The following is a 111,300-nucleotide window of genomic DNA, read 5'->3' as shown; positions in this document are numbered from 1 at the left end:
TCCCAGATGAATGACTAGAAAAAGAAGTGATAATGTGAAATTGTTGTAATTAATATACGCATAGCAGAGAAATTAAACAACATTGCTTGTGTTCATGAAAGCAAATGCAGAAAACCTCCTGGAAATAGTGCGGAACTACAAGGCTCTGTGACTATTTCTCCGTCATTTTCCAGTTTACTCGCACACCCTAAAGACGTGAGGTTGATAGGGTAACTGGGCACTGTAAATTGTCCCAGCATAAATGGTTGATAGAATTTGGGATGATTTGATGGGTATGTGGGGAGAATAAGGTTACAGGGAAAAATATTGAGGGAATGAGATTGTTCTTTGAGCTGGCAAGAGGTTTGATAAGTCAAATAGCCTCCTTACATTTAAATAGGAAATATGAAAATAAGGCCTAGCGTAATAGAGCAAGGAAACAGGCCTTCCAATTCAAATCATCCATGCTGACCAAGGTTCTATTTACCTGCATTTGCTCCATATCCACCTAGACCGTTCTCCTCCATTATTTTTCCAAAGGTTTTAAATTTTGTAATTGCTATTTCCTCTGGCAGTTCATTCCGTGTACCTTCCATGTGAAAAACTTACCTCTTAAATCCAATTTAAATCTTTCCCTTCTCACATTAAATCCAGTTCTGTAGTTATAGGCCCTCCTGTCCTGGGAAAAACATTGGAATGATCCCTTTCATGTGTGCCCTTGATTTTATAAACCTCAATAAGGTCACCTTCAGCCTCCTTTGCTCCAGGGAAGACAGCCCCAACCTATCCAGGGGGCATACTGAATGACCCACTGAGTTCCCCCAGCACATTGTTTGTTGCTCCAAACTCCAGCAGCTGCAGACTCTTGTGTCTTCATCCTATCCAGTCTCTCCTTTTAACTTAAGCTCTCCAATCCTGGTAATATCCTTGTGCATCTTTCTGCACCATCTCTAGCTTAATAAAATCCTTTTTGTAGTGTGGCCACCAGAACTACACAGAATATTTCAGGTGTGGTCTCACCAACCTCCTCTACGGTTGTAACATGATGTCCTAACTCTTGTACCAATAGTCCACCTGACGAAGGAAAGTATGCCAAATGCTTTCTTCACCACCCTGTCTATCTATGCTTCCACTGCCAGGGAACCTTATAGTTGTACCCTTAGTCTCTCTTTTCTACAACACTTCCAAGGCTTGTCATTCATCATATATGTTATGCCCTGGTTTAATTTCCAAAAATAAAATGCTTTGCACTTATCCAAATTAATTTCCATCTGTCATCCCTCGGCCCACTTTCCCAAGTTCATCAAGTTTCTGCGTAGTCTCAAATGACCTTCTTCACTGTCCACTGCATCAGCAAATTTGGTGTCAGCCTCAAATTCACTATGCATGCCACCTATATTCCCATCCAGATTGTTAATGTAGATAACAAATAACAGTGGACCTAGCAGTAATCTCAGTGGCAGACCACTGGTCACAGGCTACCAATATGAAAAAAAATGCCCACCTCTACTACCCTGTTTCCTTCTACCAAGCCAATTTTGTATCCAATTTGGTAGCTCACCTTCTAGATCAACTTATTTTGCCGGACCGTTTCATAAACTTCGGTAAGATGCATGCAGACACCTGGTCAAAGGTCCTGCCTTCACCAATCCTCTTGGTCATCATTTCAAAAAGTTCAATGAAATTCTTGAAAAACATGCAAATGCATGCTGGCTATCCCTTTGCACATTGAGCTGCACTCTCTAGTACTTCACTTCTTTCTGCTCTTCATTACTGGCAATGTCTGCATTATTGCTCCCTACTCCTCCATACCAATTACTAATGACAATATTCTGCTCTTTTCACAAGCCAATCGTTTCCTCAATCTCGCATAACACGATTGCATGTGATGCATAGCTGGTATCTACAGGAAGCAGTTTGGCATGCTGTACCCACTGGAAAAACCAGTTAATCATTTTGCAAGCATGGACGAGTCAGGAGCATGTTCTCTGGTGTGGAACCAGAGTTTCTGTGGGACTTGGTCATTGCAAAATTGTCCTGTGAGAGTCGAGTTAATGCAGACATGTTGGGAGCTGATGTGCGACCCAGCTTGAAAGGCTGGAAGGGCCTATTCCGCACTTTATCTCTAAATAAAGTACAGAAATAAAATTAAAAATTTCTCTTGTTCTTGCTCATTTCCATGATACCCCCTCACACATGACAAATTGAAGATTGCAGTGTTTGTTTTTACCCTGTAATAATCCTCGTCACTTTTTATATTTGTGATTCAGATGCTTCTTGCGGATTTAGTGGAGTGATGAGGGAGGGAGGGGCAGGAGCTGTGGTGTAGGATAGTACAAAAAAATCTTAAATGCCATTTCTGCCGTGACTCTAGCTCGGAGACCCGAAAACATTCATGTGAGGAGGTCGGTATGATGGTGTGGGGTTTAGCCCTTCACTTTGCAGCCTCGTCAATGCAAGAGAGCCAGGTGCAGTCTTCAGCTTGGGTACTGCTTCTGTGGAATCTATAATATCTCCTCGTACTGTAGGTTTTTTTTTCTGCCCAGTGCTCCAGTTTCCTTCCACAAGTTAAAAACATGCTGGTAGGTTAACTGACTGCGGTAACTTAACTCCTTGTTGCAAAAAGAAATTAGAGGAAGATTGACGGGCATGTGAGAAAGAATACATTTGAGGCTACAGTGAAATAATAGGAAAGGGGATGATTCAGGGTAGACACAGATCCCACTACTCACAAACCTGCATGTTATATCTAACCAATGAACACATAGTAAATAACATTTTATTTGGAAATGGTCTCCAGTTCAGCAGATTACCTGCAGCATCATTGTGTCTACTTTAAGACACTGATTCAGACATGCAAAACAACTTCACAAAATAGCAGCCTCCATTCCTTTGACCTCATGGCAAGAATAACGACAATTTGTCTGTCTGTTTCCACTGTTCCTGATTCATTTGAATTCACTGATTTGTAGACTAGTTATTTCTGGCCAACAAGACACTGATGAAAATACCATGTAGAAAATAATATTTCATGTGGTCTTTCCAACTCTTCTTTTCATGTTCCATTCTCCTCCAATACTAGTGATAAACAACTGCATGACAAGCCAACTGTCTCCAACACTGACCGTGGCTGCAACTTTCCTGAAAAAAAAATCTCCATGGTTGACAGGACTTATGCCCTTTTTTAATTTCCTTCCTCAGAAATTAACAGCCCTTTTGTAGTATATTTTGATATATCCAAAGTTTGATAATCAGAATCAATGCCCAATTATGGTGAAGAGAATTCTTTATTTTGAACATTGCATAAAAAGAATAGCATATTTTCAACTGAACTACAAGCCAAACATCCCAATATGTTGTCCATGGCAACCAAAAGTACTTTGCCAGAGCAAACCAACAGATGTTAGTGGGCCAAGACCTCATAAAATCCTTTGAGTACAAGCTGAAAAATATCATGGGCTAGATCTTCCAATGAATGTTATGTCAATCTTACTGTAGATTGCCCTTGGACCACACTGTTTCTTACCAGCATGCTCCTGAACTCGGTCTTCCATTGAAAGACTGGATCCCAGCACATTGATAAGCTATGATTCAGCGATGCAGGAACAGGGCAACCTTGACACAAATGACCAACTCTATCCCTGTGAAAGCTGCTGAGGTTATGTTCTCAGGCTCATGGGCCATCACAAGTGTGGTCTGAACTCTTCAGTCAAGTGATGTAATTCCATGGAGATAACCAAAGTGATATTATGAATTCTGGATTTATAAATGTCCAGGTGACCAAAATTAACATGAAGGAATTATTAATTATACTGATGACTGACTGTGGTAATAAAGTTAATATCTTTTGATGTCAAATGTCTATTTCTGCTCCTTAATATTCTGTGAGCAACAGACTATTTTATACAAGAGAAATTTGCCTATATTATAAAATTATACTGGAGGACATGGGGGAAAATGATAGCAATGACAAGATTTAAGAAATCTGTCTGCTCTTTGTTATCCTGTTATTGCAAGGAAAGGTTATATATTGATACGTTTGTGTTGAGTATGCATTTTGGGTGTGAATGGAGAACACTAGAGGTAGAGCCTGTGATGTATGAGGAAATTAATGATAAACACATCTCAGTCATTTTACAAAACTTTTGAAAAATTTCTTCATGGCCTTTGCTTTTTCAAAGTCACCTCAAACAATATTTTTTCCTAAAATAACTGACAGTGTTAAATTTATGAAAATCAGCAAGAACAACTGAGTTACGTTAGTTCTTTACTTCTGTTCACTGTTGGCTGTTGATTGTAAGCTATCAGACTTTGTTGTTTTTTCTCTACCAAATGCCCGAACTATGGCCATTAGAACCTTGGCCTAGAAAAAGGAGCAGATGAGAGAAATAATTTGGCCATATTGCTCAACCTTCCATTAAGAAATTTTGTTTTCTGTTTTCTCTCATCTGTACTCCTGGCTCCATCATTATTGCTTTACACACGTCTAACTGGAACATTTAGGCAGGTGAAAAGACAATCCTTGCCTGAAGTACGAAAACATTATACCTTTATTAAATTACTTTTGAGAGATCTCGTGGAAATCTGAAACTGTCCTCACATCAAATTCACTACACGTTATGAAAGCAAACCTGGATAGGTTTCGGCAGAGTTAAGTTAGCACCAAGTGGCTGGCTGCCTCTTTGAGCTCATCGGTGGAAACAGCTTGAATTGTCTCTTTTTTTCCTTTTCAAGGTGTTCTGTCTGGGTCCTGATCTGCACACGGCACTCAAACTGCATTTTTTTTTTACGGTGGATGAATTCCTGTGTCTGGAGCTCTCCAGCTAACCGTTTTCAGGCACAGCTTTGAAGACGGCACACCTGGAGTGCGGCCCTGTGGATGATGTATTCCAGATGAGGTGACGTGGGGGATCAGAACAACGGGATTTTGATGTGGCAGATGTATGGAAGAGCGACTCAGCAATCTGTAATATTGCAGCAATGATTGTCAGTCTCCCCTCTGGCTGTGAAGATAGGTGATATCTCTCTATTCCTTGTTAGTGATAGGGCCTGTGGGATGTCAAACTGTCAGGTAAACAATTGTTTTTGTTGACTGCATATCATGGCCTCTGGGTGCTTTGCTGCTGCATGGTGGGTAACGGGCTTTGACACTTTTTGTTGAAACAGGCGGTGGGGAGGGAGGAGGTTGATGCACTGATGCTTGCCCGGGGATGGGGAGATGGATGGCTTTGGGGTTCTAATGTGTTTCTGTCGTTTATCCTTTTGGAGTTCTGTTTTTCGTGGATGTCTGCGAAGATTAAGTATTTCATGCTGTATAGATTCTCTGATAATAAATGGAACCACTTGATACAGAAATCAACACATTGCATTCATTAAATCTGCACCACTCCGCAATAATAGTGGCATTTATTAATCAGCATTCTGTCAAATCGCCAGCTACTCCTACAGTTCAGGTGCACTGCTTGCAGTGGGCAGCACCAGACTTGATCATTGCAATAACGTATCAACTTTCTGAGCAGAAAAGCTGGTACCCTGAGCCAAATGTGTGATTCTCTGTGCAATACATTTACTCCAAAGGGACATAATTAACCCAAGTGAATCAACAACAGTCAGCTGAAATTTCTGAAATAAACTCGTAGTTTTGTCTGTGTAGGTGTGACAGGTGAAGCTTCCTGAGATTCCGTTTTTTTCCATTCATTTCATCAGTAAGAGAGACAAGTTTCAGATAATTTCATTCTTTTTCATAAAATTTAAATTGTTTAATTTAGTTTGTTAATGAATTTTCTAGTAGTTTTGTTTTTTTATTTTTACCTCCCTATCTAATGGAGCTTAGAAAACTAGAGGGCTATGCGGTAGGGAAATTCTAGGCAGCTTCTAGACTAGGTTACATGGTCAGCACAACACTGTGGGCTGAAGGGCCTGTGATGTGCTGTAAATTTCTATCTTCTATGTTTAAAACAATTTTAACAGTTTTTCAAAATATTTTTGAAATATTGTGTATATCACAAGTATCTAAACTCTTTGATAGCTATGGCACCCGTTCAGCTTGTGACCATGGCTACTTGTGGTTTCAGCACATTGACTTGAAATGGATGAAGCACACTAGGCCTGTAATTCTATTTTGAAGATTGAGAGGTGATTTAATTGGAACATGCAAAACTCTTACCAGGCTTAAAATCAAGGATGTTCCCCCCCTCCCCAAAGTGGAATGACTGGATCTGGTGGTCACAGTACTAAATTAAGGCATTGGCTATGCAGAATGAAGAGGACAAGGAAGTTGTTTATCCAAAGATTCACTTAAATCATCCCAAGTGGTTTGCTCACTGAGTATATTCAAGACAAAGATCAGTATCTTTTAGGAGATCAGAATAATCGAGAGATATGGTTTACTGATACTGGGATAAATGCTATTTTATTGAATAGTCCAGCAGATCCCTGGACTGGTCCCTAATGGCCTGTTTCTACTTCTATATTCATAAAAAACTAAAACAGTTCTGTAAATTTACAATTTAAGGTTTTATTGATCGGATCAGTGTGGAGTATTCAAGATAACATATGGTTGAGCAACAAGTGCAAGTGGAGGAAGTTCTAGGCTTCCTTTCCTTTCCTTTGATAACATACATATGAGAAAATGATATTCCCTATCTAATTTAACCTAATGCAAGAGAATAGCTTGTGATACAGCAAACCAGCACAGGAACAAGTATATTGGTTATAAACTCAACAGATTGGCCGTAGGTTCCTCAACAACGGTCATCTCACAGCCCAACCAGAAGCACTGGCAGAACACAAAGGTGGACTCCCTGCTAAAAGCACAGGGCGCTGCCTTCAATTCTGGTGTCAGAACAGCTCTCAGGAGAAATGTCACCTTAGGCATCTGGAGTGCAAGACTGCACAAGGAAATATAGCATCCATTGTACCAGTGACACCTCCCTCCTGGACAGCTTCCATGGAAGCTTTGAAGCATGCAACACATCACTGGCTACGAAGGTTAACCCCTTCCCAGGCGAGTAGCCACTGTAACAGCAGCAGATGAGAGAAGCACTCTGCAGAGTGTCAACCACCATAAGGCAGTCGGGCCAGATAACGTCCCAGGTTGAGTACCCAGGGAATGTGCACACTAGCTTACAGACATCTTCATGGGCATCTTCAGCACTTCACTCATGCAGGCTGCTGTCCCCACAGGCTTTAAATCAGCAACCATCATCTCTCTACCAAGGAATGGCATACGTCATCAAGCAATCATGTCATAAGTGCACTTTTCACTTAAAATAAAAAGGAAACTAAGCACACGCATCTTTTGGCTCTGTGTTCTCCTTCAATAACTTTTATATTTTGGAATTACAAAACATAACAGTGGTGATGAGGAACTGTGTAATAAACGCAAGAGAATTACCTACCTACAGCAAAACATCTGAAGTAAAAATAATTGCTGTTTTTTTTTCATCGCAAGAGGAGAAATTGATCGAGATAACAGAAAAAAGGCAGAAAACAGATGAATTCACAAGTTTATAAACAATGATAACCAGGCGATAATAATACTAAGTTTTTAAAAAGTAGAACTAGCTGGCTACATTTGGAAAGACAGATGCATTTGCTTGCACAAGAGATAACTGGATATTATAACCTGAGTGAATTAAGCAGCATTTTGAAGCAAATGAAATAGCCAATGAAGAGTGAGTGTCAGTTTGGCTGAGTGCATTGGGTGGAAAAGCATACAGTTTGCCTGGAAGTTTAAATGCTCCAACCAAACCAGCAAAAATGAGCTTCACTGATGTTGTGAAAGTAATGCAGAAACATAACTGAAACCACTGTTGATTGCAGAAGGCTTTTGGTTTCATAAATGGAATCAAAAGGAAGAGGAGTCTATTTCAGCTTATGTGGCTGAATTGAAGAAGTTGCCTGAGCTTGGTTGTTCAGTGATGGGCTTAATGATGCACAAAGAGATTGTTTAGATTGTGGAATCTTACAATAAAGCATTCAAAACAGTTCCAACTTGAAGTACAACTCACAGAGATGTTGAAAATGCTGTATCAATGGAAATAGTAGACAGAGATACATAGAAAACCAACAGCACAATACAGGCCCTTTGGCCCACAAAGCTGTGTCGAACATGTCTTTCTCCTTAGGCCTCCCATCCCATGATCCTCTCCCTTCTCCAGCTGTGTATCCCTTTTGTCAATCAACTTTCCAGCTCTGAGCTTCATCCCTCCCCCTCCAGTCTTCTCCCATCATTTCAGATCTCCCCCTCCCCCCACTACTTTCAAATCTCTTACTATCTCTTCTTTCAGTTAGTCCTGACCAAGGGTCTCGGCCCAAAACATTGACTGTACTTCTTCCTATAGATGCTGCCTGGCCTGCTGCATTCCACCAGCATTTTGTATGTGTTGCTTAAATTTCCAGCATCTGCAGATTTCCTCGTGTTTGAGAAAGAGGTGACATAGGGTAGGAAGATGTTGAATCATTATGTATAGAATTAAGGAACTGCAAAGGTAAAAAGACCCTGATGAGAGTTGTATACAGACCCCCAAAGAATCGTAAGGGTGTGGCCTACAAATTACAACAGGAGATAGAAAGAGCATGCCAAAAGGGCTGATGCCCCATCAATAACTCTCGGAGACGTAGGCTTTTATTGGCTGGAAGAAAGAACAAGCAGCAATTGACCACCACACTACATCCTGGAGACTGAGGCCGGGGCTGTGCCTCCAATCGCCTTTATACCGGGGTCCGTGGGAGGAGCCACGGTCAGTGGGAGGAGCCACGGGAGCAGTCAGCGGGGGGGGTGTCCAGACAGGTATATGTAGTTCACCACATTCACCCCCCCTTTGTTTTAAAAGAGAGTCCCCATGGGGCGATGTTTCTTACAAGTATATTTACAGGTTAAGTCTATCGGGTGGTCGAATCTGTCGCTGCGATCTACGTAGCACCGGCTGTGATTGCACAGGTGCTGGTGGTGATTGCACAGGTGCCGGTGGTGGTGATTGCACAGGTGCTGGTGGTGATTGCACAGGTGCCGGTGATGATTGCACAGGTGCTGGTGGTGATTGCACAGGTGCCGGTGGTGGTGATTGCACAGGAGCCAGTGGTGATTGCACAGGTGCTGGTGGTGATTGCACAGGTGCCGGTGGTGGTGATTGCACAGGTGCTGGTGGTGATTGCACAGGTGCTGGTGGTGATTGCACAGGTGCCGGTGGTGATTGCACAGGTGCCGGTGGTGGTGATTGCACAGGTGCTGGTGGTGATTGCACAGGTGCCGGTGGTGGTGATTGCACAGGTGCTGGTGGTGATTGCACAGGTGCCGGTGGTGGTGATTGCACAGGTGCTGGTGGTGATTGCACAGGTGCCGGTGGTGGTGATTGCACAGGTGCCGGTGGTGATTGCACAGGTGCCGGTGGTGGTGATTGCACAGGTGCTGGTGGTGATTGCACAGGTGCTGGTGGTGATTGCACAGGTGCCGGTGGTGGTGATTGCACAGGTGCAGGTGGTGATTGCACAGGTGCCGGTGGTGATTGCACAGGTGCCGGTGGTGGTGATTGCACAGGTGCTGGTGGTGATTGCACAGGTGCCGGTGGTGGTGATTGCACAGGTGCCGGTGATGATTGCACAGGTGCTGGTGGTGATTGCACAGGTGCCGGTGGTGGTGATTGCACAGGTGCCGGTGGTGATTGCACAGGTGCCGGTGGTGATTGCACAGGTGCCGGTGGTGGTGATTGCACAGGTGCTGGTGGTGATTGTACAGGTGCCGGTGGTGGTGATTGCACAGGTGCCGGTGGTGATTGCACAGGTGCCGGTGGTGATTGCACAGATGCCGGTGGTGGTGATTGCACAGGTGCCGGTGGTGGTGATTGCACAGGTGCCGGTGGTGATTGCACAGGTGCTGGTGATGGTGATTGCACAGGTGCCGGTGGTGGTGATTGCACAGGTGCCGGTGGTGATTGCACAGGTGCTGGTGGTGGTGATTGCACAGGTGCCGGTGGTGATTGCACAGGTGCCGGTGGTGGTGGTGATTGCACAGGTGCCGGTGGTGATTGAACAGGTGCCGGTGGTGGTGGTGATTGCACAGGTGCCGGTGGTGATTGCACAGGTGCTGGTGGTGGTGATTGCACAGGTGCCGGTGGTGATTGCACAGGTGCCGGTGGTGATTGCACAGGTGCTGGTGGTGGTGATTGCACAGGAGCCGGTGGTGGTGATTGCACAGGTGCCGGTGGTGATTGCACAGGTGCTGGTGGTGGTGATTGCACAGGTGCCGGTGGTGATTGCACAGGTGCCGGTGGTGGTGGTGATTGCACAGGTGCCGGTGGTGATTGAACAGGTGCCGGTGGTGGTGGTGATTGCACAGGTGCCGGTGGTGATTGCACAGGTGCCGGTGGTGATTGCACAGGTGCCGGTGGTGGTGATTGCACAGGTGCTGGTGGTGGTGATTGCACAGGTGCCGGTGGTGATTGCACAGGTGCTGGTGGTGGTGATTGCACAGGTGCCGGTGGTGATTGCACAGGTGCTGGTGGTGGTGATTGCACAGATGCCGGTGGTGATTGCACAGGTGCTGGTGGTGGTGATTGCACAGGTGCCGGTGGTGATTGCACAGGTGCCGGTGGTGGTGATTGCACAGGTGCTGGTGGTGGTGATTGCACAGGAGCCGGTGGTGATTGCACAGGTGCTGGTGGTGATTGCATAGGTGCCGGTGGTGATTGCACAGGTGCCGGTGGTGGTGATTGCACAGGAGCCGGTGGTGATTGCACAGGTGCCGGTGGTGGTGATTGCACAGGAGCCGGTGGTGATTGCACAGGTGCCGGTGGTGGTGATTGCACAGGTGCCGGTGGTGATTGCACCAGAGACGGTGGTGATTGCACAGGTGCCGGTGGTGATTGCACCAGAGACGGTGGTGCTGCGCGTTCTGGCCTGACTGGAGGTGTCAGCCCACTAGGTGTCAGTGATCCCTCATGCGTGTGCGAGGCGCCTGGTATATGCGCGTGCGAGACGCCCGGTATAGGAGTGTCGTGAAGAGTCTGTGTAGGGCTCGGTGTGCGCGGTGTCACCTCGGGTACAGGGTTCATAGTTACCGTGGAGTGTACGGGGTAGTGGTCTGCTGCTCCTGTGGGCGCCAGGTCGCGGACGGAGACCGTGTCCTCCCGCCCATCAGGTATACCGTAGGCATATTGGGGGTTCGCATGTAGAAGGTGAACTCTCTTGACCAGTGGGGAGTATTTATTGCTCCTCACATGTTTCTGGAGCAGCACTGGCCCTGGGGATGTCAGCCAAGCTGGTAAGGTGGTCCCAGTGGCAGACTTCCTGGGAAAAGAGAATAGGCGCTCGTGAGGGGTGGCATTGGTGGACATGCATAACAGGGAACGGATAGAGTGGAGTGCCTTGGGGAGGACCTCCTGCCATCGAGAGACCGGCAACCCTTTTGACTTAAGGGCTAAAAGTGTGGCCTTCCACACTGTGGCATTCTCCCTCTCCGCCTGTCCATTTCCCCGGGGATTATAGCTCGTGGTCCTACTAGTAGCAATGCCCCTAGCCAGCAGGTACTGGCGCAGCTCGTCACTCATAAAGGAGGACCCTCTATCACTGTGGATATAGCAGGGATATCCGAACAGAGTGAAGAGCTGGCACAGGGCTTTTATGACGGACGTGGTAGTGGTGTCGGGGCAGGGGATGGCAAAGGGGAACCGCGAGTACTCGTCGATAATGTTGAGGAAGTCGACATTGCGGTTGGTGGAGGGAAGGGGGCCCTTAAAGTCGACACTCAGCCGCTCAAAGGGGCGGGTGGCCTTGATAAGTTGCGCCTTTTCAGGATGGTAGAAGTGCGGTTTGCACTCAGCGCAGACTTGACAGTCCCTGGTCATCATCCTGATGTCCTCAAGGGAGTAAGGCAGGTTCCGGGCTTTCACGAAATGGTAAAATCGGGTGATCCCCGGGTGGCAAAGATGTGCATGGAGGGCATACAGCTGGTCGAGCTGTGCGCTGGCACACGCTCCCCGGGATAGGGCATCAGGGGGCTCATTGAGCCTTCCAGGCCGGTACAGGATGTCATAGTTGTAGGTGGAGAGTTCTATTCTCCACCGCAAAATTATATCATTTTTGATTTTGCCCCGCTGTTGGTTGCTGAACATGAACGCAACTGAGCACTGGTCGGTCAACAAGGTGAACCTTTTGCCGGTGAGATAGTGCCTAATAGCTTCCACTATGAACTGGGCTTCTTTCTCCACCGCGGAGTGCCGAATTTCAGGGCCTTGAAGGGTACGAGAGAAGAATGCTACTGGCCTGCCCGCCTGATTGAGGGTAGCAGCCAGCGCGAAATCGGAGGCGTCACTCTCTACTTGGAAGGGAATGGTCTCGTCCACCGCATGCATCGTTGCTTTGGCAATGTCCCCTTTAATGCGGCTGAAGGCCGCGCGGGCCTCGGCAGAGAGGGTAAATGTGGTAGACTTGACCAGGGGGCGGGCCTTGTCTGCGTAATGGGGGACCCATTGGGCATAATAGGAAAAGAAGCCCAGGCACCGTCTGAGGGCTCTGAGGGTGGTGGGAAGAGGGAGTTCTAACAGGGGGCGCATACGGTCGGGATCAGAGCCAATGACCCCATTCTCCACGACATACCCAAGGATAGCGAGTCGGGTGGTTCCGATCACACACTTGTCCCTGTTATAAGTAAGGTTCAGGGCTTTGGCCGCTTGGAAAAATCATTGGAGGTTGGCGTTGTGATCCGGCCAGTCGTGACCACAGATGGTGATGTTATCCAGATAGGGAAATGTGGCCTTCAGTTGGCACTGGTCCACCATCCGGTCCATTTCCCTCTGGAAGACCGAGACACCATTTGTGACACCAAAGGGGACGCACAGGGAGTGATAGAGCCTGCCGCCCGCCTCGAAGGCGGTGTAGGGGCGGTCCTCTGGGCGGATGGGGAGCTGATGGTAAGCGGATTTCAGATCTATTGTCGAGTACACCTTGTACTGAGCTATCTGGTTGACCATATCCGCGATGCGGGGTAGGGGGTACGCGTCAAGCTGCATGAACCTATTGGTGGTCTGGCTATAGTCTATGACCATCCTATTTTTCTGCCTGGTCCGAACAACAACCACCTGGGACCGCCAAGGGCTTGTGCTTGGCTCAATGATCCCCTCCCTGAGCAGCCGCTGCACCTCTGACTGAATGAAGGCCCTGTCCCCCACGCTGTACCTCCTGCTTTTAGTTGCCACAGGTTTACAGTCGGGGGTCAGGTTGGTGAACAGCGGTGGAGGAGGGATCTTGAGGGTGGAGAGGCTGCAAGTGGTGTCAGTAGCGCGGCTGTTGGCATGGTGCTGGGTGGGATGTGTGGGTCGGTGTGTGTGTGTGGTCAGTAGCGGGGTATATGGCGAAGTCCCACAAAACTGGGGATTTCTGACAGTGATTGGTGGGAGGGGCCCGTCATATGCCATAGTCACACTTTCGAGGTGGCTCTGGAAGTCCAGCCCCAATAGCACAGGCACGCACAGTTGAGGCATGACCAGTAACGCAAAGTCCCGATATTCTGTGCCCTGCACCACCAATGTCGCTACACAACCCACCCGGATGTCTGTGGAATGTGATCCAGAAGCCATGGTGACCCTCGGGCTTACCGGCCGTGTCACGAGTCCGCAGCGTTGCACCATGTCCGAGTTAATAAAACTCTCAGTGCTGCCCGTGTCAAACAGGCAGCTAGTCCTGTGCCCCTCCACCAGGATGTCCATCATTGACCTTGCAAGCTGGTGTGGGGCGCTTTGGTCGAGGGTTACGGAAGCCAGAGTTGAACCACCGTCTTGATGCCCGGTAAGCACCGGTGGGTCAGGGGCGGGGCGAGGTCCCTTGGTAGGTCGGCAGGTCCCTGATAAGGGAGAGTACTTTTGGACTTACTCTGGATAGTAGTATTTTGTACATTGTGGCAGGCTCGGTCACTGGAATCACTTCCAAGTATGATTTGATTAGAAGCATGCAAGCCAGAGTTCAAAGGCAAGAGCTGCTTCTGGAGCTTGAGGGTCCGTGTCTAATTTTTCCAGACATAAAATACTTTCCATGTTTTAAAACTTCCAGCCAATAAAATTGATGCACCATCAATAACTCTCGGAGACGAGAGGCGAGATATAGGCTTTTAATTGGCTGGAAGAAAGAACAAGCAGCAATTGGCCACCACGCTACATCCTGGAGACTGAGGCCGGGGCAGTGTCTCCAATCACCTTTATACCAGGGTCTGTGGGAGGAGCCACAGGAGCAGTTAGCAGGGGGGGGGGGGGGCGTGTCCAGACAGGTATATGTAGTTCACCACAAGGGCAATGTTACAATAGTCATGGAGGACCTCAATATGCAGGAAAATCAGGTTGGTGGGGGATTCTAGGGGGTGGTGGGGGATATTACTGGAGTTCTATGAGACGGCTTTTTAGAGCAGCTTGTGGTTGAGCCTACTAGGAGATCAGCTATTCTGATGTGCAATGAACCAGAATTGATTAGAGAGCTTAAAGTAAAAGAACCCTTAGAGGCAAGTGATCAAATTCACCATAAAATTTGAGAAGGAGAAGCTAAAGTTGGATATATCAGTATTCTTCTGGAGTAAAGGGAACTACAGAGGTATGAGAGAGGAGTTAGCCAGAATTGATTGGAAAAGAACACTGGTAGGAATGACAGCAGAGAAGCAATGGCTGGAATTTCTGGAAGGAATTCGGAAGGCACAGGATATATACATCCCAAAAAGGAACAAGTATTTTAAATGCAAGATGACACAATTGTGGCTAATAAGAGAAGTCAAAGCTAACATAAAACTCAAAGGAAGGGCCTATAATAGAACAAAAATTAGTGGGAAGTTAAAGGATTGGGAAGCTTTTAAAAACCAAAAGAAGGCAACGAAGAAGCCATTAAGGAGGTAAAGACGGAATACAAAAGTAATCCAGCCAATAATATCGAAGAGGATACCAAAAGTTTCTTCAGAAACTTGAAGTGTAAAAGAGAGGCGAAAGTGGATATTGGACCACTGGAAAATGATGTCTGAGAGGTAGTAATGTGGGGACAATGAAATGGTAGATGAACTGAATAAGTATTTTGCGTCAATCTTCATTGTGGAAAACACTAGCAGTATGGTAGAAGTTCCAGGTGTCAGGGGTCATGATGTGTCTGAAGTTATCATGACAAGAGAGAAGGATCTTGGGAAACTGAAAGGTCTGAAGGTAGATAAGTCACCTGGACCAGATGGTGTACACCCCAGGGTTCTGAAAAAGGGAAAATATTGTCTGACAAATCTGTTGGAATTCTTTAAAGAAATAACAAACTTCCAACTGGGACTCCTGAATGTGTTATCTCCCTTGATGCGGAGAAAGCATTTGATCGTATAGAGTGGAACTACCTTTTTGCAGTCTTAGAAAAATTTGACCTCGGCCAAAGTTTCATCTCTTGGATCCAATTGCTGTACCTGCGTCCTACTGCTTCTGTTCTAACTAACTTTCAGAAATCCCAAGTATTCAATCTCAAATGTGGCACCCGTCAGGGATGCCCCTTAAGTCCCTTTCTCTTTGATTTGGCTATAGAACCTCTGGCGATAGCATTTCGAAAATGTCCTGAACTGACCGGGATTTGGAGAGGGGGTGTTGAGCATAAAGTCTCTCTCTATGCTGATGACCTACTACTCTTTCTCTCATATCCGTCTACATCCTTACCTCTAATGTTTTCACTTCTTGACCAGTTTAGCCAGATCTCTGGCTATAAACTCAACTTACATAAGAGTGAACTTTTCCCAATTAATAAAGAAGCACAAGAACTAATATTTCGTGATCTCCCTTTTAAAGTAGTCCATAATCAATTTACTTATCTTGGAATTACAGTCACAAGGAAGTTTAAAGATCTCTTTTGTGAAAACTTTGTCAATCTTTCATATGCCACAAAACAGAGTCTGGTACAATGGTCACCTCTATCTATGTCCTTGGTAGGTCGTATCAATGTTGTCAAAATGTATGTTCTCCCCAAATTCTTATACTTATTTCAATCTATCCCAATTTTTATTCCTAAATCTTTTTTTGATTCCTTAGACTCTATTATTTTGTCATATCTGTGGCAGAATAAGCGCTCTAGAATTAATAAAATCCACCTCCAAAAATCTAAAAAAGAGGGTGGCATGGCTTTACCTAACTTTCGCTTATATTACTGGGCAGCTAATATACGTTGTGCTGCCTTCTGGTCTTTCTTCCACGGTCAACCCGAGTGCCCTAACTGGGTGGCAATGGAGTTGAGCTCCACTAAAGAATTATCTATATCTGCACTTCTTGGCTCTGCACTCCCTAGCAGTCTGCCCAGATCAATAGCTAATCCTCTGGTTAGACACACTTTGCGTATATGGGCTCAGTTCAGGAAATGCTATGGTTTCCAGGGGTTTTCCATTTCTAGCCCTGTCGCACATAATCACCTTTTTTTACCTACCACGTTCGATTCAGCATTCCATGTTTGGTACAGGAAGGGCATTAGACATTTTGAAGATCTCTTCATTGTTAACCGCTTTGCTTCTTTTCAACAGCTCTCTGTTAAGTTCAACCTGCCTAACGCTCACTTTTTCAGATATCTCCAAATCCGACACTTTACTGCTCCTCTAATTCCTAACTTTCCTGAAATGCCTGCGAAAAATGCTATGGACCTATTTCTCTCCATTAATCCACTAGGTAAAGGTTTAACTTCAATTATCCAAGATAAACTAGCAGCCTTACGACGGGCCCCTGTGGATAAAATTAAAATGGCCTGGGAGCAGGATTTAAATATCTCCTTATCCGAGGAGAGCTGGTACTCAGTTTTCAAATCGGTTAACTCAACTTCTCTTTGTGCTCGCCATTGTCTCTTACAGTTTAAGATTGTTCATAGAGCCCACATGTCTAAATCTAAACTATCTCGATTCTACCCTGGCATTAGTCCGCTCTGTGATAAATGCAAGAGGGGCGTGGCCTCTCTCATCCATATGTATTGGCTCTGTCCTAGCTTGGAGAAATTCTGGAAAGATGTCTTCGCTACACTATCGGGTATTCTGAATCAGCACCTAGAACCTAACCCCTTAATTGCTCTGTTCGGTTTTTGGGGCGAGACAGATTTATGTCTGGGTCCGACCAAATGCCGAATACTATCCTTTGCCTCTCTCCTGGCGAGACGCTTGATCCTCCTTAGATGGAGAGATGTTGCCCCGCCCACTCATGCGCAATGGCTTAACGACATTATGGCCTGCTTGGACCTCGAAAAAATTCATTATTCAGTTCTCAATTCGGATTTAAAGTTCCATAAGATCTGGGGGCCTTTTATCGAGTACTTTCATAACCTTCCTCTTGACTAGGGTTTTTTTTTCTTTTCGGTCCCTTGCTTTCAGCTCCCTTTTTTTTCTGGTAGTAGGCATTATTATCCTCTGTTGCTAAGTGTATTCACAGTCTGGGAGTTTGACTGTCCGGACTTATACTCTCTATATTGTGTGGTGGTTGGTCTGGAATTGTTGTTTTTTTTTCTTGTGTTGTGGGGTTTGGGGAGGACACTAAGCTCACTTGTCTTTAATTTAGGTGCTTTTTTGTTAAATTCTCTTCCTCTGTAGCATATTGTTATTGTATGCTTAACCTTGCTCTGTATTAATGCTCCTCACTGGGATTTGGGGTTTTTAATTTTGTAAAATGTTTTGAAAAACTAATAAAAAAATTAAAAAAAAAGAAAAGAAATAACAAGCAGGATAGACAAAGGAGAATTGGTAGATGTTGTGTACTTGAATTTTCAGAAGGTCTTTGACAAAGTGCAACAAACGAGGTTGCTTAACACAGGGGTCCCCAACCACCGGGCAGAGCATGTGCGAGGAAACAATATGATTTGTCGATATGAAACGATATGAGTCAGCTGTACCTTTCCTCATTCCGTCACACCCACTGTTGAACTAGAACGCACGCGAAGTCATTACTCACGCGAGGTCATCAGTCGCCTAAATGCAGTGACACCCTAGCGCCAGGGATCACTGGTTGGCCTTGGGGTGCGGCCTCTAAACCTGTTTAGCACACCGAATGTTTGTGGGGAACCCGGTGCTAAAATGTTTGCGGATGACCTAATGCAGGCTCAGGGTTTCGTAAGTAGCAGAGCAGCTACCTCGCTGCGATCTACTGAAAGTCATTCCTTGAGCCAAACTTTTGTCGGCCGATAGATCCTACCTACCTACGGGGGGGGGGGGGGGGGGGGGCGGGCTCACGCCCTGTCGCACTCCTCGCTCGGTCAGTTGCTCTCTCCAGACTGCGACCGCCGCGGCCCCGGCACAGGGACCTCCGGCCCTTACCTTGTCCTCTCACTGGTGTGTTGCAATGATTTTATATGTTCATACAAGGAAAATATGCGCTGTGTGTTTAAGATCCAAACGTTATTTAAAATGTTATGATGCTATTGACTTATAAGTGAGTTATAATTGACTTATCACTATATTCATGTGAGGAAAATATGTGCTGTGTGTTTAATATTAAATTCATTAGACAAACTCTTTTAGAAATGAAATTGAGTGTATTAGCCACTTACCAGTGACTTATAGTTGTCTTATCACCTATGTTCTGGTCGTGATTAGCATCACCCCCCCAAACTCATTGGCCGGTCCGCAAGAATATTGTCAATATTAAACCGGTCCGCGGTGCAAAAAAGGTTGGTGACCCCTAGCTTAACAAGCTATGAGCCCATCGTATTACAGGAATAGATAAAGCATGGATAAAGCAGTAGCTGATCGGCAGGAGGCAAAAAGTGTGAATAAAGAGAACCTCTTCTGGTTGGCTGCCAGTGACTAATGGATTTCTGCAAAGGTCTGTGTTGGGACTGATTCTTTCTACGTTATATGTCAATGATGTGGATCATGGAATTCATGGCTTTGTTGTAAAGTTTGTAGACTATACGAAGATAGGTTAAGGGGGCAGGTAGTTTTGAGGAAGTAGAGAGGCTACAGAAGGACTTAGACAGATTAGGAGAATGGGCAAAAAAATGGCAGATGGAATACAGTGTCGGGAAGTGTATGGTCATGCACTTTGGTAGAAGAAAAGAAAGGGCTGACTATTTTCTAATTGGAGAGAAAAATACAAAATCCAGAGGTGCAAAGGGACTTGGGAGTCCTTGTGCAGGATTCATTAAAAGTTAATTTGCAGTTTGAGTCTGTGGTGAAGAAGGCAAAAGCAATAACATTTGTTTCAAGAGGACTAGAATATAAAAGCAAGGATTTAATGTTAAGACTTTATAAAACACTGGTGAGGCCTCACTTGGAATATTGTGAGCAGTTTTAGGCCGCGTATCTTAAAAAGGATGTGCTGAAACTGGAGAGAGAGCAAAGAAGATATTAGAAAAGGATTCCAGGATTGAATGGCTTGCCGTATGAAGAGGCGCCTGTATTCACCAGAATTTAGAAGAACGAGGGGTGACCTCATTGATACCTATCAAATGGTGAAAGGCCTTGATAGAATGTATATGAAGAGGATGTTTTCTATGGTGGGAGAGTCTAAGACCAGAGAACACAGCCTCAGAATAGAGGGGTGTCCTTTTAGAACAGAGAAGAGGAGGAATTACTTTACCCAGAGAGTGGTGAATGTGTGGAATTCTTTGCTGTAGGCAGCTGTGGAGGCCAAGTCTTTAAGTATCCTGAAGGCAGAGGTTGATAGATTCTTGATTATTCAGGGCATGAAGGGATATGGGGAGAAGGCAGGAGATTGCAGCTGAAAGAAAAATTGGATCAACAATGATGAAACGGTGGAGCAGACTCAATGGGCTAAATGACCTAATACTGATCCTATACCTTATGTTCTTATGGTTAGCTGGATAATATCATTGCTACTTATAAGGATGATAAGGAATATCTCCCAAATTTCAAGACAGTGTTAAAAAAATTAGAAGAAGATAAGGTCTGGTCCAGATGTTGAGATTCTAAATTGGAGAAAGGCCAATTTTGATGATATGAAAATGACCTGGCAAGTGTGGATTGGGACAAGCTGTTTTCTGGCAAAGGTGTACTGGGAAAATGGGAGGCCTTCAAAAACAAAATTTTGACAGTACAGAAGTTGTACATGCCTGTAAGAATAAAAAGATAACAAATGCCAGGAACCTTGGTTTTCAAGAGATATTGAGGCCCTAGTAAAGAGGAAAATGGCGGTGCAGAGCAGGTATAGGTAGGTAGGAACAAATGAGGTGCTTATGGAGTACAAGGAATGCAAGAGAACACTTAAGAAATCAGGAAGGCTAAAAGAAAGCATGAAGTTGCTCTAGTAGACAAGGTGAAGGAGAATCCTAAGGGATTCCACAGGTATGTTAAGAACAAAAAGATTGCTAGGGATGAAATTGGTACTCTGGAAGACCAGAATGGTAATCCTTGTGTGGAGCCAAAGCAGCTGGGGGAGATCTTAAATGAATTCTTTCCGTCTGTATTTACTCAGGAGTCTGATACAGTGTCTACAGAAGTGAGGCAAATTGGCATCAACTTCATGAACCTTGTACATATTACAGAGGAGGAAGTGTTTGCTATCCTGAGGCAAGTCAGGGTGGATAAATTCCCCAGAACCTGACAAGGTGTTCCCTCAGACCCCATGGGAGGCAAATGCAGAAATTGCTGGGGCCCTAGCAGAGTTATTTAAAACATCCTTAGCAACAGGAGAGGTACCAGAGGATTGGAGGACACCAATGTTGTTCCACTGTTTTAAAGACAACAGGCCATCTTAGGGCCATGAGCCTGACATCAATTGTGGGAAAGTTATTGGGAGGTATTTTAAGGAACCAGATATATAAGTGTTTGGGTAGACATGGACTGATTAATGAGAGTTTGCATGACTTTGTGTGTGGTAGGTCATGTCTAACCAATCTTATAGAGTTTTTGGACAACGTTAGCAGGAAAGTGGATGAAGACAAGGCAGTGGATGTTGTCTACATGGACTTTAGTAAGGCATTTGACAAGGTCCCGCATAGGAGGCTACTCAAGAAGGTCTAGTCGCTCGGCATTCAAGATGAGGTAGTAAATTCGGTTAGACATTGGCTTTGTAAGAAAAGCCAGAGAGTGGTAGTTGCCTCTCTGACTGGAGGAGTGTGACTAATGGAGAGCCACAGTGATTGGTGGGTCCATTGTTGTTTGTCAATGATTATCAATGATCTGGATGGAAATGTGGTTAACTGAATCAGCAAGTTTGCAGATTACACCAAGATTGGGGGTGTAGTGGACAGTAAGGAAGGCTACCATGGCTTTCAGAGGGATCTGCATCAGCTGGGAAAATGGGCTGAAAAATGGCAGATGGAATCTAATGATGTTTTGCACTTTGGTAGGACCAACCAGGGTAGGTATTACATAATGAACAGTAGGACACCGAGGAGTGTGGTAGAACAAAGTGATCTGGGAATACAGGTACACAATTCATTGAAAGTGGCATCACAGGTAGATAAGGTCATAAAGAAAGCCTTTGCAAATTGCCTTCATAAATCAATGTATTAAGTACAATAGACAATAGACAGTAGGTGCAGGAGTAGGCCATTCAGTCCTTCTAGCCAGCACAGCCATTCACTGTGATCATGGCTGATCATTAACAATCAGTACCCCGTTCCTGCCCTCTCCCCATATCCCTTGACCCCGCTATCTATAAGAGCTCTATCTAACTCTCTTTTGAATGCATCCAGAGACTTGGCCTCCACTGCCTTCTGGGGCAGAGCATTCCACATATCCACCACTCTCTGGGTGAAAAGGTTTTTCCGCATCTCTGTTCTAAATGGCCTACCCCTTATTCTTAAACTGTGGCCTCTAGTTCTGGACTCACCCATCAGCGGGAACATGCTTCCTGCCTCCAGTGTGTCCAATCCCTTAATAATCTTATATGTTTCAATCCGATCCCCTCTCATCCTTGTAAATTCCAATGTATACAAGCCCAGTCGCTCCAATCTTTCAACATATGACAGTTCCGCCATTCTGGGAATTAACCTTGTGAACCTACGCTGCACTCCCTCAATAGCAAGAATATCCTTCCTCAAATTTGGAGACCAAAACTGCACACAATACTCCAGGTGGGGTCTCACCAGGGCCCTGTACAGCTGCAGAAGGACCTCTTTACTCCTATACTCAATTCCTCTTGTTATAAAAGCCAGCATGCCATTAGCTTTCTTCACTGCCTGCTGTACCTGCATGCTTGCTTTCATTGACTGATGTACAAGAACACCTAGATCTCGTTGTACTTCCCCTTTTCCTAACTTGACTCCATTTAGATAGTAATCTGCCTTCCTGTTCTTGCCACCAAAGTGGATAACCTCACACTTATCCACATTAAACTGCATCTGTCATACATTTGCCCACTCACCCAACCTGTCCAAGTCACCCTGCATTCTCATAACATCCTTCTGACATTTCACACTGCCACCCAGCTTTGTGTCATTGGCAAATTTGCTAATGTTACTTTTAATCCCTTCATCTAAATCATTAATGTATATTGTAAACAGCTGCGGTCCCAGCACCGAACCTTGCGGTACCCCACTGGTCACAGCCTGCCGTTCCGAAAGGGACCCGTTAATCGCTACTCTTTGTTTCCTGTCAGCCAGCCAATTTTCAATCCATGTCAGTACTCTGCCCCCAATACCATGTGCCCTAATTTTGCCCACTAATCTCCTATGTGGGACTTTATCAAAAGCTTTCTGGAAGTCCAGGTACACTACATCTACTGGCTCTCCCTTTTCCATTTTCATAGTTACATCCTCAAAAAACTCCAGAAGATTAGTCAAGCATGATTTTCCCTTCATAAATCCATGCTGACTCGGACTGATCCTTCTACTGCTATCCAAATGTGTCGTAATTTCCTCTTTTATAATTGACTCCAGCATCTTTCCCACCACTGACATCAGGCTAACTGGTCTATAATTCCCTGTTTTCTCTCTCCCTCCTTTCTTGAAAAGTGGGACAACATTAGCCACCCTCCAATCAGCAGGAACTGTTCCTGAATCTATAGAACATTGGAAAATGATTACCAATGCATCCACGATTTCTAGAGCCACCTCTTTAAGTACCCTGGGATGCAGACCATCAGGTCCCGGGGACTTACCAGCCTTCAGACTCAACAGTCTATCCAACACCGTTTCTTGCCTAATATAAATTTCCTTCAGTTAATCCTTTACCCTAGTTCCTTTGGCCATTATTACATCTGGGAGATTGTTTGTGTCTTCCCTAGTGAAGACAGATCCAAAGTACCTGTTCAACACATCTGCCATTTCCTTGTTCCCCATAATAAATTCACCCGTTTCCATCTTCAATGGCCCAATTTTGGTCTTAACTATTTTTTTGCTATTCACATACCTAAAGAAGCTTTTACTATCCTCCTTTATATTCTTGGCTAGTTTACCTTCGTACCTCATTTTTTCTTGGCGTATTGCCTTTTTTGTTATCTTCTGTTGCTCTTTAAAAGCTTCCCAGTCCTCTGGTTTCCCGCTCATGAGATGAAAAGTTATGTTGAAGTTGTAGAAGACATTGGTGAGGCCTAATTTGGATATTGTGTGTAGTTTCAGTCACCTACCAACCAGAAAGGTGTTAACAAGGTTGAAAGAGTGCAGAGAAAATTTACAAGGATGTTGTCAGGTCTAGCAGACCCAAGTTATAAAGGAAGATTGAATAGGTTAGGTCTGTATTCTTTAGAAAGTAGAAGATTAAGAGGAAATTTGATAGAAGTAAACAAAATTATGAGGAGTATAGATAGGGTAAATGCAAGCAGGCTTTTTCCACTGAGGTTGGGTTTGACTACAGCCAGAGGTTAAGGGTGAAAGCTGAGGTTTAAGGGAAACATGTGGGAAATTTCTTCACTCATAGGGTTAGCAGTGTGGAATGAGCTGCCAGTGCAAGTAGTCCATGTGATCTCAATTTCAATGTGTAAGAGAAGTGTGGATAGACACATCAATAGTAGGGATATGGGGGGGCATGTCATTGGGAGTAGGTAGTTTAAATGGTTTCGGCATGGACTTGATGGGCCGAAGGGCTTGTTTCTGTGCTGTACTTCTCTATCATCTCATGACTAAGATTATGGGCTCAGAGCACAATGCAACAAATGAATTCTTTAAACTTATTGTGGTCACACCACTGATGCACAAGCATTACACAAATGTGCTGAGAACAATCAAGCAGCGCTAGATGCCTCAAGGTGAAAGGACGAATCACAGTTATGCTCCTTTTTAGGAACTGTCAATTACTATAAAAGGTTCCTATCACATCTGGCTATTGTGCTTCGCCTTTTGAACTCATTACTATAGATCATGAAGAAATGGGAATGGACAAAGCAGTGTGAGGTGGCTTTCCAAAAGGCAAAGGAGATGGTGACGTCAGACACTGTACTCACACATTAAGAACTACATTGTCCAGTGGATCTTGCCTGTGACGCCTTGCCTTACGATACAGGTGTAGTCATGTCACATGTTATGGGTGATGGATGTGAATGCCCTGTACCCTTTCCATCACACTCCCTCACTGCAGCAGAGAAAAATTACGCACAGATTGACAGCGAGCCCTTGGGTCTGGTTTGGGATGTAAATGTTTCAACTAGTACTTGTATGGGAGAGAGTTTACACTTGTTACTGATCTTAAACTTCTAGAGTCCATTTTCAAACTACAGAAGGATGCTTCACGAACAGCAGCAGCATGAATACAGAGGTGGGCTTTGTTTCATGAAGGACATAATTATGAGATTGAATTCAAGAGGATGACTAATCATGGAAATGCTGATGGATTGTCCTGTTTACCCTTGGAAAAGGGAATAGCTGAAAATTTTACAAAAGGGGATACTCCTCTTGATGAATTCTCCCTTATAAAATTGGAATTCTCCCTATTCCAGCAGAGATAACCTAAAGGATAATTCGGAAAGACCCTGCACTCTCTCAGGTGTACATGGCATCACAAATTGCCTGGAATGTGCAGCAGAAGTTTCAGTTCTCCCATTTTTACCAGCACTGGGACGAACTTGTCCTTGACAGGTGTTGCTTTATGTGGGTATTAAGAGTTGTTGTACCATCCAAACTGAGAACTAAAGTGTTGGAGGGGCTACAAGCAGGTCATCTTGGTGTGGTCAAAATGAAAGTGCTGGTTCGAAGTGTTGTCTGGTGGCCTGGAATAGATCAGCAAATCAAGCTGCTTGCCATGCACTGTTGATGCCAACACATCCTGAAGAAAGATGAAAGTGTCCAGACTTGTCAGAAACACTTCCTGCAGTCCAAGAGCCAACTCCTACAGCCATCACAAAGGAGGCTCCAAAACTCGAGATTGTTTCACAGCCACAAGTCTCACCTGCCAAGCAGTGCAATCCCCTCTGTCAGGAAGGACGTTATACCACAACAGTAAGAAATCTTCCACAGCCATTAAATCTTTAGGCCTGAATGGGACAACTTAAAATTTACTGCGCTGTGGATGTGCATTATACAGTTGCTGGAAACAAATGTTGTTTTAAATGATACTGTTTGTAAGATTTGTGCTTTTTACTAAAGCTGTAGTTTAATCATTTGTACTTTGCAGCAAACACGTATTTTTCATAAGTAGGTGGTGGTTTGTTCCCAATTACAGGCTGAAACCTGTACAGCAGCTAAACTAACAATATATTATCTTTCTCATCTTTCATTGACTAAGTATCAGCGCATAACCCATCTGATGTAATTGTGCTGTTGATGATTGGTGCACTCTATTGAAGGAATTTCTCTTATCTCAATAATGAATGTGATGCATTTTTCAGAGCAGACGGAGCAGGCCCACAGCCCCATCCTCAGGCCAGTGAAGAGCAAAGTAAATTTGTGGAGAAATGGTCCAACCCTTGCTTCTGGTCCCAACACTCAGCCTTTTCAATCCTCCAGGCCTGGCATTTAAATCATCCAAACATCTGGTGGTTCCTCGTTCTAGGACCAGGGCCCTGTCGCATTGATACGAAGGAAGATTGGATAATATTGGCAGAGATTTCTGATATGCTTTCGGAGTTGTCCATGATTTTGGAAATTTATGGAGACAAAGAGGATTTCTTACAGCTTTGGGAACTCCAATCAAGAATGGTGAACTAGTACAAGAACTTACGGAAGTCATACAACTACTTTCAGAAGTTGCAGTATTGAAATGTAAAAATGACCACAACGGAAAGCCACAATGATCACAAAATTAAAATGCAAAAATGACCACAATGGTCACTCTAAAAATGACCACAATGGAAAGCCGTGGAAATGCATTTGCAGATGAAACTGCAAAAAGGACAGTGAGAGAAGGAATAAAGAAAATCGAAGAAATGGAAGAAAACCCAAAAACTGAAACCAAGTTAAACACTGTCACGAATGAACATGCAAAGGATTCAAGAAATGCAAGATCAGTGCTCAGATGAAGAAAAGTGATACTGGATGGAAATAGTTCATTATTAAATGACAATGGAGTATGGAGATACGGCACTTGTCATAGACTGCTAGCCCCATCTGAGCTGCTTCCTTACCTGGCACAGCAGATGCACTCCATAGGACACACTGGAGTACAAAAGCTGGTTGACAGATTCACCCAGTGGTGCTGGAATCCAAAGCTCAGAATGCAACTCGGCAAACTGTTGAGACATGCCAGAAAATGAACCCTGAATCAACAAAGAAGATACCTCAACTAAGTTCTCCTGCCCCACCTGCTCCATTTTTACATTTACAAGTGGACTATATTACTTTACCAAAGTGCCAAGGATATCCAGATGTGTTAGGAATAGTGGACAAATTTTCAAGTTGGGTGGAAGCCATCACAGCAAGCAAGGCTACTGCCACACAGACAGGCAAAACTCTGATTAAGGACTCTACTCTTAGATGGGGATTGCCGTGCCACATTGACTCTGACCAAGGAACACATTTCACTGGAAATGTTTGTCAAGAATTACGTCGACTGATGAACATCGAATGGTCTTTTCATTGGCCACATCATTCAGAGTCATCAGGACATTGAAAGAATGAATGGCGTCATCAAACAATGGATGACTAAGTGACTTCACGAGGAAAGTGCACCCTGGCCTACACCTATTTCCTTGCTTTTATCCAGCATCAGGGCAACCCCAAACAAGAAAACAAAATTGATTCTCTTTGAAGTAGTGACGAGGTGACCTATGTCACTACCAGAAGCTCTCAATCTCAGAGAGGCTGGTATACACATTATGGCCAACAGTTTAATTGATTATTGTGTGAAACTAACCCAAGTTGTTCAGTCTGTTTCCCACAGGTTACTGCTTATTGATTGGTCCATCAGAAGAAGGACACATTTTGATACCTGGCCAGTTTGTCCTGGTTGAGAAATTGCATGCAAGTAAGCTAGGGTGACACCAGATTAAGACAAGTTCTGTGGGAGAACTTCAAGCACGAATATAATTATTAGATATTTTTATTGGACATTATATTCATAATCTACATTTTGTGTGTTTGTTTAAAGGCAATTATTACCTAAATAGCCCAAACTCAATAAGCATTCCAAATGTATCTAGTCATCCCTAAAGATTAGAAAACAGACAGAAAAGTCAGCATAGCGCATTGTCTATATATACACACACACTGTCTATATTGAGTTGGAATTTATAGCTAAGTAGGTATGGATGACTGTTTCAGTAGTATTTGAGTAACATTGTAAATATATTATTTTGATTAAGCATTCTTTGTTCTTTACATAATTCATTACTGGTTACATGTGTTACATACCCGTGGGTATCTTGTACTTGTCACGTGACAGTGGTGTTGAAGATATGCTGGACCTAAGGTAGTGGTCTTGTGATGGTGGAGTGACATCATTTTCCCGCCAGTAGAGGTCATGTGACAGTTTTTTTTTACAGGGTATAAAAGGAGGACCCCTCCCTGTGAGGAGGGTAGTTTGTGGCTGGATTTGCCACTTCGACTCCATGCCACTGCGTGGTCCAATATTATGACGCAGTTTGGTTGAAAGGTGGAGTTTTATTTAATGCCTAAAGTTTAAAAGGTCATTGCCGGCAGTTTCTTTATAATACTGCCAGTTAAAAATCAGTGGACAGTGAAGATCGGAGTTCAGGAGCTAAAAGATCGAGGAAAGTCGATTTTGACAGTGAAACAGGTTTGACCTTGTTTGATCCTCATTCGGAAGGAATTCGTTGGCTGTCCCCATGGTAACCCCTGTGAATAGCAGAAAGGATTGGGTACAGTTTTGTAAAGGAAAGGTCAGTGCCTTTAAGCCATTTCATTTTCATCTTCGTAAATTCTCCGGGAAAAGTATAGTTCGACTGGGAACCGCAACAACACGACTTGAAAGAGAATTTAAATCGTCTAAAAAGCCTCTCCTTTAATGGACTGTAAGCATTTTGAACTTTTGCAGTACTACTCTGAAGAACTGTTTTTGCAACATCGCTTTAAGAACTGTTTTCGCTTTATTCCTTTAAGAACTGTTTAAGCTGCCGCAGAGCAGCTGATTTCCGGTTACGTTAGTTGTTTGTTTACTTTTGGGGGTTTGTTTTTCAGTGTTTAATAAATGTTTTATTTGTTATAAAAAACCCTGCCTCATTTATATATTTATTGTTGCTGAATCCGTAACACACGTAAAAGTACATCAAGGGCATACGTCATCACACCATCACGTCATAAGTACGCATCTGACTTAAAGCAAAAACAAAACCAAGGACACACATCTCCTGGCTTGTCTTTTCTTTTGATTAGTTTCATGCTTTGGAGTTAGAATAACAAACTTCCTAATGATCAGATCTCAGATGGTCAGGATGCACAACTACTCCCCCCTCCCCATCATTCTGAGCAGGGGTGCCCACATGGCCTTGGGCTGAGCCCATTGCTGTATGCTCTGCTCACACGCAGCTGCATGGCCAAACATCCCAGTAATCACACAGGCAAGTCCGCCGAAGACATGACAGTGACGGGATTCATCACAACAATGATGATATGGCCTACACCATGGATTTGGAAGAGCTCAAGGACTAATGACAGGCAAATAACCATTTCCTCAATGTCAACAACATAAAGGAGATGGTAATTGACTTCAGAACTTGTACCAGTCACACCCCTCTTTATAAGCAGTTTCAAACTCCTGTGAGTGTACATCTCATACAACCTCCCATTATTGAAGAAAACATTCTACAAAGTCAGGAAAGCTCACCAACACGTCTACTTACTGAGAAGGCTGAAGAGAACTGGACCAAGCATATCATACTCATGTCCTTCTATAGATGTGCAGTAGAGAGCATCCTGAAATGTATCACTGACAGTACAGAAACTACACTGAGGCGAACAGGATGGCTGTATAATGGACAGTCAAAACTGTCCAATGAATCACCTGCCTGCAAGGAGAGATATACAGAAAGTTGCCGTCAAAGGGCCAGCAATATCTCTCATATCAGGGAGGAGGCTACAGAGCAACAACGCCAGGACCACCAGACTCAAAAACAGTTACTTTCCCCAAGCAGTAAGGCTGGTCCTCCACACCCCAAACCACCACTACTTTATTATTTCCTGTCAGTCACCTTATTTACAGACACTCCTGTGCGTAGTGTCGCTTTATGGAGACATACAATCAATCGATGTATTTATATTTATTGTGTTTTTATTATTATTGTGTTCTTTATCATTTGTGTGTTTTTTGTGCTGCGTCAGAAACAATTACTTCGTTTTCCTTTACAGTTGTGTATAGGAAAAACATTAAATAATCCTGAATCTTGAGTCTTGATTCATGAACTTTTTTGCATTCAGCATGAAGAAGCAAGATGAACAAGACTAAAAATTGTAAGTCGTCACCACTGGCTACTGAAGGCTTCAGAGGCTTGTCAACTGAGTGACTGCAGTATGATCTCTTTCTGTTCTGTTGACCCACAGTTCTCTTCCATCTGGTTTTGCTTACTCTCTCTAAACTCCTACTTTATGTACTTTTACTCTTTGGTTTTACCTGCTACCTACAAATCTCCAAAACTATTGTGTTCTTTTCCATTCAAAAATACATTTGATATTTCATTAATTACTAAACCTGTTGTGTCTGTTATATAGTAGGCTAAACCAATTCCTATCATCCATGTTTATTTTCTCCTAGACTGAGCTGCTTCCTGAACTAGCCCTTACATTAATTGTCTAGAATCCTGCCCCTAACATCACTTGTTTCAACAAAGCAGTCCAATACAACTCATAGCAAACACGAGGAAATCTGCAGATGCTGGAAATTCAAACAACAACACACACAAAATGCTGGTGGAACACAGCAGGCCAGGCAGCATCTATAGGGAGAAGCACTGTCGATGTTTCGGGACGAGACCCTTCGTCAGGACTAACCAAAAGGAAAGATAGTAAGAGATTTGAAAGTAGTGGGGGGGAGGGGGAAATGTGAAGTGATAGGAGAAGACTGAAGGGAGTGGGATGAAGCTAAGAACTGGAAAGGTGATTGGTGAAAGTGATACAGAGCTGGAGAAGGGAAAGGATCATGGGACGGGAGGTCTCAGGAGAAAGAACGGGGGGGGGGGGGGAGAGCCACAGAGGGAGATGGAGAACAGGCAAACAACTAAATATGTCAGGGATGGGGTGGGATGGGGTAAGAAGGGGAGGAGGGGCATTAACGGAAGTTAGAGAAGTCAATGATCATGCCATCAGGTTGGAGGCTACCCAGCCGGTATATAAGGCGTTGTTCCTCCAACCTGAGTTTGGATTCATTTTGACAGTAGAGGAGGCCATGGATAGACATATCAGAATGGGAATGGGACATGGAATTAAAATGTGTGGCCACTGGGATATCCTGCTTTTTCTGGCAGACAGAGCGTAGGTGTTCAGCAAAACGGTCTCCCAGTCTGCGTCGGGTCTCACCAATATATAAAAGGCCACACCGGGAGCACCGGACACAGTATACCAATACAACTCTTCCTTTCTTTTTTTCCATTTGTAATCAATGCTCTGGTCTTACTTATTACAAGAACATATCTCATGAGAACATTCCCAAAACATTTTTGTTACAGGTTATCCAGGTGTGGTTCCAACATGACATCACAGACCCTCTCTCTCAATTTGTGCTTATCAGACGTGATGCATTCCTTACTAATTACATACGAAGGAACCAAAATCAAGTTTGTTATCTCTGACACACACATACAAAGAGGGAGCCATGGTAGTGTAGTGGTTAGGGCAACGGTGTTATAGCTCAGGGTGTCAGAGTTTCAAGTTCAATTCTGACACTGTCTGTAAGGAGCTCGTACGTCCTCCCCGTGACCACGTCAGGTTTCTTCCAGATGCTCTGGTTTCCTCCCACAGTCCAAAGACGTTCTGGTTAGATAGATAGATAGATAGATACTTTATTCATCCCCATGGGAAAATTCAACATTTTTTCCAATGTCCCATTCACTTATTGTAGCAAAACTAATTACATACAATATTAAACTCAGTAAAAATATGATATGCATCTAAAAACACCCTCTCAAAAAGCATTAATAATAGCTTTTAAAAAGTTCTTAAGTAGTTTACTTAAATACATTGAGTCCTAACCCTGGCACTTTAACATATCTTACTCTTGGCGGTTGAATTGTAAAGCCGAATGGCATTGGGGAGTATTGATCTCTTCATCCCGTCTGAGGAGCATTGCATCGATAGCAACCTGTCGCTGAAACTGCTTCTCTGTCTCTGGATGGTGCTATGTAGAGGATGTTCAGAGTTTTCCATAATTGACCGTAGCCTACTCAGCGCCCTTCGCTCAGCTACCGATGTTAAACTCTCCAGTACTTTGCCCACGACAGAGCCCGCCTTCCTTACCAGCTTATTAAGACGTGAGGCGTCCCTCTTCTTAATGCTGCCTCCCCAACACGCCACCACAAAGAAGAGGGCGCTCTCCACAACTGACCTATAGAACATCTTCAGCATCTCACTACAAACATTGAATGACGCCAACCTTCTAAGGAAGTACAGTCGACTCTGTGCCTTCCTGCACAAGGCATCTGTGTTGGCAGTCCAGTCTAGCTTCTCGTCTAACTGTACTCCCAGATACTTGTAGGTCTTAACCTGCTCCACACATTCTCCATTAGAAGGTTACTGAGTCATTGTAAGTTGACCTGTGATTAGGCTAGGGTTAAATAGGCGGGTTGCTGGGTAGCACGGTTTGTTGGGCTGGAAGGGCCTGTTCTGTATTGTATCCCTAAAAAGAATAATATGTTGGAGGAACTCACTAGGTCGGGCAGCATCTATGGAGAGGAATAAAGAGGCCTCATCAACCCTGAAACGTCTACTCTTTATTCTTCTCCATCGCTGCTGCCTGACCTGTTGAATGCTTCCAGCATTCTCTATGTGTGTGATACTCTAGATTTCTGGCACATGCAGAATCTCTTGTGCTTATTATCACTGACATATCTTGTGATTTTTGTTCTTTTTGGCTGCAGTTTGGTGCAAGGCAAAAAATTACAAAAAGTTACAAATAAATAAATAAATAGCGCAGAAGAGGAATAGTGAGGTAGTGTTCATGGATCGAGGAGGTGTTTGAATGTAAGAATGTGAAATACCAAGAGCTGGTAGAGCAGTGCCCAGCAGGGGCAGAGGTCATGATGTGAGCCTTTAGAAGCAGGGTGTCGAGGCTTTGCTGGCAGAGCCTCCTCTCATCTTGGCGTTATGAGGGGCTGCAAGTAGGAGTATCATAGAGGCTGCTGAGTGAGCCTCCAGATGGCTGAGAATCAAGACTGTGACCCAGGGACCAGTGCGGCTGGGACACAAGCCTGGGCCTCATCAACCCTGGCTGGGTTGCCTCGGTTAGGTGTTGAAAGACCCGAAAAACCTGATCACCCTGGAATTACATCCCTAGGATGTATCTCAGCATCATGGACTGCTGAGAAATCTTAATGTCTTCACACTCATCATTGTCTTCTAAATTAGTAATCTGAAGTAAGCATTAAATAGTAAGCATTGAGCAAAATATGAGGAAAGACCCACTATTAAAAAATACAAGTTAAATCATCGACAGTAACGTAAATTATTTAAAAATGTAGGTTATACAGAGCAGTGTGTTGTCTGTTTGAAGAATGTAATTGCAAATATCATCACTGGAGAATTTATTAGGTAATTAGCTATCTGGGTTATGGTCGTTTATATGTGCAAAGTAGTTGCATAAATGCACTTTAAAACAGTGAAGCAAAGAAGGAACGACATTGGGGGATAAATATGCAATTCTTTTCAGTACTCCTGCCTGAGGGATTTTGAGCTGGATGATTCTCTGCCAGGCATGCCACACATTTAACATGAAGGCATAATTAGTACTTGCACAGGTACTATTATTATTAGTTACTCTAGGGAGCAGACTTCCACTGAGACTTTTTGATGAAACATATTCCCCATGTAGCAAATGTAATAGCTGCCAGATAATGTAACCTAAATCTCCCTTAACAAAAAATCTTAAAACATTGTGCCCCAGTTCACATTTTAACATGACCGAACTTCGATACAATTTTTGGGAAAAGTGGTTTTCTTTCACTGTATTAAATTTGTAAACAAGTGAACAGATATTGCAAATTTGTACCCCGGAACAGAATATTCAGCAATTCAATATGTTGTTGGAGTATTCATTCGTTAAAATGTAGTCTTTAGTTAAAATTTTATTAGCGAAGTAAATAAAATCAATAATCTGTATATCAACCACACCTGTTATCGATAATGTGCAAGTTCAAGGTTCCTTCCAACTTCGCTCAAACTGAATACTCCCCTATTGGTTCCGATCAAAGAACTCTCCGCAATTTTAATACCTAACACACCCAAGTAACCTCGGGTAAAGAGAATGAATATACAATAAATCCGTCATGCAAAGTGAAATTAGACTAGGATCAGAAGCAACGTATAAAAAAATGAATTGTTTTATTACAAACCAACAGCAGCTCAACCCACTGACGAAGCAGTTTGAATGGACGGTGCATCAGGCTTGCGGGGCGGCCCCGCCTCCTCACCGTGGGGGCGGGTGCCCCACTCAGCCGGCTACCCCGGTGAATAATTGAAGAGATGACATACCAGCACTGTTCTCCTACCTGTATTGACCTCTCTCCTTTTTCATATTTTGAATTCTTCAAGTTATTAATTACACTATTGTTTGAAAATCTTGTGGAGGAATGTTTGCCTTGTATAAGGACTTACTTTTGGAAGTTTTCTTGGGTAAGTTTATCATTTCAAAGTTGCGTTTATTGTCATTCTTTTGGTTGAAATACGGTGGTTGTCGGAGAATTCAAACGCTGTAGTTGTTTTTAATTATAAAGGTAAGTCTTTTAACATAAATTACACTTTACAGAGAATATTTATTGTAAACGATATCAAGAAGGGAGTTTAATTATGCTCTTTAAACCACATGCATTATTAATCGTTTCATTGTGACTAGTTTATTAGGAGGGTCTAATACAAAAAAAATCAAATAATTTTCCTTTTAACTTATCATTTATAATGTGAAATATCAATTCAAAATTCTCTATTTAGATTAATGACAGCTTTTAAAACTCTGGAAACGGGCTTTGTAGAAAGCAAACTTTGATACTATTTTCTTGTACAGGTTATTGTAACGACTTGCATCATATTTGTAATTATTTTAATAACTTTGCTGTCTCTGTCCTTACGATCACTTGGGGTATGTTACTGATCCAATAATCTGGAAGTTTGGAGCAATAATCTGAGAAGGTTTCGTTCAAACCCTCCTATAATAGTTTTACAATTTAAATCCTGTTTCTAAAAAAAAGTATGAATCAATTAAAGGGGCAATAAATGTGACTGCAGTAAAACCCAAACACGAGGAAATCTGCAGATGCTGGAAATTCGAACAACAACACACACAAAATGCTGGTGGAACGCAGCAGGCCAGGCAGCATCTATAGGGAGAAGTGCTGTCGACGTTTCGTCAAGACCCTTCGTCAGGACTGATGAAGGGTCTCGGCCCGAAATGTCGAGCGCTTCTCCCTGTAGATGCTGCCTGGCCTGCTGCGTTCCACCAGCATTTTGTGTGTGTTGCAGTAAAACCCAGCTGGTTCAGTAAGTCCTTTTAGTGAAGGAAGCCACTGTCTCACTGCTGTGGACAAAATGTGATCAAAATTCCACATCAGAATGGGCTTTGCTTACTTGCCTCATGTGGAATGGCCACTGCAGAGGTGGAATTGACTGCGAACATTGGTTCAAGAAATGGTTCCATCTCTTGGTAGTGAGGCATGGACAATAAAAGTTTCTCTTCTCACCGACCCAAAGGGATTTAAAACGTTTTTTTTATTTATCAATTCTTAAATGTGCAAATATGAAGATGGTTGCAGCACAGAAAAAAAGCAATAATTCAGAATGTCTGGAATTAAGTTGGGAAATAATCCAATAATATTGGGGAAAGAATCATTTATTTGGGAAATGGTATGCCAAACATCATAGAACATAGAATACATTTCTAACCAGAGTTTTATAGAGCTGCGTCATTACATCGCAACTCTTAAACTCTATCCCTCGACTTATGAAAGCTAACACCCCATAAGCTTTTGCGTGAAGATAGAACCAAAATCAGTATTTCAGATCCGGAAGCATAAAATATCTTTACCAGTGTAAAAATAGGTTTTAATCAATTGAAAAGGGAAAAGTCTGATGGGACAGGAATGCTGCGCTGGGGAACAGGTCTGAAAAAACAAATTATAATTAACTAATGGTACAAGATAAAGTGGAATGTAGGGGGATAAGTGAGACGAAGGATGGATAGAAGCTGTTACTTGCTCTTTATTGAAATGTGTAGTAACTAGAATTTGAAATGTTGAGCAAAATGCCCCATTATTCCTTTTCATTTTGATAACATTTCTGCCTCCACTCGGTCATGGACTTTTCTCTTTCCTAGCCTACACCCTCCCTCTTTTTACGATTTTAAAATTTGTTTATCTGTAACATTTTCTGTAACATGACCGTTTACATCTCCACAGATGTTTCTTTTTCTGCAGAACACTTCCAGCACCTGTGGTTTATAGTGCATTTTACAGATTCTGTAGTAGAGCAAAGATCTTTTACCTTATTTTATATATATATTTGGATCCAGATTACTGTAATGCAAAAAGTTATTGACACTAACTGAAAAAAAGAAAGCCATTACTGCACCTTTGGTTCTTTTGAGCTACATTCTTCGTGCTCATTCACGAGTTAGTTTAGAAACATATTGTATTTAAAGATCTAGTCTTCTATTTCACCCTTAACTTTAAATTTATTGTATCAAATAACTGCACTCTACTTTCATAGCAAATCAATTATAATTGAATAGCATATTCTGGATGTTGGAAATATTTGCTTTCTTCCATCACTTTGTATTGGGTTCTCAATTAGGCCATTTTACTTCAGCCTGGGAGGAATAGTAAAGCAGTATGTTAAGTTTACTTAAAAACAAATTTTATTTCACTGGAGGAACTCAGCAGGTCAGGCAGCATCTATAGAAAAGAGTAGAGAGTTGACGTTTCGGGCTGAGACCTTTCCGAGTGAGTGAGTGAGTGAGTGAGTGAGTGAGTGAGTGAGTGAGTGAGTGTGTGTGTGTGTGTGTGTGTGTGTGTGTGTGTGTGTGTGTGTGTGTGTGTGTGTGTGTGTGTGTGTGTGTGTGTGTGTGTGTGTGTGTGTGTGTGTTTTTTTTTTTGCTTTGATTTCTGGCATCTGCAGATTTTCTCTTGTTTGTGATTGGACTGGTTAAAGGGCAGCACAGAAGTGTATTGGTTAGCGTAATGCTGTTATGGTGCCAGTGATCTGGGTCCAGTTCTGCTGTTGTCTGAAAGGAGTTTTTACACTCACTCCGTGACTGTGTGGAGTTCCTCTGGGTGCTCAAGTTCCATCCCACAATTCCAAAGACGTATGGGTTAGTAGGTTAATTGGTTCTGTCAGTGTAATTGCAGCATCATGGGTTGGAAAGGCCTGTAACCTCCTGTGAAATAAACAATCTGATATAAGTGCAGTGGGATCTGTTAAAATGCCAATTAATTTAACTCTGGTTATAATTTTAGAAAAGGGAGCAATGCAAAAACTGGAATATAAATTAAATTTTCCCATTGGCATGTGGTGGAAAATAGTTTTGTTTTTCATCAACACCATCATAAATCCCTGGGTATTGACTTTTCTGGAATATTTATGTTGTCACCTTCCTCGATGGCCCCTCTGTCCTGCAAACCTCCACACAAAAAGTGGGAAGGATGTTGGTGTTGGGTACATGGAATGATCTTGGCAAATTGTGCCATTTTATTAAATATCAGCACAATGTGTAATAATAGTCCTCTGTTTATTATTCAAGCTACTTCCTTCCCTCCAGTTGCATTCTTCAGAAAAAAAATAGTTAATTTTTATGGTTTAATTTTTAACACTACACCACAGGAACAGGCCCTTCAGTCCTTGTGTCTATGCCAAACAAGGTGTTAAACTGGTGGAATATCTTCTACCTTCACATGAGACATGTGCCTCATCCACACGTATCCATCTGCTGTGACCCTCTGCTGCCTCTTGGCGGGGCACAATGGATTTGGACTCCAGAACCAGGTTTATTATCGCTGACCTGTCACGAACTGTGTTGCACGTGGCAGCAGTACGGTACATAAAAATTACAAAAATGGATAGTGCAAAAGGGCAATAACAAGCAATGCTGTTAAAGGTCATGCTATTGACTGCATACTTTAACAAGATCCCTTGCATCTTGATCTCCCAAAGTACAACCCTTCACACTTGCCTGGACGATACAACATCGATCATTTCTGCATCTGTATCCATCACAGATCTACTGTATTTGCCACTAACTTTTTGTTTTGTTTACACAAGGTATTTCATTTTGTTTGGAGATGTTCTGAAAACAATAAATCATTAAGACATAAGGCAGACATGATTTTTGATGTTGTGAAATACATGAGTTAACTGTTCCCCTCACCCCAGTTTCACCTCTCACCTACCACCTTGTACTACTTCTTCCCCTCCCCCACCTTCTCTCTCTGACTTATCTTTTTTCTGGTCCTGACAAAGGGTCTCGGCCTGAAGCATTGACTGTCCTCTTTTCCATAGATGCTGCCTGGCCTGCTGAGTTCCTCCAGCATGTTGGGTGTGTTGCTCATCAGGTGCCTGATGAGTGCATTCATCGGCTCTGGAAACTGATTATTTTGAACAATTAAGATTCTAATTCTTTAGAATTATTTTTGATTTGGGTGCACAGTGCAAAATAATGTGCATTCAAAAGGTAGCAGCTGAATGGTACATAAATTTTATTGTGAATCTGTGTGATCACACGAATGGGAATAAACACATTAAAAGTACATTCTAATTTGAAACTTAATTAGAGAATGCTAACACTGGGTAAAGAGACAAGTCAAATAGGACTCTACAGTTAGGGGGTCAGACAGGCGATTCTGTGGATGCAGGAACGAAACATGTATCGTAGTTTGCCTCCCAGGTGCGAGTCCAGGATGTTTCTGATCGCGTCCACAATATCCTGAAGTAGGAAGGTGAACAGCCAGAGGTCGTGGTACATATTGGTACCAATGACATAGGCAGGTAAAGGGAGGAGGTCCTGAAAACAAACTACAGGGAGTTATGAAGGAAGTTGAGAAGCAGGACCGCAAAGGTAGTCATCTTGGGATTACTGCCTGTATCACATTACAGTGAGAATAGGAACAGAATGAGGTGGAGGATAAATGCGTGGCTGAGGGATTGGAGCAGGAGGCAGGGATTCAGATTTCTGGATCATTGGGACCTCTTTTGTGACCTGTACAAAAAGGATGGGTTGCACTTGAATCCCAGGGGAACCAACATCCTGGCAGGGAGGTTTGCTAAGGCTACTGGGGAGAGTTTAAACTGGAATTGCTGGGGGGGTGGAGACCAAACTGAAGAGACAGAGAAAGAGGCGGTTGACTCAGAAATAGAGAAAGCTTCAGAACAGTGCAAGAGGGAGGAGAGGCAGGTGATAGAGAAGGAATGCACTCAGACTGATGGTATAAGATGTGTCTATTTTAATGCAAGGAGTATTATGAACAAAGCGGATGAGCTTAGAGCGTGGATCAGTACTTGGAGCAATGATGTTGTGGCCATTACAGAGACTTGGATGGCTCAGAGGCAGGAATGGTTACTTAGAGTGCCAGGCTTTAGATATTTCAGAAAGGACAGGGAGGGGGGCAAAAGAGGTGGGGTTGTGGCACTGTTGATCAGAGATAGTGTCCTGGCTGCAGTAAAGGAGGAAGATATGGAGGGATTGTCTACAGAGTCTCTGTGGGTGGAAGTTAGGAACAGGAAGGGGGTCAATAACTCTACTGGGTGTTCTTATAGGCCACCCCATTGTAGCAGGGACATCAAGGAGCAGATAGGGAGACATTCTGGAAAGGTGTAATAATAACAGGGTTGTTGTGGTGGGAGATTTTAATTTCCCAAATATCAATTGGCAAGTCCCTAGAGTGAGGGGTGTAGATGGGGTGGAGTTTGTTAGGTGTGTTCAAGAAGGTTTCTTGACACAATATGTAGATAAGCCTACAAGAGGAGAGGCTGTACTTGAACTGGTGGAGGGAAATGAACCAGTTCAGGTGACAACACACACAAAATGCTGGTGGAACACTGCAGGCCAGGCAACATCTATAGGAAGAAGCACTGTCGACTTTTCGGGTCGAGACCCTTCATCAGGACTAACGGGGAAAAAAAGGGATAGTAAGAGATTTGAATGTAGGAGGGTGAGACCTGAAATGATAGGAGAAGACAGGAGGGGGAGGGATGAAGACTAGAGCTGGGAAGTTGATTGGCAAAAGGAATACAGGACTGGAGAGGTGGGTGTATCATAGCATGGAAAGCCTTGGAAGAAAGAAAGGGGGAGTCCGGATGAAGGGTCTCGACCCAAAACATCAACTGTACTTCTTCCTATAGATGCTGCCTGGCCTGCTGAGTTTCACCAGCATTTTTTGTGTGTTGCTTGTATTTCCAGCATCTGCAGATTTTCTCGTGTCTGGTCAGGTGTCAGATCTCTCAGTGGGAGAGCATCTTGGAGATGGTGATCACAATTCTATCTCCTTTACCGTAGCATTGGAGAGGGATAGGAAAGACAAGTTAGGAAAGTGTTTAATTGGAGTAAGGGGAAATATGAGGCTATCAGGCAGGAACTTGGAAGCATAAATTGGAAACAGATGTTCTCAGGAAAATGTATGGAAGAAATGTGGCAAATGTTCAGGGGATATTTGCGTGGAATTCTGCATAGGTAAATTCCAATGAGACAGGGAAAGGATGGCAGGGTACAGGAACCAAGGTATACAAAGGCTGTTATAAATCTAGTCAACAAGAAAAGAACATGAAAAGTTCAAAAAAACCAGGTAATGATAGAGATATAGAAGATTATAATGCTAGCAGGAAGGAGCTTAAGAAAGAACTTAGAAGAGCCAGAAGGGGCCATGAGAAGGCCTTGGTGGACAGGATTAAGGAAAACCCCCAAGGGATTCTACAAGTCTGTGAAGAGCAAGAAGATAAGACATGAGAGAATAGGACCAATCAAGTGTGACAGTGGAAAAGTGTGTATGGAACCAGAGGAGACAGCAGAGGTACTTAATGAGTACTTCAGTATTCACTATGGAAAAGGATCTTGGCGATTGTAGGGATGACTTACAGTGGACTGAAAAGCTTGAGCATGTAGATATTAAGAAAAAGGATGTGCAGGAGCTTTTGGAAAGCATCAAGTTGGATAAGTCACTAGGATCAGATGAGATGTACCCCAGGCTACTGTGGGAGGTGAGGGAGGAGATTGCTGAGCCTCTGGCGATGATCTTTGCATCATCAATGGGGACGGGAGAGGTTCTGGAGGATTGGAGGGTTGCAGATGTTGTTCCCTTATTCAAGAAAGGGAGTAGAGATAGACCAATGAGTCTTGCTCCAGTGGTTGGTAAGTTGATGGAGAACATCCTGAGAGGCAGGATTTATGAACATTTGGAGTGTTATAATATGATTAGGGATAGCCAGCATCACTTTCTCAAAGGCAGGTTGTGTTTTACGAGCCTGATTGAATTTTTTGAGGATGTGACTAAACACATTGTTGAAGGTAGAGCAGTAGATATAGTATATATGGATATCAGCAAGGCATTTGACAAGGTACCCCATGCAAGGCTTATTGAGAAAGTAAGGAGGCATGGGAGGTATGGGATCCAAGGGACATTGCTTTGTGGATCCAGAACTGGCTTGCCCACAGAAGGCAAAGAGTGGTTGTAGATGGGTCATATTCTGCATGGAAGTTGGTCACCATTGGTGTGCCTTAGGGATCTGTTCTGGGACCCCTACTGTTTGTAATTTTGATAAGTGACCTGGATGAAGAAGTGGAAGGATGGGTTAGTAAATTTGCTAATGACACAAAGGTTGGGGGTGTTGTGGATAGTGTGGAGGGCTGTCAGAATTTACAGCAGGACATTGATAGGATGCAAAACTGGGCTGAGAAGTGGCAGATGGAGTTCAACCTGGATAAGTGTGAGGTGGTTCATTTTGGTAGGTCAAATTTGATGGCAGAATATAGTATTAATGGTAAGACTCTTAGCAGTGTGGAGGATCAGTGGAATCTTGGGGTCCAAGTCCATAGGACACTCAAAGCTGCTGCACAGGTTGACTTTGTGGTTAAGAATGCATAACGGCCTCTATGGCTTACCAACCACCGAAGTCAGGTTAACTGACCTATAATTTCCTGTCCTTTGTCTCCCTCCCTTCTTAAAAAGTGGAGTGACATTTGTGATCCTCCAGAGTCTAATGATTCTTGCAAAATCTCTACTAATGTCTCTATAATCTCTTAAGCTACCTCTTTCAGAACTTTGGGATCTAGTCCCATCTTGCCTTGGTGATTTATCCACGTTCAGTCCTTTCATTTATCCACCTTCAGGCCCTTCATCAACCGTGGGATTGAATTTAGGAGCTGAGAGGTAATGTTGCAGCTATACAGGACCCTGGTCAGACCCCACTTGGAGTACTGTGCTCAATTCTGGTTGCCTCACTACAGGAAGGATGTGGAAACCATAGAAAGGGTGCAGAGGAGACTTACAAGGATGTTGCCTGGATTGGGGAGCATGCCTTATGAGAATAGGTTGAGTGAACTCGGCTTTTTCTCCTTGGAGTGACGGAGGATGGGAGGTGACCTGATGAGAGATATGTATATGATGATGAGAGGCACTGATCGTGTGGATAGTCAGAAGCCTTTTTCCCAGGGCTGAAAGAGCTAGCACAAGAGGGCATAGTTTTAAGGTGCTTGAAAGTAGGTACAGAGGAGATGTCAAGTGTAAGTTTTTTTACGCAGAGAGTGGTGAGTGAGTGGAATGGGTTGCCAGCAACGGTGGTGGAGGCGGATACGATAGGATCTTTTATGATACACTTGGACAGGTACATGGAGATCAGAAAACTAGAGGGCTACAGGTAACCCTAGGTAATTTCTAAGCTAAGGACATGTTCGGCACATCTTTGTGGGCCGAAGGGCCTGTATTGTGCTGTAGGTTTTCTATGTTTCTATGTTAAAACAATTGACTTTTTCTTCTTTCAATTAAATTTATAATTCTGTGCTTTTCTTTTTACTAAACTGCAATTATGAATTTCAATTTTCAGGTTACATTTCCCTCTCCCTTTATTATGGCTTGGCCCCTATGCTCTGGTACTTTCCGCTTCAGGTTTTGGAAATCACTGGCTATGAAATCCTTGCTGCAGCTTACGGCACACCTTTAATATTGAGCATCACAACAGTGTGGAAATTGGCCAACAACAAGTATGTCATCGCCTTTCTCAGACTAATCACTCTGGGTAAGTGAGTGTCTTGCTTTGCGATAGCTCATAAACATGCATAGTATTTATTCTTGTGTCTGCACCTGCTCCATTCTAAACAACTGCTATGAGTCAGCCTGTTTATAACATCACAGATCAGGTTGTTATTAAAACAAATCCCAAAGCACCAAATTTGCACCAGTACAAAAAAAGAAAATCTTTCTGGTGTGATGGGTGGAGTACTGATTTACACTTGTCCCAGGTTACTTGATTATAACATAAGGTATGAAGTTAAATCACAGCCTGGTTTATCCACTAGTCTTTATGAAGGCTGCAAGTCCTCTGATAGTTAACTTCAGTATTCATTCTTTGTGACCCAACCTTGCAAGTGTGCGTAGATTGTTTGACTGGGCTTTGCAGCTAAGCTCATTGGTTTCTGCTTGATGTCTGCCCATACACAATGAATCCAACATCTTATAATGGGAATAAAATGTGATGGAGCGTCCTTGGGTGCTTGCATAATAAAATAACTATCCATAGGCCAGCATGGTAGCCTAGTGATTAGCACAGCGTTTTACAGCACCAGTGACCCAGGTTCAAATCCTGCTGCTGCCTGTAAGGAGTCTGTACGTTCTCCCTGTGACCGCATGGGTTTCCTCCAGGTGCTCTGGTTTCCTCCCACAGTCCAAAGATGTACCAGTTAGTATGTAAATTGGTCATTGTAAAGTGCCCCACGATGAAACTGGGGTGAATAGATGGGTTGCTGGGTGGCGTGGCTTAAAAGCTGGGAAGGCCTGTTCTGCTCTGTATCCCAATAAATAAATTCCTCACAAGTAATTGGTCAAAAATTGGCTTACAGATATGAATGTATAATTTAAACATCTGCAATTGTTAGTGGATTAAATTAAGTGGATAAAGTTAGTGGGTTATACAACTATGCTTTAGACTTTCATAACGACAATTAAATAAAATGCTTATCTCTGTACCCAGTCCCTAATGGAAAATGTAAGAAACAAAAAAAAATTGGAAATGCATGAATAATTAGGGTAATTCTCTTTGGAGGAAGAAATCTATTTTCTCTAATAGGAGACTCTTCATTAAATGCAGAGGCAAAATTAAGAATGGATAATATGGTTATAATCTCAAATAATTGAATCTAGAAGATGTGAAGATGTAAGAGGTAGGAGAAGGAGCTTGCAGTCTGACTCTTTGAGCCTGTTCTGCTTTCATTAATATTGTGTCTGACCTACTACTTCTAGACCATCTTCTTTCACTGTCCCGTTATCTATGATTTCCTTAATATCTAGAAACATTGTCCCAAGTTTTGAAAGAACCTTGTGACTTGGCCTCTATATCCTTATAAGTTAGGAAACTCCGAAGATTCACCACCTTTTGTGTGAAGGAATTTCTTCTCATCTTATTCTATTACACACCTTCCCACCCCCTCCCCCCGCCCACCAGTTCTTGACCACGGTCTTGGGAGAATCATCCTTCCCAATATCCAGTCTATCTACCCCTGTGAGTATTTTGTAAATTTCAATGACATCTCTCATTCTATACTCTAGAAAATACGTACTTGGCCTGCCTGCCTGCCTAGTCTCTGCTCAGGTAGCAAACGCACCATTCCTGAAACCACTGTGGGTAAGACTCATTCCCCACTCTCTTTCTTTTATTGCCATCCCATCTTGCTTTCTGTCACAGGCAAGCTTGGAAACAGCATTTGGTGATCTCCACAAAATTTAGATGGGGCTGTGGGGCTCGAGCACTGATTCCTGCGATATCCCACTGGTCATAGCCTATCAACCCAAGAAAGAGGGGCTTCTGCTTGTTCCCTTTGATCTGTCGTGGTTTAGGGGAAGGTTAATGCTACCCCTCTTTCTCTCTCACAAATGCTGTCTAAGCCATTGATTAAGAACAGCATTTTCACATTTATTTCAGATTTTGAGAATCTGATTGTTTTTCAATTATTGCTGATAGAAATTGTAATGCTGACTTCACATAAAATAGACAGATTTAAAGATTGACAAGAGCTTCAGCCAAAGGTTCAGTGCCATTACCTGACCTGAAAAGCCTGATGTTTGTGTTGGAATTGTTTCACCTGCTGATTTCAATCCAGGCTCTCTTACCTTAAAGGGACAATCAGTGGCTTGTTCATGTTATTGTGGCACCTGGGCGAGCAGGGCCTTCTGGCTATGATAAAACCAGGGCTGTTGCTGAACAATGTGCTTGTTTACCTGTACATTTCTCTTGTGTGTTCCTCACCTACAGACTCATTGCACAGGTTCTGAGAAGAGAGAGCACCTAGGAGATGCACTAGGGTAGATTGTTGTTCAGCGGTATCTCTTTTTATTGCACATGGAAAATGGCAGTAAAATGGTGACTCAGTATTCCTGTCTCCACCCTGCAGGAGAACATAAATTGCTTCTCACGCCCACAAGAAAATACTGAATGTAATATGTTTTATGAAAGATAAACAAAAAGGTGGAACTCTACATCGCAAGCAATTGTATTTCACAAAATCTTTTTGTTTGCTGTAATCTAAAATTTACTGTTGTCCTCACCTCCACCCTTAAAGCACTCCTTCAATACATCTTTCTGATCTTAATATCTCACTGTATGCCTGTTAAATGTTAAAAATGTGGGTTATGACCTTTAATTTTATCCAAGAAAAACTGGCTGGAGTCATTTAGCGTTTAATATGTGCGTTAAAAAGCAAACTTACGAAAATTAGTGCAAATAGTGGGAGGAAAAACAGTATTTTAAAAAAAAAGAAAATCCACAAGACACAATTATAGCTCTGTACTTATTCTTGTCGGGTGTGAACTCCTGGTAGCTCCTATCACTCAATATCATCATCAATGGGCACATCATCTGTACAACTACCAACAGAGGCAGGAGAACTAGTATATTTCTCAAAGCACCATTGGCTGTGTGATTTTTTTTTTCTCTAAGCCTTTTGGTTCCTCCCTTGCACAGATTAAGGTTGTAGCCCAGCCATTGCTTTGGTCTTAGCACGAATCATGACAAAATAAGAAATAGCACTACCACTCTGGGATTAACAGATGGATGTGATTGGCTATTTCCCTTCCTCAGTAACTCATGGAACACAAGCAAATCTCTCCCAGAATCATGCCAACTGGTAGTTTCTCCAGCACCCCACCTTTCATCAAATACTTAGTAATGCACACAAAATGCTGGAGGAACTCAGCAGGCCAGGCAGCATCTATGTAAAAGAGTAAACAATCGATGTTTCAGGCCGAAACCCTTCATCAGGACTTGTTGTTTTCATCAAATACTTGTGGTCATCCATCTCAATAGTGAGTTCTACCAATGGCTCACACTTTCAGTCACCATGGACATATTGGACAGGTGTTTGGTGGCTGCAGTCAATGCCAAAGGCTTTTCTTAATTAATGACTGTGAACTACTAAAAAGGCTTTAATGAGATTTCCATTAACTTTGTCTATTATAAACATTAGGCTCCTTCTCCTCACATTCTACTTGTTTTTCTTTACCATACTCAATCATTACAGTCATCTTCATCGTCATCACGAAAGATAGTGCTGTGAAGCAACTTGAGTCATTGTGCTGCATTTAAAAACTCACTACTGTACATTACATATAAAGCAATGCATACAAAATGCTGGAGGACTCAGAAAGAAGGACTATTGCATTTTGCAAAATTGAAAACTACTCAGTTGATATTTTAAGCATTTCCCTCTGTGTTCCTTTGTTTGGAGTAAGCACTGGGTGGAAGCTAGAGCTTGACAATTATTTTTCTGTATTCATTTGTGGGCGTGTGGCTCTCACTTGCAAGGTCATATTTTATTGCTCATTCCAAATTGCACTTGTGGAATGGCTGTAGTACATCTGGTGTGAACGTCTGTGATGTTAGATGGAAAGTTCTGGGATTTGAGTATAAAATGTAATTTTAACATCTCTCAATCCTGATAAGATGATTGCTGTTTCTCTACCATCCCCCCCCCCCCCCCAAATGCTCTTAGTTTGTTGAATATTTGCAAGGTTTTCTGTTGTTGGTTTATTATTGTCACAGGCACTGCGATACAGGGTAAAACCTGTTGGCGTGCCATCCAGACAGATCATTCCATACACCAGTAACCAAGGTAGTACAAACGGAAAAGCAGTGGGAGGATGCAGTATCCAAGTGCAGTCATTGAGAAAGTGCAGGTGGTCAAATGAGGTGTGAGGGCCATAACGAGAGCAGGAGATTTTTTTAATCATAGAAGATATCTGTTTAAGAGTGTTATAACAGTGAGTTAGAAATCATCCTTGTTTCTTGTGGTGCATGCTTTTAAACTTTTGTATCTTCTGCCTGATGGAAGTGGGGAGAATAGGGAGTGACGAAGTTGGGAGAGGTCTTTGATTATGCTGCTTTCTTTCCTGAGGAAGCAGAAGTGTAGATAGTCAATGCAAGGGAGGTATGTTTCGGTGATGGACTGGGTTGCATTCACATTTTTCTGCAATTTCTTGCAGTCTTGGGCAGACAAATTGCCATAATCTTTCCTGCCATGGTGAGCCACTGCAGGCATACCTACTTTAATGAATGGGAGCAAACACGAGGAAATCTGCAGATGCTGGAAATTCAAACAACACACACAAAATGCTGGTAGAACACAGCAGGCCAGGCAGCATCTATAAGGAGATGCTGCCTGGCCTGTTGTGTTCTACCAACATTTTGTGTGTGTTTAATGAATGGGAAGTATATAATAAAGTATTCTTAGAGATGGTATTTATAATTATCTGGATAGACAGGATCTGATTAGGAGTAGCCAGCATGGATTTGTGCGTGGAAGGTCATGTTTGACAAACCTTATTGAATTTTTTGAAGTAGTTACGAGGAATGTTGACGAGGGTAAGGCAGTGGATGTAGTCTATATGGACTTCAGCAAGGCCTTTGACAAAGTTCCACATGGAAGGTTAGTTAAGAAGGTTCAGTCGTTAGGTATTAATGCTGGAGTAATAAAATGGATTCAACAGTGGCTAGATGGGAGATGCCAGAGAGTAGTGGTGGATAATTGTTTATCGGGATGGAGGCCGGTGACTAGCGGGGTGCCTCAGGGATCTGTTTTGGGCCCAATGTTGTTTGTAATATACATAAATGATCTGGATGATGGGGTGGTAAATTGGATTAGTAAGTATGCTGATGATACTAAGGTAGGAGGTGTTGTGGATAATGAGGTGGGTTTTCAAAGCTTGCAGGGAGATTTATGCCGGTTAGAAGAATGGGCTGAACGTTGGCAGATGGAGTTTAATGCTGAGAAGTGTGAGGTTCTACATTTTGGCAGGAATAATCCAAATAGAACATACAGGGTAAATGGTAGGGCATTGAGGAATGCAGTGGAACAGAGAGATCTAGGAATAACAGTGCATAGTTCCCTGAAGGTGGAGTCTCATGTAGATAGGGTGGTGAAGAAGGCTTTTGGAACGCTGGCCTTTATAAATCAGAGCATTGAGTACAGAAGTTGGGATGTAATGTTAAAATTGTACAAGGCATTGGTAAGGCCAAATTTGGAATATTGTGTACAGTTCTGGTCACCGAATTATAGGAAAGATATCAATAAATTAGAGAGAGTGCAGAGACGATTTACTAGGATGTTACCTGGGTTTCAGCACTTAAGTTACAGAGAAAGGTTGAACAAGTTAGGTCTCTATTCTTTGGAGCGTAGAAGGTTGAGGGGGGATTTGATCGAGGTATTTAAAATGTTGAGAGGGATAGATAGAGTTGACGTGAATAGGCTGTTTCCATTGAGAGTAGGGGAGATTCAAACGAGAGGACATGATTTGAGAGTTAGGGGGCAAAAGTTTAAGGGAAACACGAGGGGGTATTTCTTTACTCAGAGAGTGATAGCTGTGTGGAATGAGCTTCCTGTAGAAGTAGTAGAGGCCAGTTCAGTTGTGTCATTTAAGGTAAAATTGGATAGGTATATGGATAGGAAAGGAGTGGAGGGTTATGGGCTGAGTGCGGGTAGGTGGGACTAGGTGAGATTAAGAGTTCGGCACGGACTAGGAGGGCCGGAATGGCCTGTTTCCGTGCTGTGATTGTTATATGGTTATAAGTCACTGAAAGGTAATGGAAATTAAAAGATACTCACAGTTTAATAAATTAACAATGGTGACGTCTGTCAAAATCCAGATGGTCTGTGAAGGTGAGATCTGTATTGGGCAACATTTGCCCCATATCATGTCACAACAGGCATTTTAAATACATATCTGTGGTTACTTTAACAATATTTTTACATTGATATACAGTACATGCAAAATTCTTGAATTGTGGAATCCTTTGCCTCTGTAGGTATATTAACTGGAATTATGATTGCTGTTGCCTATTAGTTGGAAGGGTAGTATCACTAAACCCAGTGATATTAAGCTATAACAAGAGACCTCTATAACTAGTTGATGAAATGCTCCAATTTCTGCATTATTTTTATTTTACAAATCAAAAGATCTAAAATTTTTCATATGCTTCTAAGGGAAGTCAACTACAATATTATTTTTGTCTTGCAGGGAGTATTGCTTCTTATCAAGCCTCTTGCCCTCTTACCCGAGCTGTAGCACTGGCTCTTGGTGTAGCTTCAGCTCTGCTTGTTCAAGCTGTGACTTGGTGGTCAGGAGACCTTCAGCAAAGGTGGTGATCTTTTGTACCTTGTATGTCAGATCACAGTTGTTGAATATGAGCAAAGTAGTAATAGTAGTACTGAATGGTAGTTGCTATTTGTCATCAGGAAGTATTTGAATGATAGTTAAGATAATTTGGTTGCATTAATATACATCCACACTAAATTAACATACTGCATTTCACTACTGTACTGAAACAAAATGGTTAAGCAATCAGTTCAGTATTTACAAAAAGTGAGGTTGCCTAATAAAGAAGGTGATTTTTAAAAAAATATATAGCAAATTGCCCTGTAAATTCAATTGCTCAGGGGATATGGATTGAACTTGTTTATTTGCGGGTGGAATGCAAACCCTTTGTGGGGAACGAAATATGTGTGGCCCATACTAAAATGTCTGGGCTGATCAATAAAAAGACAAAAAGACTAAGTACAAAGTGATAAAGTAAAATGATGGAAAAGAAAAAAGACTGAAAAGAATATGTAAGATAGCAGCTAAATAATTCTTCAAAATGCAAATTTTGTTTGACCATAAAGGCTAAATGAATGCTAATGTATTTCTATGTTGTAAATTTGTAGACTCTGCAGATTTTGGGGTTTCATTCTGGGTCATATTCTGCAACTTGTATTAAGGATCTGGTGCACCTCCCTGAACCCAGTGTGGGCATCCAATACCTTCAACTCTTTAATACTGGCTGTGGGTGCCATTGTGACTTTGGAGAGAATACGTTCAGGTAATGATATATTAAGTAGTAAAATATTTTAACATTCAAAGAGGTTGAATATTTGTCCATGTTGAAACTAATCAGAATCAGACTTTAATCGCCAAGTACCTATGCACATACAAGGAATTTACTTCCAGCAGATGTTGTCTCTCTGCTCATAACAATAATAATGATAAATATAAATGAAAATATAGATTATACATACAGGTAGTGCAATCCAAGTAATAGTTAGCCGACAGTTAACCGGCAGTTAACTGTTCAGCAAAGTGACCGCAGTAGGGAAAAAACTTCTCCAGTGCCTATTAGTCTTAGTCTGGAGGGATCTGAAGCGCCTACCAGACGGAAGCAGATCAAACAGTCTGTGCGCAGGATGGGAGGAGTCCTTTATGATGTTCCCCGCCCTCTTCTTCAACCTGGAAGAGTACAGGTCCACAAAAGAGGGCAGGGAGGCTCTCTAAGCATACTTTATTAATTAGTTATTGTAATCTTGGGGCATGCAGGATCTTTAATGTCTCAGATTTATGTTAAAGTTCCCTCCAGGTATATTGCCATCTTCCCTTACTGCAGGCTCGAATCCTGGAAATTCCCACCCATAAGAACAGGGGACATCTCAACAAGGGCTCAAGGAACCGATTCATCATCTCAGTGTCAAAAAGTTGGCAAGGAAATTGTGGCCTCCTTTGTTTATTCTAGGATGAATGAATGAAGTGGGACTTTGTACTGGAGAATTGTCGTGCTGTGGTTAAACCAGTGAATCATGTTGCAGAAAAAGGAAGATAAGCAGGTTAATGATGTTGAGAGAGTAGTGAAAAGGCTTTTTAAACTGTAGTTTTCTACTTTCAATTTTGGATAGTTAGAAGATAAATCTTGATGCAGCTACATTACTTATAATGATTTTGCCAGGATAAAGGTGAAATCTTTGGAGACTAGCTTCTATTAGTCACAAGGATACAGGTTGCAGAGTATTTGTGTTCGTTGAATTGTATTGACTTTATTTCTTACATTCTTCACATACATGAGGGGTAAAAATCTTTGTCTGAATATGCAATTTGCAAATTACAGTAATTTGTAAGTAATATGTACAGTAAGATACACAAAGAACAGTAAATATAGCTTAGAAATACAGTTGTGTCATCATGAATTAATCAGTCTGATGCCCTGGTGGAAGAAGCTGTCCTAGAGCCTGTTGGTCCTGGTTTTTAAGCTATGGTACTGCTTCCCGGATGGCAGCAGCTCAAACAGTTTGTGATTGGGGTGACTTGGGTCCCCAATGATTGTTTAGGCCCTTTTTACACACTTGTCACTGTAACTGTCCTGAATAGTGGGAAGTTCACATCCACAGATGCACTGGGCTGTCCGCACCACTCTCTGCAGAGTCCTGCGATTGAGGGAAGTACAGTTCCCATACCAGGCAGTGATTCAGCCAGTCAGGATGCTCTCAATTGTGCCCCGTCTGAGGTGAAAGAGACACTGTTGTGCCTTTTTTCACCACACAGCTGGTATGTACAGACCATGTGAGATCCTCAGTGATGTGTATGCTGAGGAACTTAAAGCTATTTACCCTCTCAACCTCAGATCCATTGATGTCAATAGGAGTTAGCCTGTCTCTGTTCCTCCTATAGTCCACAACCAGCTCCTTTGTTCTTGCGACATTGAGGGAGAGGTTATTTTCTTGACACCACTGTGTCAGGGTGATGACTTGTCTGTAGGTTGCCTCATTTTATTTGAAATAAGATTTGAGTTTATTTGAGATACATTAATTCCTATAAATTAATTTATACATGCTATATTTTAACAAGCATTCACTGGAGTATAGGATAGTGTTCTAAAACCCAACTTCAGTTTGTGTATGGAAATACATGGTTATTTTCAGTATCATGTCTTGTTATTTCAAGGTTCCATAATAGAAATTATTATTACTACTTTTAGAATGCATTTTCTGTTGAAAATAGGATGACAGATGTGTTCAAAGCATTTTGAAATGAAATTTGATGATCCAGAGAAACTGATAGGTAAGTAGTTAGAAGCCTTGTTTGTTCAGCAGTGGCAGTTGTTTATAGAAGATTGGGAGATCAATTTCTACACCAAAGACTTAATTACAGAATCTAGGTTGATATTTCTTTGCAGGATTGATAATTGAACTTCTGAGGTTGGGTCTTTTGGCTGAGTTGCTAAATAGAATGCTTTAAGAAGAAAATGGAGAGAGCAAGAAACTTTTCCTCCAGTAGACTGGCTAATAGGTATCCCTCAATCACCATGATGAAAATGGAACATCAAGCTACCATTTTCAATACTGTTTGTGAAACCTCTTTGCTGTAAGCACATTGCTGTTCTGATTTTTATAGTACTCGGTACTCTTCAAGAGGTACCTAATTGGATTTGAAACATCTTGTTATATCTTGTAGATGCAAAAGATGCTCTAAAAACACTTAGGTTGCAGAATTGTTTTCTTTGTAATTGTTCCTCCCTGTGCATTGACCATAGTGGAGTGATATCTTGATCGTATCTCATCTGTTTCCTAGCTACGGACTCTACCTGCATTTTCCCTGTAACCTTTAATTATCCTGCTGCGCAAGTATCTATCTATCTTATGTAAATATATTCAATGAGGTAGCTTCTAATGCTTCCCTGGGCACAGAGTTCCACAAATACACTACTTTCTGAGAAAAGCAGTTTCTCCTCATTTCCCTGAATCTTGAGGCCATGTCCCCTAGTTCTAGTCTCCCCTACAAGTGGAAACAACTTTCCTACATCCTATCTTATCTATCCATTCAATAATTTTATATTTTTCTATAAGATCCACTCTCAATCTTCTGAATTCCACCAAGTATTGTCCCAGGCGATTCAGAATGTCTTCCTCGGCTAATCCCCTCATTTCCAAAATCATCCTGATGAATCTCATCTGTGCTGCCTCCAAAACTAGCATATCTTTCCTCAAGTAAGGAGACCAGAACAGCTTGCAGTACTCCAGGTGTGGCTTTGCCAGTACCGGGTACAGTTGCAGCATTACCTCCCTGCTCTTGCGTTCAAGCTCTCTTCACAGCAGTGAAAGCCAACATTTTACTTGCCTTCATGCACAAGCACTCCCAGGTTCCTCTGCACAACAGCACACTGCAGTCTTTCACCATTTAAATGATAATCGGAACTTCTATTTTTCCTTCCAAAGTGGACGATCTCGCATTTAGCAATATGTTCCCTGTCTGCTGGACCTTTGCCCATATCAGCGACAGTGTCTCTGATGTGATCCGTTAACAGTTTCTCTTTCCACATATGTTACTGAGTGTTCTCAGCATGTTTGGTTTCAGATTTCCAGGACCTGAAGTTTTAGTTATTTGCTTCCCCCGCCCCACCCCTTGCCATCTGTACCTGTACCTGTTACATTTGCTCAAGGCACAACTACAACTCAGGTCTTCGTTCCCTGTAAATGTTAAATGAAAAATTTGGGGATATATCATTTAACACAGTCAGCATGAAAACCCTTAACAATCTTGTGAATAAATCAGATTTTTTGCCCCATTGTTGCTGTATATTTAACTACTCTTTTCCTGAAGAATGGAAAGCAGAATGCTAGAAGAATCCAGCCAGTCAGCAGTATCTGTGGACAAAGAAAGCCATTGACCTTCAACCTGAAACATCACCTGCTTTCCCTTTCCCCTGATGTAGCTTGACTGGCTAAGTTCTTCCAGTAACTGTTTTATCTGCAGTTTTATTTGTCTTCCACTTGGTATTTGAGAGTATATTCAACTGGCTGGGTCATCTTGAAGTTTCTCAGTTCCGTGAGTTCATCTGTGGTTAACTGACGAGATCTCAGTCTCTTACAATGATTACTGTAAGACTATTGAATGATAGTACAGTAAGATGGATGCTTGACTTCATAATCTAACTTGCCTTGGCTTTGCAACTTATATGTCTGCCTGCACTGCACTTACTCAGTAATGAGAACACTTTATTCTGCATTATTATTTTCTCTTAGTATTACCTCAATGCATTAACGAAATTAAATGGTCTGTATGAATGGCAGATTTTTCACTTTACCTTGGTACATGTGATAATAATAAACCAATTAAACAATTTGTAATAAATTGGTTTAAATGAAATCCTTTTTATCTGTGATAGATTTTCAGAAGTTATCTCAGGTAGACAAGGAGACAAAATCACTGATGAAAAAGATCAACCCTGATGTTTGGTTCGACTGGCTTGTGAGTGGAGCTGCTTATGGAAGTCTCCTGTACCTTGTACACTGGATATTCGGGGAGGTCTCACTTGTTTCAAGGTGGGCAGTAAGTGGCCACCCAGAGACCGGACCAGATCCAAATCCTTATGGGTAAGTCATGGGTTACATGGAGAGCTCAACTATGGGTCAGAATTTCCTGCAACAGTATATCTTTTGGAAACAGGACCAATGTAAACTTGTTTTGCCTGCCTGGGATATATTCAACTTTTATGATAGATTTGTGACCCTGACTCTGATGCATTTGAATTGTTCAAGCATTATTTGTTTTTATTTCATTTGCAGTTTATTATTTAAATATTTTATTATCTTTGATGTCTGAAGTGTTTAGTTGTCATCCAATGTATTCAGACATTTGTTTTTATTTCCACTGTGTAATTACTGGTTCATTCATTTGCAATCCTTGTTCTTGAATGGATAAGCACTTGATATTGAACTGTGAGCTGAAATACCACTGGAGCAGCAAGCTGGAGTTGACTAATGAAGGTCCTCAGGGGTCTTTGAATATAAAAGTGCGGTGTTACTGTCAGTGTTGCTCATTTAGTTCCTGATTTGACTGGTGTACATTTAAGTGGGAGAAGGAAATGGTGTTTGAGATTGTGGGTGTTAGAGGCGACTGTGTTTGAACAGGGTGGTGGTAATGGCTGTGAGAGGGGATTAAGGTACAATCAATGAGTCATGGAGTTATAGAAAAGTACAGCACAGAATCAGGCCCTTCAGTCCATCTAGTCCATGCCAAAACATTTAAACTCCCATCGATATGGCACTGGAACCATAGGCATCCTTACCCCTGCCATCTGTTTTATTTAACCTATTTTTCCAACTGGTCCAGATCCCTCTGCAAGCCATGATGGCATTCCTCGCTGTCCATTGTACACCCCATCTTGATGTCATCTGCAAATACCTCTTCTCTCCCCCCCTCGTGCAACCCCCTCACGCACCCCCTCACACACACACAAACCCCCTCTCACAGCCCCCCTCTCTGCCACTCCCTGCATTACTCTAAATCTCATGGTCTGTAATATAGGTCATATCTTTCTTATTACTCAGTTCAACCCATAATGCCTCACTAGACAAGTTCTCCAGACTGTCCTGACTGAGCACTTCAGTAATAATGCCAGCCCTCCTCCTCTAATTCCTCCTGCTCTGTCACATCTAAAACAACGGAACTCCAGAATTTGAGCTGCCAGTCCTGCCCCTCCTGCAACCAAGTCTCACTAATGTCTACGATATCATAATTCCAGGTGTTGGTGCATGCCCTGAACCCATCTGCCTTTCCTACGATAGTTCTTGCATTGATGTTAATGCAACTCAGGACATCAGTCGCACAATGCTCAACCTTTTTCGATTCCTGACTTCCCAACCTCTCCACTATCTGCTCTGGCACTCTGGTTCCCATCCCCCTGCAATACTAATTTAAGCCACCCCATGAAGCACTCGCAAACCTCTCAGCAAGGCTATCAGTCCCCTTCCAGTTTAGGTGTAAACCGGTTCTTCTGGAAGTGAGACCAATGATCCAAAGATCTTATGACCTTCCTCCTAACACCAATGTATCAATGTTACGAGCTCTTTAGTTCCATCTGCGTAGTGCCTGCATACCAGTTACTTTTATAAGCTTGTTCTAAATTTAGTGGGAGGAGCACCTCTAAATAATGACATTGGAGGCTGTGTGTTTGTCTAGTGATTGATGGAAGAACAGGCAAGGCCACATCACATTTCCAGAATAACTCTGCTTCTGAAAATGTGGAAATATTGAAACTAACATTACGAGACCTGTTTCCAAAAACTCCGTTTCTAATAATATTATGGGCTTTATTTTTAAACATGTTATATAATCATTTCACGACAAACTTTTTTTTGCTTTTTTTAAACGATCTGAATATTTTTTCCATTTGGCTGCTGATACGAGAGAAGTGGGTGTCTGAAGCAAATGTTTTTATGATTGTGTTTAGTTGACACTGTAATATGACTCTAGGTAATTTTATGGACATTTTACAAACTTTCAACAAATCATTTACAGGATCCAGTTTTAGAGCTTTGCAAGACAAAAAAAAAATCCATAAGCAATGTTCTAACCTGACTGTAGCACATATTGATTTGAGATCCAGATTTTGCTGAAAATTATTCTATTTTGGAATAAGTAACTTCTTTGAGTTTTGCATATTTTCAATGGTAATAACACCTATTAATTCCTCACTGGCCTTCAAACACATTGTGCTGTTAGACTCAGGTGATCCCTTTTCTGTTTCCTTTCTTAAATTCTTACAGATTTTGCAAGCATCTTTCTTCAATTTACTTGAATCTCTCAACCTGATCGCCAAAGAAAATTTGCTGTAGATGAATTATGAATAGGAAAAAGATAAATTATTTAGCTTTAAGATTGTCAGAACATCATTCACTGTTAATTGTACATGTTATACAATATGTGTTACCATTCAGTTACTGTGGATAAAGGGATAATTATTCACAGAAGGTGAATTGTCATTCCTCTTTGTACATGGAGTTCTTCAGGCCCGCTTAAATATTAATAAAGGCTTGGCTGATCTGATTGTAATCTCCATTCCATATTAACTTTTTACTCCCTAATTACTAAATATCTAACTCCGTCTTAAAAATATTCAAAGTCTGGGCCTTTTGAGGAAGTGGGTTTCAAAGGATTTGCACTCTCTTGAGAGCAAAATCTTAACCATCACTGCCTTAAATTGGTGGCCATAGTTGTCTGGATACTCTCCATGTCTAACTCGTCAAGACTCTTCAGGATTTTGTCTTTCAATCTAGTCATGTCTTGTTTTTCCAAAACTGCAGTGTTACAAGATCAGCCTGCCTATCAAGAGACAGCCTGCTCACTCTAGAAATTAGTCCATTGAAACTCCCCTGAACTGATTCCAACCATTATTATCCTTGAATATCCTTGTGCATTGAATATTTCAATGATATTGTAAATGTATTGTCTGATTAAGTATTTTTTATGTAATTCGATATAGGTTAGATGTAAAAGTACGTGAATAGCATACACCATCACACCATGTAATAAGTGCACACCTCACCAAAGTAAAACTAAACTAGACACGAGTTATTCCTATCTCCGTGTTTTTCTTTCAATTAGTTTTATGTTTGAATTACGAAACATAACAGTAGTGATGAGGAAGTTTTAAACCCAAGATGACTCCCTACCTATTGAAGTATAGGGAGATGTACATTTAAAAAAAAAAGATGCAGTGAGACGTTCGAGTTTTTTAAAAGTTGCAGCACGTGTTCTTCGGAAGGGAAGAGATATGTCGATTTTTTTATATTAAAAAAAGGCAGAAAATGGACAGAATCTTTGGGTTCATAAACAGTGAGTATGTGTTGATAATGTTACGAACCCGTAGGTTTTGTTTGCTGTGGACTGTCAATTTAAGGGAGTGCCTGAGTGAGGCGGGACTATGACGTCTGTCACCGGCTGACACTGTTGCTTGCGGATGTTTAAATAACCAAGAGGGAGACTTGCAAAGAATGGGTTAATTACCCAATCTGGAATTTCCAGATCGATTTCCAGATCCTTTAATCAATTCTGAAAATCCTCCTTTTGTGACTGCAGGCGTAGCAGTACTCTTGCAAATCGCTGTCTGTGAAAGAAAATGCCATACTTTCCATGCAGGGAAACTGAGAACATTCTTCTCCCAATGTTTTGCTTGTATATTTCCAATTTTCCAATAAAAGTGGATACTCCATTTTTTGCCTGGATTAAACGGAAAAATTCTCAACTTTTAGTTTCATATTTAAATATTCATTTTGTCATACAGATTGGCTAGGTATGCCACCTAGTTCAATCTTTTTTCCGAAACTCTTGTTGACTTGAGCAAAAATTCAATCACAGTGTCAAAAAGATCAAAGAAATGTTTTAAGCAGCAGCCTTTTGACAGCCAACACAGTTCAGTGTGAAGAAGCAAGCATTCAAACTCTTCATTGTTATCTTGGCATAACTGGAGAGAGAGCAGATATGACAAGAGTCAGGCTTGAAGAGAGTTGCTGGCTGAGGTTTTTGGCTGCAAGATGTTGAGGATGAATTACATAATGGATTGTAAATATACTTGGAATTTCTTTTTTCACAAATGCCACTAAACCAGCATGGCAACTTATCATATATGGTACTCCATAAGTTACACAAGAAATCATGTTCCTAATCGGAATACCTTTATCCTCAATATACGTTTTGTGTTTGTCTAAGACTGGTTCTCCATTGATATTTGTTTCTAACTTTTTACAAAAGAGAATTTCATAAACTTTTCCATTTTTGAAAAACCATACATATGCCATTAGCAATGCCTCGTTGTCTTGCACAGTTCACTCATCCAGGTGTATTCCAAATTCTGCTTTTTTGTAGCTCTGAGTATCAACTATGCACAATGTCATCACTCATTTTGTCATTATGACAAGCTACAGGTCTGACTCAGAGGGATTAATTTTACAATACTGGTATCCATTCTGAGAACTGTGGTGAGCACTTCTGATCCAGCATGCATTATTAATCTTTCACCAATTGCATGAGATGAGATTTTCTGTGCCATTAGTCAAGGGGAAGTGTTGAGCACCCTGGCTGTTAATTTATGCATCGCCAATAACGTCTGTTTGGTAAGGTTGGATACGATTGCCGAGTTTCAGGCACGCTGTGACAATGAGTGCTCACTGCCTGCAGAGCTATGGTTCTTCCTGAGTTCCAGTGCCTCACTCTCTTTTGGAAGTGCCTGTTCTACTAACTATTGGTCAGATCTTGTGCCTCAAGTTACTGACTCTCCCCCAAGAATGTTGAACACCTCCCTGATGAATTCTATTTTGCCTAACACCACCTTAGGATATGTAACCACACCTGCTGGGAATCACTACTCAAAGGTCACCCTCAGCCTCCTCCTCCAGAGAATCTCCTGAGTCTTTTTTTAAGTGAAAAAAAAATTGCGTCTCAATCATTGTTTCAGAAATCCATATTTAAAAAGGTGGGTTGTCATCAATAGAATACAAAATGCTTGAATTGCTCAACAAGTCAGTTGAGAGAGAACTGGAGTTGACCAGCTGAAAGAACGTTTCACTGGAACTGGAGAAGTGAAGGTGGGAGAAGCATCTTGATGCAAAGAGAACAGAAAGAATGTTTGTGAACGAGTGTAGGCTAAATTTGTCACGATTACAATGAGTTTCCAATAAAAAGCAATTGGGTATGAAAGGACAAAACAAATAAAATTGAAAATGAGTACAGTGACACTCTGGATGCAAAAACCAGGGTTGTTACTTGAAATTGTTAATTTAGATATTAAGGCCTGGGGGCTGCAACCTGTCTCCATTCATTCTGCAAGCATGACTCTGAACTTCCAGACACCTGTTCCTCTCCCTCTCTCCCCCTCTCCACTTTCTATCCTGTCTTGCCTTTTCTTTTGCAGCTCACATCTTTGCCTTTTATCTCATTCTGTCTCTTCTTCTCATCCTTCATTGTCTACTTTATTCTTCTATACTGATCCCTAGTTACTGCAGAAATTGAAAATGTTACTGGGGTGGGGGGAAGGGGCTGAGAGATTTGAAGTTTATTTAACTTGCATTTAGGACAGATACAGGGTATTTTAAAAATGTTTTCTAAAATAAGCTTCCTTTGTCTTTCAGGGGTGTGATTTTGGTTGCCCTGGCTATTGGTGTGATGTTAACATTTTGGGCCTCTGTTGACACCATTGCCTTTTGGCTAATAGGTATGAGATTTATAGTGTTTGAAGGTACTTTGTATTTGTGGAGAAACATTTTTCACTGTAGGTGCATGCTAATCTGTGAACCTATGATACCTAAACTAAGCTGATGCTGTATTCCTGTTGTCAAATCATTATGGGTCAGCTGGCATTTTGGCCATGTGGCTTTTATAGCTATTCCAGTTCTGTTCCCGTGTGCTACTTGCAAATAAATAGCAGATATCATAAGTTGCTAATAATACAGTCACGGATGGCAGAATTTCAGATGGTGACGGAAGGACATACAGGAGCAAGATGTACTAGTTAGTTGAGTGATGTCGCAGCAACAACCTTGCAGCCAACATCAGCAAGATGAAAGAGCTGATTGTGGACGTCAGGGAGGGTAAGATGAGGGAACACAAGCCAATCCTCATTGAGGGATCAGAAGTGGAGAGTGAGCAGTTTCAAGTTCCTGGGTCTCACTGTCTCTGAGGACATAACCTGGACACAACATATTGACGCAGATATAAAGAAGGCAAGACAGTGGCTATATTTCATTGGTAGTTTGAGGAGGTTTGATTTGTCAACTAAAGCACTCAGACTTCAACAAATGTGCTGTGGAGAGCATTCTGACTGGCTGCATCACTGTCTGGTATGGGGGTGGGGTGAAGGGCTGCTACTGCACAGATCAAAATAATTTGCAGAAACTTTTAGAATTAGTCAGCTCTATCATGGGTACCAGCCTCCGCAGCATCCAAGACATCTTCACAGTATAGTGCCTTAAGAAGGCGGCGTCCATCGCTAAGGATCCCCACCACCGAGGAACATGCCCTCTTCACACTGTTACTGTCAAGAAGGAAGTACAGAAACCTGAAGGCACACACTCAGTGATTCAGGTACAGCTTCTCCCCTTCTGACACCCGATTCCGAAATGGACATTGAACACTACCTCACTATTTATTGTTTGTTATTTTGCACTACTTATTTTAACTTAACTATTCAATAGACAACTAGTGAGAAGAATGTCTCATACAAGCCCAAGATAAGTATTGAAGTACAGTAGTTTTTCAATGTGCCAAAAGGAGAATCCGACAAGTTTCTAACATGGGTGTGGTACTGTCAATGCTGTTTAAGTCAGCTTAACTTCAAAGCATCCACCTCCTCCTACGTTAATTTAGTGAATGTCTACAGGATGTCAATAGATACTTTTTGGGGAAAGGCCAATATTTTAATTGCCTTCCCAATGGAAGTCAACAAGCGTATATCTAAATAGGATATGGGAATGTTTTAAGTATTGGGCAATCTCAAAAAAAGCAAATTATGTATTTTTAAAAATCTCTTGATAGTAGATAGTTAAAGCGTGGAATTTACCGCAAGCCATTGTTGAAGCAGAGTCGGTGAATTCTTTTCAAAGGAAAGTACTTTAAAATGAGGACAGTGGAATCAATTACATGCTGATGGAGGGGAGAAAATGATGCAGAATAGCTATATATTTCACTAAAAATATTTAAAAATTTTTTTTAGCATAGTTCCATTCAGAATTGTGCAGCAAGATTTGGCCTTTACCAGAATTATAATCCTTGGTTTCAGCAATTTTTATAGACAGGCTTGGTTTATTGAATGAAGTTCTGACTTGCACTAATTCTATAGTGTCTGTTGCATGGAGATTTCTATTACAGTAGTAATTTTTTATTATTGCCATTACAGGAGTCACATCAGCAATTTGTCTCATTTACCTTCGGAGGGAAGGAGCATTTGCTGCTGGAACTGTGTTAGCTGTTTACGCTATGTCACTCTGGCCGCACATAATTGAACATCTCATCAGCTCAGGAGGTCCCGGAAAAGCCTTGGGCACGGCAATGTTGGTGTATTTGCTGGAGATTCTTGGTACAGTGTGGTGTACAGCTTACAACTTTGTGCCTGGAGGCACCATCACAAGAGAAAAATCTATGGTGGTTTTGGGTATGTGATTTAAACTAAAATATAGATTAAACTAATTAGGAAGGGTGAAGCACGTTTTTGCCAGTGAGCAAACAAATGAACAGCTTGAAAGCTTTCCTTGTTTCAATGTCTTTTGAAAATAAAAGTAACAGTCTCTAGAGTTTATAAGCTGACAGGAAGGCAACAGTAACTCACAACTATACGTTACAACAGCAGTGTGCAGAAGAGCATTTTTCTGAATGCACAGCATGCCAAAATTTAAAATGGATGAACTACTGCAGCAGAAGAGCACGTGTATTCAGTGTAATTTTAGTGAATTCTAGTGAATTATTAAAAAATACAGTTTGAGATAAACTAGCTTATAGTCAGTAGTTTAAGACAAACAAACCAATTGACTGAGGTAATCTGGACTTGGTGGAAGGGGCAGATAAGGAAGTCAGTCCTTTGTGTTCAACCTTGCCATGATCTGAGCAAGTTTTGTAACCATTTACGGTACTTGAAGTAGGATAATGCTGCTGAGGAGTGCCCTCGGGCAGTGTGGCGAGATTCCATGAATCATTTGCACCAAGGTAAGGAACCATGTAAGGAAGGATGTTTCATGTTTTTGCTAACAAGAGTAATCATTTAATCCTTTGAGCTTGCTCTGCTGTTCCAAATGGTTGCTCTGTACCTCAAATCTAATTAATAGTATTCGTTTCATATTTCTCATAATCCCCTATCCTAAGTCTTTTGATCACAGTCATCAAATTTTTGCTTGATTGCGTCTCCACGAACTTTAAAGATAATGAATGCTTGATTTCCTGTATTCTTTACTTGCAAGTGCTTGATCTTAATTCTGGTGTTAAGACTGGAGAAATAGCTTCTCAAATGTGATGCTTAAGAGGGGGATTTTTAATTTGGGTATTTGTATGCAGTCAAGAGGGAGAAATATTTTCTTCTATACTTCCTCCTGAAACATTTTGTAGCAATTCATTTTACCATTAGATTTCCAATATGGTTTCATGGCTACTCAAAATACACCACTAAGTCTACAGAAGAATCTCGTGCATATGCATATTGGAAGGAATTTAATAAAGTTACAAGGTTACATAATGAAAATGATAGGCTATAAAGATTTTAGTTTCACACTAAAGGGGAAATATCATCTTGAAATTCTTTATAAACTCCTATTTGTTCTCACACTTTATGACATAAAACGAAGTTGTAATGTTGAGGCTTTAGAAGGCACTGGTGAGGCCTCACTCGGAGTATTGTGAGCAGTTTTGGACTCCTTATATCGGAAGGGATGTGCTGACATTGGGGACGGTTCAAAGGAGGTTCACAAAAAATTATTCCAGAATTGAAAGGTTTATCATTTGTGGAGTGTTTAATGGCTCTGGGCTTGTACTCATTGGAATTCAAAAGAATGTCTCATTGAAACCTATCGAATGTTGAAAGGCCTCAATAGAGTGGATGTGGAGAGGATTTTCCCTATGATGGGGGAGTCTTAGGCCAGAGGACACACTCTCAGAATAGAAGGACGTCCATTTAGAATGGAGATGCAGAGGAATTTCTTTAGCCAGAGAGTGGAGATTCTTCGGAATTCATTGCCACAGGTTGCTGTGGAGGCCAGGTCATTGGGTATATTTAAGGCAGAGGTTATTAGTCAGGGCATGAAGGGATATGGGGAGAAAGCAGGAGATTGAGTGCCAAAGGAAAATGGCAACCATAATGAGATGGCAGAGCAGAATCGATTTCCTAATTCTACTCCTATATCTTATGAGAAGACATCAGTATTGGAAAGGAGAATGATATTCATTCTCCTCTTAATGATTTTTGGCAAAGCTTTATTTGCAGCAAATACTTTATTGATGAAGACAGCAGTGGTGGAAGTGCAGTTGAAATTCTAAAGCCAGACATCTCTCTGAAACATTGACTATCCCTTTTTCTAAAATGGAAGGCATACTTCCTTAGCCAGTTATTTTTCTATTGATTAGGCATCCTTAACTGTTCAAGGTATTTATCCATAAAAATTTTCATCTGTGCTCTATATGCAAACTACTGAACATTCAGCATTTCTCATCTGCAAAAATGTGAAACGTACTCTGAGTTGGACTTTGGGTCACTGTCAGCTTTTTCATGCTATTTGTGCAGATGTCATTCTTTAAATCTACTGGTTATTTCAGTTTCTTTATCCTTGTCTGCAAAGTAGTCTGCAGTGCAGAGTTAGCAGGTCAAGAGGTCTACCTCCTGTTATAATTTAGTTCTGCTGTGGCTGCAGGGACAAGGTCAATTGAACTATTGAGCATAAGGAACTGGATAGATTTTGTAAAACTAGAGTGTGACATTTTCATTTAACACTATTTTACCCTTGATGGGTTTGAGTTTTCCAGTGCCGTCGTTGAACACTGTTGTGGCATCATTCAGTATCTTCCTTAATTCGCTTTCAGTTGACTCTATTACAGGGGATGTACCATGCAAATGGTAGATAGATCTCAAATCAAGTAGTAGTTTTCTCAGTTTCAAACATCCCCATTGCTGGTACTCCTGTTTTTACCACATACAACCCAATGTAGCTTGTTGGTTGCTGTATTTCACTATTACAAATGTCATCCCCACAGGAGTTACCTTTTTTCAGAGTAAGTTCTTAGTTGAATATCTGCAGTCTTCAGTTTAGTATCTTTGAAATGCCGTTCAAACTCATTTTGTGAAAAGAATAAAACGGCTGAGCCAGTGTCCAATTCCATTTTAGTTAGATGCCATTCATTTCTGGTGTAAGTCATTTTGCTTGTCTCTTGTTAGTTTTCACATTGTACTGAGTCCTGTATTGCTGTCATCATTATCAGATTTTTCATGAATAACATACAGATTAGTGCTCTTTTTGAAACTGCAATTTGACTTTTTATCGTTTACTCTGCCCTGTGCAGTTCATTTAATTTTTTCTGCCCAACATGCTTTTTATACATGTCCTATTTTGTTGCATTTTCTGCAAGTTTCACCTTTAAACCTCCATTGTTCTGGTGATTTGAACTTCTGCCACAACAGTCACACAATTTGTTCACACACTCTCATGGCTACCTGGACTATTCCTCTTCCCACCCTGTTTCTTGCAAAAATGCCATCCCCTTCTCACAATTCCTCCATCTCCGCCATACCTGCTCTCAGGATGAGGCTTTTCATTCCAGGACGAAGGAGATGTCTTCCTTTTTTAAACAAAGGGGCTTCTCTTCCACCATCAACTCTGCTCTCAAACGCATCTCTCCCATTTCCTGCACATCTGCCCTTACCCCATTTGCCCGCCACCCCACTCGGGATAGGGTTCCCCTTGTCCTCACCTACCACCCCACCAGCCTCCAGGTCCAACGTATAATTCTCCGTAACTTCCGCCACCTCCAAAGGGATCCCACTACTAAGCACATCTTTCCTTCCCCCCCCTTTCTGCTTTCTGCAGAGATCGCTCCCTACGCGACTCCCTTGTCCACTCGTCCCCTCCATCCCTTCCCAACGATCTCCCTCCTGGCACTTATCCTTGTAAACAGAACAAGTGCTACACCTGCCCTTACACTTCCTCCCTCACCACCATTCAGGGCCCCAGACAGTCCTTCCAGGTGAGGCGACACTTCACCTGAGAGTCAGCTGGTGTGGTATACTGCGTCCGGTGCTCCCGGTGTGGCCTTTTATATATTGGTGAGACCCGACGCAGACTGGGAGACCGTTTTGCTGAACACCTACGCTCGGTCCGCCAGAAAAAGCAGGATCTCCCAGTGGCCACACATTTTAATTCCACGTCCCATTCCCATTCTGATATTTCTATCCATAGCCTCCTCTACTGTCAAAATGAATCCAAACTCAGGTTGGAGGAACAACACCTTATATACCGGCTGGGTAGCCTCGAACCTGATGGCATAAACATTGACTTCTCTAACTTCTATTAATGCCCTTCCTCCCCTTCTTACCCCATCCCTGACATATTTAGTTGTTTTTTTTCTCTCTCTCTCTGCCCATCACTCTGCCTGTTCTCCATCTCCCTCTGGTGCTCCCCCCTTCCCCTTTCTTTCTCCCGAGGCCTCCTGTCCCATGATCCTTTCCCTTCTCCAGCTCTGTATCACTTTTGCCAATCACCTTTCCAGCTCTTAGCTTCATCCCACTCCCTCCGGTCTTCTCCTATCATTTCGCATTTCCCCCTCCCCCCACTACTTTCAAATCTCTTACTATCTTTCCTTTCGGTTAGTCCTGACGAAGGGTCTCGGCCCGAACCATCGACAGCGCTTCTCCCTATAGATACTGCCTGGCCTGCTGTGTTCCACCAGCATTTTGTGTGTGTTGGTTGACACAATTTGTTCAGTCCGGTGGGTTTCTGTTTAGATGTTTCAATTTTGTTTGTTTTGATTTCCATTCCTGACTGCAACCCAGTTGCATCTCTGACTGCAGATTCCATTTCAACTGCTCTTTTAAATGTCAGTTGTGCTTCAGTAGGAGCTATTTTTGAATGCTTTCTTGTATGATTCCACAAACTATATGATTTCTCAATACATCATTAAGTCCATCACTGCATGACAATGCTCAGAACAGTTCTGCAATTCAGCCACGTACACTGAAATGTCCTTTAGTACCCTCCCTTTTGATTCCACTTGTGATACCTAAAGTGTTCCACAATCAATAACTGTTTTTGTTCTAAATGTTCCCGCATTACTTTTGGCTTTTCTACTTACTACATTCAGCAACACCGGCTGAATTTTTCATTGGATATTTCATGGAAAGGAAAGGTTTGGAGAGATATGTGCTCAACATGGTATCTTGGCTGGCATGGATGAGCGGGGACAAAGGTCTTTTTCCACACTATTATTTATGGCTCTTTGACTCTATGACACAGAGTTAGAGGGCTATGGTCAGACATTTAAGGCGAGGTGAGTGTCACAAGCTTTGAATATGGAACCATGGATAGAGTAGGTTGCTGGAAAGAGAGCTAGTGATTAAGTAAGCTAAATTTGGGTAAACCCTCATATGGCATTTTTACAAGGGGATGCTGAAGTAAAGCTGTGCAAAAGCAAATTACAGAGATGCTTTGGAAGATGCAAGTGGTTGTGGTACTTATAAAAAATCTAGAAAGTGGTATACATGACAAAGTCAAAGACGGGTTGTTTTTCTTATCACATGCATACATGTATGTATGCACAGATGCAATGAAAAACTTACTTGCAGCAGCATCACAAGCACATACAGTAGCAACCTACACCTGACATTCACAAGAAAAACATACATTTTTACAAGAAAGAACACAATTAGAACAAAAAATAAACAAAGTACATCTTAGTGCACATGTATGCAGTAGTTTGTTGGATGCCATTATACAAAGGAGGAGATGAATTTCTGAAGCATGTTCAGGGAATTTTTCTTTAAAAAAGAGATGAATGGCAGGTCAATGTAAGTGGGTTGATGGTCAGTGTGGACTCAAAGCACCCAATGGCAGGCTTCTGAGTTTAATCTTTCTATGGCTCTTAACATCTTTAATCAGTATGTTTTCAACCTAGTGCAGAATTGTTGGATATGTTCCTGGTAGACTGATTGGATTAAAGGTCTGTGGAAGAACGTTAAGAACAGTAATCAATGAAAGATTGGAGAACAGCAGGAGGGGTAAACACTCACTGCTTCAAATCTGTACTGCCTTTGTAGACAATATTGATTGATCTGCTATCCCAAACCATATTTCTGATCTCTTCCTGTTCCCTGTGATGCATTTTTGTTTCTAGAAATCAATATATCTTTTTAAACATTTTCAGCCACTTGTCCCCCCACAAACCTTTTGAGTGAAAAAAAATTCTCTTTGGCTCTGCTCAGAATGTCTTTCCTCTTTTCAGTGACTGTCAGCCCTGGTTTTAGATCTTTCGGCTAGAGGAAGCCTCCTTTTTCCCTGTGGCATTGGAGAAAGGCAGGGAACAAGCTAAATAGAATTTCTTAATTAGAGGCAGGAACAACTTCTTTTGGGACGTCAAGACACTTGGCCAGGCGGTGAAGCCAAAGGTTGGAAGGTAAAAAGTGGAAAAGCTGAGTCATCCTTGAAGTAGTATGATTAGAACATAGATAATTAGGATAATTAACATGAATTTTGGCAAAAGTATAAGTTTTTACAAATGGTTAAAGCAAGAGAGGAGCTGTTCCCATTTGCAAATGGTTTCCATGGATTCAGAGTGATGGGTAAAAAAAATTGCAGGAAGCAGGAAGGAAATAATTTCTTTTAAATGTGCATTGTTATTGGTTTAGAACTGAAGTGCTGGAAGCAGCATTCAGAAGGGTTTTGTATAGGCATTGGCAGGGTTTAATTAATAGACTTTCAGGAAAAAGTAGTGACAGAATTGGATTGGTCTAGAAGTTGGATTGGACTTATTAGGTTGAATAATGTGTTGTGTTAATTCTGTTCTAGTCTGTTCCATCCACTACATGGCACACGTACTGAAGAACCTGAAACAAAAATTGTGGACTTAAATCCATATGAAGTCCTCAGTTTTTCCAAACATTGATTTTTCACAGAGATTGGATCCTGTGATGCACAAAAACTAATTAATTTGTTGGCAAGTGAGTAAGGTATTGTTCTTGCTACCAGGTTCTGATAGTCTAGTGACACATTGTGGGAGAGCACTGAGCAAGATATTGGAGTGATGACAGCACCTTAGACTCTAAATTCTAGTGTGATATTGTATTCAGAAAGATGTGAAACTACAGGAGGAAAACTTGCTCACATTGAAATGAATGTGAGTTGCTGATGCTAGCAATTGAGTGAATTGAGTTATAATCTAAATACAAGCAAGCTGCTAAATATCCACCTTTTCCCTCCTGTGTGTTGTATAGAAATGTATTATGTTTTAAACTGTTGGATGATCTGCACTGATGGTTAATGAAAGCTGAAACACACCCTGTTTTAGTGGCACCAATCCCTCTGAGAAATGCTTTCTGGGTTGTAGTTATTGTTTCACTAATTCAGAATAGTACACTTGTTCCCAAGCCACCAAGAGAATTAATGATCCCTGTGAATCACTCAATTGTACTTTCATTTTTAATATTCATATTGATGCTGTAAACTGTTATTTCAAGTTGAGTTTTATTCTGATGCAGACAAATATTTTAAACTTATTTCAGTATTATTTCCTGTCAGTTGTTGGTTGATATCTTTAACAGGGTTGTGAATCTCATTTACTAAGCAACCAAATTGTATGAAGCAGCAAATCTTCTGGGAACAAAGAACTGCAAGTACTGTGGATTGATCATAGGGATCCTGGTCTATTCCATGTATGATTGAGATAATTTTCATTTCTAAAATGTGTGTTTTGATTATTACGTTCTGTCTATCATTGAAAAGAGGTGTTGCCTGGTATTTGAAAATCAAGTGGGCCAAGTTGTCTGAGTGTTAGGGGAGAAACTTTTCAGGGAAACATGATTATATTAAAAGAGAACTAGGTAAATAATTAAAAATGTGTGGGGCTGTGAGGAAAGAGCAGGATATGGGGGCTGACTTGATTACAAAAAGTCAGTTGGCTTAATACTTCTTGTACTGTGGCGACTTCAAAACTTAAATTGTTCTTCCTTTCACAGGAACGATGATGCATTTGATTGGATTGGGATTATTCTTTGGTAAACGGCCTAAATTATTCCCAACGCAAAGCAGAAATGCAGCTCCGCTCTTGATGAAGTATGTCAAACGATGTAAGTGCCATTACTTTAGACAGTGGGGAAAATACACTTTAACTGGCTGGTTTTAATATGTGTATAAAGTGTTAATACTTTTATATTTATTAACACATTTTAAATTTGCTTTATTGCTTTGATAAGATCCAAACTGTAAAAGATACTGGCTGAGGAAAGATTAATAGATCATAAAATTGCCTCCCATTGTGCCCAGCCTATTATGACTGAACACAACCTGTTTACAGTCTTCCTTCACCTCACTCTTTTGCTTTGTAATCACAGAAAAACAAAACTTGGTCCACTAAAATAACTACCTGGTAGTTTCATGGGTACAGTACAACTGGAATTGAGTTTACATTACTTTTACCCCAGAGGCCCGGTTTAATGACCCAGAAATCAGGAGTTCAAATTCCACAATGGCAGTGATAAATTTAAAAAGAATAAAGCTATCATTATCAGTAAACATGAAACTACTGATTATTTTTGCAACAATCACTTGCTTCATTCGTGCTCCATGAGCAAGAGAATCACCAGTGTTAATTGGTCTGGCCTATGAATGGTTCCAGTCATAGAGATTACGACCGGCTCTAAATTAACTTATGAACTACCTGAATGAATTACTTTGTTGCATCAAAGCCACTTTCTCTGAGGAAGTATTTTCACCATGGATGATTTGTTCAAGAGGTGGTTTAGTGCAATATCAAAGTCAATCAGAATTGGGTGATCAATGTTGAACTGGCAGTTCACATCTTATAAATAAACAATAAATTCTACTCCATTTCTTCCAGTGATCAAAACCAGTCAGGAAACTGCATAGTTCAGTTCAATTGGTATCTTTTACAGAATGACTTCCATGTTAGTCAGGACTAACCTATCTACCTTTTTGAAGGCATGCAGAGAAACAATATCTAGTAAAGTCAGCCAGTAATGTATTTCAAGTACATTGCAAGTCAGGAAAAAGAAGAACTGCCCGATGCTTACCTTATTGCTGCAGAGCCTAAACCATCAATCAATAAGATCTCAGCTGATTCAGTCTTGACTAATGCTAATTTCCTGCCCTCTCACTATACTTTTTGACTCCCTCAAGCCTATATGTATTCAGTGACTCCATCTCTACAACAGTCTGGAGTGGAGCAGCACTTTGAATATTCATAATCCTCAGATGAAATTTGCTTCTTATCATCTGAAACTAATGTCTCATTTTCTGAAACAATCCATGCCCCCACAGAATCATAAAAATAATTTCTTGTTGCCTGTACTGCAGTGAGTATAGTTCCTGTTACGTACCCCGTAACTGGGTCACTTACCAGCAAAGATAGAGAGGTCCGTTGAAGTCTGATGGTACTATTTTTAACAGTATTTATTGATAGAAATACACAAAAATAATATCAATGCAAACACACAGATAATATACGTCGTCAATACTAAATCTAAAAGCGCGGGTATAATAATAATCAATAAGAAATAAGCTGTATTGTTGTCTAGGGGATAATGAATTGTCCGATGGAAATATATAGTTTGTTCAGTTCATACAGGCTGCCGCTGTTGGGGACCCTGTGTGGCAATTGTTGGAGAGAGAGAGACGGGTTAAAACTTGCCCATTCTGTTTATGATGTCAATCCTTCGAGAGTCGTTGAGAGTTGAGTTCTCCGTTGTTAGCTAAAAACCGTTTTTCTGTGGCAAAGGTCACCGATTCTGGGCAAATGGAAGCGGACGCACGTGGCCTTCCACCGGCTTTCGCTATTACGGGATCGCTAGCGTTTCTTCTGGTGCATCTGAGGGGCTGTTCCCACAGACCCTCTTTTTATCCTGACTCACAGGGTCTCAGGTGTCAATCAGGTTGGGATGATGCAATCCCTCCACCAACCTCCTCCTTGGTTCATTGCCTGGGGCTTTGATTGCATCGTCCAGGATGCAATACACAAGTCCATCTCCAAGAGACAATAGCCGGTATCAATGGGTCCGCCTTTTGGAGGCCAGGACACATTCTAACCCTTTTGTGGATTCTGCATGTCTTTCTCTCATTTCCTGTGTCTCCTGAATTGACTCAATAGTGATCTTGCGATTCTCACAAAGGAGGGGGCTACCCCGCACCCTTCGGCCCCTCAGAGCTGTGGTACATTCATAACATTCCAAACTGTCATCATATGTAAAGCCTCTCATTTTGATGAAACAATCTAGTGAATGTTCCCTACATTGCCTCCAGTGCAAATCTTTCTTCCTTAAATAAAGAGACCGAGACTGTTGGTGGCAGTCCACAAGTGGTCTCACTATTGCCTTATATTTTTATATCAATACTTCCCTCCTTTTATTCTCCACATCCATTCAATAAAGGTCATCATCATTTCATTAGCCTTTCTAGTTGCTTGCTGTACCTATGTGATAGCATTTTCATATACTGGGGTCGGCAGATCTCTTTGACAGCAGTATTTTGTAGTCGTGTCTGTTTAAATAATAATTTTATTTTTCTTTTACATTTTATCACATTATATAGGATCTACCAACTGTTTGTCCGCTTAACCTATCATTTACAGGCTCTTTATGTCTATTTCACAACAGGCTAACAGCACGCTCAGTCCCTTCATCCTTCAAAGTAGATGAGAAGTAATTGAGGGCCAGCACTGATCCCCCTCAATCTGTGGCACATGCAATCTAATATTGACTGATCTATCCCGGTTCTGTTTCTAGCAATTAACCATGTCAATATATTGCTGTCATTTGCATGCTCCCTTGTTGGGTAACATTAAATATGGCTTTACTGAATGTTTAAGATGACTCTATAAGGTCAGCAAGAACCATGTCATCAAGAAGGCAAAGCAAGAGTACTAACAGAAAATTTAGTACCTTGTGACACCAGGGACACGCAGCACACACGGCAAGGTATACAAATCATAACAGATTACAAGTCCATCCTGTGTGTCAATGACAGTGGTGCCTCCCTTCCTGATAGTCTGAATGCTTTCCATGCATGATTTGATGCAATGATTGAGGTGACATCGTGTAAAGCCCCCTCTCCCCCTGAGGAACAGGCACCCTGTCTGGCTGCAGTAGAATTGAGGAGGATCCTAGCAAATGTGTGCAAAGGGCACCACACCTGGTCAGGTGCTGAGGGACTGTGTAATGGACACCTTTAACATTCCTCTGCAACAATCCTCTGTTCCTGCAGGCTTCAAGGCAGCAAGCATCAACCTGGTGCCCAAGACAGCGACAGTAACTGGCCTAAAAGATTACCGCCCAGTGACATAACATCCCTCTGGCTGGTGGGTAAACTGTCCTCACTGGGAGTGAATGCCCCCTTTTGTAACTGGATATTGGGCTTCTTGAAGGAAAAACCCCGGTCAGTCTGAGTTGGCAGCAATATCTTAAGTTCCATCACGTTGAGAGCTGGTGGTCCCCAGTGCTGTGTGCTCAGCCTGCTCCGGTTCACTGCTGACTCATGTCGATATTGCTAAGTTCAGCTCAAACCACATCAATTGCGCTGATCAATTGCGTTGGCATCAGCAGCAACAATGATGAGTCGGCAAACAGAGAGGAGGTAGAGAGGCTTGTCAAATAACAACAACCTGAGTTTCTATGCAGACAAAAGAGATGATTGTGGACTTCAGGAAGGCACAGGTTGACCATTCTCCATTACACACCAATAGGTCTACCACAGAGACAGTGAAGAACACAAAGTTCCTTGGTGTTCACATAATGGACAATCTAATCTGGACCCACAACACCACCTCATTGGTCAAGAAGCACAGTAGCATCTACAATTTCTGAGGAGATCAAGTTGTGCAAGGCTCCCCCTCCCTACTCTAACAACTTTCTGCTAGAGTATCATTGAGAGTGTCTTATCTGGCTGCATCATTGTGTGGTACGAAAGCGGCAAGGCACTGGACTGTAAAGTTCTACTGAGGATAGGAAAACCCGGCTTAAGGATCAATGGGGTCTCCCTTCCTGCACCCCCCCCCCCATGCGTTTGTGACATTTACCAGGAGCACTGCAGATGAAGGGCCTGAAGTATTGATGAAGATCCCAGCCAACTATCCCACAATCTCTTTGACCCACTACCATCAAGAAGGAGCATCAGGGCTAGGACTGCTAGACTGGGTAACAACATCTTTCCCGAGGCTGTAAGACCTACTGCCACCAAGGTCTTACCACTGGGATGGTGAAAATGGTCTCAGCACGAAACATTGACTACACTCTTCCATAGATGCTGCCTGGCTTGCTGAGTTCCTCCAGCATTTTGTGTGTGCTTTGTGCAATTTAAATTGTATTTTATTAACTTATTTGTGGTAATATTTTATGTGCTATATATGATATATGCATTGTGGCTGTACCATGGTCTGGAGGAATGTCTCATCTGGTTGTATACAGTATATGTACAGTCAGGTGACAATAAACTTCAGCTTGTTTTTTTGATAAATATATCACGCTGCTGGTTTCTAACATCCACTTTATCTATTACATCTCGAACTATTGCAAATTTGCTGTTTTAAACTTGTGTCTCCTCATCCTTGCCAACCTATTAAATTGAAATTTTCCGTTGAAGGTGATTGCTATTTGAATGATAAACCTCCATCAGATCACCTGTAAGTCTAAAATAAATGAGGTCAGCTTGAGTGTTTGAAGTTCTTTAACGGTGAATTATGTTTGCAGCTCTCATTCAGACTTTTTCATTCTCTTACTCAACATCCATCGTGGGAGTGGGTAGTAGTGTGCTAGGATGCCAGTGGAAATGTCAATACTGTTCATGATACTCCAAATACAGCGGGAACTACCCAGTGAAAATGTCTTTTGACATGCTGAGTGGTTTTAGTAGTATCACGGGACCATGTTAGGTTCAGCAACAGTTTCACTACATTGTTTATGAAAATGTGACATTGTGAACAGTGGATAATAACACCGGGATCTTTTGCTCTCCCATTGCTTCTCATTATCATTCTGTCAAATGTCAGTAATGCTGGATATGATATGAATATAATCTCATATTGTCCTATCTCCAGAAATCCTACTACAGTAAATTTTAATTAATCTGGTATTTTTGCATCCAGAATTGTCATGCATCCAATTAAAAAAAATTATGGGAATATTAAGCAAGTTCATATTTTTTGAATGGTGAAAAGATATTTTAGTGTATTTATGTTATATGAACATACAGTGCAGTGTGAGCTCATTAACAGTGATATCCTCTTGAAGATTTGATATTTCATATGATGGTGAATGCATCATCAATTCATAGATTATATTTATTTTTGCTGTACTTTACATTAATTCTGTGTGGCCTTAAAGTGCAGAAATACAGTGTAAACCATTGTTATTTAAATAGTAAGTAGATAATGTATAGTTTGGCAATTTATTTAAAAGTTGCATTTCAAATACTAGTGTGTGATGTGCTGCAGTGGTTATTTTGAGCGGTTCTCATGCAACCGATATAATTACACAACTAGAATTTCCCAAACTCCATGGATGCAGGATCCCTGAGTGTTCACTGCATAGATTTTATTGTAATGTATGAATTTAAACTGATGCTTGACTGCCAACATGAATGTCAATCCTTTGCATTCAAAGGCCTTTGTTCTTGGACATTTTACAATGTTTTGGTAGCTATTTTGAAAAAAGAAATCAGATATGTTAATAATTTTCATTTCAATTTTGTTTTATTCTTTCTGGTTTAGTACTTTGGCTGTTTGTGGGTTTGGGACTGTTAGGATTAGGTCAACGATTTATATCGTATCAGAAGAAATTACACAACCCAGTTGGTATCCCGGTGAGTAAGGTTTTTATTTCCAGTTGCTTATAGGAATGTTAACAATATGTTTTAGTTCAATCAGAAGTGGCAGAGTCAGAATCAGGTTTATAATAACTGACATATGGTGTGAAATTTGTTGTTTTCTTGCAGCAACATAATGCAAGGTATAAAAATCACTATCAGTAACGAAAATAAATAGTGTAGAAAAGGAATAATGAGGTTTTGTTTATGGAGCATTCAGAAATCTGATGGTGGAGGGGAAAAAGTTGTTCCTAAAACACTGTGTGGGTCTTCAAGCTACTGTACCAGCTCCCCAATGATAGTAATGCAAAGACAGCATGTTCAGGATAGTGAAGGATGCTACCTTCTTGCGGCACCACCTCTTAAAGGTATCCTCGATAGCAGGGAGAGTTGTGCGTGTGATGGAGCAGGCTGAGACTACAACCTCATGCAGCTGCTTTCAATACTACACATCGGAGCCTCCGTACCTGGTGATATTGCAACCAGTCAGAATTCTCACAACCATACAGCTGTAGAAATTTGTCAGAGTATTTAGTAATATACCAAGTCTCTTAAAACTTCTAACAAAGTATGGCCATAGGCATGCTTTCTTCATAATTGCATAAATGAGTTGGGACTGACCCAAAACAATTGTGGCATGAAAATTTTAACTAGGAAGCCTGCTTTATCAAGTTAAGAATTTATTTTAAAAAGTTATATGCTGTACACTATGATTATGCTCCATATCTTTGATTCATTTTCCTTCCCATCATCTCTATCCTTTATGACCAGTCCGTGAAGAAAGATTTCTCAGCTATGATATGGTCTTACAGATTTGGGTATGACAATCAAGGTTGGCCAAGTTTAGAAAGATCTGCCGAGCTTATCGAACAAACAGGTACCGTATGTATTCTGTTTTAGGCTCAAGTAAATTAATAAGAATATCTAAATATTTAAAAATGTTAAAATAATCACTCCAAGTATTTTACTGAACTCTGCCATGGATGATCCCAATCCTGGTTGTGAAAGGAAGAGTGCTGGACATGGGACAGAAATGCCAACAAAAGCTCTAAAGACCTCATCCTTGGGAGAGGAAAGATCTTCAAAGATGGGCTAGACCTGGGGACAACTTGAAAGACTGACTCGGGATAGAGGACTCTGGTCAGCTGCTGTTGCCCCAGTAAGGATGATGGGCTTAAGAAGAATAAATATTTTACTATGATGTTTTGCACCTTTTTTTTGATCTGAGGTTTCTGTTCTCTTTCTTGGAAGATGTTGACTGCTGGATGATGTAAAGGCTATGTAGGCATTGTTGGAATAAGGGTATTGTAGGCAAAGAGAGGGTATTTGGTTTGTCTTTAGTCACCCAAAATTTGGTATAGAGATGTTCCTTGAATTATTGCACATAACCATTTTAAATTCTTCCATGGGCATCACAACCATGACATTGTCTATCCCAAACAGAGAAATTGATGGAGTGCTAACTTCTTGAACCATTGCACATCTTAATACAAAGGGCTTGCGAGCTCTTCATCTGTCAGAGTCAATAACATTAATGTGAAGCTGAAGCATCTTTTGGTAATTCACACTAATGACTATTCCTTTTAAGCTTATGTTCTCTAGTAGCCAAATTTCCATAAAGGCTCACTTGGGATGGTGTTCCAAAACATGTGCACATGTATATTTCCAACCAATAGTTGGGAATCCTGCTAATTTTTACTCTACTACCCAGAATCTCTGATGCCACAAATAGTGTTACTTGAAATCAGCTGTCCACTTAGATTAGCTATAAAGCTCATGATTCAAAAGAGAACAAAATGTGGCTTGCTCTCCATCCCTTGTGACATAATTTTCTTAATTTCTGCTGCCACTATTTGCTGCTCAAGTAAGGAGAACACATTGCTGAAGAATATTCCATCCCTTGTGACCATCTGCCCACCGGTACATGGACTGTAAAGGTTTAGAAGGTTATGTGAGAAGGTAAGGGAATGTGTTAGCATTGACATTTGAGAATGTGCACTGAGGAATACTGCTGCTGGTCCATGAATGATGGCAGAAGTGTGAGGAAGTGAAAGTAGTAACAGTGAGGCCCGTAACAGAGCATTGAAATAGGGGTAGTTTGGTGTATTACAGTGATTGAAGTAGAGTGCAGGGAATTGGAGAAGGATAGGGATCCGGTATAAGAGAGTAAAGAACTCAGAGGGAAGTAATGACAGATCTGACGTTGGAGGATTAGCTGGGAAAATTGTGCTACGCTTGAGAAAGATACTTTAATTTCTCGTATACTCAGCCTCTTCTCCCTGCCATTGTAAGTCATCTCCAATAACACAGTTGCCTGCAGCTAACATTCTCTAGCTATAGTTTCGCCTCCACCAGAATTGATGTGGCTCTCAACCATCTGTTCAACATCCACTCCCCCTCCCACCCAGAACACGCATGGGTTTTCCCTTGTATTTACCATCCCATCCATTGACATCCACATTAAACATTATGCTAAAACAAAACTCCCCACTCTTTCTCTCTCCTCCTCAATCAGAATTCCAAAGGGATTGTGGCTTCAATTACACTGGTCTATTCTTCCATCATCACCAATGTTCGTTTACCTTCCCAAGCAACCTCGAGATGGAGCAGGTTCTCCTGTTACCTCCTGTCAGGGGCCAAATACACTTTTCATTGTGAAACATGGTTAGGGCACTGAATGTATACCAAATTTGATGCACATGATGAGGTCATCTCTACAGTGGGGAAATCCAATATTGATTGAACAATCACACTTTGTAGAATATTCCTTTCAAACTGCAAAGACAATCATGAGCTTCAAATGGTCATTTTAATTCCCCATCGCATTTCCATTATGACCTCTTGTTTTGAACTCTTGACCTCTAGTTGCAGGGTCACACAACACAGAAACAGGCTCTACAGCCCAACTCATCCATGCCAGCTAAGATGCCCCATTCAAGCTAGTCCCATTTAGACCGTACGAGCAGAATTAGGCCATTCAGCCCATCAAGTTTGCTCTGCTAGTCCATCTTGGCTGATTTTTTTTAATTCCTCTTACCCTCATTCTTTTCCCTTCTCCCCGCAACCTTAGACACACTTACTGATCAAAAACCTATTAACCTCAGTTTTAAATATACCTAGTGACTTGATCTCAACCACCATCTGTGACAAAGAATTCTATGGATTCACCACCCTCCGGCTAAAGGAATACCTCCTCTTGTCTGTTCTAAAGGAGCGTCCTTCTGTTTTGAGGCAGATCCTGTGGTCCTTGACTAAGCTGTCTAGTCAATCCCTCCCACATAGCGCTCCATTTTTTTCTATCTTTCTTGTGCTATCTAAATTTCTTAAATGTCCCTAATGTATCTGCATCTACCACCACCACTGGCAGGGCATTCCACACACCCACCACTTTCTGTGGTTTTTTAAAAAAAACAAACACCTACCTCTAACATCCCCCTATACTTTCCTCCAATCATCTTAAAGTTATGCCCTCTTATTGACAGATTTGATTTCCAATTGCTGACCACACAGTCACTTTGATAGATACTTTATTGATCCCAAAGGAAATTACAGTGTCACAATAGCATTATAAGTGCACAGATATACAAACATTATAAGAGAAGTAAGAAAGAATATAAAAAGCAATAAAGAATTAAAAAAAATAAGTTACCTAAAAATAATTTGTGTGCATTAAGCACACGCACTGCGGAGCTGTGCAAAGGGAGAATGACACTTATCAGTGTTTGGCACATAACCTCCTAACCTTTTCCAATCCATGTAGCTGTCCAACTGTCTTTTCAAAGATGTTATTATACCTGCCTCTAGCACTTTCTGCAGCAGCTCACTCCAAATAAGTGCCACCCTCTGCGAGTTTAAAAAAAACACATTGTCCTTCTAGTTCCTTAAATCTTTCCCCTCTCATCTTAAGCCTATAACCCACTCTGGGGAAAAAGACTGAGTGTATTCTCCCAATCTGTGCCTCTCATGATTTTATATGACTCTATAAAATCACATCTCAGTCTTCTACGTTTGAAGGTATGAAATACTAGCCTGTCCAACCTCTCCCAATAGTTCAGTCACTCAAGTCCTTGTAAATAATTTCTGTTCTCTTTCCAGTTTAATACCATTTTCCCTACAGCAGTGCAACCAGAACTTGGCATAATACTCAAGTGTGGCCTCCTCGACAACCACACCATGGCCTCCCAACATTTATTCTTGATGCCTGGCTTGTGAAACCCCTGTCCTTCAAGATATATGTATATCTTGTCTCTCTGAATCTGCTCCAGTAACTTGCCTGCCACAGATGTTAGACTTGCTGTCCATCAGTTACCTGCTTTTTTTAATCTTTGCTACTCTTACATAAAGGCATAACATCCATTACCTTGCAGAGATACTGTATCTCTACCATAGGAGGTGTAAAGCACTGCTTCCCTCTGCTAGCCTGTAGGTCACCCTTGGGCAAAATGTAGCACCTGCTTAGCTTCCCAATCAGGGTCCATGGGAGTAGGTGGTGGATGGTCATATGAATGGCTGGTGCATATCACAAATCCAGGTTATGCAACTACTGACGCCAGGCAGACAATCCCTGAAGAGTATTGAAAACGGCTGAGATCACCTGTCTTGTAATGACACTGCTCAGAAGAAGGCAATGGCAAACCACTTCTGTAGAAAAATTTGCCAAGAACAATCATGGCTGTGGAAAGACTGTGATCCCCCACGTCATACAACGTGGCATATAACGAATGGACAGTCTACCATAGCTAACAATGACGCAAATATCTGGTTCCTGCAGTTTCTTTATCCTCCCACAATATACCTGATCAGGCCCTAGAGATTTGTCTAAGTTCATCACTTTTAAGACATCCAGCACTCCCTCTAATGATGATTATCTCTAAGACCTGTCCATTTACTTCTCCTAGTCTTGAAGTCTTTGTCTTTCTCCATGGTGAAAACAGAGGAGAAATACTCATTTAGGAGCTTGTCCATTTTCTGTAGCTCTACACAAGTGTCCTATTGGTCTTTGAGGGACCCTATTCTCTCCCTAGTTACTCTTTTTGCCTGAATATATTTAACCTGTTTTGTATTTTTCTTAATCTTCTCTGCCAAACTTATTTTTCCCTACTAACTTCCTGCACTCCTATACTTTTCTGAGGATTCACTTGATTTCAGCTGCCTGTACCCGAAAAGTTTTATCTCCTTTTTCTTGGCCAGAGTCTCAACACTGCTCATCATTCAGAGCCTCCTATTCCTATTCCTACAAGCCTTATCCTTCACGTTCACTGGAATATGCAGACTTTCAGCTCTTGCTAGCTCACCTTTAAACACCACCCCCCCCCCCCCCAGTTATCTACAGTTCTTTTGCCTGCAACCAACTTCTCCAATCAACATTCGCAAGCTCCTCACTAATAATGCCAGAATGCACTGTACCCCAATTTCGAACTTGAACCTGTGGGATAGTTCTCTTCCCTTCCCTAACTTTAAAAAGATCTATTAGAACTAAGGTCACTGGTACCAAAGTGCTCTTCCACTGTCACCTCAGTCACTTAACCTGTCATGTTCTCCTAGTAAAGCCCCTCCACTATATACTTTTCTGAACTCACTTAATAAATGCCACCACTTTTAAGACAACAGTATGGCAGTCCAAATCTATATCAGTAAAATTAAAATCCCCTACTATGACAACCTTATTATGAAACTCTCACGATCTCCTTGCATATTTGGACTTCTAATTCATGTTGCCTATTTGGGGGCCTACAGTACAATCCCAACAATAGGTTAATCCCCTTATTTCTTTCCTCTGCCTATAAAGCCTCATTGTACAATCTCTGACTACTGCTGTGAGATTCCCTACCATTAAAAATGCAACTCTCTTCCCTCTTCCACTTCTGTCTCGTCTAAAGCATCTTTATCCTGGAACATTAAGCTGCTAGTTCCTGTCCCTCCTTTAACCATTTTTCTGTAATGGCTATAATATTTCTTTCCCACATATCTATCCAATCCCTAAATGCATCTGCTTCACCTATCAGACTTCCTGTGTTAAAATAAATGCCAATTAATCCAATAGTTTTTCTCTTGTTCCTGACCATTGTCTCGCCTGTTATAGCTGTTCAACTTGCCATCGCCTTCCAGCCTCTTATTTGCCTCCCTGATGATTGTGATCTCTTTTATACTGTTCCATTGTACATTTGAAGAACATTGCCTCATTTTCTGATGAGGCTCTCAGAATTAGTAATTTCAAGTTATCAGTTATCCAATTTTGCTCTGTTAGCATTTTCTTTTAATCTAGTAATTTCAGAGTTCATTCATTTCCTGTATACACCTCTCCCAGAAATATCCACGGGTCTGTACTGGCCTGAAGCAGGTGTCAGTCAGTCAGTCCTGCCCTTCACCCTTTCACAGGTTTCCTTCTGTTCTCCATGACCCTGCTCCAGCGCTTTTCATTATATGAATCTCTGCATCAGCCTTGGGCTCTCTCCGCAGCTGCTGCCTGACCTGCTAAGTGTCACAGACAGCTATGGAGGCTAAGACTGTGTGTATATTTAATGTGAAAATTGTTAGTTTCCTGATCGATCAGGGCATCAAAGGATATGGCGAGAAGGCAGGTGTATGGGGTTCAGTGGGATCTGGGATCAGTCATGATGGAGTCGCAGAGCAGACTTGATGGGCTGAATTGCTTAATTCTCCTGTGTCTCATGGTCTAAGTGTTTCTTGCATTTTTTGCTTTATGCCAATGTTTAGATCATCTTTAAGAAGCTGCTTTTTAATTAGTGTCAGCTAAATATGATAAAGGCATCACATTGGCTGTTTTCTGGCGGTATTTGTAAAACTGATTCATGCACTTGAAATTATGCTGCAGGTTTTGCCTCTAGGGTGATTTGGGCATGTATTACCACCCATTACCTAACAATCTCCTCTGTTAACTATAACCCTTCTTAACTTAGCACCCTGTTATCAACGATAGGTGCAGACTTAATTACTTTATTGGAAAGCGATGCCTCTAAACCTTTCCTTGGAAATAACGATCTCACCATGTGGTTGGGAGAGAAGCTGGGATTTTACACGGATTTTGGTCCAAGCACAAAAGATCACACCTGGGGGTAAGTCTATGACAATCATTTTCACCAGCAGTTCTCAACCTTTTTCTGCTTGTTGCCCACTTGTGACATTCATTTACTCCCTACATAGTCTCTGTTAGTTGCTATAGTTTTTTGGTCAACAGTACTAATTATTCAAATATACAGTCAATATTTATGTTTTAATGGATTATAGGTATTATATGTTAAATATAATGTTACAATATAATATGTTAAATATTTTGCTATAATGAATAACAAAACTATTTCAAAGCTCTGAATAGGATACTACATTTATAATGTATATAATATTCTTCCAACCAGCAACAAAAAAGTGCTTAATAGTGTGACTTTCAATATTTAGTGAGATCCTTGCAACTGATGCAAACTAGTGAATCTTTGAATATCTGGTTGCAACTTGGTTAAAGGTAAACAAAGATCACCTCTTTTCATATCAAGGCGGTTATGAACTTTTGATAGCAGGTGAAGAACTTGACTAAAACCACATTCAACTAGATAGGAGGTGGCAAATCCAATTAAAAACAACTTTCCTTTCCCCCAGAGCTGTGGAAACTTATCTTGAATATCACTAGTTATCCAGAAATTTTGCTTGCTGCGTTTTAATTTTGCTTGAGCAGCTCAAAAAGACATTCTTGCAATATGGTGTCAATGTTACTCTCATTCACTCCAAATGGATCCACCACCCAGTCTGGAATATGCACCTCCAGTAGGTCTGACCTGAAATTTCGTGTCAGTGTGCAGTTGTTTCAAATGATCAAGCTATACAATGAAATTGTCATCTTGCAGTTCTATTTTAAAAGTGGCCAGTGAAGGAAATGCGTAAATATGTGATGTCTGAAATTGCTGCTGGAAGTTTTGGGTTTTCCAGGGAAGGCGGTAATAGTCTCTTTGCATGATATAAGATTGCAGTGTTTTTTTCCTTGTGACTATTTATTTAATAAATTCAGGTTTTCAAACTGTTAAAATATATCAGAATGGCCTGATCATCATTCAAAAACCTACCATATGCCATCAGAAGGGCTTCATTATCATGCAATGTGCCTTTATTCATTTGCAGGGCAAACCTCTTACCTCACTGTTGTGCAACTAGTAGTTTTTCCACATTGACATTTCAACAATACTGGTGAGATGCTCAAGGAGATGGCTTGAATAGTTTCATATGTGCTCTGATATATAACAGCAGAAACTGCAGGCAGAATCAACGAGTCTCACCTATCAGACCCCCCCTTCTCTACCCCTATATCTCTTTCACCAACTTCCCAGTTTTTTACTTCATCTCTCCCTCTCCCGGTTTCACGTATTACCTTGTGTTCTCTCTCCCCTTCACCCACCTTTTAAATCTACTCATCCTTTTTTCTCCAGTCCTGCTGAAGTGTCTCGGCCCAAAATGTCAACTGTACTTTTTTCTATAGATGCTGCCTGGTCTGTTGAGTTCCTCTAGCATTTTGTGTGTGTTGGCAGTATCAATGATTCGACTATATTATGTGGCTTGACGACTTTTGCAATTTAATTTGTCATCTCATAGGATGCATGGAAACCTTTGTCTACCTTATTATTATATTGTGTTTTGAAGTAATTCAGTGCCATCTTTTGTGTCCTTATGTCCTGTCTCAAAGTACTTAATCAGCTTACATGGTCACATACTTTCAAGTGAAAGTGTAGTCTTACAAATTTGGCACAGCAGAATCCTTTTTGTCCTGTGGGGATTCACCACCCTCTGCGAAAGAAAATTTTCCTTATCTCAGTTCCAAATGGACGTCGGCAGCTGTGCCTTCTGGTCCTAGACTCTCCCACTCTATGAAACATCCTTTCTGTCTAGGTATTCCAATATTCAATAGATTTCAATTATATCCACCTTCAGTCTTCTAAACTCTACTAAGTAGAGGCAGAGAGCCATCAAACACTTTTCATATGTTAACCCTTTCATTCCTGGGATAATTCTCATGTACCACCTCTGGACCCTCTCCAACACCAGCACATCCTTTCTTAGATTAGGGGCCCAAAACTACACACAATACTCACAATAAGTGTGGTTTGACCAATAAAGCCTCAGCATCCTTTCTTTCCTCTTGAGATGAATGCTAACTTTGCATTTGCCTTCCTTACCATTTACTCAACCTGTAAGTTAAACTCTAGGGAATGCTGCATGAGGACTCCCACATCCTTTTGCACCTCTGATTTTTTGAATTTTCTCCCCATTTAGAAAATAGTGTATGTCTTTATTCCTTCTGCCAAAGTACATGACCATGCACTTCCCTACACTATATTCCATCTACCACTTCCTTGTCCATTCCCTCAATCTAAGTCTTTCTGCAGACAGCCTGCTTCCTCAACACTACCTGCTCTTTCCACCTATGTAGTTATCAGAGGTCTCCCAGAGTTTCCACATCCCACCCAAAGAAAATGCCACTGCCTCTGGACCCATTCTCAGCACACTAGCTATGTACTAACAGAGGGAAAAATGCTAACTAGAAACTTCCTCTCTTGTGCTTGCCCAAGCTTGTTCTCACCAAAGCCTGTTGAGCCAAAGCTGGACCACTCTAACACTGCCCTACTCACACAATGGCTGCTCCATTTACACTTCCTTTCTTTTTATCAGCTCCTCGCTGATTTCAGCCCACTGAAAAAGAGCCAGAAAGCACCCAAGCTCATTTATTAAACCTCATGAATGACCTCTTGTGCTGATTGCAGTCCACCAAAAATATACTTTTTATACGTATGTATATGTTTGTATTTATTTTTTTATCACCCCTTATGGGTGTGTATATGTGTATTTTCCCTCAATCTCGGGTCCTCTACCAGAGGGTTTGGCACCGTATCCTTGCTCCTCCTAGTAGTGTGCTCTTCTGGACCAAGATCTCAGACCTATTCCTGAGATTTATTGACCGCTCACCCAGTCCAGGAGTCACAGCTCCATGTGCTCTTATCACCATTGCGATTACTCTGGCTTTAACCTTCCACATTCTTTCTATCTGCTCTTTCAAGCCCTGGTATTTCTCCAGCTTCTCATATTCTTTATTCCAGATGTTACTGTCATTCTGGATTGCCACATCTATTATTATTGCTTTCTTTAGTTCCTTGTCCGATATTACTATGTCAGGTTGGTTGGCCAGTACCTGCTTATCAGTCTGTATTTGGAAGTTCCACAGGATCTCAGTTTTGTCATTCTTCACAACTGTCTCGGGAGTTTCCTATTTTGACTTGGGCGTGTCCAATCCACACTCCACATAGATGTTCCTGTACATGATTCCTCCAACTTAGTTGTGCCGTTCAGTGTATATTGTCCCTGCCTGCATCTTGCACCCTGACAGACAGACAGACAGACATACTTTATTGATCCTGAGGGAAATTGGGTTTTTGTTACTATGCTACTATATGCTTAATGGTTTCAGCAGATCATATTATATAAAGTATAAACAGTAACAACTATAGAGTCATGTGAGTAGGCTCTATAGAAAGTTAGTAAATGTCAAAGGATTAGAATAAGTATATATAATCTCACATGAAGTATCAGTAATGAACATACATGTAAAAATAAAACTTCCCAAAAAGAAGTTCTTGGATACATGTTATGTCTATTTTTAAAAATGCTATTATATATGCAAATTCTATGTAGCATAATCACCAAGAAGAGCAAATGGAACTTCCTTTCAAAATATGATGAGTATCAGGGATTGAATGGAGGTTGTAGTGGTAGAGAGTGATGCAGTGGTAGGCTTCATGTCTCTCTGCAGTTTAGCCATTTCTGGCTGATGACCCCACTGCAGTAACTGTAAGTACTACAACACACATGGGTCAGTGGAAGGCAAACAGAACCAGCCTGCTGCTACATGCTCACTAATTGCTGCAGACAGCCCCACCCAATATTTAATTTGTTTGAGGTAATCATAATAATTATAATTAGATTCATACAATTTGGCCATGCCAGGCTTTCCATATTAATCTCCTGATAAAGGTTCTGACAATCTTTCAGTTGGAATTAGATGTGGCTGGTTTCCTGGTAATTATCTAAAACAAAGTAATCATAATTACTACCTGATGGAGCACGTTGCAGGGTATCCTGTAGAATCCCGCCCGCCTGCTCACTCTATAATCAGTGATTTGGAGTTGGATGTGGAGCGGGATGGGGCTCAGTGGGTGATGATTTCTGCGTGGCCAAGCAGATGCAGAGTTAACAATTGATGTGCTACACCCTACCCCACCCCACACGTGTAGGCTAAGCTGCTTTGTTGCCTCATTTGTTTCATCTAGCATATTTTCCCATTCATTTCATTCAGGGTTCCAATTAAATTACGTATATTCATTTCTATTTATACATTTTAGTAATATTTCATTAAAACAGTAAACTTATCATGGCCCATTCAGAAACTCGTGTGGCCCCCAGTTTCTTGTTTCTACTTGTGGTCTCTACGATATCCGGCATAGACCCCTGGCCCACATTGTAAACCACTGGTTTACACCTCATAGGATCATAGAAAAGTGCAGCACAGGAACAGGACCTTTGGCCCATCCAGTCCATGCTAAACCATTTAATCAGCTACTCCCATCAATCTGCACTGCACCATACCCCTACCATCCATGTACCTATTCCAAACTTCTCCTAAACATTGAAATTAAGCTCTCATACACCACTTGTGCTGGCAGCTCATTCCAAACTCTCACGAATCTCTGAGTGAAGAAGTTTTCCCTCATGTTCCCCTTAAACTTTTCACCTTTCATTCTTAACTTATGATCTTTATAGTTCCACCTAACCTCAGTGGAAAAAGCCTGCTTGCATTTATCTTATCTATACCACTCATAATTTTGTATACCTCTATCAAATCTCCTCTCAGTCTCTAATTCCAAGGAATAATCTATTAATCTTTCCTTATCACTCAGACCCTCCAGACAGGCAACATTCTTATAAACTTACATTTTTCACTTCAGGTTCTTGGCAAAACTGCAAACAATACTCCCAATTAGGCTTCACTGATGTCTTATACAACTTCAACAAAACATCCCATCTCCTGTACTCAATACTTTGACTTATGAATGCCAATGTGCCACAAGTCTATTTACCTGTGATGAATTTTTCAATTCCAATTGGTCCAGATCCCACTGCAAGCCATGATAGTCTTTCTCACTGATTCAGTTAACCACATTATCATCCAGATTGTTGATATAAATGATAAACAACAATGGACCCAGCTCCGATCCCTGCTGCTCTCCACCAGTCACAGGCCTCCATCATCTACCACTTGCTGCCTTTTCCCACAAAGCCAATATCTACTTTTTATTACACAATTTAGTACACAATTTATTACCTCATCTTAAATGTCGAGCAACTGAACCTTCTTGACTAACCTCCCATGTGGTACTTTGTCAAATGTCCATGTAGACAACATCCACTGCCTTGCCTTCTTCATCCACTTTCCTGGTAACTTCCTCAAAAAAACTCTACAAGACTGGTCAGACATGACCTACCATGCACAAAGCCATACTGAGTATCCTTGATCAGTCCACGTCTATCCAAATACTCATATATCCAGTCTATTAGAATATCTTCTGTGGTAAACTATGTATACCTGTCTGGACACGCCCTTCTGCTGACTGCTCCTGTGGCTCCTCCCACAGACCCCTGTATAAAGGCGATTGGAGGCACTGTTCCTCCCTCAGTCTCCAGGATGTAGTGGTCTCATTTGCTGCTAATAAAAGCCTATCGTTCGCTTCCCGTCTCCGAGAGTTATTGATGGTACATCACCTTCCAATATCTTTCCCACGACTGAAGTCAGGCTCAGTGCCCTATAATTTCCTGGTTTATTTTTAGAGCCCTTCTGAATACAGCAGAACAACGTTGGCTGTCCTCCGATCCTCTGGTACCTCACCTACTGCTGCGGATGATTTAAAGATCTCTGCTAGGACCTCAGCAATTTCTGCATTTGCCTCCCATCGAGTCCGAGGGAACACCTTGACATGCCCTGGGGATTTGACCACCCTGATTTGTCTCAAGGCAGCAAACATCTGCTCCTCTGTAAATCTGTATAGGGTCCAAGAAGTTGATGCCACTTTGCTTCACTTCTATAGACTGTGCGTCCATCTTCGAGGTAAATATAGATGCAAAAAATTCATATAAGATCTCTCCACACCTCTTCCTCATTTCTTCTTAATTTATTATCTTGTGCTTAACCAATTAAATGATTATGTGGTCTAGTTCCCATACCAGGCAGTGATGCAGTCAGGATGCTCTCAATTGTGGCTCTGTAGAAAGTCTTAGGATTTGGGAACTCCTGCTAAACTTCTTCAACTGTCCTAAGTGAAAGAGGCGATGTTATGCTTTTTTCACCAATAGCCAGTATGTACAGACCACGAGAGATCCTCAGTGATGTGAATGCCAGGGAACCTAAAGTTGTCACCCTCTCAACCCCAAATCCATTGATGTCAATGCCTGTCTCCATTCCTCCTGTATTCAACAACCATCTCCTTTGTTTTTGTGACATTGAGGGAGAGGTTGTTTTCTTGACACCACTTTGTCAGAGTGATGACTTCTTCACTAAGCTTATTATTATTTGAGATGAGGCCTCAACCTGCGGCTGAATGTACACAGCTGCGATAATAACAGCCGTGAACTACTTAGGTAGCCAAAAAGCTCTACACAGCAGCACAAGGTACTCCAAATCCAAATAGGAATGTTTAGAGGGATATGGGCCAAATATAGGCAAATGGGACTAGCTTGGATGGGCATCTTGATTAGCCTGGACCAGTTGGGCCAAAGGGCTGGTTCCAAGTTGTATGCCTGTATTGTCTCGAATGATAAATAAAGTGTAAAACAGATATAAAGAAGGACATGGATGAAGTTCAGCTATTTTATTATAACATGATTACAAGATCACCACTCCCTATTCCCCACCACCCACCCTCTTGGCTTTCACAAACATTCAAAATGCTTCTGGAATAATAAGACAGGTTTAAAATAAACAAATTTAAACTAAATTAAGTTGGAAGTCTACTTACTCTCATTGCAGCAGCTTCCTCGTATTGATTTCAATAGAACCACTGTACTTGCATCAGATATGATCTGGCACAGATTCAGTAGACAGCTGAACCCCACGAACAGTCCAGTGGTGCAGTAGAAGTTCCAAGAGCCTACACTTAACTGCAGGGAAATTCTACTCAGTTAAGTGGTTGAATGATGAGATTATTAATACTACATCTTAACTGGCTTGACCTATTGTCCTCTTTTGTTTTCTTCTTAGGACACCTTATTGCTACTGTTGTAATGTTGTTTTATTTAGCTTTTCACATCCTGGGATGAGGGTGGTTAGGAGGATGGAGATATCACACAGGAATGTTTACTGTAAGTGTGGGGTGAAACACTTCAAGTATTACTGAACCCACTAGTTTTTTTTGTCACAGAAATTCATCTTGTAGCATTTTCTAGAAACAAAAACAGACAATACTGGAAACATACAGCAGACGATGCAGCACTTGTGGAAAAAGAAACAGCATCACTATAAGTGTTACCTAATCTGTTGAGTTTCGAGGACTTTGCAGGTTTTGAGCATCTGCTGATTTCTATTTTTGTTTAAAATTTGCTTGCTGTTCTTCCCTGTCCATGTATCCTTGAACAAAGGATTTTAGTAAGAGGTTAATTTAACCTATTATGAAAATAATTGTGTTTTCAGCAGCTCTTCGACTATATGTGTATTTATAAGTTTCTTTCATTTATGGTTTAAAGTTGTAAGAAACAAAACAGTTTCATAATATGGAATAAATTCAAATTATAGACATATTGATTAATTTTGTGGCAGTCAGTGGAATCTAATTCATTTCTGATGTTTAGAATAATGGTTCTGTCAAGATACCCTATCATCCAGTCCAAGCACCACTGTCTTCCATCTCCACAAGGAGAGATTGCTCCTGCCATTTCAATGACGGTCAACATTTCAGGGAACCTTGTGGATTTGGTTGTTGCTCACTTTGGCAATGATCAGTAAGTGAACATTTCTCAATTTATCTATGAGATTAACACTCAGTTAATAATTTAAGTGTTTTCCTTATTTATAATTTTGCTGGTCTTTCAATGCATTGCTCCATATTCATTTTTTAAAGTTTTATACTCTGTATATTATTGTCCGAAACAATCTTTCCTGATATTATTTGTTACTGATCTGGTTCATATTGTGTATCACTAGATACACTGAAGGCCAGAAATGGAGGAGTGCGGAAATTTCAGAATATTGTATGAATGGAGGATACTTTGGAGATATGAGGCCAAGAGGCACTGGAAAATGAGGATCAGGAAAATGAATAGAGTGGAGAATATTATGTTTATAAATATTCTGTTTATAAAGGTTCACTTTTTAACAGTACAGTTGTTTTTGTATTATTAAGTTTCTTCAATTTGCTTTAATCAGGGATGATTTAGACAGGAAGTTGCAGGCAGAGTATGTTTCTAATATACTGAAGAATATCACACAACCTGTTGTATTTTTGGGTTACATTACTTCTGAACCTGGCTCCAGAGATTACCAACAGCTTCAGAATATTGGAAACGTAAAGGTAAGACGATGTTCATAAAAATGAATGGAATATAAAGCATTGCATTACTCTATCCTAAACTTTAACTTTCATATTTACTCAATAGCCTCATCTAGAAAGACTGCATTTAGTAGCCTTGGTTCAGATGTGTTACTTGTGTATATTAAGCCAAATCTATCAAATTAGTATATCTTGGAGGTAAAAGTGCCAATGATTCTGTAGTACAAAATGAGTTCTCCTTTGTTCATAGAAACTTGTTGTAAGCCTATATGATCAATTAATAGTTTGGATATTTTCAATGTCTGTTTTGTAAATTGTCCCAAATCCACTAATTTTTTTTTTTTGACGGTCAATAAGCCAGGGACCCTGACTTACTGGACTGTTAGAGCAGATAAGGGGAAAGAAAAATGGCTGCAAGTCAAACCTGTTCTTCATTTCATAGATTCTTCCTATCCAAGTTCTTCCAGTTTCTGTTTCACATTTCCAGCATCTACAATTTCATGTTGTAAATATAATACTTAATTTTATTGGAGTGAAATTCTGATCTTGGGTAGCAAAACGTTGGTAAAGAAGTTCAACCATATAGAAGATGTTTCTGCTTAGTTGTGTGATTGAATTGTAAATTGATTGCCTGGGTATGAACAGTTTTGCACACATTTGCAGAGTGAAATATTTATTCATACTTTTCTTGGTGTATGACTTGATTCTGCCTAACAGTTAATATTTCAATTTGAAAGATGCAACTTTCTGTTTCTGTTTTGGACTTCAGCCATCTTCCTGGTCCCGCTTGGGACGGAGTAAATTATTCATGCTCAGAATTTCTACAATTTGCTGAAATAAATCATGTATCATTAACATCAGCATCTGTAAAGGGTCAGTTAAAATTGTGGGAGCATACCTTTATCAAAACTTAATAAGGGGCTTAAAGTTATGAAATTCATAGAAGAGGATGGAGAATACATATTTTTAAAATGGCAGAAGTGAACAAGTTTAATTTTTTAATATGTATTAAGAATTAATAAATACATGCTGTTCCAAGGATCTATTAGGAGAATGGAGAAAGTATGTAGAATGTGGAACATAGAATAGTACAGCACAGCACAGGAAGAGGCCCAGCAGCCTACAGAGCTAATTAAGTCACTGATGCCTAATTACTTTTGCCAGCACATGCTCCATATCCCTCCCTTCCCTGCACGTTCATGTCCCTATCCAAGACACCTCCATCCTAACTGCTTCCACCACCACCTCTGACAATACATTCTGGGCACACTTCATATTCTTTCCTTTCAAAAAAACTACTTGCCTTGTACATCTCCTTGGAACCCAAACCCATCCCCCCCAATTCTTTAAATGCATGTCCTCCAATGTTAAACATTTCAACCATGGAGAAGTTGTTACTGGCTAACTATCTATGCCTCCCATTATTTTATAACCCTATCAGGTTTCTTCCAGCATCTGCTTCTCCAGAGAAAACAACCCTGGTCTGTCCAACCTCTCTTTGTATCCCATATCCTCTAATCCAGGCAGCCTCCACGTCCTTCTTTAAAAGGCAAGTCTGCTGTGCACCAGGGAAATATTTGATATGCTTATGAATAAGTTAGTTATGTTGCTGACTGTAAAAGTACTAACAAGATTTCTGGAGTAAATATATCAATCTCTTTCCTTTAGGACATAGATCAAAGTGATCAACATAGATGGTGCGAGTACATCATGTATCGTGGACTAATAAGGTTAGTTTCATTATTTTGGTATAAATCATGATAATTTTATCTAGTAAAAATAACAATAATAATAGATATTTAAGCATCGGCATGATTTCTAAAATTCATGGCATAACATGTTAGATTGAATCCATCTGTGGCACATGTGATCAGTCTTCAATCTATGGATGGCAGCTGTGTTTTTATCCAGAAGAATTTCCATTGGGGAGAACTGGCATAATAGCTTGTTAGTACTGCTCAAAAACTTAATCTAAACATTTTGTATAAGTAGGGTTACTTTTTCCAAATTGCGTTTACAAATATTTACAACATGATTTATACCCATGCTTATCTTTCCGCATATTTTCCTAAGAAATGTTTGAGATTTAGATCTGCTTTCATGAAAGGCTTGTGAAATTCCAATGAAGCAGACACGTTGGAAAATTTGTATGTCATTCATATCCAATCCATTAGGTTTGTAATTTGTTCCAGCTATGCTGCCTTACTTTTGGTTTAGTGTAGAAAGAACGCTATTTTTTTCCTCATCTGTGAAACTACAGTGGTGTAGGAACAACTCCCAGAGCGACTGCTGCTGTGATAGAAAAGTATATTTCAGCAACAGGAAGGTTACCTTTTAGTTTCGCATTTCAGTAAAAGGGTTGGGTTACAGAAGACTCAACAAGTGAAATGTTGGAACATACCTTTTCACCAACTATTTCTATTTTAGTTTGGGAAGAATGGAGCTTCCTCCATTCTTATGCAGAAAATTGCATTAAAGGATAGTTCCACGAGATGGTGGTGTTCTCTGCTTTTCATCTTTAGAGACTGAGTAACATCAATCATTCCTGCAGATCGTCTTCAGGATGTGTGCAGGCAATGGTGATTTTTCTCTCTGTATAGCAGCCACTACGCTAACTATTCTATTTTATTAAACACAAAATATTACACAAATAACAAACTATTTCAGGTCATCAACCTGTTTTCTTCACAACACTGAAGGTGCACATTCATTTTAAAAAGAAATTCCTCTAACATAACTTCTTGCTACCTCTTGCAGAAGCATTTCTTATTATTTTGTCTCAGTTTATATTGTCATACAGATGGGAAACCCTATCTTCAGGATACACTGCTAGAACCAGAATCTACCTCTGGCTCAACCCAGCAGGTGGTCAACCACAGCACTTCTGTAACACTACTCCCAGCTGGTTAGTAGCTCACAAATCCTTCTCCCTGATCTTTACTCAGAACATCTTTTCTACCTCAGAACTTATCAACTGCAGGATATCATCCTGGAAACACTTCTGAAGCTGAGAAAAACAACATTTGCAACAAGAAATCACAGCACATTCATCAGCATCCATTTTGGGGAACATTTAATGACTTTGAAGGAGCTGCATTCAATATTTTTGATGCACCATCAATAACTCACGCCGAGACTTAGGAAGTGAGATATCGGCTTTTATTGACTGAAGGACAACACTACATCCTGGGGAAAATGAGGGAGAGCAGCAGGCCACAGTCGCCTTTATACAGGGGTCTGTGGGAGGAGCCACAGGGGTAGTCAGCAGGGTCTTGGGAGGAGCCACAGGAGCAGTCAGACAGGTATATCTAGTTCACCACAATTTTAATGTATATTTTAACTTTCCCCAGTTGCCAATGCTGACCTATCAACTGTATTTTCTTTGCACTGGCATCTTGAAACATTAGAAAGTGTCCCAACTATGTAGAATTGCAACAGCAGCATGAAATAAACCAGCAGGTAATCTGCAAAAAGGTTGATTCTTTTTAAAAAGTACAGGAAGTGGAACTTTTGTCCTGAAGAGCTGAGTAAGTGTTTGCTGGAATGTAGAGTATGAAAATAACAATATTGATGAAACAAGTAACAAATTACTTTATCTGACTCTTCTGCATTGGACGTTTGGGTGAGTTCAGGTGAATTTTTTTTTAACCAAAATGGCACCCATCATTCTTCAGTCAGGAGTACTCACATACCATGCATGACTTTTTAGAAATCTGATATAATATCGGTGCTCCTGGGCACACCTCACCTCACCCACCCCTTGCTCTCTCTCTCTCTCTCAAAGACTCATATTTTTGTCCTAATTTCTTTCTGCACCTTTCCATATCATATTTTCCATTCTTTACTCCTTTAACACTTTATTTCTGAGCTCTCAGACTTCCCTATTCTCTATTCCTTTTCTCAGCACATGACTCTGGTACAATTTCTCCCCGCACCCCCCCCCCCCCAATCATCTCTTTATTTTCCAACGTGTTACTTTTGCACAATTTTTCTTTTTATCTATATAATTTGATTATCTATTTTCTTACCATTCGTAAAGATGCCATTTTGTGAATCACACAACAATTGACCATTTAGGGGGCTGATATGCAATAACTGCGATAACCAGTTCACAAAGGGAATACTGGAGTTGACGAAATGGCATACAAAGTCACTTTAGATGGAAGGGAATGAGGGTGAAGTTCTTTTCACCTTAACGGCAAAGGAGGGGAAAAGGCTAAGACCTCTGGTATATTTGGTGTAAGTAGGAAAGAACTTGTGGGATCATGAGTTCTTCAAATAATTTTCATCATTTGTTTCTTTAAATTCTCCCATTTGTATTTTTGTTTAAATATTTCATAGCGGTTATTGATGAAGACTATTGATGGGACTTTGAACTGGTTCACAGTGACACATGGTGGCCTCTGTCTGCAATTGCAGGCAGCAGCCAACAGCTTATCTATGAATTACTGTTACCATGAATCAGGTATATTTTTAATGTGATCTTTAGCACTCTGAACCCCTTCTGGATGTAAATAAAAGATAAATGATACCTTTCAAATGCGATTTCTATTGACTAAGCATAGAATTTCCAAATAAAAAACAGAAAATATTGGCAAAACACAAGTCAGGTGGTAAAAGAAACAGCTAACATTTCAGTGTAGGCCCCAGATAGTCCTTTCAGGTGAGGCACCACTTCACCTGCGAGTCAACTGGGGTGATGTACTGTATCCTGTGCTCCCGATGTGGCCATTTATACATTGGGGAGACCCACCGCAGACTGGGAGACCGTTTCGCCGAACACCGGCGCTCAGTCCTCCAGCAGTGGTGGGATCTCCCTGTGGCCACACACTTCAATTCCACAGACCACTCCCACTCTGATATGTCTGTCCATGGCCTCCTCTACCGTCAAGATGAGGCCACAAGCAGGTTGATGGAGCAACACCTTATCTCCTGCCTAGGTAGCCTCCTACCTGCCGGCATGAACATTCAACTCACAGACCTCTGTTGATACCCCTGCCCCCCCCCTTACCCCATCCCTATATATAATTTTAGTCTGGTTCTCTTTCTCTCTCTTTTCCCCCCTCACTATAATCTCCCCCCAGCCCTACCTTTCTTTCTCTTTTATTTCCCATAATTCTCCACCTTCCCCCTAGCCCATTTCCCTTCAGCCTATCACTTCCTAGCTCTCTACTTCATCCCTCCCCCCCCCCCCACTTCTTATCCCCCCTTGACCATCCCATGTTACTTCACTCCTGATGAAGGGTTTCGGCCCAAAACGTCGTCACTACCTCCTCCCATAGATGCTGTCTGGCCTGCTGAGTTCTGCCAGCATTTTGTGTTTTTAGCTAACATTTCAGGTTGGTGTTCCCAGTTCTGATGAAAGATCTGAAATATCAGTTGGTTTATTACAGATGTACAGCACCTACAGTAGTTTAATTTTTCTATTATAATCTTCTTATCTGCTTTGAATAGAACACATGCAGAACATCTACCGGTAGTTATTGATGAAAGACGAGCAATTTAGGAAAGTGATATGCATTGTATATGCAATTTCAGTAGCAGATGTTCTGTGTATTACTGCTAATTGAATTAAAGCTATAACTATATTGAATGGAAAATTCCAGACACTGCCTCAGTTATTCTGCTGATATAAGAATTCAAATCTGACAACATTCACTTTCTGCGTTTGGTGTTCCTGTGAGTTAATTAATCCATTTTATTTTCTTTTTACGTAAGAAACATAAGAAATAGGAGCCGGAGTAGGCCATCTGGCCAATCGAGCCTGCCCCACCATTCAATAAGATCACAGCTGATCTGGCCATGGATTTATCTCCATCTACCTGCCTTTCCCCCATAAACCCTTAATTCCGCTACTTTGCAAAAATCTATTCAACCTTGTCTTAAATATATTTACTGAGGTAGCCTCCACTGCTTCATTGGGCAGAGAATTTCACAGATTCACCACACTCTGGAAAAAGCAGTTCCTCCTCATCTCTGTCCTACAATCTACTCCCCCAAATATTGAGACCATGTTCCCTAGTTCTAGTCTCACCTACCAGTGGAAACAACTTTCCTGCCTCTATCTTATCTATCCCTTTCATAATTTTATATATCTCTATAAGATCTCCTCTTATTCTTCTGAATTCCAGTGAGTACAGTCCCAGACTTCTCAATCTCTCCTCATAGTCTAGTCCCTTCATCTCTGGAATCAACCTGGTGAACCTCATCTGCACCACTTCCAAACCCAGTATATCCTTCCTCAAGTAAGGAGACTAGAACTGCATGCAATACTCCAGGTGCAGCCTCACCAGTAGCCTGTACAATCGCAGCATAACCTCCCTGCTCTTAAATGCAATCCCTCTAGCAATGAAGGCCAACATTCCATTTGCCTTCTTGATAGCCTGCTGCACCTGCAAACCAACCTTTTGTGATTCATGCACAAACACTCCCAAGTCCCTCTGCACAGCAGCATGCTACAGTTTTCTACCATTTAAATAATCTGCTCTCTCATTTTTCCTTCCAAAGTGGATGACCTAGCATTTAACAACATTGTACTCCATCTTACACACCCTTGCCCACTCACTTAACCTATCTATATTTTACTGCAGACTCTCCATATCTTATGCACAATTTGCTTTTCCACTCAATTTAGCATCATCGGCAAACTTAGATACATTACACTCCATCCCCTCTTCCAGATAGTTAATGTATATCGTGAACAGTTGACAGCCAAGCATCGACCCCTGCGGCACACCGCTCACCACTGATTGCCAACCAGAGTAACACCCATATATCCCAACTCTCCGTTTTCTATTAGTAAACCAATCCTCTATCTAAGCTAATACATTACCCCCAACTCTATGCATTTTCATCTTATTGGTAGGTCTTTAATGCAGCACCTTATCGAACGTCTTCTGGAAATCCAGGTAAATAATGTCCATCTGCTCCCCTCCATCCACTGCTCTCATTATATCCTCAAAGAACTCCAGTAAGTTTGTCAAACAGGACCTGCCTTTGCTGAATCCATGCTACATCTGCCTGATGGATCCATTTCTTTCCAGATACCTTGCTATTTCTTTTTTATGGATAGTTTCAAACATTTTCTCAACTACAGATGTTAAACTAACTCTCCTATAGTTAGTTACCTGTCTTTTGCCTACTTCCTTTCTGAACAGTGGCATGACATTCGCCGTCTTCCAATCCAGCAGGGCCTGCCCAGAGTCCAGAGAATTTTGGTAAATTATCACCAAAGCCTTCTGCCATTTCTTTCAATACCCTGGGATGCATTCCATCAGGACCAGGGGCTTGTCTATCTTCAGGCTCACAAGTTTGCTCAGCACTACCTCTTTAGTGATAGCTATTGTACCGAGGTTCTCACCTCCTATCACACCCATTAATTTTAAATTTATTATCACTGATTTATGTCTCCTGAAATTTGTTGATTTATGGCAGCAGTACAATGCAAAGACATAAACATCTATATATCTCAAAAATAAATAGTGCAAAGAGAAGGAAATGCCCAAGGTAGTTCATGGACTGTTCAGAAATCTGTTTGCAGCAGGAAAGTAACTGTTCCTGAATCACTAAGTGTGAGTCTTCAGGCTCCTGTACCTCCTCTCTGATGGTGGGAATGAGAAGTGGGTGTATCCCATATGATGAGGGTCCTTAGTGTTGGATGTCACCTTCTTAAGACACAGTCTCTTGAAGATGCTCTTGATGGTGAGGAGGGTTGTGCCTATGATGGAGCTGCTGAGTCTATAACCCATGCAGCCTCTTGCATTGGAGGCTCCACACCAGCTTGTGATGTGACCAATCGGGATGCTCTCCACTGCACATCTATTTTAATTTGTAATCCTTTAGCGACATACCAAATCTCCTCAAACTTCTAGCAATCATAAAGAAGGCTAGTGTGCCTTCTTCATGATTGTATCAACGCGTTGAGATCAGACTGGATCTTCCAAGAAGTTGACACCCAGGAACTTTGTTTATCTTTTTGACTTCTGACAACTCAATGAGGACTGCTGTGTGTGTGTTCCCAGCTTGTTCTTCCTGACATCCACAGTCACTTCCTTGGTCTTGCTGATGTTGAGTGAGATGGGTTGTTTTTTTTCTACACCAGGCAAGCAGCTAATTTATGACAGATCAGATCTGTACGACCCCTTGTTTAAAAACAACAGTATTCTTGATGATGGTGTAATTGCGATTGAGTTTGTTGGTTCCCATAGTTCTGCAGATGACATGTTGGTGAGATTTGACAGAGACTTATTCAGGCTAGCCTGGTGGAAGTTTCTTGTGATGATTGAGAAGGCATTAGGATACACTGACTTGTTACTGTTGATTATGGTGCTCAGCTCCTCCAGTGCCAGCTTGATATCTGCCAGTGTGGAATGTGCACTGCCAGATTGATGGTGGAGAATCCACTCAACAGGTAGAACAGGTGACACTTGACCGCCAGATGTTCCAGGTCAGGGAAGCGGGGCTATGATATGGTGCACATATGTCCACCATGGTTAGTTACTCATGAAGCAGATGACTCTGTCTTAACCTGATGCCACCATCCTGTCCATGCAATGGAGAATTGTGCAGTCTTGTTCCAAGGCCTTCAGTTTTATTTTCCAGAGACTATACATTTGCCAGGAGGATGGAAGGGAAGGGTGGCCTTAGGGCCCAGGGCTTCAGTTTTACCTAGATGGCTTTCACCTTCTAATTCTACTCCTGCCATGGACATTTATTTTTCTCTTGTTGACTCCCTTAAGGATTTTGCTTCCCTCCTCTCAGAACCTGGAGAACTGAAACTCATTCTCTAATTCTGATTACTAAAGAGTTTACAGACTTTTGATAATCAATTGGTGATCAGCTATCTTCTGATAGCAATGAGCTGATTGGATGCTGAGGAATAGATGGCACTTTGGAAGCCTGATTTTGATGATAGATTGATTGGTATATTTTTGTCTGATGGCAGCTGACTCTCAGAGTAGCTTGGTGTGATTTCTGATAGATATTTATCCGCAAATTGGTGAAATGATGGACTTTCTACTCCATGTAAAAAGAATGATTTTATTCCTCTCTGTTGGATTCTTTCAATAGATAAGCTTGTCGACTATCAGTTTAGTATTGTTTATGCATTTTAATTAATTTTTGATATACGATATGAATAAAATGTTCATGTGAAAATATATTGACTAAGGTTTCAAAATCATTGTTTCTGGAGAAGTATTTGTGCATAATCAAATCTTGGGCATTTTGTTTTACTATTTATCCCTGACATCCAATCATAGTGGTTGATAGAATGCTGTAAGACTGTTATTGATTGGAACAGCATTATAGAACAAGCTATTGCCTTCAGAACAGCAGGGGGAAAATGGACAAGGAAGACATGAGAAAATAGTGGAAGGCTAAAAAGTTATAAAATGGTGTACTTGATGAACATTCATTAAGTACTGAAACAAAAAGGATTATCCACTAAGGAAGAGGAAAACATCAAAACATTCTGAATTTCACATTTACTGTTCAATTCAGAAATGTTGAAGGACACTTCTAAAACTTGTCCTATTTGCCTTAACAGTTTTATCTGCATTACAGATTCAAATATATTTCAATTTTAAATAATTTTAATGATTTAGAAGAAAGAAGCAAATGTTTGTGGATGATTTAAAAGTGGGTATACTGTAGGTAGAAGGCAAGCTTTGATGCGGATACAGTTTGTAAGATAAGTATTAGATGAAGTAGGAAAATTTGACCCACGTGGGAACATGTGAACTTCACTTTGGAAAATAGTGTGGGAAAAATACGTTGTTGGAAAAAGACTACAGGAATGTGCGTCGCAATGGGTTTGGGGGCCCTTGTGTATGAGACACAGAGCTGGCATACAGTTGCAGCTCAAAATGTAGCACTTACTCCAAAGAGGTTAGAGTATAAAAGTAGTAGAGTCTTATTACAGTTCTACAAGACACTAGTGAAGCCGTATCTGCTGAGAACAGTTTATTCCCCTTTATTTAAGGAATGATTATCATCACTGGTGTCAATCCAAATAAGGTTCAAGATATGGAGGAATTGTTTTTCAAGGAAAGAAAAACACGTTGGGTCTGTACTCATTAAAAAAATATAGATGAGAGGCAGTCTCAATGAAGCATGTATGATTTATAGGGAGATTATTTAAATGTGGGAGGATGGCTTCATGAATGGGAGAGTCTAGGACCCAAAGGCACACACAGTTAAAGGGGCTGCCTGTTTAACACTGAGATGGGAAAGAATTTCTTCCCTCAACAAGTTTTGAGCTCTTGGAATTCCTTGTCACAGAAAGTTGTGGAGGATGAATCTTCAAAACAGATATTTAATTAGTAGGAGAATTAATCGGCAGGGATATGGGAAAGGGCAGAAAAGTAGATTTGAGGAAAGTTGAATTAGGCAATGATCTTATTGAATATATAGTAGGCTTGAGGTGCAGGATAATCAACTTTCTTTTGGTTTTATACAATAAAAGCAAAATTCAGGGTAAATATTGAGGAGTTTAGAAAGCAGTAAATTCTGAATAATTCAATTAAAATCAAGCCTTACTTTAGTGTCAGCAGGATCAAAGAAGTGTAAATATATGGAGATCACCCAGCTTTGAATATGCATGTCTACACTGTGCAAGGGCAATGCAGCTCACTGCCCTATCCATTCTTCATAGCCTTTTGCTTGCCAGTACTGATTCGGCTCCCTTTTGAAAACCATGATTGAATTTGTCACTAAATAATTGAAATCGGATTCTCTGCATTTCCAGAAGTTTTAAAAAAAGAAATGACTAACTACCATTAAGAAACTTCAGCATTGCAATATATTTATTTGAAAAACAGATTGTATTGCAAAATGTTGAATGTTGATCTATACATTCAAAGCAGCATGTATTATAAGACCATAAGACATAGGAACAGAATTAGACCATTCGGCCCATTGAGTTTGCTCCACCATTCCATCATAGCTGACTTATTTTCCTTCTCAACCCCATTCTCCTGCGCTCTCCCCATAACCTTTGACACCCTTAGTAATCAAGAACCTATCAACCTCCGCTTTAAATATACCCGATGACTTGGCCTTCATACTCATCTGTGACACAAGCTGCTGGAGGAACGCAATGGGTCAGGCAGCGCTTGTGGAGGGAAATGGACAATGTTTTGGGTTGAGACCCATCATCTAGACTGATAAAGACATGAAGGAAAGGGATGGAGCAAGAGCTAATAAGTGATAGATGGATCTGGGTGACAGGCAGAGAGAGGAGAAGAGTATGGAGATAGCAACAGATTCTGAGAAATGATAAGTGGAGATGACAAAAAGGCTATAGACGATGAAATCTGACAAGAATTGAGGTGAGAGGTGTAGGTGGTAGGCAGATGGAGTGGATAGAGGAGGGGTAAGCAACAGGTGGCTGGAGTGAGTGTGGGAAGAACTGAATAGATTTGGAGGGGAGAGAAAAGGGGCAGCGGGGGAGCAATTACTGGAAGTTGGAGAATTCAGTGTTGTTGCCATTGTGCTATTGACTACCCAGGCAGAATTAGTGCTATTCCTCTAGTCTGCATTTAGCCAAGCAGTAGAGTGCTATAACAGATGCTTTGGTGTGGGAACAGGGAGAAGAATTAAAATGGCTAGCAACTGGGAGTTCCTGGTGGCCATGGTGGGTGGAGCTCAGCAAAGTGGACAGAAATCCATGAACATTAAAATCAGTTGAGTGTTTATTGATGAAATATTTTAAGATGAGGCAGGTGGCCAATAATCAAAAAGTTGCCTATTTGACTAAATCTTTTACACATCGTTATGCTAATTATTTGCATACACCTTCATCTATTTGATTAAAAAAAAGAAAGGTATATCAAGTATGGGGCAAAATCCTCTTTCAATTTCTAAGAGCATGAAAGAAGTTGTCTCAAGCTATTTTACATTTTTAAAAAAGGCACTGAAGATTTAAATCCCGTGATATGCTTACATCATAGTGTTTAGATTTACATTGGTTGACCTTTGCTGTTAAAGGTGCTCAATTCCATTAGTCAAGGCAGTCATAAATTATTTTTGTAGTTTCTATCAGATACAGTTTTTGGAATTGTATGATCGTCCATAATTCTCTGGGCAATTTTTAAGGAAGGATCTTGTAACAGACTATAATAGATAAAATAGATGATTCAATCAGAAGACTGATTGAAGGGTCGACCATGAATTTTGGCATAATTTATAGCTGGTTAAAGGCTGAAATATATTTCCTCTCTTTCTAACTTGAGCTAACCTAGGACAGACATCATTTCCATAACATAGCTGAAGGCAGCAAAAGCAAAACAAAAAGTTCATATTCCTGTTCCAAGATGTGTGAAAAAGACTCTGTACTAATTGTTTTCATTTTATTTGACATTGACTTCATATATGTGTGTGTGTGATATATATATAAAGTTAAATCTGTTAAATCCACTGGGAAGTAACTATCTTTTGTTTTAGGTTGGGCTATGCCCGCATTTCACATGGTGGTCTAAGTGACACGGAAGTCCAGTTGGGGAAATTTCAGATCCCTGATGACAAAAATCATTATGAAGATAATAACAAGGTTGAAATTGATCCTGAAAAAGTACCTGAAGAACTTCACTTTAACCCCAGGTGAGTGACAGTAAAGTTACCATCAAGGGAAGATGATAGTGATAAACTAATATAGCATATGGCCTTCAAGCAATGAAAATTTTTTCATATCCTTGTATAGAAGGAGGCTGTTCGAGCCTACTGGGTATTCTGGCTCTTGGCGAGTTCTGTTAGGCCCATTCTTTTCATTCTCTTACTTGTAGCTTATTCTCTCTCACATGCTCCAACTCTCCCTTAATTCTCCTGCTTTCTCCCTACAATTTGGCACAATTTACAATGCTCAATTAATCTAAGATAAAGTCAAGTTTTGGAAAGTGGAGAAATCCATGATCACAAAGAAGGCACAAAAACCCCAAACGGTTAGCATCCAAGGTCAGGATCGCTGGCATTGTGTTGCAGCAGCACTAGACGTTACATTCCTTAAGTGTGCCTCAGTAGAAGTGACACAAGTAGAAATCAACTGAATCGATTAGCTTATATCTGTTTTTCATTTAATCCTCATAGCCCCAGATGCTTCCCATTATAAGCTTTTATCTGGGAGAGAAAAGAGAGCAGGAGAAAAAAATACTATAATTAATTTCCAAAGAAAGAATTCAGTTGAACTCTTTGCCATTTCCCAAAGTGATCAAAACAAATTCCAGGAGACTACAATAATCAGGAGGCACACTATCTGACATCATATCTATATCATTATTACTTGACCTTAGCCAAGCATGTAATTAACTTTGGTGCTTTTGTCTTGATTTGTAGAATCTGAATAAGTGCTTGTCAACAGGTATTATCCAAAGAATTTGATACAAAAATCTCATTAATAATACATAGAGGTTATTGGATAATTAAGACCTCATCAGATCCATCTTGGATATAAAAGAGATTTAAAACATTTATTTATTTTATTTATTGAGATACGTCAGAGAATAGGCCCATCTAGCCCTTCGAGCCACACCACCCAGCAATATCCAGTAATTCAAAATGACCAATTAACCTATTGACTAGTACCTCTTTGGACTATGGGAGGAAACCTGATCACCTGGAGGAAACCCACGTGGTCACAGGGAGAATGTACAAGCTCCTGACAGGTAGCGGTGGGAATTGAACCCAGGTCGCCTGTACCGTAAAGCATCGTGCTAACCACTATGCTACCGTGCCACCCATAGAACAGTATAGCACAGTAAAGGCCCTTCGATCCACGCTGTTGTGCTGACCTTTAAATCTACAATATCAATCTAACGTTTCCCTCTTACATATTCCTCCTTGTTTCTATCATCCATGTGCCTATCTAAGATTCTCTTAATTGTCTATAATGTGTCTGCCTCTCCCACCAACGCTGGCAGCATCTTCCATGAACCTATCACTCTGTGCTTTTTAAAAAATTTGTACCTCTGACATCCCCACCTATACTTTCCTCCAAAACTATAAAATTGTGCTCTCTTGTATCTGCTATTTCTGCCTCCTATCATCTTGTACATCTGTCAAGTTACATCTCATCCTCCTTTGCTCCAAAGAGAAAAGGCCTAGCTCATTCAACCTTTACTTCTAAAGCAGTATCCTGGTGAATCTCTACACCCTAAAATCTCCACATTCTTCCTATAACGAGGTGACCAGAAATAAGCACAATACTCCCAAGTGTGGTCTAACCAGTTCTATAGAGATGCAACATTATCTTGTGGCTCTTGAACTCAGGCCTCTGACTAACAAAGACCAACATACCATATGCCTTTTTAACCATCCTATAAACCTGTGCAACAAATTTGAGGAATTTATGAATGTAAACCCCAAGATTCTTCTGTTCCTCAACACTGCTTACAAAATGTATATTAAAAGCAGCGCAATCAGCCTCCTGGATGGGGGATAAAAGCTTCTTCAGATCTTCTCAAAATTACATGCTCTTTATTTTAAACATGTGCCCTCTGGCCTTAGACACCTTGATCACAGGGCAAATGATTGTTTACCTCTCATAATTTTGTATACCAAATTTCCACTGAGTTTCCTCTGCTCCAACTAACTTGTTTCTCTTTTTTTTTTCCAAAGTCTAACGAAGGATTCTCATCTGAAACATCAATGGTTTCTCTTTCCACAGATGCTGCCTGACCTGACTAGTTTCTGCAGTATTTTGTTTTTATTATGTTGGTTCAGTCATCCTTATCGTACATGCATAAACCTAGCCTGTGGGACAGATCCCACCACTGTACTAATAAAAACTTATTACACAGACCTAGAGATTTAATGGTTATCAGCAGATATGTGCTGATTAACTACCCCCATTAACCTATTTCAGCTCGTGATAATACATTAGTATTTTCTGTGAATGCCAGCTACATTTACCCCTAAATGATTGATTTACCTAACAAACATAAGGAGTCTCAGCACCAAGGCCTTTGATACATCACTGAATAAGCCAATTTTGGATCCAGTTTACTAACTTGCTCTGGATCCCATGGGTTCTAAACTTTTGCACCAAATTTCCATGCAGGATCTTGCCAAAGGCTGTATTAACTGTTTTAACTGCACTGCCCCATTAATGCACTTTACTGTCATTTTGAAAATGTCAGATTGGTCAGTCATGATCTCCGGCTTTGATTAATCCTTGCCTTTACAACTGTAGATTAATCCTGTTTCTCGGAACTTTTTCTAAAAACTTCCTTGTCACTGGCATTGGATTCACAGGCCATCGATTACCTGAGCGACACACACAAATTGCTGGAGGAACTCAACAGGTCAGGCAGCATCTATGGAAATGACTGAAATGTCAACCGTTTATTCATTTCCATGGATGCTGCTTGGCATGTTGAATTCCTGCAGCATTTTGTGTTTGTTGCTGTGGATTTCCAGCATCTGCAAAATTTCTCAAGTTTATGATTTCCTTCAAGTACCTGGCTTATTCTTGCTGGCTTTCTTAAATAAGGGCACCACATTTCCTGTCTTCCAGTCATCTGATGTTTTTTCTGTGGCTAGCAAACATTTAACCATTTGTGAGGGTTTCAATGATCATGCAGTATTAGCTAAGAATGCATTTATTTGGATTTTGGAAATTTGTTTATCTTTAAGCCTGCTAAGAAATCTAATACCTTATGCTTTTTAATATGAATTTATTCCAAAACTTACCTCTCTGAATTGTCGAGGAAGATTATTCTTCCTAGTGAACACAGAAGAAGTATTCATTTAATACCTTACCAGCATTCTCTACTTTATGCCCATTTGCCCCTTTGGTTCTTTTTGAACCATACTCTTTCCCTGGTTACCCTCTTGCTCTAATATATTTATAAAATGCTTTTTGATTTTTTTTTTGGACATTTTCTGCTTCCTCTTCCCTTACTGATTTCTTTATTAGTTACCCCTTAAATCTTCTATACTCATGTCAGGTTTCCCACATTTTCACTTTTCAATACCTGTGATAGGCTTGAAATGTATAGTCACAATTGTCCAAAGTGCTCTCCCACTGATTCTCCAAACGTTTGTTTAGTTATAGTCCAAGACAAGGTATAGTACTTTACTTTATCCTATAGGATAATCTATGTACATCTCAAATCTCTCCTGAATGCAATGTAAAAATTCCAGCCCATGTCCCCACTGTGCCTTTCAGAATCAGGTTTAATATCAATAACATATGTCATGAATGTTTTTGTTTTGGGACAGCTATATAGTGCAATACATAATAAAACACTATAAATTACAATAAGAAACAAATAAAAAAGAAATTAAATAAGCAGTGCAAACAGAGAGGGAAAGTAATGGAGCTGGCTGATTTTGCAATTTCTGCAGCTTTTTCTGATCCTGTGCAGTGGCCCCTCCATGCCAGATGGTGACGCAACCAGTTAGAATGCGCTCCTCAGTACCACTGTAGAAATTTGCTAGTCTTTGGTGACATACCAAATCTCCTTAGACTCCCAATAAAATATAGCTGCTTTCGTGCTGCCTTTGTAATTATATCAATATTTTTGGCCCAAGATCTTCAAAGATGTTGACACCCAGCAACTTAACTACCTTTCTACCTTTTAACCGTTCTCCTGCTGATCCCTCTGAGGACTGGTGTGTGTTCCCTCAACTTCCCCTTCCTGAAGTCCACAATTAATTCCTTTGTCTTAATGATGTTGAGTACAAGGTTGCTGCTGGGTAACCACTCGACCAACTGATCTATCTTATTCCTGTACACCACCTCATCACTATCTGAAATCCTGCCAACAATAGTTGTGTTATTGACAAATTTATAGATGGTGTTTGAGCATGGGTGTAGAGAGAGTAGACCACATCCCTGAGACAGAACTTAAAAGTTCCATTGAAACAATGACTACATCATGTTTAATAAGAAGTTGTGTGGGATAACTGGTTAATTTATTGCTTGTTTTATGTTTTCATTAATACTATTAGAACTTTCCCTCCTAGGTTTGGATCCTTTAAGATTGGACACAACTACGAACACATTCACCACTTTCATATGAACACCCCAAAGTACTTTATTCATCAGAATGAAAAAGGGGAAAATAAAATGCATACATGATTGCATTAATAATATAGGAAACTTTTTGATACGCATTGAATATTTCCACATATCAGTGAGGTTACATAACTCTTTATTAAGAATCTTACTGTGTTGACCGAAACTTTAGAAACCATCTACAAGAACAATGTTTTATAATAGAATCCATAGTATTTATGACTAAAATTAGAGTTTTTGACCTCTTTTGTAACAGACTAAGTTAGTGATTATTCATTGCTTCCTATTATGTTCCACAAACCTTTCCAATGCTTCCAATTATATTTATTCTTGTATAAACTGAACAAACTATAGAAGAAGAAAAGAAAATCAAAAATACACAAACAGTTATAAAACTTCCCTGTTGTTACCTCCATGAACTTGGAAATGTTATAATGTTGGAAATGTTAATGAAGATGTTCTTTCTCACATGAACAGATAGCTGGGATCTGACAAGGCTGTTCTTGATCTAGAAATGGTGGAAATATCTGTAGTTATGCTTTTATAATGATGGGTAATCTGCATCTTGGTTCCAAACACCATTACATCAAAGACATACAGTCATTCAAATGGATTCCCCTGCAGCATTATGCTTTACCTGTTTGGAAGATGTATAAAAAGAAATTGCGCTAGATTTCAGTATGCCTTGCTGAATAATACTATAGTAAATATCTGATACCCTCGCCACCCTCAGGACTGTGGACTAAAAGATTTTCTGGACTATTGCATGCTACTCCAGTGAATGCCCCAACACACTTTTTCACTTTTTTTTTTAATGCTACATGGCTGTGTAATATTTCAGTGACTCCGGTGGGCATGCAAGGAGTGGAACTAGAGTCCCAGTGTGTTTAAAGGGAATAGGAACAGAATGCTCTGAGTTTCAATAGCACTCCATACCTCAGCTCTGCTTGGAAAACCAGCCACATTCCTGACCACAGTCACACACCCAGTCCATAATCAGGATTCCAGTTCTGGCTACACATCTCACTTGCACAGCCTTGGTACATACTCAGGACTAATGAGTAAGCCAGATGTTGAACCACTGGGATTTCTGAATGGTAGAGAATTATTGCTTTACTGTAAATAATAAGCTGAAGAAAACAAAATGGAAATATTTATAAAGTGGGGATAATCTTAATAAAATAGATAAGGGATAGAACACGTTGACGTTTTGAAATATGATTGTAGATGAAAAAAAGTCCTGTGAGATTGAGGTTTGTATTAGAAACCTTCTATGCAAGAAGATCCTATAGTTTAGCTAGATCACTCAGACCATTTCCTTCAACTGACATCCTAAAAAGTATTATCGGAACAAAGGTGCATTGTAGAAATCATTGGGCTCATTGTAAATAATTTTGAAGAAATAAATAATTGAGGTAGTCAATGGATTAGGAAGTGCCCAAGCATTATAAATGTTAAGAAGCTAATAGGTAAACATTATTTTCATGGTTCAGTTAACTTAAGGCTATAAAGTCAGAACTAGAATGAAGTGGGAGGTTGGAAAGTTATTTAAAAATAGCTACTGAGACAAAAATCACTTGTGGCTTATCCTTCACAACAGTGACTACGTTTTAAAAATGAGAGCTTTAGAATTTCCTGAAAAGGATATGAAAGGTGTTTATCAATGCAAGTGTTCCTTTTATAAAGAGGAAAAGTTAACTTTTGTAGAATATTAGCACGAGATGACTCTAATACATATATTTCTTGCATCATTGTGCCTTCTAATAAAATTTGAAATTTACAATTTTGTTTTGTACTTTTGTACTGTTCCAAGATGTTTATCATCTACCTTGAAATAATTTCCCCAAAAATTATCTTGGTGTAGACATTAAGTATCACTGTTTGTCAAATGGTCTAAATAATGAGAGCATAACATACCAGCTACACTCAGTGGCCACTTTATTAGGTACCTCCTGTCCATGGTTTTCTTTCTGTTACTGCAGCCCATCCACTTCAAAGTTTGACGTGCTGTGCATTCTGCACACTACTGTTGCAACATGTGGTTATGTAAATTACTGTAGCCACCTTGTCAACTTGAACCAGTCTGACCATTCTCCTCTGACCTCACTACAAGACTTTTTTGCCTGCAGCACTGCCACTCACTGGATTATTTTTTTTTTGTTTGTTTTTGCACCGTTCTCTGTAAACTCTAGAGGCTGCTGTGCATGAAAATCTCAGGCACCACTCAGCCAGTCTCCCTCCTATTTATCACCACCTTCGATTCAGCCAATGACTGTGGTGTCATCAGCTAACCTAAATACGGTATTGCAGCTGTGCTTAGCCTCATATTCATAAGTATAAAGTGATTAGAGTAGGGGGCTCAGCACACAGCTTGTGGAGCAACTGTACTGATGGAGAGTGGAGAAGATGTTGACAATTTGAACTGTCTGGGGTCTGAAATCGAGGATCCAATTGCACAAGTAGTATTGAGGCCTAGGACTTGAAGCTTATTGCTGAGTTTTGAGGCGATAATGGTATTGAAAGGCAAGCTGTAGTCAATGAAGAGCATTCTCATGTATGCATCTTTGCTGTCCAAATGTTCCAGGGTTATGTGAAGAGCTAATGACATGGTATCTGCTGTTGACCTGTTATGAAGGTAGGCAAATTAGAGCAGATCCAAGTCACTTTTAAGCAGGAGTTGATGTGTTTCATCAGCAGCCTCTCAAAGAACTTCATCATAGTAGATGTATGTGCTACTGAATGATAGTCATTAAGGCGGATTACCACGTTCTTCTTTGGCACCAATATAACTGAAGCCTGCTTGAAGCAGGTGGGGACCTCACCTGAATGCCGAAGTGAGAAGTTAAAAATATCAGCGAACGCTCCAGGTAATTGATCATTGTAGGTCTTTAGTACTCAGCCAGGTACCCCATCTGTATCGGATGCTTTCATGTCGGCCTGAGACACTGAAATCACCGGGTCATTGGGGGCTGTGGCAGTTTCTGAAGGCGCCTCCATGTTTTGATGGCCAAAGCGAGCTCAGAAGGCATTGAGTTCATCTCATTTGCTCATTACATTTCTTCCTCATTTTGATGTTTGGTTTGAACAACAACTAAAACTCTTGACCATGTCTGCATGCATTGAGTTGTTGCAACATGATTGCTACTGCTGTGTCGACTCAGGACATGACTGACTGATTAGATAACTGCATTAACGAGCAAGTGTACCGACTAAAGTGTCCACTGAGTGTATATTCATTAAAGTTCATTAATTTATTTTTACCAATTGTCACTACAGTACTATTTTAATATCAAAGTAATTTTTCCATTTGTAATGTGTATTCTTTCCAACTCCTTTTATTCCATCATCCTTTTTAGGTTGTATTCTCATGTCTGAACAGTCTTTTCCTCATCACAACTGTCCATTTATTCTATTTACCAGTAACACACTATTAATCCCTTTTCCTGGCATTTTCTCACCAA

At 41.0% G+C, this 111,300-nt stretch overlaps 1 protein-coding gene across 1 annotated transcript; it reads left to right on the top strand.

Moving 5' to 3' along the window:
- Positions 1 to 33,882: 33,882 nt before the first annotated feature.
- LOC140737906 (PGAP2-interacting protein-like) lies at positions 33,883 to 109,622 on the top strand. The gene is made up of 16 exons (XM_073064696.1): positions 33,883 to 34,047; positions 42,451 to 42,642; positions 49,128 to 49,248; positions 49,814 to 49,968; positions 54,076 to 54,283; positions 59,819 to 59,901; positions 61,582 to 61,836; positions 69,382 to 69,492; positions 75,141 to 75,232; positions 76,007 to 76,112; positions 82,176 to 82,311; positions 90,128 to 90,277; positions 90,702 to 90,846; positions 92,494 to 92,555; positions 103,270 to 103,425; positions 107,788 to 109,622. The coding sequence occupies exons 1-16, from the start codon at positions 34,005 to 34,007 to the stop codon at positions 107,900 to 107,902; spliced, it is 2,130 nt and encodes a 709-aa protein (XP_072920797.1). The 5' UTR covers positions 33,883 to 34,004; the 3' UTR covers positions 107,903 to 109,622.
- The last annotated feature ends 1,678 nt before the right edge of the window (positions 109,623 to 111,300 follow it).

This window comes from Hemitrygon akajei, chromosome 13 (genome assembly GCF_048418815.1).
Source record: "Hemitrygon akajei chromosome 13, sHemAka1.3, whole genome shotgun sequence".
NCBI lineage: Eukaryota > Metazoa > Chordata > Chondrichthyes > Myliobatiformes > Dasyatidae > Hemitrygon > Hemitrygon akajei.
The sequence above is the reverse complement of the archived record's forward strand: the minus strand, read 5'-3'. Positions and strand labels throughout refer to the sequence as shown.

Coding starts and splice junctions, on each gene's coding strand:
- LOC140737906 (XM_073064696.1), top strand. CDS start 34,005: ATGTTTGCCTTGTATAAGGACTTACTTTTGGAAGTTTTCTTGG. Junction 61,837..69,381: donor AAAATCTATGGTGGTTTTGG/GTATGTGATTTA, acceptor TTCCTTTCACAG/GAACGATGATGCATTTGATT. Junction 90,278..90,701: donor GCTCACTTTGGCAATGATCA/GTAAGTGAACAT, acceptor TGCTTTAATCAG/GGATGATTTAGACAGGAAGT.